Below are 144179 nucleotides of genomic sequence, written 5' to 3'. Positions count from 1 at the left end.
AAGTTCACATACAGTAACATTATGTCCTAATAAATAGAGATACTTGACCACTTGTTCCTCAACTGTTACTCTTGTTGTTGGTCTAAGATCACCTTCTACAACCAACATCTTACACAAATCCATAAATGCTTTGGGACTCATTCGTATTATACTTCGACAATAATGTGTATTTGAAAACAAATGAGTCCAAATCTCATTTCTAACCTTTTCACTCCGAAGCCTTAAAGAACGACTAATAATGTCGTGCCTTCGCCGATTGACAATTGAGCAAACTACAAGTATCGATGCATATATTCTCATTTTTTATACTTTTTCTTCCACTTTTTTCATCCATCTAAAAAATATCAACAAGTAAATAAATAAGAATGCTTGTCATATCTAATTTACATTATACCTAACATTTTACACCAGAAGTCAATCATAATTTATAAGAACATTATGTCATTCATGTTAATGTTCTGTAATCAGCAGGAAGAAGAAGAATACTACAACTAGCACTTTACTCTGCAAGATATATATATGTCCTTGAAGCACTACATTATCAAAGACATTGTAATATTAATGTTTAATGCAGAACATAATATTGTTCAATTCAATGGTTAGAAAACAAATTAAATTTAAATTTAATAAATCTGATGTAGACATATCTATACTATATTATAATAGACGGAACATTAAAAGTTTGGTAGTCGGTCGGTCGATACTTGCTGAAATTACTTAATTACCCTTACTTAATTATTCTAGTTCTAATTATTGGGTCGATTAATTCTAATTCTAATTGATATTGAAGTCAACTTCCCATATTACTTTATCAATTTCAATTCTATTTTACATCGAACTCTATATCATTATAATTTATATTAAATTCAACTTTTTCTACCAATTTATATTTTAATCATATCGAGTTCTATATTATTCTTTTTTACTTCGGGCTAAATTAAATTTAAGCAAAGTAAATATAATTATTAAAATTTAATCGATAAATCATGTGACTCGGAATAAGATAAAATAACAATACTATCAATCCTCCTAAAAAAATTATACTAATGAACTTAGATAAACAAAATAATATATGTTATTTATCCGGGATAAAAATAATACATTACACAATTGATTCAGACCAACACAAAACTAAATTAAAAATACAATTCGACCAACAAAAATAAAATCACATATACTAATTATTCGGTCTAAAACAAAATTATTTTATTGATCCAGACTTTAAAAAAAATAAAATTAAACTAAAAATAATTAGTTTAATTTGATCGGTGTATTGGACATCGCGCTAAAATAAAATAATGTAAATCAGTGATCCAAGATAAATCAAATTTATATTAGACTAAGTAAAATTCGTATCTTATTGATGTGAACTAAAATATCAAATTTTAATTAAAACATAAAGATTATTTTTAAAAAAAATACACATAAAATTATCATAAAACTATATTGCTTAATCAGTAATATTATATTTTTCAAATATTTTTTATAGGGTTGTAGTTAATCGATTAAGTAATCACCATGCAAAAATAATATTTTTAAAGTCTCAACATAATGGAGATATTATATTTTTACCCTCAATAATATAATAATGTCGTTATAATAATATTCCTCCCACCAATGCTATCATTTTAAATAAGTTTAAATAGTCTAAAAAGTTTTGAACATATACGTCCACTAATATAATTATCATGAAGTCATATCATTTAAAGTTTTAAATGAACAAAATTAAGAATTGAATTCAAAATATTTTTTAAAATATTTATATCATATAAAAAAATCTGTGCGATCCATGCATCGCACGGATTTTAAGCTAGTATAATTTAAAGAACAGATTGAACATATATTAAGCTTGCGTGTAAAAAAAATCAAAATTCATTTAAATACACAAAAACAACGAAAAATTCGAAGTAAAGTAGACATACACTTATACATGGAGAAGCTTCCTTGGTTAATTGACGGAACTTAATAAATATTTCAATATATTAAGCTTGCCTTTTAAGGAAAAAGGAACTTAAAAAATGTTACATCCAGACATTAAAATTTTGCTTTGCCTCACTCTGCCCAGAAGATGAAATATATTGCATTTGATGCACAAAAAAGATAATATACAATGGGACTGAAGAGGTACTAGACAAAACTGAATGTACACCGAGCATTAAATCGAAAGAAACAGCTCAGATCAATAATTAACTACTCTACAACACACAACATTCAATTTTAAATGTATTTACAGAACTTACAAACCAATTAATCAATTGCGATAAAAGTTTTAAGTTTACGGAATCTTACTTGCTAGAACATTTCAAGAGAATCAGTACTATAAAAAAAATTAAAATAATTCTTCAAGAATTCAGCTAGCTAGAATATAAAACTATAGAAATTATTTAAGAATAACACAATTAGCTAGAACTCAAGAATTCAATTCTCTTAAAATATTCACTAAACTGAAAAAAATAACAAAACCCCCCAACTACTTCAAGAATCAAACACTATGAAGGCATGTATTTACTTACACAAATAAGAAAGAGACAGACAGATAACAAGGGTAGAAAGATAGTTGGGAGAGAGAAAGAGAGAGAGAGAGAGAATAGGGGGAGAGAGAGAGGGAGAGATATAGGGAGAAAAAGGGAGAGAGTACCTTTGAAATGTTCATGTCGGGAGAGAGAGAGAGAGAGGAGTAGAAAGAGGTGAGCGAATGAAATTGGGAAAAGTCATACGAGGAAGCTAACACTCCGATTTGGGGTGTTGAAAATAGCGGATTTAATTAAAAGAAATGAACCCCTCACGGACCTTCAATAAACTCCCCAAAACCCAACCCTCCAGAAAAATAAAATTCCCAGACGTGGTTTTTTAGAACCCACTTCAACCCAGCCCAGCCCCCATTAACCACCAAACCAAATAGGGCCTAAAATATCACACACACAATTTCCAAACAAGGTCTCTTCGCTTTAGGACGGAACCATAATCCCAATGTTAACCATAAACTATTATCACAAGTGAATGTATCGTATTTAACAAAAGCACACCAAAACACTCAATCTGCCTTTAGTCTCAAGATTTCCTTGGCAGTCTTCTGTCGAAAATATTGCATGTGTTTCTGAAAGTCAATTAAAAAAGCAAACATTAGGGCTACAGGTGTTCTAAACATATCAATCAATTGATCAAATTATAAGACAACATTCAGGGACAGGAATTAGAATGAACTGCAGTTTAATAATACAATTTAAAATCGCTACCAAAGGCTAGAAATGACGTATATTCACATCCATAATTATTATTGAGCATAAATGATAAATCTATATAAAAAGTAAGGTGCTGCAGAATTCCATGGATATTTGTATTTATATATAACACAATCTTGCACTGAGCCTAAAGACATATTCAATAACAAAAATAAAAACCATTGTTGATAACACAGCATCCTTAGTGATCTTTCTACCAGACTGAGGCTGCTATCAGCAAGAGGACTCAACTCCATACTCTTCCCTACCCTCTCCCAGCCATAATTTACTAAAGCATATGTTTGTTAGGCGTATATGTTTTTTTTAACAAATTCCATATTCACAGGGAAAGGAACAAGGGAACCAGAAACCCATATGTTAATTTTAATTCTAGTATTGTCAAAAAGTTAATTATTACAAATTACTATTAAGAACATGGCAATCTCATTAAAATTCATAGATAAATTCCTTGGATTTCCCAAAGACTTTATAGTCATTAATTTCAACTTGAATATAATAGACAAACAAACTCTGCGCCTGGGACTTCACATGATTTTTCAGACATGTAAAAGACGGAACAAGTGTAAAATGTGAAGGACGTTTTCCTTGGAAGAAAAATTCAGAAACTATACAAAATGGCTAGCACCTAGAGTACCTGGTCAAAACAAAGTCCCACGTCTCTGCTATAAAAATCTGCATATTTGATCATGAACACACCACACTCATACGTGTTTCAAAGAGAGTGCACCATTGTATTACATTCAGAAGCATTAATCCCAAACCTGTACCAATAAATAAAAAAAACTTGCTTCGTGCATGAAAGCAACGGAAACCATGAGCAAATAAGCACTAACCATGCCTCTTTCTACTTCGATTTAATTTCTTCTACAATTGGAGATCCATAAAGTGAATGTTGTAAATTTCATCACCTTGTTCAATTGAATTATTGAAGCAAATATATTAGGATTTTGGTATTCAAAAAGTCACATCTCTCTCATTCTATAATCTGGATCTGTTACCTAAATGGGATCCAAAAATAAACCTCGCATAAAATGAATTGAAGAATCACACTCACAATTGAAAAGAGAGATGAGAATTTTAGAAATTTTAAGAGCCACTAAGATTCTCTTGGAGGAAGAAGATTGTCTCTCTTCTCAAATTTCAAGTTAAGAGCTAAGATAAAGAGTCTCTTGGAGATGCTCTAAACTCTAAATTGTATGTTAGCTGTTAAGGCTCCTCTCTTTTTTATTTTGTTAAATCCCACCCCTCATACCAAGATTCTTATGATCTAAAAAATCAGTGTTTCGAATGAAAAATCCTACCCTTCACAACTGACACTATGCTTCTCATGTTTCCACTTAAAGTAGGCTTCTCAAAATTTTCCTTCACCAGTTAATTAGACTTATTCTCTCAACACTCGAAATGAAAAACTTTTAGAAATCAGATACCTGGAGCATTTAAAAAATACATCAAGATCCAGCTACTCCACTTATGTTCCAATCTGAACCTTTTTTATTACTGTTTGAGATGTACAAAGACATGTGTATATGTAAGAATGTTCACGGCACCCAATTCGCTTACATAATCCATTCTTAAATACAATCCATTCTTAAAGGCCTGTTGAAAATTTAAAATTCTACTACAAGGACTAGACACCTGGCACCAGCAAGACAGCAACTGCACTGTAATCATGTTCACTGTCCAGAGTCACTATCCAGAATTAGCCTTGTAGACATTACAAAAGGCAAAACAAAATTAGATAATTATCCGGAGAGCATCAGAACTTCATGGCAGACAAGTAAAGATGAATCAGACACTGGAATGGGTATGGACACCCTCCAAGTGTTAACAGGAAACTGCAGCTTATACAATTTTAATTACCACAAAAAGTAGTTATAATGAATTACAAAATCTGCATGATTTTCAGTAAGTTTGTCAGATATTAACTTTGATGATAGAAATATACGAGTAAACCTTCAAAAGTAATTAACTATGTTACAGGCATGAGCGACAAACTTATTAGATTAGTATATTGGATTAACCCCATAAATCTTTCATTATAATAACCCCATTATTTTTCATTATAATATTAGCAGAGTATAAGATTGATTTGAAGTACTTTCTAGATTTTAACATCCAATTGAGTGGACAATGGCATAATATCAGGATCATGGATATTTAACTAAGTATTCAGTCCATCACAAAAGCAATATCAAAAGTAAAGCCATTCGAGGTATGGTCCTACAACAGCATGTTATAGGAACAGACCTAATCTGAAGCATGTTATATAGCAAGGTCACCTTGTAGGTTGACATGACTAACTACCACGAGAATGGGGAGTGCATTATCAAACAAACACAAGACATCTGGCTATGCTCTTCTCTATTTTGGTCTATAGCAGTTAATCGAATTCACAGCAACATCTCTTTGGACAAAGGCCAGGGACTTTGAAATATAAACACCTTCCGAACTATGATCACAGTTTCCTATGCACAGAGTCCTATTCTTTATTATACTCAAACATAGCTACCAATATCATTGGTTAAAATATGACTACCTAGTACCCAGCAGCAACACACAATAAGAAACTTAAATGCAATTAAGCAGAATAACTCTTACGATCTATTTGTTTTGTTTTGGAGGTACTTTCCTAAGCAATGGAGGTGCTCGTCAATGTTTCCCTAGTGGTTAAGTTATTATCGTTTAGGGGTAGCTTATTATCTTTTGCTTCTGAAGATGTTAGTCTAGGATCTTAGCTTTTGTTTATGGTTTAAGTATGGATTGTGTTGGCTTTTGGTTGTTAGTTAAGTGGCTCCGGATGTAAGATGTTAATTGGTTTAATATATTGCTTTGCTTATAAAAAAAAATCTTGAGTAAGAAATAAGAACATTTAGTACATATTTTAACAAGGGTAGTTAGATGAACATGATCACTCTCTGCAAAATAAAAAATGAGCCAATAATTTATATTCTAAAAAGTTTAGTTTTTCTTGCGATAATAATAATCATAAAACAGAAACACAGCCAATGCACCTTTGATTCTTCATTTGTTCAGTTCTTTAAGACCACAGAGTAAGAAAACCATTTTCTCATCCAAGGCGGCCATTTTCTCAAGTGCGTCGCGGAAGAAGTTTGCGCTTTCCTCCTTCTGCTTCCTGATCAGCTTTATCAACTCATCTCGATTTTTAATCTTAATCTCCAGTATTTCCATCTTTTTCTGCATCTTCTTGAGTTCTTCTTCAAGTCCTTGATTCTCCATTGCTTATATGATTTTTAAGTTCTTAGATTCACCATTGTTTCTGTATGTCTGGTTTATATAGGATGTTTGTGGAAAACAGAAGGTCAGGAGATTAGCTACTCTGTAATATTAATGCAAAATACTTTCTGTTTAATATTGTGGGTTTAAATAACACGTAATTTTAATGAATAAATACAGAGTAGCTCGTCTCCTGACCTTCTGTTTTCCACAAACATTCTATATAAACCATGCATACAGAAGCACTGGAGAGTCTAATAACTTAAAAATCATATAAGCAATGGAGAATAAGGACTTGAAGAAGAACTCAAGAAGATGCAAGAAAAGATAAAGATACTAGAGATAGAGATTAAAAATCGAGATGAGATGATAAAGATGATCAAGAAGCATGAGAACGAAAGCGCAAAATTCTTCCGCGGCGCACCGGAGAAAATGGTTGTCTTGGATAAAAAAATGGTTTCCTTACTCCATGGTCTTAAAGAACTGAACAAATGAAGAACCGAAGGTACATTGGCTGCGTTTCTGTTTTATAATTATTATTATCGCAAGAAAAACTAAAAATTTTAGAATATTAATTGTTGGCTCATTTTTTATTTTATAGAGAGTGATCATGTTCATCTAACTACCCTTGTTAGAATATGTACTAAATGTTCTCATTTCTCACTCCAGATTTTTTTTGATAAGCAAAGCAATATATTAAACCAATTAACGTCTTACATCCGGAGCCACTTAACTAACAACCAAAAGCCGAACAATCCATAATTAAACCATAAACAAAAGCTAAGACCCTGGACTAACATCTTCATAAGTTATTCTTTTCGAGACCACTGATAATTGATCTGTTTAATGTACACTTCTATGCCTGACCAACAGTTTAAGGGTGTTCGATTGATATTTATGTTTTGTGTTTATTGTTGGCTGCAAAGGTGTATGCATTGTCAATTGTGGGATGGCACTTTAGAATTTTAAAAGCATTAGAATCATCTGATTTTCTTTTGATGATATAGCTTAATTGTGTGGGGATGATATTAGTTATACAATTCCTTATCTCCCTTTGCTTTAATTGTTGCGGTATAAAACTTAGATTAGTTGGACTAAAAAAGGTCACCAGTCTTATTTAGCAAAAAAAAAAAAAAAAGTCACCCCCAGTTTTCCCTCCTATGGTTGTGGGAAGCTATGTTTAACGTTGAACATTAACTGGCACAGGGTTTCTTGTTGCTTAGCTGAAGTTAGATTTAGAAGAAACTATTTCAAGATATGTAAAGAACATTATATATATATATGCTAGTCTTTTTGATAATTATGTCGGATGACATAGTTGTAGCATACCTTATCCTTAATTTATTTGAGATGTAGCTCACTTTTTAAATTATGTCGGGGAAGCTCAACAGGAAGTTTGATGGAGTAACACAGTCTAATGGTGAAATTGATTCCTTTTTAATGGGGAAAAAATCCGTTGGTGGTTGTCCTTGGTAACTAAAACATTTTTTGATTAGTTATGAAGCTAATTAAAAAATTAATCTAGATAATTGTAGTATCATTTAGTTGGGCTGTGTTCCTCTTGTATCTTGGTGGTCTAGATTAGGAGATGTTTGCTCTGACAAAAAAAAAGTGAAACTAAAGACTACATGGTTGCAAGAATGGAATCAGACAACTTGGAACTTCATACTCTCTTTTTCTTATAGCTATAGTTATTAATAGAAACAGCCAATTAGTATGCAGTATGATGATTGCAAAAGGAAATACAAGACACAATTTTAGAATGCAACAAACCTGCTGCACTGTTGCTTTACTTAATCCCATAATGAAGGGTTCAAAAATTCTGACCGTCCTTTTATTCCACCAGAGGTTACAAAACTGAAGAAATAAACAAATTAAGGAAAGCAATTAAACCTTGATCCTGACATTCTAATTTATTGTTTGGTGCTACTTTTTTCCTGACGTCACACTTAGACATCTAATAATACAAGGGTTTGCTCACAAAGGTGAACCACCTCTTCATACTTCCGCAGTTATAAAATTCAAACAAAAAGAAAACCAGTCATAATACACAAAAAAGTACTAAGCTAGTGAACCTCCCTTCCGCCCACCTCACAATTATAATACACACATCTACACAAGCTAGGAATGCTTATTTCCTTCGATGAAGCTTTGTCTTTGTCTGTGTCTATACCTGCTTATAAATTTTAATGATTCTGTTAGAACTATCAAGCTTGGACAGCCATTTTTGTGTTAAGTTCTAAAGGAAGAAACTATGACATAGACTATTACCTGAAAGATAACCTCCGTGGACATAACCATTAACACAAGCAACTTAACTCATAAACAACTTTTCATCTAGCAGTATCATAAAAAATTGAAGGTAACAAATTCAACCCTGAGAACCTTCTTTAAGCTTAACTCCTTTATAAAACACTTTTTAGCTGCTCAATAAAATTATTAAATTTTTTCATGTTAAAAAGTTACTAGGCAATGCCTAATATCGATGCCAGTATCATGACCTACCAAATCATAGCTTTTACAATTTAAAAGACATGGGATGAGCCAATATAACACCTTCAAATTCAGAAAAATAGTAGCAATAATGTTTTGCACTCCAAATAAACACGAGATTCACGTTGAAATTATTGTGTGCACTTATATAGAAAAACTGAATGTCATGGGAGTTGAGAAAAATTAGTCCAGATGCAAACAAAACACAACTGTATTCAATATTAAAAGATTTTAAGTTCTTACCAGATGATAAAGCAGAAACGTACCGTTAGACTTGTTAGCAAAGACGTTCCAGAATCTGCAATAGCCCTTTTCGCAGTAACCTGATAAGCAACATTTTCCAATGTAAGAAGAAAAGATAAGAGGTAATAAGTTCTCAAAGAATTGAATAATACGATATATATGATCACAGACCTGGTTAGTGTAATACATATGAACCGATATTATTAAAATCAAAGTTTATAAATAACATGGACATGTTTAAAGGGTAATATTAATTTTAATATTGCATAACAATCAATTTTCAAGGATAAACAAGGCCAAGAAGATTTTTATTACTGGGCTATCTTTAAAATCACAAAGAGGTGATTATTAAATCATCGAATCCCAGCAACACGAAAGGAATTGAGTAACCTGTATAGTTTCAAAGACCTTGTTTACCTGCCATCAAGGAGGTCCAGGGAACCAAAAAGACCTATCCGGAGGAAGTGGCTCACAAATAGTTGAAACTCCTTTTGTGGCATTCCTACGACTTCTTCATCTTGCTTCTACTAAAAATCTTACAACTTCATCTCATCTTACTTCTACTGAAAGGCTTGATAACAAAGTCACTCCTTTTTGTTTTCATTTTTAAATAAATGATTTTACTTTATCATTAAAAAAATGTAAGTCATGGGTAATGAGAACACATACCAGTTTCTTTCCCATCAATGAGAACATCGCCCATATCAAACTACAAATATAAGAACAGAGAGTTAGAAATGAAAAACAACTAAACACATATCATTAATTTGACATATAAAGGAAGGGGGCCGGAACGTCTGTTGCCGTTGGACGAGGAATTGGAGGGCTGAGATGATAGGCAGACTGCGGAAATTTTCAGTCCGGGCTAATTACGAAAATATCCCTAGCCCACGGACAGCCCAGTTGGTGTCATTTTTTGTTTTGCCTTATACTTAGCAAACACAGACTCTCCTCAATACAAAAACACATAACACATACATACAAACGCAGCAGCCGCAGCAATACGGGGAAAATATAGGAGAAGTCAAAAAAATTACCCCCATCATCACTAAACCTTAAATCATTCTTCTTTTTCGTAATTAAGGTATATAATCGATTCTTTTTAATTATTTACAGCTTTACTGATATAAATTTATACTTTTCTGTTGATATAAATCTGATTTTAGTATGATTGTAGTATTGATATAAATTTATGTTTTTTTGTTAATAAATTAACATATGAATTGTAGTATGATTAAATTTGATTTTTTTTTTAATTTCTAAGGTTCATAATTTGGAATTGATTTAATTTGGAAAATATTTATTTTTTAGGATTAATTTAATTCATTTTTTATGATTAATTAGTGTTATTTCCGAATATTTTAATTCGTTTTTAGGATTTAATGAAAAAATTAGTGTAAAAATTCGAATTGAATTAGTGTAAAATTCGAATAAAATTAGTGTAAAAATTCGTTTAATTAGATTTCATTTATTTAAAATTCGTTTAATTGAATTTTAATTTCGAATTATTTTTAGGATAAATTAGTGAAATCGAATTAATTTCGAATTAGTAAATAAAAAATAACTAGTGATAATTTCGAATTAATTTAGTGTATAAATCGAATTTAATGAAAAAATAGAATTATTGTTAATTAGTGTGAAATTCGAATTAATTAATGTTAATTTCGAATTATTTAGTGTAAAAATAGAATTTAATGATAAAATTGGTGTTAAATTCGAATTATATTAAGAATTTATAATTATGAAATTAGGGTTAATTTAGGGGTTAAATTTTGGTACTTTTTTGGGATGTATAATTACGAATTGCGAATATAGTGGTTAATGTATTGTGTACTTGGTGATTATATATGTGGTGATTGTTTTTATTGTGTACGTGGTGGTGTTTTTATTGTGGTGATTGATGAATTATGTTGGCAATATTTTCAGGTATGGATAATTTTGATGATTTCGGGAATATGTTGCCGGTCCGAACGCGCATAATGTTATTTGGGATAATCGGTATCATGTTAGTGAGGATGTTTGGGATGGTGCAGGGAGAGATGAGTTGCAGAGTTATTCGGGGAACAAGTCATTGCACTTGTGGAAGTTAAGGAGACCACAACGGGAATTGCTACACATGCTTGGGTTTGGGATTTTTCCAGACCCTGCTGTTGTCTTGGCTACTGACACTCGGTTGATATCTGCTTTGGTAGAGCGTTGGAGACCTGAGACCAACACTTTCTTCACGAGGCAGGGGGGATGATTGTTACACTGGAGGATGTAGGGTTTATTTTAGGGTTGCCAGTTCAGGGGGATGCACTGACTTGTGGGGTGATAGAGAACAAGGCTGCGTATTTTGCTAATAACTGGTTTGAGCCTTTGACCGAGGAGGAGGTGAATGAGGCTTTGTATCGGAATAACATCAAACTAGGGTGGTTGTTTGAGAGATATGGTGCACGGAAGCCTGAGAAGAACAATATGAGGGCCACGGTTGTACATACTAAGGCGAATCGGTTATTCCTTATGGGTTGTATCCTCTTCCCCAGCATCAACCGGTCTTTTGTTCATGTTCGGTATATGCACCCATTGATTAATATGCGGGAGATTCTTTATTATGCTTGGGGTGCAGCTGTGTTAGCTCATATATACCGGGTTTTGGAGATTGCTGCAAGGAAGGGCAGCAAGAGCATTGCTTGTTGTGTATGGGTGTTACAGGTTTGGTCTTACGAGAGATTTCCTCATATTGGCGTGCCTTTACGATCTCTCGGTCAGGAGGATTATCCGGTTGCTGAGGGATGGGCTTATTCTAGTGATACTCATGTCGGGGTTTCGAAGAAGCGCAGGATGTCAGGTCCTCACCACAGTTTACCGTTCTATAGGGGTGAGTTTGATGGTGTTGTTGGTGATGAGGTGGTCCGGAGGTCGTATGCTAGGTTCAAGGATGTTATGGACAGTGAGATGATACAGGCACAGTTAGCTGGGTGCGGTCGAGTTCCCCTTGTATGTTATGACGTGGTCGAGTGGCACCATCCGGACAGGGTGTCGAGACAGTTTGGTTCTAGTCCCCAGATTCCACGGGCACCGGTGAACATGGTTGGTTACAGGGGGCTAAGGATGCCACGTTTGCAGGGGAGGATTGGCTGGTGCAGTGGTTTATTGATATTGGCAAATGAGTCAGGTTATGTTCAGATTTGGATGGACTTGTTGATGACTCGGTAGACATAGCTTTGGAGGCTGATTACATGGCGTGGTATGCTGATATATCTCGTATGCGCATAGGGAAGCCCGATCCACAGCCTCAGCAGCAGTACAAGACGAGGGAGTTGTATGATAGCCTCGAGGGATATGAAGTTGTAAGTGTTTTACAAATATGCATATTTCACATTACACCACCACACATTACAAAATTTGCATTCACTATGATATCCTTGTGGAATTAATGAAAAAATGTTTGCTTGTTTTTGTTTGTAGATGGTTGTCGGGCTTAATATGTTGAAGCAGTTGGATGCTAGGGTTCCTCCTGAGTTTGTGGAGGAGTTTGGGAGGATTTCTGGTACCTTCATCACACCATTCTCTTGGTTGATGAAGAAGATCAAAGTACCCGCCTACAGACCTCCCACATTTCAGAACATTAAACCAGATTTCATTGCACCTTTGGCTGACGACTTTGACATTCCAGCCATTCCTGCCCAGGATATCGTTGACATGACACAACCATCCCGGCATGTGTCTCAGCCACCCCAGGCTATTGCCTTATCTAGTAGGCCCGCGAAGCTTGCATCCCGTAGGATGAAAGAGGAGAAGTGGAGTATCACTAAGAGTCTCAACATGACAAAGAAGAATGCTATATATTCAGATTGGGGATGGGGCTTTGGGATGGCGCCGAGGATTCCCGGTGGTCTTAGTGTTCAGGACTATCACGTCCATGCATCAGCTATGCAGAGTCTGGCTCCAGGAACATGGGTTGATGACAGGATCATTTACACTTATATGGTATTGTTCGTCACTCATTGCTAATACATTTTAGTTGTCTAATACATTTTAGTTGTTGTATTTATTTTAGTTGTTGCATTCATTTTACTTGTTGCATTTATTTTACTTGTTGCATTCATATATATTTTCAGGGATTGCTAAGGAGTCGGGAGGAGGAGATTCATACTGGAGGTATATGGGAGAGGAAACCCGTCTATTATTTCATGGATCCCTACTTCATGGTTCTTGGGAAAGGACATGTAAAAAAAATCAGAAAAGCATCGAGCGTCGGTGGAGATACATTGCAGAGGGCATGGAATAAATCATTACGTAGTTTTACTGGTTTTTCCAGTGCTACTGTTGGTCCTTCTGTTCTCGAGGCGGACTACATATTCATCCCATGTTGTGTCGGAGATGTGCATTGGGTTTTGTTCATGTTCGGTACTAGACAATTTGAAGGTCTTATCATAGATTCAATGAATGACGAGCCGGATTACCGTGAGGATATACGAGTGGTGGTATGTTCCTCTACTATTACTGTATTCTATATAGTCCTTACCAATTGTATATTATATTCATTCTCGGATCATAATTTCATTGCAGTCATGGTTGTTACCGAGGCTATTGCATATGATACACCCAGTCGAGGGGCGTGACCCTACTTCAGCCGAGGTCCTAGCTCTACCGTCCAGGCCAAAGCAACAAAACTCTAATGATTGCGGTGTTTAAGTGATGAAGTACATGGACTACTTCACACAAGGATATGACTTAGCCGAGGTACCGAATTGGTCGCAGGAGGAGGTGGATACATTTAGGTATCGGATAGCCAGGGAGCTTCAGCTAGGGAAGGCAAGGGGGATTCCCGGGATTCGTATGCGTAGACGTCACGAAGCTTCGTAGTTGAATTTCATTTGATTTTAGGTTGTCAGATTATGTAGTTGGATTTCATTTCATTTTTGGTTGTCAGATTATGTAGTTGGATTTCATTTGATTTTAGGTTGTTGAATTATGTAGTTGGATTTCATTTCATTTTATGTTGTCGGGTTTTATTTGGTTTATTTGGTTTGTTTGGTTTGACGTAGTTTAATTTTGTTAGATTTTTGTTGTTTTTGAGCATTTTGGATTGTTGTGGATTTTGGTGGTTTTTTGTGGAATTTGGTGGATTGTTGTAGGTGTTGGGATTGTGGAATTTGGTTGTAGGTGTTGCTGGATTTTGGTTGTGAATTTTGGGATGGTGCATGTTATGGTTGCTCTGTTTTCAATCTGCAAAAAAAATTCACAAGCTCCAACCGCGGAAAATTTCCGCAGTCCCTCTCCAGCCCAACCGCGGAAAATTTCCGCGGTCCATGAGTTTAGTTTTCTGCCCCTAAAAACAGAGCAGAACACAGGAGAAAACAGAGTATGCTAAATAAGCTTCTGTTGAAATTTTTTAATTTTTGGAAGTTGGTCCTAAACTAACTTCCAAACCACTCTCAAAAGTCTTAAAATATGGTAATTAGTGATTTTCAAAAAAAAAATTAATTTTTTTCATTTTTTACATTAAATTGAAAATTTCTTAAAAAAGTTAACAAAAGTCAACGTTTGTCCAAATGTTAAAAAGAAACTTTTCAATATATTTCATAACAATTTCTAATGTATAGTTCAACTTGTAAATTTTAATTTTCAATCTCAAATTTTTAGGTACACTTTCAATCTCAAATTTCATACTTTAATTCATAGAAAATACATAATTGCCGCTCAAATTCAATGAAAATTATAAAATACATAGGTTCGAATGAAAATACCTAATATATTAGAAAGACCACCGGATAACTGGTGTTGAGCAAGTCCTTGCGTAGTATCCACGAAGCATGCAATATTGTAGAGAACAAGTACACAACCTTCACGGATATGCCCTTCCGTAAGTTTCCACGGGTAAGGGTTGGAGTCATTCCAAATGGTAACGGGAATCGTATTCGACCCGTCGTAGAGACAAAATCTTGCAAAACATGTCTCGCGTTCCCTCTCCGTCCCTCCCGTTAGGTGTGAAACCCAACCCTTCACATATTCGATGCGTATTTGGTCCATATTACAACCCTCACGAGGCCTCAAGTTTACAATATCGGCAATCCGATCACATTTAACAAGCTTGCCGCCATTCCATCCGGATTTTTTCCATTTTCCATCGGGCGTGTTGTTGCCCAAATTCAAGATCGGAAGGAAGTACGGATCCGGATTAGAGTTCACCAATCTTCACGGTTCAGTACCCTCCATCCAATTGCATGCCTCGATCCAATTTTTGGCCCTATAAGCCTCCTTATCGGGTGAGTACAAGTCCGTTTCCTCTTCCTCCACATGGGGCGGCTCGTCATTGTCCACAAGGGGCATCAACTCGGCACATGCATCTTCCATCTCACTAAAGGTTGGTGAGACCACATCTTCCTCGTCATTGTCCTCATACCACGAGTCGCTTGGTAGGGAGTCCGAGAATGTGTTGCTAACATAGGAAACCGAATCACAACTATAATCGGAATTGTTGTCACCACTATACTCGTTAGTCATGTTACCTATCATAATAAAACACAATTATATGACAATAATTGGCAATTATATGACAATAAAACATAACAAAAAAATCAATGTTAAACACTTAAAATTCAAATCCATTAAAAGATTACAACATTCGGTTACAAAATACTACGCTACTAATTATATTGCGATTCTTGAACATTTTTAAGATCTTCTAGTCTACTAGCACACTTTCTTTTATCATGGCCTTCCATTTGACAATAAGTGAACCTTCTTGGTGGCTTCTCCTTTTTACCAATCGATTTTATGGGACTTTTGAAACGAACGTCCTTCTTCCTCCCTTTAGTTTGGGACATAATAGGGTCAAGAATTGGTTCTTCATGAGCACTTGCATTTGGAGCATGCGAATTTCTTTCATAAGATTTAATTCCATCAACGCTCATTCTTTCGAGAATTGGTATTTCTCGATTCATCACTCCAACGGCATAATCATACCGTTCCTTGGATGCAATGCTACTTTGACAAAAACTCATGGTTAACATTGTCATGCTATTACATCGATCGGTTGAGGTCATCTCATGACTTTGTCCAACATCCAAATTGTAAGGCAACACACCATCAACTCTATTGGCATGCATTGTCCACCTCTGGTTTATGTAATACGGGGGAATTTCCCGAACCGTTTCTTAGTGAAGACCGCCAATAGGTGTCTACAAGGTAGCCCCAAATGTTCAAGCATTCTACACGTACACATTACCAAAGAGCTTGCTTTCTCGAATGCCACAAAATAAACATTTATTCTCGTAGGCTCGGGCATGGGCCTATAACAACTATAGTATGTATAAACATCCCCCATTCCCTCCCCTTCTTCACTAACTCGTCGGTCTTTTTCAACAAAGTATTTTGAAGACTCAACCAATTCATCTTGAAATCTTCTAAACATTTCCTTAATGTAGATACAAGAAGCATGATACTCCAATGTGGTATGCAATTTCATGGGAAGTTTTAGATTAGTGGTGATATAATCTTCTTCCTTCTCCCTCATGAATTGCCTTGCCAATGCTTTTTGGGCATTTTCAATGAATTCCTTCAAACCGGTTGCCGAACTCACATACTTATCAAAGAAAGAATTCATCCCCTCACTCCTCGATGTAATATTTTGAAACACCGAAAATTTGTTTCTAGTATATGCAGGAATCCACTTGTGCTTCAACTCATATAACCCATTTAACCATTTATGATCTTGCAAGTGATACTTTTCCACAAACGACGTCCATCTAGCTTCAAAAACACATTCGGTGAGAGATTTATAAATGCAATTGTTGAAGTCCGTCTTGAATTCCGGAAAAGCCGAATAATAATGAGCTAATTTCTCGGGGAATTTTTGACTAATGTACCAAGAACACAATAAATGGGTAGTATTCGGGAGTACAACCGTAATAGCGCTTGCCATGGCTTGATCTTGATCCGTGATTATAGTCAATAGAGGATTATTCCCCACACCTTCAAGCCACGTACGAAAAATCCACTCAAAATTCGACGCGTGTTCATCCCGCGTCAATGCAAACCCAAAAATTAATGATTGATAATGATGATTGACTCCGGTAAATGGGACAAATGGCATTGCACACCTATTTGTCCGATAAGTGGTATCAAAAGCCATAACATCGCCAAAATTTTGGTAAGCCATTATACATCTCGGATCAATCCATACTAGACACTTCAAGTGATTCTCTTCATCGACTTCGGTCCTAATAAAATATTTAGAACCACTTTCTTCATTCAACCTATGCAACAAGTCCAACCCCGCTTGGGTGTCACTAATCTCAAACCTTTTCTTCCTCTCGTCTCTTAACACATTCCTAACATGTTGAACATTGAAACCAACTTTGTCATTACCTCCATGAATGTTACCAATCACATTCATCACTTGACAATTACGAACCCCCGAACCATAAGCGTTTTAATCAAACTACGGGTCGCCGTGTTGACATGTCTTTCTCGTTGTACCAAATTCATCTTACTAGGGGAAACAAGACCGTGGTTGTGTACCAATTCAAGGCTAGTTACCTCCCAGTGACATTTTTTCTTTTGATAATTGACATACATCATCACCTTGCACTCACTTTTAGGAAGAACCTCTCTACGTCGTTTATTTTGACTACTCTCCGCGACGACACTTTTTCCATAAAGCCTACAAACATATAAACGACCATATATCTCGTTGTCTTTATTACAATGCCTAGCTTGAATTTTAATAGCAAATCCATTTCGTAAAGCATAAGCCCTAAAAAAATGACCGGCCTCATTCACACTTTGAAAATTTTGATTCAAATATGGAACTCCCCCCCCCCATCAACATTTTCATACAAATTTGCATCCTCTACATTATCATCTTCATCTTCATCCTCACCCTCAACATTATCACTATCATTTTCAACCTCGTTTTCAACCACATTTTCATCATTTTCATCTTCAACATCAACCAAATCGTCATCTAAATTAATAAATTCCTCATTTCTATCTACAAAATCATCATCTTCAACATATACAGGGGTTTTAGGTTCTTCACTAGTATTTAAATCATCAAGATGTAAACTATGATCAATAGCCTCTTTTTTTCATTTTGACATTTATGACGAAACATACGAGCAAATAATTTATCCGCTATGAAAATGTGAAATTTAAGAGAAGAAATATACCTTGAATTGACAAAACTACTTGAATTTCTTGATGAAAATGCCCCAAAATTGCCTAATTTGGTCACTTGGAGAGAGTAGAATTTTTCTTAGAAATTTTGGTATTTTGTGGTGAAATGAGCTGCTGTTGGGATGCTGGGGATAAGGGGACAGTATCCAACCGCGTAAATTTTCCGCGGTCCGTCCAGACCAACCGCTGAAAATTTCTGCAGTCCGGATGCCATCTCACCCGTTAATCCCCCATCCAACGGCTGATAAACCGTTTGTCAACAAACTTTAAACAACAAACAGTTGCTAAAGACCTGTCCCCATAAAGGAATAATAAACAACTAGCCAACACAATTACAAGCAGAAGTCATTTCGTGCTTTACTGAACATATAAATATGATTTGTCTCGAAGATTTAAAAATTCATTTTATCAAAAAAAAGCTTCAATTTTATCCATCTCTATACCTTATTATGTTACAATTATATTTTTTTTTACATAATTTAGATTAAAAATGAAGAGAGCAAGGACCATGTGCTAAATACGTTTCACAACAGAGAGAGACACAAAAAGGGAGATGGTGGGAGATAATAGAGAGGAGGAGACAGAGACCTAAAGATTCAGAAAAGAATAAATAACAACAAATAATACCCTCGAATCGAAGCCCCCAATCAATCGAAAACCCACAAATCTTTGAGGAATTATCTTCAATCCAAACCTCCAAATTTGAAAACCCCTCAAATGGTTCTGAGAAACTGAGAGAGATCAGGTGTAATATTTATGTTTGACAAGAAGAGTCTTTGGTGCATGTGAAACGGCTTACTTATCAATATCATATCAATCAATTAATATTAATATATTAATATATTAATATATTAATATATTAATATATATATATAATTCCTAAGTACCCCACCCCTCCAAATTACCAGTCATACCCTTAGTTAAGCCTTTGCCATGGTTAATTTTTATGATAGTAAAAGTCATTAATGTCATTTTCACATTTATTTTTCTTCTTCATCGCTGCACTTATTCTCTCTCTTCTTCAATTATTATATTACCCTCCGCCTATTTTTTCCCTTCTTCATTTTTAATTATCCTCCACTTATTCTTTCTCTTCTTCATTTCCTATATATATATCCACTTTATCACTTCTTAATTATTTACATCCATTTATACTCTTTATCATCCATTTCTTATTTATCCACATACCAATCATTAATGATATTTTTTAAATCATTTTTTAATAAATTTTAATTTTCTCATTTTTTTGAAGTTATAAATTAATATCACTCTACATTTCTTAATAACCAACTACATACTTTAGTTAAACCTAACTTAAATTAATTACAGTAAAACCTATGCACACTATAATCATTTGAATGGAAAAAAATAACATTATGAGTTAATTTTTTAGTAAAGATTACCAAATAAATTTATATTTTTAAAATTTAATTAAAAAATTTATTACGTATCTTAAATACATAAACTTAAAAGATATATCAAAAATCAAGAAATTTAAGAGATGATCAATAAAATGGAAATATTTTGGATACAACAATAAGAATATTATCGCCTTGATGAGTTATTATCGTAACCTAAAGAATGAACTATTTACCCATGCGATCAAGTCATTATCATAAAAAATATTGAAAAAGTATTTTAAGTCAAGTTGATACCATAATTTTCTATTATTTTGTCATTATTATCCAACATAACGTTATTCAATATACTTTTATTTGATACCATAACTTTCTATTATCCTTTAAATTAATTTAACTCTTGCTTAATGGATTAATGGTTTTCCGGGACGCCGGGTATACCATGCTAATTAATTCCAAGAGCTCTTATAAACGGATGTAACCGTTAAAAATTTCTCTTAAATAAATATTTTTATTTAATTATTCGAGACTAACGTTCGTATTGAAAACTCTGAAAGAAAAATATCCTAAACATGTATATATATAAAAATAAGATACGTGTGTATATATTGCACGATTACTTGAATTTTATTCAAATATGATATGTATAAGTATATAATATTAGATATAAATATTTATTTAAAATTTATCTAAATATTTCAATTAATAAATTGGTTATATTATGTAAAAATTAATCATTAAAAAATAATTTTAATAGATATAATCATAGAGTATGTGTAATACGGGCATAATGCTTGTATGTTTTAAAACTCATTCTGTAATTTATGAAACTGTTTGGCGACTTTATTTATTATGAGATTTTAGAGCATCTCCAAGAGACTCTTAGCTCACTCTTTAAAAATAATATAAAAATTTAACTTCTAGCAAGATAATGTAGGTTCATCTTCAACAATAATTTATAAACTTACTCTTTATATATTATTTTTATTGGACCTCAGACTAAAGACTTGGAATAAAGAGTAAGGGCCCAAGAAGACTTAGAGGAATAATTATGTAACATTTGATAAAGGCTCGGGAGGCCCATTTGTAATAGGCAGCCCATTTGGGATTCCCTATAAATATAAAGGATCAACCTCATTTGAGGAGGTTGGTTAATTGAATAAAGAAAAGATCTCCTTAAAAATTAGTCTTGAATATCAAATAATATATTTGAGGCTTATCATTTGGCACTAGAAGGAGGGGTCTTTATTATAAAATCCAACGAATCCATGGAAGAAATCGATCTGAATGAGACCATGGAAACAATAGCAGAGATCGTCATTATTACTAGGTGTCGCAACGACCAAGAGCCGCCGCAAAAGCCACCGCTGCAACCAAAATGTTTGTTCCCGCTGCCTGAGCAAACTGGTCACGATCAACAGCTTGATGTCGTGGTCACGGATTCACGGGCGAGAAAGCGCAAGTGTAAAACAGGTCAACGTCAAAGAATTCCAACCTTGACAGGAAAACAGGTGCTTTCTAGTGATCTGCTTTTGTACTTGAAAAAAGAGGAGCGTGCGAAACTGAAGGAAACGGAAGAACCTAAGGCTCGGTGCACTCAGATGAAGAGCTCGAGCTCATGGAGAAAGAAGCTCGCCTCTTGCAAGCCAAGTTAGAACGGAAGCGTGAAATACACCGCCTCCGATGTGAGCTACATCAGACGATGTTAGCACTTCAGGGGTCGGGTGAGCAGTACTATGATGATAAAGACGATGCAGAATATGAGTATGAGCCCTCTACCGAGTCGACATATTCACAACCCCGTGAACGCCGACAGCGCACGGTACCGTCGGGTGACGTCTCCCAAATGACAGAGTCTATAGAGTCCATCTCCTAGGAGGGGTTTGCCAAAATGCAAAAAGAGATAGCTCAAATGCGTAACATAATGCGCAATCAGTCGGGATTCGAAACTGTCAGTGAAAGCCCCTATCTCTCGTCCTCAAGAAAGCCCGTATCGACATGACACTGAAGACACCAACAGTCGATCACTTTGACGAATCGTCCGACCCCCTAGTGTTTCTCAATACTTTTAACGGTCGTAGGGCTTTCTTCGGACACTCTGAAATTGCCCGATGCTAATTTTTCTCCACATGCCTCCAAGGTACGACTCTTCATTGGTATAACAATCTTCCACCACGTTCTATTGACTCGTGGTCAACATTAAAGAGCAAATTCCAGGCTCGCTTCTCCGGCAATTATAAGGGAATAAAGGTCACAGCGTCATTAATGACCATGCACCAACGATCAAACGAGAGCCTCTGGAGTTTCTTAACTTGGTTCAGAGAAGAAATAGTAGAAATCCTGGACCTCATAGAACAAATGGTCGTTAATATCCTGACAGTGGGTATCGACAAGTCGCGACATGGACTACTCCTCGAGGAAATTTTTTAGAAGAGGCCAAAAACTCTACAAGCGGCATTTCAGATTATAGAGCATCGCATGATGCTTCAAGAGGCGGTGAGATGCATACAGTCACCTCAACGCTCTTCAAGATATGAACGACACCGAAGTTATAGTCTACGGTCACCCGCGAGAGAGAGGCGACAAGATCGCCGTCGATCTCCGAAGAGTCGAGCAGTTGACTACCCTCTGAGAGATCGAAGAGAAAGAGATTGAAAACCTCGCAATCGCCCCGACAAGGAAATCACCGAGCTCAGCACCGAGAAAATGACGATTCTAGTAGTATTAAAAATAGAGCCAGATTATCGCCCGCCGAGCCCATGAAACCCGGCAGACCTCCAAGTTCCAGATACTGCGATTATCACGAAGACACTGGCCACACAACAGAACAATGCTTCCAACTCAGCAACCTCATTGAACGTAAGATTCACCGAGGTTAAATTGTCCACTATGTGCAACAAGATGATATTCCCCGACGACACCATCGGGATGAGGAAGATCGCGTCATTGATGTTATTTTTGGCGGTGTAGCCGCCAGAGGATTTTCTCATAACTCTCACAAATCTTATGCTCGAGAAGTTTTTAATGCCAATCCCTCGACAGCTAAACGCCCTCGAGTGAATCCTTCTCCAGTCATATCCTTCTCTGATGATGATAACCATCCTGAACTCATCGAAGGCCATCAAGACGCCCTTGTCATTACCATACGAGTGGGAAATAATACAGTTAAAAAAATGTTGGTTGACAACGGAAGCTCTGTCGATATCTTATATCATCATGCTTTGTCACGAATGGACATTGGTGATCGAAGGCTGGAGACTCTCGAACCCCGCTGTATGGGTTCATTGGGAATGAAGTCCACGTGATGGGAACCATCGATATGCCAGTACTTTTTGGCTCTCCCCCGTGTCAAATTTGGAAGGTGGTCAAGTTTCATGTGATCAGTGTCTCCTCTAGTTTCAACGCTAAACTGGGGTAAACTACAATCACCGCCCTACGAGCTATAACTTCCATCTCCCACTTAAAAATGAAGTTCCCCACAAACTTTGATCTCGTAGAAATGAACGAAGACCAGGCAACAACAAGACAATGCTATTTAACTACAGTTTCTTCAAGGAAAAAGGTAGATGAGGAACTAGGAGTCAACCAAGTGCTTGACATCAAGCCCAGAGAGTTAATTGACACACACACACCTACAAGCAACTCTTGTTCTCCTACCAAAGAAATCGAAGAAGTAGAAGTATTTGAAGGACACCCTGAAAAAACTACAAGAATTGGCAAAAATCTCCCTGAGCTTTTAAAGAAAGATATCACGAACCTCATCCGAGAGTTCTCCGATATTTTTGCCTGGGACCCCAAGGACATGCTTGGGATCCTGAAGGTCGTTGCTTGATACTCTCTACACATCAGCAAAAGCATCAAGCCAGTAAGACAGAAGCATCGAACATTCTCTGTCGAGAAAAGAGCAGTCATCGACCAAGAGATTGACAGGTTACTCGAAGCCGGTTTCATCGAACCGGAACAATTCCCCACATGGATCTCGAATATGGTCTTGGTCAAGAAAAATAATGGAAAGTGGAGGATGTGCATCGATTACTCGGATGTGAATAGGGCTTGCCCCATAGATTTTTACCCTCTGCCGAACATCGACCAACTCATTGATGCGACGACGGGAAATGAACTCATGTCTTTTTATGGATGCTTTTTCAGGATACAATCAGATTAAGATGGACTCCCAAGATTGGCATCAAATTGCATTCATCACGCACAGAGGGGTCTTCGGATACCGAGTAATGCCTTTCGGTTTAAGTAATGTGGGGGCCACATTTCAACAGATGATGGATAAGATATCCGCCTCACAAATTGGGAGAAATATGTTAATCTACGTCGATGACATGATTACAAAATCGAAGGTTTCCTCTGACCACGTGTCCGACCTTCATGAAATATTCGAGAAAGTGAGAAACAATATTATGGGGCTAAGCCCTGCCAAGTGCTCATTCGGTCTTACCGCGGGTAAATTCCTTGGATTTTTGGTCACCCAAAGAGGTATTGAAGAAGGTCCATCTCAGACAAAAGCAATATTGGAAATGGAGAAACCAAGATCAGTTAAGGACTTGCAAAAACTGACTGGATGTATCGCCACACTCCGGAGGTTTATTCCACCATCGTCAAAAAGATGCATCCCATTTTTCTCAGTAATGAAGAAAGCTTCCAAATCCTCGCATTTTGAATGGAACGATGACTACGAAAAGAATTTCTTCGAGTTAAAAACATTCTTAACAAATCCACCCGTCCTCACTCGGCATGTACCAGGCGAGTCATTGTGTGTGTATCTCTCAGTTTCCGATGAAACCATCGCGGCAGTCTTAGTTCGGCTGGACGAAGGAAAAGAAGTCCCGGTATACTACATTAGCCACTCACTACAAGATGCATAAACAAGATATCCACAGGTCGAGAAGCTAGTCTATGCCCTAGTCATCGCCAGCCAAAAATTACGACACTACTTCCAAGCGAGGGAAACTCATGTGCTCACGAATCAACCTCTCAAGAGAATCCTACATAAACCCGACATGACGGGCAGACTCGCTGCTTGGACCCTCAAGCTGAGTCAATTTTACATCGAATATAAACCTCGAACTGCGATCATATCTCAAATTCTCTCAGATTTTGTTGCTAAATGTCAATTCAGAGCCAAACCGCACAAATCTGACGAAGATCAGTTAAGGCCGTGACTACTGTTTGTCGACGGATCTTCAATCACAGAACTAGGAGGAGCAGGAATAATCTTAATCAGCCCGGAAGGATTCAAGATCCAACAGGCCCTCAAATTCGAATTCCCAACTACAAATAATGTAGCCGAATACGAGGCACTGATCGCAGGATTGAAGCTGGTAGCGGATCTCGAGGCCGAAATCATCGATATATTCGGAGATTCTCAACTGGTTTCCAAATAAATAAGCGGAGAATTCAAGGCACATAATGAGATAATGGCTCAATACCTTGCACGGACACAAGAGTTACTTAAATAATTCCCTTCATGGAGGCTCTCGAATGTTGATAGAGAGGAAAATCAGTGGACAGATTCCCTTGCCAAGTTAGCATCATCCAATCTACCTGTTAATCTCGATCCAATATATGTCAATGTCCTAACGTCCCCTTGCATCGATGAACTATCTATTAATCTGATTCAGAATAGCCTCGATTGGCGAAAACCATTCCTTGACTATATCCTTGAGAAGAAACTCCCCGAGGGAAAGAACGAAGCCCGTTCACTCATTTTTAAAGCAATAAACTATTGTGTTATCGGCTCATCGCTTTATCGTTGCGCCCTATCTGAACTGCTGCTCTGTTGTTTGACCTCGGAGGAAGCTCATCAAGCAATGATCGAGGTACATATTAGAATCTGCAGTGAACACATCGGAGGAAAGAATCTGGCTCTTAAAATCATCAGACAGGGACTGTACTGGCCCACAATTCGCAAAGATTATGAGGAATATGTTAGAAAGTGTCAAGCATGTCAGCTACATGGGAATGTAAGCCATCGACCCACGACTGAGCTCAACTCGATACTCGCATCATTCCCCATTTTCCAGTGGGGGATAGATATTACAGGGCCCTTTCCAATGTCCAAAAACCAGTGCCAATACATCATGGTCGCGGTGGATTATGCAACCAAATGGGTCGAGGCGAAACCCCTTTCTAAGATCAGAGAGAAAGAGATGATCGATTTCTTCATGGAATATGTCATGTTTCGCTTTGGAGTCCCAAGGATTTTAGTTTACGATAATGGCACATAGTTTGTGGGTGCTCAATTTGAGAAAACCCCAGAGGAACTAAAAATTCAACACATCAAAGCCTCAGTCGCATATCCGCAGGCCTACGGACTTGCAAAAGTTACAAATAGAACTATCTTACAAGGCCTAAATAAAAGAATTGAAGAAATCCCCCGGTGCTGGGTCTATGAACTCCCGAATGTACTATGGTCCTATAGGACGATGCCTCAAAGCACAACAAGAGAAACCCCGTTCCGTCTCGCATATGGGGTTGATGATGTTCTACCGGTCGAAGTAAGCTTAATCTCCCCACATGTCGAGATATTCGAACCTTCCCTAGCTCTCGAAGGCATACGCTTTCACAATGACTTACTTGAAGAAACAAGAGAAAAATCTCAGCTCTGAATGATCGCACAGCAGGAAAAAAAGGCCAAATACTTCAACAAAAAAGTCAAAGCCAGGAGCCTTAAGGTCGACGACCTTGTACTTCGAGACTCTACTTTATCGCAACCCACTATATCGGGAAAGTTCAAACCAACATGGGAAGGCCCGCATCGGGTGTCGAAGGTAGTTAGCACAGGGACTTATGAACTCACACATCTCGATGGTCAACCAATCAAAAATAGTTGGAACGACATTCATCTCAAAAACATTATATCAGTAATTTGCTTCTATATGTAATGTTCAAAGCTCTTCTAAAACAATAATCAACCCTCGATGCAATGAGGGTCGTTATGAGACTCCCATCGAGGGATCTTTTAATTTATGACAATTCAAGATTCTAAAATGGTCCATTTTTTCCAAACATGCTAGTCATGGTAACCAAATAATTACTATATTCCAATTAAAGTATAAAACGGGTTACCCATCCAAGTAAAAGCTCAACTACTATGAGAAACTCAACAACGTGGCAGTGATCACCTAGACAAAAATATTGCAACATTCGCGTAACATAGTAACATATTTCTATGAAGATTTCATAAGCACAAATCTCCGATGCAGCAAAGACGAACATACTGAAACGGTAATCAAACAAAATATATATATATATATTTAAAGTCAGAACACAGGACACGACAGTCGGAATAGATCAACATTCGCCTCCCTTACAATCATGCATCTCCAAGAAGTGCTGATCTTTTAACTGCAAATGAGTATATATAGATCTATCCCCATGAAACTCATCTAAATACTTCCTGTCATACTTATCCAAACCATTTAGATAGTTGATGGTAGCCTGACTGATCTTCCTACAAGGCCTCACAAATTCCAGGTCCGGACCCCCGATGTGCAACCACTTAGCATGATAACCGGAGTGTTGGTGAGACTGTGTAACTGTATGAACAGTTACGTGATAACTCAACACGAGAACAACACTAGAACAAGACAGGTTAATAATACTACGACTACACAAGAAATCAGAAGAAATGAAGACAAGGAAAATAAAAGAATCAAAAGATTAGAAGAAAGCTTGAGGTCTGTTTACAAGTCACTGAAAGAAGCTCATTAATATGTTCATGCCTCAGTGAAGAATAAAGGTTAAAGACTTTCAGGGTTTTGGAACTGTTGAAGATTCGGTGTATAAGTGTCACCGGAAGATTTTAGTGTATTAGCATTGATTGAAGATAGACAGTGTATGAAGCATAGGAATCTGAAAAATTGAAGACAGGGTATAGACAGAGGTTAAAGAAGACAACTGCAGTCTTGAAGTTATACTCACTGACAGGAGTTCATTTATATGTTCAAGCGTCGGTGAAGAACAGTGATTGAAGTACTCAAGATTTTAGTAGCAATGAAGACGTTGTCTAAAGTACCAGAAAGGATTCCAATGAAAGTACAGTTGTTTATTGACAGTCAGTGTTCGAAGCAATAAAGTTGTTGCAAGCTTAACAATATAATCAAGGCTATAATATGAAGACCTGAATTGGGGTTAGTCGTCTATGAACCAGACAAGTTGCACTAGGCGTCAACAGCTCGTGAAAGTAATCTGGGTATTAATTTTAGAAGAATTGTTAAGTTGAGGAACATACTTGGATTGAACGTTTATCTGTTAAAGTACGAGAAGAGGTGCGCGGGGTATACAGCTAAACTGCTCTAGGGATTGGCCAAGTTCAAAGTTGAATTGTTTAATTAAATAAAATTAGTTAATGAACTTTAATATAATTTATTTAATAAACTTAAAATGATTTATTTTATAAACTTTAAATAATTTTATTTTATAAATCTAAATTAGTTTATTTATATAAGTTATATTTAAGTTTATTTTATAAATTAATTTAGTTATAATTTAAACTTAAATAAAAGAAAAATAAAAAGAAAAGGAAAAAGAAAGAGAAGAAGAAAAAGAAAAGGAAAGGAAAAGGAAAGAAAAGAAGAAAAAGAAAAGTAAAAACAAACAAAAAAGGGAAAATGAAAATCAAAAGAAAAGGAATGCAACCTTAGTCTCCAGTTAATAATCGACTTTTCATTTCCTGTTCGGTCTTTCAAAAAATGAAACCAGGAAATCAAATTCAGTTTATAGTCGCAAGTTGGTTTAATTAGTCGCAAATTAGTTTCCAAGCTTACATGGTCGCAAGTTACCAATTTTGTTGGTTTACAAATTGTTAGTCGCAGGTTATACTACTGGTCGCCAGTTGAGTTTTTGTGGAATAAAGCTAAGTAAAAGAAGCCCCCCTCCTATTGGTCGCAAGTTAGAAAGTACTTACTCCTCAGCCACAAGTTTATTGATGTAATCAATTAATTTGTGTGGTACAATTTCAGCCACACAATTTAATTGATATAAGTCTACACAAGATGATAACTATCCTCTACAACACGACTCCTAAAGGCCAGGGTTCGAGGACTCATCAGAGTAGAAGCTAGTCCCTTAACTAAAACACCCGCCAATAGCTCATCTTCATCCAAAAAATAAAAAAGTGACATTGTGCAAGATCGGCTGGAATCTCCATATGGTTCAAATCCCACAAAGATTCTCGGTCTCCCTCCTCGAGGGGCCTTTTCTCGGGATTTCGATTGGACACGGTTCTAATTGAATAGGAAGAACTAACAGTGACGGCCTCAACCTCGGGGTCAGGGGCTAACGTCACTAAAATATAACAAACTACGATTATAAATTACTAATTAAACTTTATTACATAAACACGACCCCAAACCAGGATCCGATACAGGTTCAAGTGTTATTTAGGTTACAACACAACACCTAATTTATTCCACAATCTGACACCCTAACTTATTACAGAAACTCATCAGACTACAGGGTCTGATATAAACTACCTCAGAGGAGCCGGAACCAGAGGGGCTGATACTCTAATCTGCCCTAGCCTTCTAGACATCTGTAATAAATAAATACAAAACAAGCAGCATGGGTGAGCAATCAATTGCTCAATAGTACCACTATATGAATAACAAGTAAAACATTGTATATATAAAAAAATAGTATAGGAACAGATATCATATCTCGTTTATGAAAATAAGTAAAACAGGTACAAACTGGATATCAAAACTAGCATGCTCTGAAAAATAATATCATCTATAGTGTGCTGTGTAAAAATACCAGAGTCCAATTTTAGCATGCTATTGTCTTTTCCAAAAATCACTGTCCCATTACAGGAACCATAAATCATCTGTCCCGTTATGGGGACCACCAAAACCGTTTGTTCTGTTACGAGAACCACTAAACCAAAATCAGATATATAATTGGACAAATCCTAGGGACAACTGATCAGTCTATCCCGCCACAATTTGTTCCGGAACTCAGAATCTAGCTAGGTCTCTGTCATGCTGGACTAAGCGGTCTAAATAGGGCGCGCAACCGACCTAGCCTCTTACGCAACCATGTTGGGCCGTTACAAGCCTCTTACGCAGCCATCCACTATCTGATTCGTTTTTATCCAGTTTTCAAAATTAATTACACTTATCTCTTTTTAAACAATTATCTCACAACACACATTCTAAAATCTTTTCAATTTAATCACAATCTAGAGATTGTCATTTTCAGAAGTTACTTTTTTCCCAAAACATCAGTTAATAAAACATATTTAAATACGGGGAATACGTAACTTAAAACGTTCTATTCCATTACGTAATTTAAACCAACAATCATTCGTATATACTGAACTATAAAAGATTTGTTCAGAGTACTTGCCTTGTGAAACTTTACACTGGCTTGACTCTAACCGACTTTACTACTGGGTCCTTCGACTTGAACCTACGGAATCGAAACAACCTAGGTTAAACAACCGGTTATGCTTGACTTATCCTCACTAAGCACATTACCCCATGATACGATTCCTAACTCGCACATATATGCATAGTAATAATAATGTACACGTAATAATGGTACACATAGCAGTCAGGGTTCGATTTGTATTTATTTAAATATATACACTCGATTCGTATGTAAAAGTCATTTCTAGAAAAATTTTGACAGCGACTCCTCTGTTTATAGACCTACCCGTCGAAACATCAATCGACGTCATAACACAACAATTCACAATTCGCAATTCATAATTTCCATACAACTCATCACACAAATATTTATTCACATTTTAAAAATAATATATACGATCATTTTATTTATTTAAAATATTTAGGACTCATGTCAAAATCATCACCGTCCACCGTCCGCTCCTATTAATTCATCGCGGACGGCGGCAAATTTTCGCGGGTACCTGATTAATTCTCGGGTTTCGAACGCGAAACTCGTCGATTAATCGAAATATTTTCTGCACAAAATATTCATTTTATATCACAAATGCTACTCAAATAGTTCTTGCAAAAAATAATGATAATGATTAAAAAATTTAATTTGAATTAACCAAGACACGCAGCAAGGGAAAAAACAAGGCAACAATCACACACACGCGCAACGCGCGCTGCAACACCCCCGCCACAACACTCCTCGCCGGAAACGGGAAGGAGGGCGGCGATGGGAAGAAATAAAAAGAAACACAGCACATAACCCCACTCAACTGCACACACAATTACACACAAATATATATATATGTAGGTGTGCACAATAAGCAAGATAAAACTACAACACCCAACTGGAAAACGGAACCGCAACCATGCTTAGCGGAAAAGCACAGAAAAACGGCAATCGGAGTAAGAAAAGGGGAGAAAGGGGTGGGGAAAGAGAAACCAGGGGGAGAGACGAGAGAGATAAGACAAAGAGAGAGAGAGAGAGGAGAGGTTGTAATAGGGGCGAAGAGGGGGGAAATGGGGGGGGGGTTTGGTTATTGTTTTTTTTTCAACAGGTGTGCAAGGAGAAGGAAACATGTGTTCCCCTAATTAACTTGAAGCTGACACGTTGCTTTCGTGATAAATATGAGTATTTAAGGGTCCGATTTTCCCCGAAATTCAAAATTATCGGACGGAGGTGTGAATAAAACAATCTCCAAAAATTACGAAATTAGTTTTAAAATGTCGGAAATATCCAGGAGTACATAAAAACATAATTTTCAAAATTTTAGAACAGTTTATACCCACGTTTAGCAATTAAACGAAACAATGCGCAGGTGAAATTAATCCCAAAAATTACAAAAATAATTTTAAAATTCTCATAATATTATGAACTTAATAAAATATGAGTTTCATGATTTTGAAGAATACTGGAATTAAATATGGATTTTACGAATAAACACAATCAAAAAATCATTTAAAATAAATAGTTAACAAAATATTGATTTGTAAATTTTATAAAATCCCAAAAATAATTATTGAAGTTATAAAATCATAAAAACAATTTTAGAGACAATCCAAATATTATTGGAAATAAGTTTGCCATAAAAATCACTTTTAAAAATGAACAAAATAATATGGTACAACAAATAATCATACAAACAGTCCACGCGACCCAATTATCATATATAAATAATAATAAATAAACACAGAGATCAAGATCAATATACAAATCTTTATTTAACTAATTACACAATAATTACACATTTAAATATTACAAAAATGTACGAGCCGTTATATCTTCCCCCTTAAAGAGATTCTGTCCCCAGAATCTTAACTAATTAAACAAGTGAGTATATTTGTCAAGCATATCTGACTCTAACTCACAGGTAGACTCTTCTACCCTCGGGTTTCTCCAAAGTACTTTAACTATAGGGATAGATTTATTTCTAAGTACACGTTCTTTACAATCTACTATTTGGATTGGCTGTTCCATATAGGACAAATCTGATTGAAGCTCGATCGGTTCATACTCGATTACTTGGTTCGAATTAGGCATATACGACTTTAACATGGGTACGTGGAACACATTATGAATATGCTACAACTGCGGTGGTAACGCTATCTCGTATGCACCCTTTCATATTCGCTTCAAAACTTCGAATGGTCCTATATACTTTGGGCTAAGCTTACCTTTCTGTCCAAATCGAACTAACCCTTTCCATGGTGAGACTTTCAACAATACCAGTGACCCTATCTCAAAATTCATATTCTTCCGATGTAAATTTGCATTCTTCCTCTGTCTATCTTGGGCGGCTTCCAATCTTTCTGAATTTATACCACTGCATCTCTAGTCTGCTATACTAACTCAGGTCCTAACACTTTCTTTTCTCCTACTTCGTCCCAATACAAGGGTGATCTGCATTTACGTCCATATAAGGCATCGTAGGGTGGCATTCCGATGCTAGCACAGTAGCTGTTATTCTAAAAAAACTCAATCAACAGTAGACGATCATCCCAATTTCCTTTAAAATCTAAAGCACAAACCCTTAACATATCTTCGATCATCTGAATCGTTATCTCACTTTGGCCATCGGTCTGAGGATGATAAGCAGTGCTCATATTTAACTTAGTTCCTAAACACTCTTGAAACTTGGTCCAAAACCTTGAATTGAACCTTGGGTCTCGGTCTGATATGATTGACACAGAAACTCCATGCTTGGTTACTATTTCATCCAAATGCATTTTAACCAGCTTTTCCAAAGAATATCTCTCGTTAATAGGGAGGAAATGTGTTGACTTGGTCAATCTGTCGATGATCACCCAAATAGCATCATGATTCGACCTTGTCTTTGGCAATCCTACCATAAAATCCGTTGCAATCTCTTCCCATTTCCACTGTGGAATCTCCAAAGGTTGCAATAATCCACTGGGCTTTTGATGTTTTATTTTTACTTCCTGATACACGTGACATTTGTTGACCCAATCCGCAATCTCCTTCTTCATTCCTGGCCACCAAAAGTTTTTCTTTAAGTCTTGATATATCTTGATACTCCCCGGGTGGATAGAGAATCTAGAATTACGAGCTTCCCGCAAAACTTCATTCTTCAATTCGCTTACATTGGGGATCCATCCTCTCGAGAAAAATCTGAACATACCTTGGCTATCCTTTTGAGTACAAACTTCTTCTCCCGTCAAATCATCCAATCCTTTATTTATAACTTCCTCTTGACACCTTTTTATTCTTTCCATCAATTCTGGCTGAAAAGTGATTTCATATAAACGCTCTTTGTTACCTTCTGGCACCCGAACTTCAATTTCCAGCTTTTCCAATTTTCTAGTTAGTTCTTCAGAAATTTCAATCTCATTTAATCTTTCCTTCCTGCTTAAGGCATCTGCTACCTATTAGCTTTGCTCGGATGATAGTTGATAGAACAATCGTAATCCATGATTAGCTCAAACCATCTTCGTTGTCTCATGTTCAAATCCTTATGGGTGAATATATACTTTAGGCTTTTATGATCCATATAGATTTCATATTTCTCTCCATATAAATAATGCCACCACATCTTTAACGCGATTATTATCGCTGCCAACTCCAGATCATGCACTGGGTACTTCTGCTCATGGGGATTTAACTGCCTAAATGCATACACAATAACCTTAGCTCATAATCAATTTTGATCAGATTTTCATACTTTTGAAGCTTAGTATACAACTGCTACTTTTCAACCCTTCGCAGACATCTCTTCAGGTGTTCAACTTGGCCTTTCTTAGTCCTTGAATGGGCGAGGATGTTATCAATAAATACAATTACACTCTCCAAGTAATCCTTATACATAATGTTCATTAACCTTTAAACGCGATTGGTACATTTGCTAATCCAAATAACATTACCCGAAACTCGCAATGTCCCCATCTCATTCTACACGAAGTCTTTAGTATGACTTCCGACTTAACCTTCAACTGACGATAGTCTGCCCTGGGTCAACTTTTAATAATCAATTCTATACAGGGGTTACTTATTCCTGTTCTTCAACTTTTCAAGCTTCTGATAATCAATAAATAATTGAATACATCCATCATTTTCTTCTTTACTATAACCCATTTTAGTGCACCACACGGAATACACCTTGTCTAATCATTTCTTCATCCCACAATCTTAAAGTTCCCTTAGCTAACTATTTCATTCCTACTAGGTCATGTGATACGGGGCTTTTGGCACTAGCCCGACTCTGTACAGTACCCAATGAGAGATTCTATCTCATGCTCCGAGGTAGTCCTGGTAAGTCATCTGGTAAAACCTTTAGAACTTCACTCACTATCTGCATCCCTTCCAACTTAGGTACTTCCTTCTTATTATCCACCATATTGGCTAGATATATTTTATATTCTTGCGATAATAGCTCATCTTCCCATGGGTCTCTAATTAACATTTAAGACAGGGTTGACTCGCCGAACTCTATCATGATTGGCCACTTCTACGGTCAAAACTCGGCTAAGTTTTCAACATCACATCAATTTTATTCCCTTAATATAAAGAACTTAGACGCTCCTGGGTCAAAAAAGACTTAAAAGTTACGAAATTAAGAAATAATGTACTTGCGACTACGTCCGAGTCCTCGACATTGGATTTCTTGGTTACTCTGAAAGTTTTAGATCTGATGCCAAATACTGGTTCTTGAAGCGCAGTACTTTGGGTAGCTGCTCTACAACTCCTCGCAATATGCCCAACCTTTCCACAATTGAAGCAAGTAACTCCTGGATTTTCTAGCTTGCACTCTGACGCATAATGACCTTTATAACCACATCTAAAACATTGAACTTCCTTCTTGCATCTTCCACTATTTCTTTTACCACATTGCTTACACTTCGCTACAGATAACCCAATCATCTTAACTTGGTTAGAATTGACCGAAGCGTTACTAAGCTTATTTTGAGAATGGTTTTGTCGCCTAAAACCCTTATCCTTCTTCCTTCCAAACTTTTTCTGAAACTTCTGACTAGATCTTCCTTGCTTTGGTTTTTCTTCCACAACACCCAATTTTCGTTTCTTACTTTCTTTTTCTCTGGTGGTTAACTTCTGGAAGGCTTCACAATTAACAGAACGATTTTCTCCTTGACATTGCTGCAACAGAAGTTGTTACTGCTGAATTAGTTGGATTAACTGCAGCTGGTATTGTTGCTGTTGGTGTAACAAACCTAAAATGTCATTTATAACTGGATCCTCAACACGATAAATGCTCTCTCCTTTAGAATGTGTAGTTTTCTTGGGTGGCATTTTCCTAAAATATAGCGGTGAATTTATTCAAAAACATAACGAGAATGCGTAATAGAAAATATCACTGTTCAATCGGGGCACCTATGTCAGGAAAATGCTGCCCAACCCAAGTACCCATGTGGCCATGTCTTTATTATCAGGACCCATTTATAAAATATATCTAGATTAAACATACCACAATAATAGCAGCAATAACAGTAGCAGAATCACAACAATACAGGAAAACTAGAATATAAAGAACCTAATCACCGTAGCATGGCTCCTCGATATAACAACACTGACTAACTTCCTGTCACTACTCAGTTACCACATCATACTAATCTAATATGCTACGAGACTGGGTTGGCTGTATCACCCACCAATTACATAGAGCAAACCGGTAGATCAAGTCAACTTAATGAAAGTTGGACTCTTCTAGGCATCATAGTCCAAATTTCAACCAACAATTTCCCTACGGATGATTTCTTATCACCTGCAAGTGGTTCACCAATCACTAAATTACTTTTACGAGGATGTAACTTTCATCATTAGATCATGCATCCTCTCTGCTATCTCCATTCCTGGAGTAGCAATCAATTATAAACTTCTATTTCTCCTAACAGTCAATTTCGTTTACTTACAATACTAGGACTGTCCAACTACAGAGGTTATTGGCAAATTAATTTCCATGGAACGTCAATGGAATTTCAAATCAACGAATCAAAGATTCAAGGAGGAAAGGTGAAGAAGATATAAAAATGACTGAGAGCAACCATACAAGTACATAAGATGGCCAGTCTTAGTACCGCATAGCTTACAACACATAATTCGGTGGCGTCCCACCATACCCTTTTTGTCACACAGAAAAATGGTCAACTCATATGCATTGTTTGCCCCAATCAACCGAAAGAGTCACCGGAGAAAGAAACAATGTTCAGATAGAAAATTCACAAATAGAGAGGGAGAAAATCTGATTTATAATGGAATGAACAAAATCTTAAGTTGCTTACTCCGAGTTCTCAACTTTCTCACAGGAAAGTAAGCAACTTACGGGATAGGAAACAATTACTCTGGAAACAAAATACGTCTCAAGAAAGAAGTGTAGGGGTTCAAAACGTAAACCATAGTATTGATCTTCGTTTCCCACAAAACTTGGCTGTCATAGTAGCCATCGACAACTATCATACTATCTAAACTCACCGAGTTCATACACTCGGTCCAGCAACAATACTTAGTCATAGAAGGTACGATATCTAAAGATAATATTGGTGTCTTTTCAGTCCACACATCTAGGGTCCGCTTAGAAGCTGAATTTTCTCAATCAGACTCGTTTTCTCGAAAAGAAAATTAGAATTCTCTATCAGACATTACCATTAATACGCACACGAAGAAGACGTGCTCTAGGCTAGGGCAGTTCCAGAAAATACTCAATAGACGTTAGGGTTACGTTTCCGAAACCCTTGACTGAACTCATAGACTCGCTCCTCTGATTGAGTTGCTGACTCACATCTATATATAGACCTTTCTAACTCAATCCTTAACCTAAATCAGGGACTTGAACCTATAGCTCTAATACCAACTGTGACGGCCTCAACCCCGGGGTCAGGGGCTGACGTCACTAAAATATAACAAACTACGATTATAAATTACTAATCAAACTTTATTATATAAACACGACCCCAAACCAGGATCTGATACAGGTTTAAGTGTTATTTAGGTTAAAACACAACACCTAATTTATTCCACAATCTGACACCCTAACTTATTACAGCAACTCATCAGACCTCGGGGTCTGATACAAACTACCTTATAGGAGCCGGAACCGGAGGGGCTGATACTCTATTCTGTCCTGGCCTTCTAGACATCTGTAATAAATAAATACAAAACAAGCTGCAAGGGTGAGCAATCAATTCCTTAACAGTACCACTATATGAATAACAAGTAAAATAGTGTATATATAAAAAAACAGTATAGGAACAGATATCAAATCCCGTTTATGAAAACAAGTAAAACAGGTACAAACTGGATATCAAAACTAGCATGCTCTAAAAAATAATATCATCTATAGTGTGCTGTGTAAAAATACTAGAGTCCAATTTTAGCATGCTATTGTCTTTTCCAAAAATCAAGGTCCCATTACAGGAACCATAAATCATCTGTCCCGTTACGGGGACCACCAAAACCATTTATTCTGTTATGAGAACCACTAAACCAAAATCAGATATATAATTGGACGAATCATAGGGACAGCTGATCAGTCTATCCCACCATAATTTGTTCCGGAACTCAGAGTCTAGCTAGGTCTCTGTCATGCTGGACTAAGCGGTCTAAATAGGGCGCGCAACCGACCTAGCCTCTTACGCAACCAAGATGGGTCGTTACGGGCCTCTTATGTAGCCATCCACTATCTGATCCGTTTTTATCCAGTTTTCAAAATTAATTACACCTATCTCTTTTTAAACAATTATCTCACAACACACATTCTAAAATATTTTCAATTTAATCACAATCTAGAGATAGGCATTTTCAGAATTTACTTTTTTCCCAAAATATCAGTTAATAAAACATATTTAAATACGCGGAATACGTAACTTAAAACGTTATGTTCCGACACGTAATTTAAATCAACAATCATTCATATATACTGAACTATAAAAGATTTGTTCAGGGGTACTTGCCTTGCGAAGCTTTACACTAACACTGGCTTGACTCTAACCGACTTTACTACTGGGTCCTTCGACTTAAACATACGGAATCGGAACAACCTAGGTTAAACGACCGATTATGCTTGACTTATCCTCACTAAACACATTATCCAACGATACGATTCCCGACTCGCACATATATGCATAGTAATAATAATGTACACGTAATAATGGTACACATAACAATCAGGGTTTAATTTGTATTTATTTAAATATATATACTCGATTCTTATGTAAAAGTAATTTTTAGAAAAAATTTAACAGCGACTCCTCTGTTTATAGACCTACCCGTCGAAACATCAATCGACGTTATAACCCAACAATTCACAATTCGCAATTCATAATTTCCATACAACTCGTCACACAAATATTTATACACATTTTGAAAATAATTTATACGATCATTTTATTTATTTAAAATATTTAGGACTCAGATCAAAATCATCACCGTTCACCGTCCGCTCGTATTAATTCATCGCGGACGGCGGCAAAATTTCGCAGGTACCCGATTAATTCTCGGGTTTCCTACGCGAAACTCGCCGATTAATCGAAATATTTTATGCACGAAATATTCATTTTATATCACAAATGCTACTCAAATAGTTCCTGCAGAATAATAATGATAATAATTAAGAAATTTAATTCGAATCAACCAAGACACGCAGCAAGGGAAAAAATAAGGCAGCAATCACACACACGCGCAACGCGCGCTGTAACACCCCCGCCACAACACTCCTCACCGGAAATGGGAAGGAGGGCGGCGATGGGAAGAAAAAAAAGAAACACAGCACAGAACACCACTCAACTGCACACACAATTACACACAAATATATATATATATAGATATGTAGGTGTGCACAATAAGCAAGATGAAACTACAACACCCAACTGGAAAACGAAACCGTAACCATGCTTACCGGAAAAGCACATAAAAATGGCAATCGGAGTAAGAAAAGGGGAGAAAGGGGGGGAAAGAGAAACGAGGGGGAGAGACGAGAGAGATAAGATAAAGAGAGAGAGGAGAGGTTGTAACAGGGGCGAACAGGGGAAAATGGGGGGTTTGGTTATTGTTTTTTTTAACAAGTGTGCAAGGAGAAGGAAACATGTGTCCCCCTAATTAACTAGAAGCTGACACGTTGCTTTCATGATAAATATGAGTATTTAATGGTCCGGTATGCTCCGAAATTCAAAATTATCGGACGGAGGTGCGAATAAAACAATCTCCAAAAATTCTGATGTCAGTAAATCTTAAGGATGAACTACATGCTTGATAAGCCTCACTTATCTGAAGAAAAGAAAAGAAAATTGAAGTCAGGGACTCCTTTGAGATCTAGAGTAAATATGTGGAAGGGAACACCCAAGTGCATTGCTGGTATTAAGTAATATGCATTAGAAAAGCAAATAAATTTTTCTTGGTGACTTTTTACGTTCTCCGATTACTGGAGAAATACTCTGATAATAGCATAAATTCTAATAACAGTTGTGACTCACTTATACTGAGAAGCCACTGTAAAAAGGAATTTCAAAAGATGCATAAAATGAGCACAAACAATTGGGGTGGACTCTTGCATAAATTTGTTCTATAGTAGACTTCATAATTAAAGACAGATTTTAAGCACTTTTCTTAGTTATGCCTTATTTCTAAGATGTACTGAAGTTTATCAGACTTTAATCTTTATCTGATATTTTGCTAATGCACACACTCTCACTCCATATGAATGATGAAAATTATTGTGGTGATTAAGTTGTTTTTGACAAACAGTGAAGTGTCATTTGCATAAATTCTGAGGACAAGTTCTGATGGAAATTCTAATGATTAAACTCTGAAGAAATAAGTCAGCTTTTGTATAAAGAATCATGTAAACAAACATTCACTTTCTGAGAACAGAAGCCATGTTCTGATGACCGTTAAAAATTGATAATAGTCAAGTTCTGATATTAAATCCTGATAGAAACTCGGATGCTTACGTGGCATTAGTTATTTACTTGACTTATTTATGGTAAATACTGTAACGATTTTATTTTATCAGAATATAATTAGGTGAGATAAAAACAGTCATAATCATTTGGTTAGTGGGAAACGTGTTTGTCTTGAAAAACTGCATGTGTACAATAATTACTGCTTATTTCTCGTGCCCACTAAATCCTGCTTTAACTATTTACTGACTGTTCACATGTTTCCAGGTGTAAATTGTCTGTCATGCTTCACAAATATAGTTGTTATCACGCGGGCTGTATAAATAAGAAAGTTAAAAGATTTTATAATCTTTTACTTACTTTTCTCATTCTCTCATCTCTCTTATTTTCTCTCACCCACTTATATTCTCTGAAGCTCTATTTTTTCACAGACATTTTATCAAACACTTTGTGTACACTCTTTTTCTCACTTAATTCTTAACAGAAATGGCACCAAAGGACATCATTTTCAATGGAGCCAAGTTTGTTCCTAACAACTACTTGGCTATTCTGAGCAAGGATGAAGCCCCTTCAGAAATTCACTTCATCCAAGACATTTTGTCTCGAAGTGAACTAGGCTATGCACTGACCCAACCAGAAGCAATCTCAGGAACTCAAGTGCTGGAATTCTGGAGGAGTGGTGTGTATGATGATGGTGGTGCACATGGGTCCCCTAGTATTATTTTCACAACAGAGGAGGATGAACATGTGGTGACTTTGGCTATAGTTCGACAGGTTTACATCTGCCAGAAAACTGTGTTTACAGTTCAACTGTTGAGGAGTCGGCCCTTCAGCAAATGATGGTCAATCTGGGCTATGAAAGGTCTTTGGCAAAGCTGAGGCAATTTAAGAGATCTCACATCAGGAGGGAGTGGAGTTTCTTCTTTGACTGCATCACCAAGGCTTTTGCAAACAAGTGCTCCAATTTTGATGCAATCCCCATCCTAAGTTAGCAAATTGGGTATGCTCTAATTACTCAATCTCATTTTGATTATGCTAGTGTTGTACTAGGTTTCATAGGTGACAGGATGATAGAAGATAGAAATACAGTTTATTTTGCTAGATTCTGTCAGCTTATTTACAGTTTATGTTGCTCTGATGCACCCCAACTAGCAAGTGAGTTAATTGAACCTTTTAAACTTGCTAAAAAAGCTTTTACTGACTTATTATCTAATGATAATAAGAAAGCTGTTCTAAGACCCCTACAAATTCCATAATCAGTCAAACATGTCTTAGTAAACTCTGACCCAAACACCTATACTACCATATATTTTGATGTCCAACCATCCCAATCTCCATCATCACCTACACAACCTACCACTTCTCAACCTCAACCAACTTAAACTACCATAAGAACATACTTCCAACCAGCTCAATCCAAACAACAACAACCATCTGCTACAATATCAAGATCCAAACATTTTAGAACAAAATCTGTTCCTAAATCTCTACAAAGGAGAAGAAGGATGATTTTAAGGGATGAATCAGATGAAGAAGAAGCACAGGTTCATGCATCAGAACCTGTGACACAAGAAGCTGAAGGGTCAACCCACCAGATAAATACTGAAGCTAAGGGTTTTGATAATTTAAAGAGGAAAAGAACTGTAAGTTCTGATGCTACTCAGGGAACTCCTACACCATCTAGGAGATCTAAGAAATAGAGGGCATGAAGGTACATGGCTCAACCACCATCAGAGGATACCGAAGAAGCTGCGGAAGGGGATTAGGAATCTCTAATCTCAAAAGTACCAATTATCATTGAAGCCCTTCCAGAACCAAAAGACACTTTTACAGATACAGTGATTACACCTCTTGTCTCTCCACTCAAAGCTATAGATAATGCTGAAGAACAAGACACAATTTCAGAAATAGATATTCACAATCTGAATATTCCTACTGTTCTTTATCTGGAAGCTCTAACAGCAGCTCAACCATCTACAATCAATTCTTCTATCTTACAGGCTGAGATACCAACAACTCCTATTCTGGAGATAAATTATGATGTCCAGAATTTAGATGAATGAAGCCGGTACAGACTCTCCTTCTATTACACACACTCTTGCTTTATCAGAAGATGATGGATTTTCTGCAAGTTCTGGAGAGTCGGCTCCAGTAAATGCTCCAATTCTTGGAAATGAGGCATTAATCTAAAAGTTTGTTGAACAAAATGCTCCTATTCCTTGGGAAGATACTCACAGAGGAGTGGAGTGGACCAAGAAGTGGAATGAAACTGATTTCATTCCAAGTTCTAAAGTTCTGACAGAGCACATTGCTAAAGCTGATGAACTGATGACAAGTTCTGATTTTAAGACTCAACTCAAAGTCACAGCTCTAAGTGTCAAGTCTCTTCAAGGTCAACACTCTACAACTCATGAAAAGGTGGAAAAACTTCTTGAAAAAGCTGAAAAGCTGGATATGGAGACCAAGCTTGATAAAAAGAGGTTTATCAGACCTATTTCTGAAAAAGTTGAAGCAATTGAGAAGGTTCAGGAGAAGCAACATGCCTAAATTGCCGAGGTCCTGCAAAATCAAGCCTCTCAACAAGCTCAATTGAATAAAATTCAATCTTCAGTAGAACTTCTTCTCTCTCTCCTACTACCTGATGATGCCAAAAAGGGGGAGAAGGTAGTTAAGTCCAAATGCTCACCTACTCAAATACTGAAGAAGAAGGATGACAAAGGTGATGACCAGGGAAACTCTGATAAGTGTAGAGGTCAAGGAAAAGTTCAAGGAAAATCTTCACATAAAGTAATTTATGATGTTAGCAAATCTTCTACACAAAAAAAGACAAGTTCTGATGCTGTGAATGCTAAAAGTCTGATATCAAGTTATGATAAACAAAGTCTGATGACAAAGCCTGATGTTCTGATTCAAGGTGGAAGTCAAGACTCTCAGAAGTTTCTGCAAACTCTGAAGCTAAAGGGAAAGCAGACTATTGTCTACTATAAGGATCCCAAGATTCAGACACTTGATGAAGAGATTGCTAGAAGATTATTTCCGAACATAATCCTGGAATGGATTTAGAAAATCTCAAGGAGGAAGAAGCTAGATTTAAAGCTGAGAGGACAAATCTAAAGTCTAAAGCTTCTGTTGCAAAGAAACCTCCAAGGCCTAAGGAAAAAGGCATTGTGATCAAGGAGAAATTAAATGTTGAGGCATCAAAGCCCAAGACTAGATCACAAACTGAGATTGATCCCAAAGATAAAGGGAAAGAAAAAATGGATAAACCAACAAAGCCACAGGAGATGAAAATTCCTCAAATCCTGATGAAACCTGTGTGCAAAATGGTTCAAGTTCATGATGATACTCTTGTTGAAGATGAAACTGTTCAAACTCTGAAAAGAAGGAAGATTACTGAAGAATCCAAGACAACCTCTGACAGAGCTCAAGTTGTTTAGAGTGAATAACAACAAGCTATAAAAGAAACAACAACATCTGATAAAGTCATCAAGATATCAACCTCTGACATAGCTCAAGTTGATTTAGACAGGATGAAAGCAGCTAATAAAAAGAAACTTCTATGGAAAAATGTCAGACCATCATATCCAAAGAAAAGCCAATTGCTGTCTGATTTCATGACTATGGGGTTAAATGCTAGAGAACCAAGAGACAGAGCAGGGCTAGGTTTTGATGAAGCTAAGATCAAGACATGAGTTGAAGTTGCTACTAGAGATCCATTTCTATTGACTGATAGACCTCTTGAAGATGTTACACAGAAACACCTTGATAAGGTTATTTCTGTTCAAGTGGTACTGGATGCTCATGACAAGCATAATGTCAAAGAAAATCTGATTTTATTTCTTGAAGATGGAAGGACATATCAAATGTCAGAATCAGATGTGCTGAATGAATCCCAGAAAGAACTTCAATTCTTTCATTGTCTTTTAGAGATAAAGTCTGATATTACCAGGAGATGGTCAAATTTCATATTGAAGACCATAAGAGATTAAGCAAGAATTTATGGTTCAAGGGTTATAGAATTCATTCCAAACATAGTTGAAGATGATGGAAGTGAAATTCTAATGAAGAAGGATTATGCTAAACTTGAAGTGATTTTGAAAGAGAAATGTCTATGCTACAATGAAGATTCTTCTCATCCAAGGGTTATAAGACTGGGTGATAGTTTATAAAGAAACCATATATCTGCTCTAAGGACTGCAATCTACCAGATTGGAAGTCAAGATAAAGAGATGAAGCAAGTCAAGACTACAATAGCTCAAGTCCTAAGGAATAAAGAAGAAAAGCTGATATCAAACTTTGTCAAGAATCACTTTGGATTCAGATTGACTCAGTGAGATTGGTAAAGGCTACAAGGACTGTAAGTTGTAGTTATTTGTCTTATTAAACTCTTATTGTATTTGTACTTAAAATGTTTTTGACATCATCAAATCTATTAACTTGTATATTTTACATAATTTACAAGTTGGGGGACATTGTTAGATATATTTGAGATGTCATGTCTAATATGATTTGTGTTTAGTTTTCAGAACTTAACAACACGACATATCAGAACTTACTGAAATCAGGACTTACTAAAGTCAGAACTTAATATCAGAACTTAAGGTGTCAGAAGATACATATCAGTACTTAAGTGCGGAAAGACTTTCAGATAAGGAATGCGGCTGATTTACAGGAGAAGAGCTGGACTAAAATAATAGAAGACATGCATGAAAAGAGTTAGAGGTCTAGAAGACTTGTAGAATATATCTGATTGATATATTTTAGGAGACAGAATTATATTCCATATCAATTAGAATATATCTTGTAACTGTGTACTATATAAACACAGCTTAGGGTTTACACTATATGTATTATCATTATCGAGAAGATTATACATTGTAACCTTGCAGCTCTTAGTGATATTTGTTCATCACTGAGAGAGAACAACAGTTCATATTGTAACAGAGTTTATTTGAATATACTTGATCTTTGTTACATACTTGTGTTAAAATCGATTTGATTGTATAAACACTATATTCACCCCCCTTCTATAGTGTTGTGTGACCTAACAGTAAAATATTTGGGTGTGTGATCTTTGAGTATTTATTTTGAGTTATTTATGTTATTTGTATGACTTGGGAGTTGTAAGACATCCGTCGCGATTGGATAATCTCGTGCCTGGCACCTCCTATGCGGTGTAATTAAATTGTATGGGCGTGTCACCAAAATTTTGGGGCACGTATAGCCATGACTAGTGTGTGTATGATTTGGCCTTTTGGGTAGCATGTGCTTATTTCCATGCAAGCCCATGTAAGATATTGGGTAGGATTTGTTTTGTGTTGTGCAAGCCCCTGTAAGTTTTGATGACTACATATTTCTAGATATCCGAAAATGTAGGACAACCTGTAAGTGTAAGATCGTCTCCCATTTTAGTAAGTTATTTGAGTATTTTTTGTAAGCGTGTGATTATGTGTAAGGGTGTGATTATAATTTATTAGTTATGATTATGATTATATTATTTGTGATTATATTATGTGTAAGCTGTAAGATTATTTTGATCAACATTGTTTATTTTTATTTATGAGTTGAGTAGTCATTTTCTAATCATCTCATTCATTATTCATATCGTCATTCAGTCAAATATTTAGTTTTGTTCGCAATCTCGACATTTTAATTCTTGTTCAGTTATATTCTCATCATATTTTGTTTATCAGCTTGTGTATTGTTGTGTATCCGTATATGAGCCTTTCGCTCACTGCCAGTTCTTTGTTTTCTTTCTTTTCTTCCGACATGTATTCTTACTTAGGTGGGCTACTTACGGGAAGAGTGCGAGTTGTGGAACTTTGAGTAGTTCAGCCGTTTTCTTAGGTTTTTGTTAGAGTTTACGGATTGTTGAGAAGTTGTAAAGTTTTATCAGATTTTAATGGATTTTGGTTTTAAATAAGTATTATCTTGAGAAATTTTATTAGTTGGGTTGTTAAACCCATACTGGGCTCCTGAATAATATTTAGCTTAACCTTAACATAGATTTAAGCCTTATTATTAGGCTCATAAAAAAATCCACGAAAATAATCTATAGATTGTATTTTACTTGCATGCTACTTAAAGAAGCTTGACATAAATAAATTTTCGAAAAAAATCTTGGCACAAATCTCTCTTCAAAGGTGACTTTTCAGGCCTCTATATTTCTTTTTCCAAAAAAATAAATGGGAAGTAGTAGTATGAGATTTGCTCTCTCTATACCTGGTATGATAATGGATAACAAAACTTTTCCCGCTTTTCGGGCCTTTCCTTCGCATTCTGTCTTCATCTTACCATCTCCCCTATTTGTGAAATGGTTTCTATTCCTACTATTAGCAATATCATCTAGTATTTCTGATACTTCCTTATAATGGCCAGAGCTTTTCTTCATAAAATCTCGACGTCGATATGTCGCTATCCATTATCCAACTGATCACCACTATAAAAGTATTTGTAAATTCTGTTGCTCCAGATATCAATTGTATTATACCGTATTTTTACTAGTTAGGGAATTATGAGTGAGTTTATTATCATACCTCATTGGGAATTAAAAAACCATACACATAAAAGAGTTATATTTTGTAAATCATTTCAGGAACTTTATGTGCAACTTTAAGGTCATAACATTCCAAGCCTATCTGACATTTGATCTTTAAAGTGATAAAAAACGTTTAACTCCTACTAAGATATTTCCCATTTGTCCTATTTAAAGGTCCTTTACCTGCATAAATTTGCAGCAATCTTTATGAATGGCAGTAAAAGGACTATAATGAATGAAACATGTTGACAGAGAAGGTAATACAAAGAACTATATGTTAAAGCTTACCAATAGTACCATCCCAAGGGTTAGGAAGAGGGTTGTTTTTAGGAAAAGCAGCACTCCCTACAACTATTTCAGATATTGTATTGGAAGAGTCATTATAAGCAGTAGAGCCTTGATTACAACCATCATAATTTTTTATTATTTCTGCATTATTAGACTAATAACATTGACAAAAAGTGTTAGAACCAAGACGTAGCTGATTGTCTTTGTACTTGATAAGAATTATAATGTATTGACATAACTGATTTTTAAAATTTTGAAAATGTATTGCAGTAGATAAAACCAGTGTTCCATAAATCGCTAGGCGTGCCAGGGCGGTGAGGGTACCTTCGAGAGATTAATCGCCAAGTCGGAGATTAATCGGCAAGTCGGAGATTAATCGGACCGATTAATCGGAACATTAATTGGAAGAATATAAATATTTTTTTTTAATTTTTATAATTATATAATGATCAACATGTCAAATATTTGTTTGAAAAAAGAAATTAGAATGGTATTAAACAATATCTACACATTTGACATACGTTATGTACTAATTATTGAGTTTACAATATTAACTATATTTTAATTCACACTTTTAAATTAATTATAATATGTTATTTTTATATTTTAAGTGAGAAAATAAATATATTAGATTACTTCTTACTTCTTACCAATACTTTATATTATAAATTGACATGATATTGTGTGAAATTATGAAATTAATGATTTAAAATTATAAAAACGTAAAAAAAATATTTTTTTAGTTATTTTCCGCCTAGACCGCCTAGGACCGATTTTTGACCTCCTAGACCGCCTAATCCCGATTTTGACCCGATTTTTTGAAAAAATGCCTAAATCACCGCCTAGGTCCGAGTCGGGGCGTTTCACCGCCTAGCGCCTAGGCCCGATTTTTAGAACACATCATAAAACTACAAACCTGCATACAAATGTTAACCTGCTGTATATAAAACCACAAACCAACAGAAATATTGTTACAACACCGACCACACTCACAATATAACCTGACCACAACTATATGTTGGAGAAAATCGTTGAGGCAATGATGTATGGGAATGTACATATTGTTAGTGTTTGTGCCTTAGAGACAACACTATTATATTTATATTATGAAACATTTGGATTATTAATTATGATTATATGGATTATTCTTTACTAATTTATTATATCTTTATTTTCTGTGATAAGATGTTAGATTAATAAATGTCCTTGGAATATGATATGTAAATATATATCTCTAAGTATGTGACTTAGAAATGAGATTATGAGAATAATATTGATATTCCTAAAGGTCCCTAATCAAGTACTATTGTCAAGGGACGATAATAAATATATTGAGACTAATGTGTTTGTTGGCTGATGATCACATCTCATTGATCATAGGTATGGTGATACTAAAGTCAAAATACAGGCACATGTATTAAATACATGGTGCTGGATTGACCCGTTGTGAGATACTACATGTTTATAGTGTCATAAGTTAACCTCACAGTGATAATGATGTATTGGTCCTTTGACCTGAAATTATTATATTTCTATACGAGAATTAATATACTTTGATACTATTAAAAGTTATCCTTGATCGGGTAATAATAAAAGTAGACATTGGGTACATTATGAATCGTATGAGAAATATGAATGATCTAGATGCGATTTAGCCCTCCTTTATTAAAGGAGTGATATTATTGACCTTTTGATTGAGTAAGACTATAAAATGCATGGCCGTACTCAAATACCGATTTGTTTAATAGTTTACTCATTGATCAAGGAAAGAAGGATCGAACGTTAACAGAGGATGACACAATGCATGCCTCGAGTTTGATCTATAATATAAGGTTAAAGGGATTATATTACATTGTACATTATTCACGAAAATGTTTAATTGATCACCAATTTAGTTATTATTACTTGGGTAACAATGATATATTACTAGATGTCGCTCATTGTTTATGATTTTAAATTAGATTTAAAATTGTTGCCAACGTAATAATAATCTAAAGGGTCGCACAAAGAATGATTGGAGGATTATTTAATTTAAATCCGGATTTAAATTAAATGTAAGTAATTCGAATTATTTCTTATTAATTAAGTGTGACTTAATTAATTAAATAAATAGGAAATCCGAATTTAATATTAATTCCAAAATTAAGTTATTGGATTAAGTGAGACTTAATAATACAATAATTAGAATTTCGAATTTAATAACAATAATAACTTTATAATCCAGTTTAGGGTTGGAGGCCCATTAGCTCTTGCCTATATAATACTCCCTCCGTCCCATTTTACATGTCCCTTTTGGAAAAAAAGCGCATATTAAGAAAATAGTTAGTTGGATAATATTTTCAACAAAATACCTCATTAAATGCATTGAAAAAAGAGAATAGATACTAATTTTAGAAAGTCAAATCTTGGAAATAACAAATCTAAGAATAATTTTGAAAAATTATGCTTAAATTTACACTGAAAGAAGAGAGGGACAAGTAATTTGGGACAATTTTTTTTTTCAAAAGAGACATGCATATTGGGACGGAGGTAGTATCTTTTTTCTAATAGAATTAAGGTTACACGTTTTATTTGATAAAATATAAACCCTAGCAGCTTGAAGAGAGATAGAGAGAGCAAGAATGCGGCCTCAAGAATGTGCTAGTACACACCCATCCTCCGGATGATCATTCGTGTGGATACCTTCAAGGCGTATATCGTACCAGCGACGGGTTACGTGGTGATCATTCAAGACCTCCATCTTTCCATTAACATAAAGCTTCTTAAGGTAAACATACTGAACTACGAATTAAATATTATTTTTCGCATGGATCTTGCAGAGGGTTTCGATTTTTAAGATTTAAATTTACGTTTTTTGTTGCGTTTATGTGCTAAAAACCCTTCACATATAGCCTGTATGAAGAATTATGATTATGAATTTCTGATTAGTGCATATGTATATAGCCTGTATAAAGAACACTTCTTAAGACACTTTTTCCGATTATTAACATAAGCTAATCTAGTTTATTATGAATTTACGATTTAGTACATATAACTAAATTAGGATTATGAACTTCCGATTAGTGCATATGTATATAACCTGTATAATTCACGGCTCATAAAAATCATTGAGCAAATCAAATATAAACCGTCTTCGTAAATCATGATATGTAAACAATAATTTGTTGGTATTATATCTGAGATCCATATATTGCAAATATAAATCACACTAAATGTCAACATCTTCGTATTGAATTACTTCTTTATCACCTGGTTTGACATTACTTAAACTATATTAATACTACTGATGCAACGCTAACATGTAAACAATATAATATGGCAAGATGAAGATTCTACATGCACCTTATGCATCAGTATCAATTCTATAATTGTACTAAACATTGTTAAATATGCTAAATAAATTTTTGCTTATTAAGTAAATTTAACAATGTTGAGGATAATGATGCAGTGCTCATTAGTGCGCAATTGGTTTTCGAGACACAACAAATTTAAATTGCTGAAAAAATAGACCTCTAAATCTAAAAACTAACAAATTTTAAGTAAAGAACTTTTATTCAAATAATAGCAAAGGCTAAAACAACGTACCTTTGGATGTCATTGAAAGTTATAGTTATATAAAGCGGCTCTCCACAAAGATAGTCATCCATCTTCAAAAACCTTTCAAATAAAAGAAAAAGAGTTGCAATTAAGATCTAAGATCACTTCAATCGATTTTTTCTTTAAAATTTAAGGTTTTAATACAATATTATGAGACACAATGTTGTGAAAGTTGAAACTAAAGAACTTTCATTGAAATCAAAACAAAGACTAAAATATTGTAACTAAAGATGCCATTGAAAGTTAATGTTATCACAATGCACTATTTAAACTCAAAACAAATCTCAAACGCCTCTCCGCAAAGATAGTCAGCCATCTTCGAAAACCTTTAAAATTTAAGAAAAAGATTAGCAATCCAAGATCTAAGATGGCTTCACTCTTTCTGTAAAATCAAATCAAAGACTAAAATATCATTACACTAACTATAAAAATGACTAAAAGTAATTAATAAATGTGAGATGAAAGTGCAAAATTGATATCAATACGTAAATAGAAGAAAACACACCTTTCTGATACAAAAACAATGATGTAGCCATTATATTATCTTCCCGAACACTATAATATTGTAGTTACGTGTAAAAATGAGTTGAGCATTTTGTTATACATTAAGATAATTCTAGAAAATATAAACATAAATCAAAGTCACCGGTAAACAACAAATATAAAATACAAATATACATTAAAACACGTACAAATAGTTAAAAAATTCTAAAGTAATTTAATCAAACACTTGGTCTACGAACCGTATGTACTCCTAAAACAAAGTAATTTACGTGATTTTTCTTTATTTCAGATTCACCATTCTGAAAGAAAGAGAATTAAAATAGATCATTTGAGAATAGTCTAATCAATATAAATATATTGTGAATCAAATACATGATATGCGAGTGTTGTTAAAGATTTACGAACCTGTTATATTCCACACATGAAACCTGATTAAGATTTGCTGAACACATAACCTGCAAAAAGAATTAGAGAAGAGTGAGATTTCTAGAAAAAAAGAATAGAAAAATGATGGTATTATGCATTTGAAATTATGATCTAATTTATGATGATTTGTAAATGCTCATAAATTTGAAATCATGAATTTTGAATTTGGTAGGATACTAGTAAATTGCTTCATTTGTTGCTGAAATAGTGGATCTGGAATAAGTATAGTAGTGTGCACACTTGTTTTTTTTGATTAAAACGTACTTGCATTAATCAAACATTATCAATTTGTAGTACATGCTCAATGAAATCAGGTGGAATGACATATCATTCACCTATATCTGGCATAGAATACGTAGCCTTTGCTAACACATGACCTATCATATTCGCAGATCTATATGCGAACTTAACTAGCACGTGATCAATGTGTTTCATTATAGAAATACAATTCGAGACAATAGTGCCAAAATAAGCCTCACCTGATGTGTCATTACATGCATTAGCTACACTTTTTGAGTCTGTTTCGAACACGCAGTGAGTAATGTTCATTCTCTTCACCCAAGACATAGCTTCTTTCAGACCTATTGCTTCTGCCTCCCGTGGTCTCCAAGCCCCCTCTACTCTCTTACATCGAGCACCCAGGAACTGCCCATGCGTATCTCGTAGCACACAACCTACTCCGATAAATCCATTTTGAAATATTGTAGCGTCTACATTCACCTTTACCCATCCCAAAGGTGGTTTAAACCAAACCCGCTCTCCTGTTACAACATTCTGGTTACCACCCCCTTCAATAACTTGTGCTTCATGCTCGTCATGCAACAAATTCACGGCTGATGCTTTAACTCCAAAAGCGGACCTGTTAGCTCTTTCCCAAACCCGGTTATTTCATCTATTCCAAAAAGCCCAGCACAACATTCCCACCAAAACACACTGCTCCCTGTTGCAACCCTCAAAACTTCTCATAATAACCATAGCTGCCGTATCGTTTGGCCATACTTGCACCAACTGTTGTATACCAAAACTGAACCACACCGTTCGAGCAAAATCACAGGTAAACAAGACATGAGTATCGTATTTTACCTCATTATAATACCAGGGACACTGTGCACTCAAATTCACATGCTTCATCTGTAGTGCGTGCATAGTTGGCAAACAACCTCTACAAACCCTCCACGGAATTTTCACCACCTTGCTCGGCATTTTAAGAGACCATAAAAGATTCCAAAAACGTGTATCCACGGTATTGTACTCACCATGCAGCCACTGATAGCAAATACGCACCGTAAACTTCCCATTATCCTTCAGGTGCCAGAATCATGCATCCTTTCCTTTATTCATTGGTATTGGGATTCTCAAAATAAGCTCCACATCCCTTGTGTTACATATATCCTGAAGAATATCAGTTTCCCACCTTTGCCCTTCAATATCCATAAGATTCTGAACTCTACTTTCTCTCAACCTTTCTGGCATGTACGACGTTAAGCACCCATTCTCCTTGTCTGGTAACCACGGAACACCCCAGACCTTAGTATCTGCACCATCCCCAATTTTTCTTCGAGCACCCATCCTCACAGTTTCTTGTGCACTCATAATACTCCGCCATACGTAGCTAGGATTTGACCCCAATTGTGCACTTAGGAAATCAGTATTGGGGAAATATTTTGCTTTCATAATGGCTGACACTAAGGTATTACTCTCATTCAAAATCCTCCACCCTTGTTTTGCCAACATGGATAAATTAAACTTCTTTAGATTACGAACTCCAAACCCTCCACTACTTTTTGGATTGCACAATCTCTCTCACGCCATCAATCTCACACCCTTTCCAGCTTGCCCGTGTCCCCACCAAAAAGCGTTCATTATACGTTCCATTTCTTCACACAGGGTTACCGGAATTAAAAATAGACTCATCCAAAAGCTTGGTATGGTCTGTGCAGCAGACTTCAATAACAAAAGTTTACCTCCCTTTGGTAATTCTTTATTACTCCATCCTTGCAGTTTCTTCTCAATTCCGTCACTCAAAAAAACAAACGTTTCCATTTTATTTTTCCTTACACACATGAGCATGCCTAAATATTTACCAGGCTTGTCAATTTCCATGACTTGCAGCTTCTCACAAACCACTTTCTTAACTTGCTCATGAGTGTTAGGACTGAATGTAATACTAGATTTACTATAATTGACAACCTGACCTGATAGTCTCTCGTACCTCACCAATATGTCCTTCATGATGGCTGCTTCCGTCTGAGAGGCTCTAAAAAAGAAGTAACAATCATCTGTAAATAACAGATGAGAGATACTTGGAGCTCCTCTTGCCACCTTGCACCCATGCAATAAACCAGCTTCCTCATATCGTCTCATGATAGCGCTCAATCCCTCAACACACATTATGTATAGATATGGTGATATGGGGTCTCCCTGGCGGATCCCTCATCGTGGAAACATCTCAGCAAATACATCCCCATTGTGTAAAAATCTATACGACACTGTTTTGACACACGTCATAACTTTATCAACCCACTTATCATGAAACCCAAACTTGTTTAGCATTTTTTTATTGAAACTCCATTCCAATCTATCATATGCCTTAGAAACATCAATTTTCAATTCCGCTACACCATTTTTTCCTCGCGTTTTCCTCTTAATAAAGTGATTTACCTCAAAGGCAATTAGAGCATTATCAATCAATAGTCTTCCTTTAATAAAAGCACTATGTTTGTCTGATATTATACATTTGAGGCACAATTTCAATCTGTTCGCCATTACTTTAGAGATGATATGCATCAACACATTACACAAAGATATTGGCCTTAGATCCGTCATTTGCTTTGGGTTTTTAATTTTCGATATAAGGCACACAAGCGTGTTATTCACCCCCCTTGACAACTGTCCTGTGTCAAAAAACTCACGGCAAAATTTTATTACATCACCTCCTACTATACTCTAGTACGTCTGGAAGAACGCCGAGTTTAACCCGTCAATTCCTGGTGTCTTTTCCATGTACATAGCAAACACCGCTGCCTTTACCTCCTCGTCTGTAACAGACATCACCATATCACGATTCTGCTATTCTGTAATGCTGCTAACTCTGTCTCGTTCCGACAGCTGTTCCCCTATGACCGATGTATGAAACAATTCCTCAAAGTAGTTCTCGATTACTCCTTTGATTTCCTCATCTGTTTCTCTCCACACTCCTTGTGCATCTTTTAATTTCTTGATTTTATTATGCTCCTTTCTCACGGAGGCGTATTTATGGAAGAAACGCATATTCTTGTCTCCTTCCCTAAGCCAAAATTGCTTCGCCCTTTGTTTCCAGTATATCTCCTGTTTTTCCAACAACCACAAATACTCCCATCTCAACTGATTATACCTCTGAATGCCATCATTATATTATACCTTCGAGATCGTAATTTACGCAGTTCTCTCCTGTAGTTTATGTGTGCACACTTAGATAATAAATGGGTTATTGGTGGATAATCAATAAATCTCTACTTTTATATGTTAAATAGGTAATGAGTAATTTTTTTTACCAATTGAGTAAATTAAGGAGTAGTAGTTAAGAATATATAGATTTACGAATTCCCAAAATATTATTACGGACTTTTAAAGTCGAGATTGTACTGTGATATTGTAAGCTTTTTTTAAGACGCTCAAAACATTTTGAATGGGCTGGGCTTGGACAAACAAAGCCTTGACCCGATTGAAACCCTAACACTAACTCGAGGAGTATTTTACATCGGCCCTATTTACTTCTGCATCCGCGTTGTGGGTTCTGGCGATTCACTCATTCACTCACTCACCGATCTGTTTAAACTACCCTCTGCTTTCAACTTCGATTCATTTCGACCTAGTCTGCAGTCTTCAACACCAGGAGCCGTACTCTCTCTCTCTCTCTCTCTCTCTCTCCTACTTGATAGATACTATAATTCTTCTGATCAGGGTTTATCTACTCTATTTCTTACTTTACATCGTTAATTGCACCACATTTAAATTTCTATCCATACTGATCTGTCAAGTAAATAACGATCATTGTGTAATCAATTTTGTTATATATATATATTTTATAAATCTTATTTGGTTATACCTGAATAAGTGTAATGTACTGCTATTGACAAGTTTGTGATAATATTATACCGTTATTGAAATAATTGTCGTTTTTGTTTCAGATTCTGATTAGGCATCTCTGTTGTTTTCTTCCTCATGGCGGTACGTTATAGGCACTTCAATCGTAATTATACCGACTGCGAGATCCTTTTTTTCGTGTTTTTTGACTAGTTTATGTTGTGATTTTATTGTGTGTTTTAGGTCGAGAGACTTTTTAAAGATGAAGCCACTGAAGAGAAGGGTGACCGGGCTAGGATGGTCAGTCTTTTATGGACTTTTCAGATTTATAAATGAATGCATATTTATTTTTCTCTATTAGAAACATAGATAGTGTTATTTTATTGTGTCATTTTCTAGATATTTGAATAGAATCTAGACATAATGAAACACTTGTTCATTGTTATCCTGAAATTCAAACTCTAACTTGTGCTCGGACTTGTTACTCTATAGTCATCCTTTGTTGGTGCAATGGCCATCGCTGACTTGATAAAGACAACTTTAGGGCCAAAGGGGATGGTAATACTATCCGTAATTATTCGTTTTTCATTGGTATATTGCACTGGTCATACCTAAAATGTAGACTGTATATAATTATTATATTCTTTATGTAGGATAAAATTTTACAATCAACTGGCCGAGGACACAGTGTCACTGTCACAAATGACGGTGCCACCATTTTAAAGTCCCTGCATATTGACAATCCTGCAGCCAAAGTCCTTGTCGGTATCCTTTAATATGTTGTTTTTGCCGATGTTAGTAAGCTTAATACTTGAATATGCATATATTATCTTTTACTCTATTATGGTTTTAATTAAACTGCCGGAAAGTTTTCAAATTTGTATAATCTTGTGCTGTAGAAAGTTCTAGGGTTTTTATATTTAGCCAAAAAATGTCGTTTCTTAAATCGATGCTTAGATATATCCAAAGTTCAAGATGATGAAGTAGGTGATGGGACTACTTCAGTTGTAGTTCTAGCTGGAGAACTTTTAAGGGAGGCAGAGAAGTTGATTGCTACAAAGATTCATCCAATGACTGTTATTTCAGGTTTTGTCTTGGATCTCTTTCTGTTAATTTAATGGCATAATTGTTCTTTTTTGTCTACTACAATCTATAGCCACCAAAGTGTTATTAACATATCCTATTTTTTAATGCACCACATAGATGGTATTTATGCATAAATATATTGTACTTGCCATTTGGCTGTTTTTCTGGTGTTTCCTATTCCCCTCGGATTAGCAGAGTTTATCTTATAGTGTAAGGTTTCATCAAACACTGAGCAATTATATTCAACTAAAAAATTACTCAAAGTCTTTTATACTGCAAGTTTTAATGTTTTATCAGCTATCAGTCTGTTGGTTTTTACATCTGGTTTCTTTCTTCAGGTTATCGAATGGCGGCCGAATGTGCCCGCGATGCACTTTTGGCGAAAGTCATGGATAATAAGGATGATACAGGTGCTAAATATATCCTTAAAACATTCAAACATCAATTTGTCATTATGACCTGTTTTTTGTAATGTTCATAAGTTATTTGTTTCATTGCACTCTTGCTTTTCTGTATATAGTCATCTCGCCGTATTTTTGATAATCTGAAAATGACATGTGCAGTGATATAGTTGTTACAGTGAGCTGCTTCATAAGAAAGATTTTTCCAATGTTTTTCTTTTATGCATTTATGCTTTACATTCCTCCAAACAGATAAATTTAGGACGGACTTAATGAAGGTTGCAATGACTACTTTAAGCTCGAAGATCCTTTCGCAGGACAAGGAGCAATTTGCTAACTTGGCTGTTGATGCTGTTATGAGGCTAAAGGTGAAAAATCATTTTCTGATCTCTGTGAGGGCTATGTGCTTTAGTGTAGTTACCTGAATACATTTTTCGTTCCTGTCTGACCTGAGACTTGTAGTTAGTGAGTGTGTGCCTAGCTTTTGTAAGTGGACAAAACTACTTATAAGCTACAAATTTTATATTAATCTATTTGGCAAATAGCTTATTTCTCACTTATAATTTAATAAGATAACATTTTTTATGAAGTTTAATTTGACAGAAGCAGTTTTGCGTTCCTTCTATTGTGTAACCTATATTGTTAGTTGTCTTTGTTTTTTACAAAACAAAAAAGTTTGGGAAGTTAAAAGTTACTATAAACGTAATTTTATACATAGATATCAGATAAGCCATGTAGCAGTAAAGTCACTCGTAAGTGTAAAGTGGTAATATTAACAGTCCTTAGTTAGGTTTTGGTTTTTCACATTCATTATCGATGTCAGGAACCTTCTCTGATGTCTTGTAAAATACTTTTTGAATTTTTTTAAAGATAATTGATACATAAACCACATTCTTATTCTTAAAAATGAAGTGTTTCCAGTAACAGTAAACAATAAGATTAATTAATCCGAGTTTGTTTGTGCTGTATCTTCCTTAGAAATGTACATGCGTGAGCTACTAGCTTCTGATCAGATTTGGAAAACCTTATATTTTTCCTTTATGAAATGTTAAATGTTTGCTGTTGGCATATAATTGGTTTCTGAATTATATCTCCATTAAATTGGCAGGGAAGCACAAATTTGGAGTCCATCCATATCATTAAGAAACCTGGAGGATCCTTGAAAGATTCGTATCTTGACGAGGGGTAAGCTAGATAATGTCAAATTTCCAGTATGTGATTCAATTTAAATGCATATGCATGCCTTGTTTAAAGTGTTGTATCTATGTGCAGATTTATTCTGGACAAAAAAATTGGTATTGGACAGCCAAAACGCATAGAGAATGCCAAAATATTAGTTGCGAATACTGCCATGGATACAGACAAAGTGAAAATATATGGTGCACGTGTCCGGGTTGATTCTATGTCAAGGGTTGCTGAGATTGAAAGTGCAGAAAAGGCAAAAATGAAGGAGAAGGTTGAGAAGATTATAGCTCATGGGATCAATTGCTTCGTCAATCGACAGTTGATCTATAACTTCCCAGAGGAACTATTTGCTGATGCTGGAATACTTGCAATAGAGCATGCTGATTTTGATGGCATTGAACGTTTGGGACTAGTTACAGGTGGAGAAATAGCATCGACTTTTGACAATCCAGAGTCTGTAAAGCTTGGCCACTGCAAGCTCATTGAGGAAATTATGATTGGTGAGGACAAGCTGATCCACTTTTCAGGCGTTGAGATGGGTCAGGCGTGTACGATCGTATTGAGAGGGGCTAGGTACATATATATATATCGATTATTTTTTTTCATTAAATTATTTTGGTTATTAAAATAGCATGCAAATTTTGCCCTCCTGCTTGTTTCTTTCATCTTATTGTTGTCGTCCAACTTGGATAACTGTAAGCTGTTGGACAACAAAAGAAATAAGAAGAGAACAAAATGTAGCTTCTTTTTGGTGAATTTAATTCACACATCCTTATACAAAATATTTTACTAGATCTACAAATTGATATAGTTGTCGGCAGGTTCAGGCAGTACAATTTGTAATTTGTATAGAGAGGGATATTATCTGGGAAAGTATGATTTAGTGCCCGTTTGAGAAATCTTAAAATAAGTAGCTTATGACTTAAATTGACGGCCTGTTTGGCCCCAACTTATAAGTCATTTATAGACTTGTAAGCCCGTAAGTACTTATCGAGGACTGTTTGTTGTTTGTGTACCGAACTTGTAAGTCGGATTTTTAACTTATAAGTTGATAAGTTGAATATTAGTAATAATGTACTTTTTCTCAACTTATTTTGATTTTTTGCGTTTTTATTAACTTTAATTTTAAAAAATATATTTTTAAATGTTAATCTAATCTAAAATTTATGAAATAATATGATTATATTTAAAAATTATTTATTTTGATCTATTAAATAAAAAAAAATTATGACTTGTAAGTGAAATTATCCAAACACTTATATAACTTATAAGTATTTATTTACTTATTACTTATAAGTTACGTATTCATTTTAAGTCATAAGTTACTTATTTTAAGATTTAAGATTTCCCAAACGGGCACTGAATAAGTAAATTATAAGTAGAAAAATACTTATAAGTTAAATAAGTGTTTGGATAATTTTACTTATAAGTCAGATTTTTTTTCGTAAATGAACTAAAATAAATAATTATTAAATATAATTATCTTAATTCTTAAATTTGAAGTTAGATTAATATTTAAAAATATAAATTTTAAAACTGAGATTAATAAATCAACGAAAAATCAAAATAAGTTGAGGAAAAGTGCGCTTACTAACATTCAACTTATCAGCTTATAAGTTATAAATTCAACTTCTAAGTTGGGTCGACAAACACTCGTAGATAAGTTGCTTATTGACTTATAAGCCACAAGTGGCTTATAAGCTCGCCGCCAAACATGCCCTTAAGTTGGTCATGCACATAAACTTTTGTATCGAAGTGTTCGCCTGTACCCAATTGTAACTTCGATATGTAACTATGTCTTGTGCTTGTTTGGTTCACCCTTTATAAATTAATTTGCTTGCAAGGGACAAAAGTAGCATGTAAAAAGAAGCCTATAGGTATGTTTAATTACAGTAGATGTTCAAATAAAATACTTATTTCATTTTATCCGGAAATTAGCATGTGTGCTTTTTATGCCTCTGTTTTAGACTACTTAGTGAGAGGCTTTCTGATCAAAAGACATGTCCTTATGTTACATGGGTTGACACTAGTGCAGGAAATATAATGTACCACATTAAACCAAATGATAATGAAAGCATAACCCAATAGTTCATGTATCTTATGCACACAGTTGATATCTACAGATTGTTGCTCATGTGTACTGACAAGCTTCAAATCGTATTCCGTGTGTCTCGTGCCAATGCCTCAGGAGTAGTTTCTATTTTGGTAGCAGTGTAATTAATGTTCTAGTGCTAGACTTGTACAATATTGGTTGATTTCTGTAGCTAATCAGCGAGTGGTAATACGAATCTCATTGTTTATAGATCGATGTTAATCAATAATGCTGTTCTTTCATTATGCAGCTTTCACGTGCTCGACGAAGCAGAAAGATCTTTGCATGATGCCTTGTGTGTGCTGTCTCAAACAGTAAATGACAGCAGGGTCTTGTTTGGAGGAGGATGGCCAGAGATGGTGATGGCAAAGGCAGTTGATGAGTTGGCAAGGAAGACTCCTGGTAAAAAGTCTCATGCTATTGACGCTTACTCGCGGGCACTCCTTGCAATCCCTACTACTATTGCTGACAATGCTGGATTGGATAGCGCTGAGTTGATTGCTCAACTCCGTGCTGAGCACCACAAGGAGGCTAGCAATGCAGGGATTGATGTCATTACTGGATCTGTAAGTAACAGGCTATGACTTAGTTTAAAAAAGTTTCCTTGTATTGAGATGCTTAGACACCTGTCAGGGTTTTTATTGACTTTTATAGTCTAATCTCATAATAATCACCAAGGTGCTGCTTGTGACCTACTGTAGTGAGTAAGCGGCTGAAAATTATTAAGTAAAAGATCTTATGTAGGACAAGGCAGAGATAATGTTTAAAACATGGGATAAACCTCTACCATTAAAGTCTAAAGGTCAAGGTAGAAACATATATAAGTTCTCAGATTTGAGCATTAGATAAATATTTATCTTTTCATGCAACTGAACACGCTGTTAAGTAATGAAAATACAATTGTTTTAATAGAGATTTAAAAACATGTGTACAAAGTAAATCTTAGATGTAACGAAATTAAAAATTAATATGGTTTCTAATAGATACTACTCCCTCCCTCCCTCCCCCCCCCCCCCCCCCCCCCCCCCCCCCCGCTCTCTCCCTCTTTCACACACACACAAAATAAATGTCCAAGCAGGACAATGCAAATTTTTATTGATAAATACACATTAATACCTCATCTAAATTTTTAAAAAATCTGTAATTAACATAAAATTCCCTTTTACTCCTCATCAACAAAATGCCTAAAGTCAGCTGTTGATGCCCTCTAACATATAGTGTGAAACTGACAATTATAGGATTTGTGCATTTATTAATATACTTTTGATATATATTTTGAAGGTTGGAGATATGTCGGTATTGGGAATATGTGAGGCTTTCAAGGTTAAGCAGGCTGTACTGCTTTCTGCAACTGAAGCTGCTGAGATGATTCTTCGTGTTGATGAAATCATCACCTGTGCCCCAAGGAGAAGAGAAGATAGAATGTGAGAATATTAGATATGCTTGCTGTAATGAAAAGCTAGCCTATTGTAGTCTGTCATCAAGAAGTGTACTGATACGATATTTGATAGGCAAACGTGCATTGACTTCTGTATTCATGTTTGTGTGTTCTTGTCTTGTGTTTGCATTTAGAACTTTTTGTGATTTTGTTACTCTTGCATCCTTGAAGATAGATTGTGCTATTTTGGGTTAATTAGTTGCAGGCTGAGACATACGTAATCACACATTTATGATTTATCAATCTCATATATATAGTGTATGTGCACAGCGAAAATATTATATTCTTTAGGCTGGTGGTTTCTTTCTCATGCTCCTGATATAAATAATGTTTTTGTGAGTTATTTATGCTTAATGAAGGTTATGTCAAAACATTTATTACTGTAATGTACGGTTCCATTTTCCAAACAAAATCCGTCTTACGGAATATAAAGTATAATTTGTTTCTGGGTAAGCTTGTGTAGGGTCTTATACCAAGCACATGCAAAAGGATGTCATGCTAAATTGCTTTCTGGGTTTGTTAGTGTCTGTCCATTGTGCTCAACCTCTAGTTTATGAAACATAATGCCTTCAATTCATCCCATATCTGGGCAGTACAGAGTAAGAAACAATAAGGCCAGATTTGTCAACGGTGACGCATGTCCATAACCTAGTTCACGAGTTCAACCATGGAATTACCTTACCCAACAGCTGATATTTGGACTTGTCAGTTATCTTCACATGTATATGCCAAACTGGACGAGTAGATGACAATGTTTATCTTCACATGTATATGAATCTTTGTAACTGATATGGTAGGCAATGTAGCTAACTTTAGTGTACACTACAATGGACTGGTGGACGTTAAATATTCAGAAGTCCAAAACTCATATACACCTGTAAAGATCAAGGACGCGGGTGCTGATATATTAAGGGAGTATTTGGTTCATGATTAATGATTCTGGCTAATGAGAATCGAAATCTCGATTCCATTCATTAGTGTTTGAATTAGTAATTTTGATATATGGAATGAGAACAGTGTTTGAATTAATAATTTTAGAATGCGAACGTCATTCCCTCACGTCTCATCTCTTGAAATTTCATATCATTCCCATTCCTATTTACCCCATACCCATACCCATACCCTACATCTCATTTCCGATTCAATTTTTCAATATAATCCAAATGCCCCCTAAAAACTTTTGTAGTATACATTAGTATATATTAGATAACACTGTTCCCGTCAAAAAAAGATAACAGTGTCAAAATGCAAATTGATTATTGATTGTTATTGTAATCTGGTCCATCTAGAAGATAAATATACTATGTTCATTTAGCAAAAAATATAATAAAAGAAAGAGACAATGTTGGATGCGGATACAGAGAGCATGGGTCGGTGTAGGTGCAGACACAGACATTAGAGGAAATACAATACAAGGGTTATTAACTTATTATGAGAGTGACGGAAGATGAGATAAAAGTAAAGTGCTATAGGCGTGGGTATAGTTGCACAAGGGGAGATAAAAGGCGTGTAGACAGCCTACATACATGGTTTACATACTGAATTGAGAAATGTAAAAGTCCGGGTGGAGTTGTTAAGAGATTGTCCACTAAGATTCCGAAAATTTTGTAATTTCTCGAATCGGTAAAAATTAAGTTATCTGGATTTGGATACGAGATGTCGGATATGGGTGCAGATCTAATAAATGTGTCTGACTTTTAATTATAAAAAAAATAAGATTCGTGGATATGTATCTAGAATTAGACACGGTTGTGGGGATTCAACATATATACTTCACACAACGGAAATATTACCTACTTTTTTTACATTATAATTGTTAATTCGTATCTTCTACTACATATCATAAATTAAACATATACATAATTGTTTATCTAATATTTATAAAATAAATCAAAAAGATAACATAAAAATAATAATACATAGACCCTCCCTCGTATTAAGAGAACTAAATTGTTGTGAGGCCTTATAAATCATATTGAACTAGAATTTTTAAGATTAAAGTGTCCATATGAAGGATCCTATTTGTAGATCCAATACCCACATCCATGTCATATCCGATGTACACAGATATGAAGGCAAAATTAAAGAGTGCAAATTATTAAAGGTAAATATATATATATATAAGTAAAAATATATTTCAATATTACTCTTTTTAGTTTATGAGGCGTTTGCAATTTAATTTAGGGATGACATAGATAATTTTTAAAGTTTACTAACTATTGGAGTAGAATATTGTCAAGTTAATTTAAAATTGAATGAAAATAAATTATTAATATATATGATGATTTGACAAGGCTGACAGCTGTTTTTTTTGCTAAATAAATTGGTTGACAACTGTTTTGACAATCTCTTATTAAAAATGCTCTAAGTGTTCCCAAATTTCTTGAAACTGTTTTTTTGGCGCATTTTAACGATTTAATTATAACTTACACAAAGCCGGAGTCTTGACAAAAATTGTCTCTACTTTTAGGAGACAGACGGAGCTAATACATTTTACCCTCCCAAACTCGGGTTATATTGGCATAATATATTATTGGGTACGTTTGGTTTTAAAATTTTGATACACGTGTGCTCTTAATCTATACCTTGGTATTTTTTAATGGTCCATAAGTATTTTCCCGTAGAAACTAATATAATTATCGAATATTACAAATAAATTAGGAGACATGACAATTACAAATGGGACGAGAAGGGATATAAATTAATAATGGATATAATATGTACAAATAGGTGGTGTAATGGATCCAATAATGAGGAGGGACAGGACACTTTAGCTTTAAACTCACTTTAGTCAGTGCACTTGAGTCTTCAATCACAATGACTAAAGACATCATGTTCAAACCTCACCCTTCCTTACCCTCTCTCATTTCCATAATGTAATAACAACATTCTCACACACCACATTTCATATGGCCACTACTTGTTCATCTGATGTTGATGACTATGATCACCGGAGCGATGGTTACACTCTTAGCGCTGATGTCAGTGAATCTGAGAGTGGCATTACACTTTCTGATTCTTTCAACATTTCTCCTCCCAGATTTCGGTCCGTTTCTCATATTCTGGCGCCTCCTGACATTACATTGCCCTCGGAATGTCACGGGAATGTTGTCGAAAAACGTGACACCTCTGATCTGTCTGGTATGTTTTGTGTTGCAGTTTTTGAACCATTCTTTTTACATTTGGCCTGTTAATAGGAAGGCATTTTTATGTTTCGAGTTAATTTTGTTGTCAGTTTTAAAATTTACTGAAATTTGAGAAAAAATAGTGGTGATGAATACGCTTGATGATTAGATAAGGTTGAATATTGCAATTGTTACAAGACTCTGAAAACACCAAATTGATTGTATTCCTAAGATTTGCTATAAGTCTATAACATCACCTCTACACTCTACAGTTCACATGAACACTAAGGTCCCCGTTAAATTGTTAACAAGCAAAGACAGTTGCCCTAATTAGTAAATACTTATCAAAGAAAACATCACCTTTTGTATCTTAACGGATCTTATGTTAGTAATCTCTAAATTAAACTCCGACAAGGGGCCAAGGAAATTAGTGTGTAGATAACCAAAATTTTGTAGGACTCATGTCAATTTTGTACAGAAATTGAAATTTGATAAAAAAAAACATTAGAATATATGCTTATTATGTAGTATTAGTGATTAAGAGCCTCAAAGACAAAATAACAACTAACATATGTCAAATTATATTAATGTTCATTGAGCCATTTTATGTTATTTTTTGATTTTGTCTCTAGAAAGAAAATTGGATTTTAGGCCATGTTACCTATTGTGGTCCCTAAATGTTAATGAATCCTTTCTCAGTCAAAGCTTAGAATTTTCTCTAAACCTTAGTAGGAACATTTTGCAGAAGTAGAACTGATGAAGGAACGGTTTGCTAAGCTACTTCTTGGAGAAGATATGTCTGGGGGAGGAAAGGGGGTTGGTACTGCCCTTGCTATCTCAAATGCCATCACAAATCTCTCAGGTACAAAAATTATTACTGATGAAAAAGACATTCTTTTGATTATCATGACCAAACTTGTCTTATCTAATCTATATGCGGCGGTTTATGTTTGTTGATTTCTATAGCCACTGTGTTTGGGGAGCTATGGAGGTTGGAGCCACTGGCATCACAAAAGAAGTCCATGTGGCTTCGAGAGATGGAATGGCTTCTATGCGTAAGTGATTCTATTGTAGAGCTTATTCCATCGTTCCAGGAATTACCAGATGGAGGAACCTATGAGGTTATGGTGACTAGACCACGTATGGATCTATATGTCAATCTTCCTGCACTCAAGAAACTTGACGGGATGCTAGTAAGCATTCTTGATGGCTTTCGCGATACTGAATTCCATTATGTTGATCGCGGAGGTATCCTTGCTAACGACAGTGAACAGAATGAATTACATCCCTGTTCTCCATTCTCCAGGAGATGCTCAGTTAGGCTTGAGGAGAAATGGTGGTTACCATTTCCAAAGGTCCCACCTAGAGGTCTATCTGATAATACAAGGAAGAGATTGCAACAGTTTAGAGAATGCACTATTCAAATCTTCAAGGCTGCTGTGGCCATCAATACTTGTGTGCTGTCTGAGATGGAGATTCCAAATGTTTACTTGGAGAGCCTTCCCAAGGTATGAGGACTTATCGACACAATCTCAATAATAGTTCCGGAAAGAACATATATCTGCTCCTTTAATACGGGACAGGGGGAGTAGAGTTGAAAGAGTGAGTGTATTAATACAGTATGGGTGTTAGTAGTCTTCTGCTAACCATTTCTCAAGTAAGCTGGATATCTTCCTACTACATATAAGTAGAAGTTAGAATTTTAAGAAGTGCAAGTTATTATTTTTTAGAACTGCTTTGATGTCCAGCTTAACCTTTTACTGCTTACCGTTTCTGCATATATGATGTAAATGACTCCAATAACGTGTAAAGGTTAAAATATAGGCGCAGTGCGCCTCTAATTAATGACCATCTAATCCCTTTAGAGATTCCGACTGCTAGGAATGGTCTTAACAATTCAAATAGAACATGGTTTGCGAATTAAAACTGTGGTGTGATACATCCTAAGGCTTACATATATATAGAGAAGAACATGATTAATTTTCTTCCGAACACTTAAATACCTTAATATCCTCCATTACACTACTCAAATTTCACAGTGTCTCTTGTATAATACTGACATAATCAAGTGCTGTTATTTCAGAGCGCGAAGGCTTGTTTGGGTGAAACCATCTACCAGTACTTAACAGCTGATCAGTTCTCTCCAGAGTGTCTTCTTGAATACTTAGAAATGTCATCAGAATACACAACTCTGGAGATAGCAAATAGGATTGAGGCTTCTGCGCATATCTGGAGACACAAATATGTAAAGAGACATTTAAGTCTTGCAAAATCTGGAAGGTCATGGGGTGGAAAGGTTAAGGGTCTGGTTAGTGACAGAGGAAAGAATAAATTTCTACATCAAAGAGCTGATACCCTTCTTCGAAATTTGAAGTTACAGTTTCCTGGGCTTCCACAGACTGCTTTAGACATACAGAAAATTCAGTATAACAAGGTAATTTCCTTGACGATCTTCATTAAGCTAGTTCTTAGTATCAACTACTCTGCTCCCTTATGATGAATATATGTCGCATATAACTCAGCGTTGTTTAGTGAGTGCTCAGGGGACGAGAGCAGACCTTATTGACCTGTTCTGCCTTTGAGCTGTTTGTAGTTCAGTAATGTAAAAGTTCTTAATAAGATATAGGGATTTATGCAGTCTTCTAATGTATAACCCACATTCTGGTTAGAGTTAGAGTGTCCCTTTGGTTTATCGTCATTTATGTTATCCACATTTCTAGTTTTTCTTCATTGTTGGATATATTATTTGCCACATTTGTGGTAACAAATGCCTATCATGTCACTCGTGGTCATTTTTATTGATATAGATCTCGATTTACAAGGTTTCCATTTATCGCAGGTTCAATTCTTTGAAGTTGATTTTTTTTTTCTGCATATCAAAATCCCTGGATAATTTTAACATAATCTAAATCCAATATGTTTGAGACGTAATTGTATTGCTAAACATGTACGCTTCATTAGGGAACAACTGATATTCTGGAAAGTTTCTTACAGACTACATTGTTTACTTGGTGAACTTCAATTCATCATTTGTAGGATGTTGGACAGTCCATTCTGGAGAGTTACTCCAGGGTTATTGAAAGCCTTGCCTTCAATTTAATGACAAGAATTGATGATCTCCAATGTGTTGATGACGCTACAAGGCAACGTGTAGCAGCAGAGTCTTCACCTCTGCTTGGCGAGAGCGACTCTGCCTCTTCTCTTCCCACACAGAAGCACATCTCACCAAGCCTGTTCTCAATTCAACACACTTCTTGCTCATCTTGATCAACAGCGTAAGCGAACCGAGATTCATGATATGAAAAGTCAAGCTTCATCCACTGGTAATAAGCCAGAACAGAACAAATTGGTCTTCAAGGAAAGCCCTTACCTGAGTAACAAACACATTAAGCAGGCCAATAAAAGTGTTGAAGTCAATGCAGCTTCACAGGGACGGGGGCTGATGTAAGTCCTGGTGCCTTGCAGGTGAGTTTGGTAAACATCTATCATGTACAGATATTTTTTAAATAACTAGATGACACTGTTTAGGGTTCTATAATTTCCTGTAAGGAGCTACATTCTCTCTTTTTGCTTGTGGTTTGGCAAAATATGCTGCCGGGCAACCAATAATTTATAGTTAGGGAAGATGTGGTTCTCCACATACTTATGTAAAATATTTAGCATGCTTGCGAACCATCCTGTAGAACAGTAATTTTTTCTACTAATGTTTCCATAATTTGTAGTGACGCAATACAGCTTGTATACGTAAGAGAGGACTGATTTTCTGGTTCACCCTCTTTTTATATGAGAGTATGGAGGTGCGTAGTGCAAAGTTTCGCCTTCCTCGCCTCTACTTTTTAAAAAGTGTCGGGAAATGACTCCTTGTAGAACAGATTATATAAATGTATTATTAGGCAATACAATAGGATTCTGCCAAGTTGGAGAGGTGAGCTTTGGAGCTTTGATGGAATTTGCCTACAATTCACAAAGGGTTTTGCAAGGAGAGACTAACAGAAGTCAGTAGGCATTATAGATGGAGTTGGTACACATAATGCCATTATAACCTGTAGAAGAACCCTTTGTTAGATGACCCGTTTCCATTCATACTGACAATTTAATTAAAATGGTGCTCAGAAGTTGCAGTGACAATCTGTATTTGTGGGCTCTAACCGGGGATGTTGGCTGAGACTTTAGCCCCAGCTAATCTTCCAAAATCAGTAAAAACAACTATTGTTATCTGATATCCTGATTCTGCCACTATTTTGATTTCACAATCACATCATTAATTTTTTTGAAGCCTTGCAAGTTTTATGCAGCAGACTTTTTATGAACCAAATTCAAGCTGCATCTTACCCTATGATTTATATGGGGAGTCTCTTACTAAACGAGTTCAAACGAAAATGATATCCATTACAGTTTCCAAACCTATTTATGTCTAAGTTTACATCATTTCTCCATAGCTGCCTACTCTCTTCTGAGCATTTTGTGCTGAGCACCCACGCATATTTGTTATGACCGGCAAGTAAATCTAACCACCACTCGCGTAAACTCAGCAAGAGAGCTACTGAAAACACTCAACAAGATTACACATTCAATTTATTTCAGCAAAAAAACTAAACACTTTTACACAAGATGCCCGAGAGGGTGTGGCCGCCAGTGCCTAACTGGGTACCACACAAGATACTGGAAAGGGTGACTATCCAAGAGGAGCTTCCAATCTTCGTGTTAATTAGCACAAGATGTCCAATTTGAAGGAAGTCTGTTTGAGGCCATGGCTGGCATGTTCCGGACATTCACGTCCAGAGGCAGCATACGGAATTCAATTTCAAGCTCTTTAAAAATTTTGATCATCTCTTCAACAACAAGTGCTCTCCTCACCCACCTTTCACCCATGTCCTGAAAGTTAATCCGGTGGGAAAGCCATAATGATATCTTTAGCCTGTTCATGTCCTCAATGTCTCGCAGAACGATCATTGGAGCTGGATACCAGTGATCACTTTTCTTCTCGATATAGCTGCAGTTAAACAAGAATTGGTAGTTAGATATTTAACTTGTACAAAAATATCAGATAGTTTAAGACATTCCTTTAAGAAATATACCTTGTGATCTTCTTCTTCATCATAGCAATCTTTTCTACAGGAGTCGAAATGTGGATACAGAAATCAATGGCATCTCCCATATCTGGACTACGATAGTAATTACTGATGGGCTTGTTTGATAACACGCTATTGGGATAGCAGATCTTTTGGTTATCATACCTCAGGAAAGTTGTAGTTAATATATTCATCTCTTCGACAACCAACTGAAACCAAAGCAAAGAAGTAGGCAAAAATTAGATTACAGCCTCAAGCATATGACACAAATGCATATATTTCAACATTTTTATTTCTAAGTATTTCTATTACCTGAATATCGTCAACTTCACAACGATCACCAATATCAAATGGGTGCATCACAAATAAAAAAATGATCCCTTCAAACATTGTCTTGCACGTGTTTCCAAACACAAATACAACTAAAAGTAACTGGGAGCTTAAAAGCACAAAGAAATGGGTACTTGCAACTTTGAGTATGAGAAGCCAAATACCCGCGATAACCAGTCCTACAAATATGTTCAGCATTTGATGAAGTTTGTTTACGGCCTTTTTAGTATCATTCAGGGACAATACCAAGGCTCTTCGCTCTCTGAATGTATTTACCTGTAGAGAATTTGCAGCAGAGCATGATATAAGTTCAATTTCCCTATGTTAATCGGAAAAAATAAGATCTATTTCTTTTTCTAGTCCATATGAATAGAAACATTTACCATCCAATTCTTTAGTTCTTTCCTGCTAATTCCTTTCCATCCACTTGCCCCTTCAAATAGACTTATTGTCTTCAATGCCTCGCCGCCTCCCATAAATTGCATTAAATCATCCTGGAATATGTGTCTGCCAAAAAAGAAATATATTATCGAGATGTGAAGTGAAAATAAATAAATGAAAGCAACATCATGTAGCAAAGCAAAAACATGTTGCACAGATCTGCTATTCAAAAAAAAAACCAAACCACTGAAATTTGGCTTCTATAAGAACTTACTTTGAGCCTGGCTTAGCGACATTGCAGAAAATCTTCTTGGCTGCAAGTTTAGCCTGGAATTCACTCGTGATCTGCACTGCACCCTCATGCTCACCAAGTGAGTCCCGTATTTGCTCATCTAAAGTTGAAAGAGTTCCTTTGCGGACGATATTCATCAATTTCTTCATGTTCCAAGCTGATATGTTCTTTTGGTTCAACCTGTGCAAGTGATCAATAGTAATCCCCTCATTTTCTTTCTTTGTTGCGACTGTGGAAAATCTAGAGTTTTTAAAGGTTGGAAATCTCTTTCGGCTTTTAGTACTCCTATTCAGTTCCCCGCCCCCCGGAGATATAGTTCTGCTCAACTCAGGAGGAACAGTTGCTCCAGCATTCTGCAACTGCTGAACCTCAACCATGATTTGCTCCTCTTCTTCTGGCTCTAATTGAATATCAATTAATGGTGGGCCTGAGAGAGTCTCGATCACATATTGATCAAACAAAGCATCCTGAATACGATCAAAAAACGTACTAACATGAAACGAAGAAGCAAGCACCTTCACAAGCAGTGTCTTCACAAACCATATTAAAGTCCCCACCAAAAGACAAACCCAAGTTTTAGTGACATAACTCAAGACCTTACCATGAACCAAATGCTCAACTTTCTCAACTAAACTGAATCTCCAAGCAATCAAAATTAAGGCCAACCAAAGACAATTCTTAACAGCACTCCTTAAACCATAAACAAAATATAGAACACGTTTACGCAGCATACAATTAAGCTCTATAAAAAATACCACCACCCGAATCCCCCAACCTGCAACCAATCTCCCACACAACAAAGCGAAAAGCAGTAAGCCCCATCTCCACAATTCAAGTCCAAACAATTTGTTCTTGTCACAGAAATTGACAAATAGGCTACAAATCAGAACAGCTATAATGACAATCAAACAAAAAAACTGAATGACAGCCCACTTACTAAACTTGATCATTTTAAACTCTTCTGGATAATCTTCCTCAACATAAGGATCATAATCATGACACTCACTTCCTTCCTCAATACATCCACCAGACTTCATGATTCTCTTATAATTTCCGTACTCCTGATCAGGCGGGTCAATCAGCCTTGATTTACTCTTCATTCTCATGAGTTCAGATTCTCGAGGAAACGACCTGTTGGAGCTGCATCCAGAGCCTCCATTTCTTCCACGCCTCTGCTGCAGGCTCTCACCAAAGGACACTTTACCAGCCATTGGTGAAATTGGACCGTAAAGACGAGGACTGTCAGGAAATTCAGACAATGATGAGCGGTGAGCAGCAGGTGTCTCAGAATCAATACTCTTGACATCATTACTGAAATCAAAGCTCGAGTCTCGCCAGACATTGTTAAGAGTAGGTTCATTATCATTAATGATGTTAATGACAGTGTCATTACTAAGGGAATGAGAATGAGAAGAAGATAAACTCGGGGGTGCTGCCATAAGAGAAGCTGGCAAGTTTGTGGTGTTAAGTATTTTGAGTGTGTGAACTCTATTAATACATTAATGCTCAGCTGGAAACTAGCGGTATTTGTAATTGAGTTTGAGGGGAACCGAGAGTCACAATCAGAGGCCATGGGAAATGTAAGTTCTGTTTCAGACAGAGACGTGAGAGAGAGCGTTATGTAGTATATATACAACACATTTCGAATTGTGCTTGTCTTCATCTCTTGGGAATTACTTAATCTAATAGGCCAGGCTCTGTTGATAACCCAGGACAGTTCCCACTCCCATAATACAATGTGTGGAGTGGAGCCAGTATACGCAAGTGTTCAGTTTACCAACACTCACTGCATTGTTCTCGACTTCTTTTAGCCATGCAGTAGTACGTAAAAAAAATTAAGCCAAGTGATTTCACTCATTTACTTTCTGAGTTTGTTTCCTATTGTTACGCCCAGATTCCTTCGGAGGATGAACAGGCTTCGGCCTCCGTGAATATGCCTTCGGTTGTGCCCTGAAAAAGAAGAGAATGCAAGAAATTATTCCCCCGATTCACCTCCGGTGTGAGAATAAGAATCTGGCTGTAAAGTGGTTAAAGAGATACAAGAAAGTAGAGTGTTTTGAGAGAACGAATATATCATTATTTCTTACTTTTCAAGGGATTTTATACCCATTTCTGCCATAAATGTTCTTCCGTTACTCATCATTAAGGAGGGAGTGAAAAGGGGGCATTACGCCTCTTTGTTTCCCACGGTTGGAAGACGAAGTGGGCCACAACCTGTGGCATTCCTTGGGCCTTCGGCTCATGGGCCTGGTGGACCTTCGGCCCAATAGTGCAATTGTCAGATGGACCTTCGTTCAGTGGGCCGTATTGGGCCCATAGCCAACATGTCCCTGTCCTTCGGCAGGGCCTTCGGTGGGGCCGATGGACATCCGTTTTGGCCCATATTGGGGCGAAGAAACCCTAGGGCGACTGTTCCAGTTTTGCCTTGATCTTCGTTCGTACACGTGGCAAGTTTGTGGAAGTTTGTAGGTGCATTAATGTGACAGCTGTTGGCACGTCATTTCATGGCTCAATCTTAGCCGTTGAATCTTAACCGTTTCAATCTAAAACGTCCATTTCAAAGCTCCCCAAACGTCGCCCCTTTTGGCACCTAAACTCCTTTTAAGCGCCTATATAAGAGTCACAGTGTATTTTATTTTGACTTTATCATTTTCCGGCATCCAAACACAAACAACAACAATCATTGTCGACTTCTCCAATCACGGGCAACAACAACTCCACATTCCCAGATCATCCCATCTCAGTTAAAGAACATCTTCAAATAAGTAAGTCTCTTTTTCCATTTTTTTATGCGTTCTGTGCTTCTATGCAAGTTTAATTTTTTTTGCATGTAAGTCCAGGGGCTCTTTCCTGGGCTTTGTATGTGTTTTGAGGTTGTGTTCTGGTTTATGGGATGTTTTCTAGGTAGTTATTAGGAGTTTTTTTTTGGGGTTTTGTTTGTTTTAGGGGCGCCCCACGGGTTTAAAGATGGCATGCGAGGTGTTCTTTAGTCAAAAACTCTCTTTGGGGGTTTCTTGGCTGTAGAACATCCTTCGGGAGCCGATCCAGGGTGCAGATATTTGGTCTGGAGTTTAAAGATGGCAGGCGAAGGGTTTCTGGGGGCAAGAACTTCCTTCAGGAAACTATTCTGTTAGAACATCCTTCGGGAGCCGACTCCAGGCTCTTTCTTTGTTCGCTCGGTTCTAGGACATGTACTCGGTCCTTCGTCCTTTATATTTTTCTTTTTGGTTTAATCAGAGTACATGGACTAGTGTCTCTCTGTTTCTGAATACAGGGACATGGACCGAGCGAATCCTCCGGCTGGAACTTGGGATCCGAGGTCGAACAGTTTGGTCGGGACATCTTCTATCCGTCCAGAGAGGACGGGGCGAGATCTCTACGGCTCCGCGGCGAACTACCCGGCGGCGAACAACTGATCGGAGTTGTCGAAGGATCGGGTAGGTCATTTCCCCAGGGCTTCTTCTGGTTATATGCTGCCAAGGAGAATGGACGGATTTATGACTACCCAAGAGTGTCGAGGGGATACCGCGACTGTGCCGTCGGGGTTTCGGAAGCAGCGTTCAAATGCGGCTTCAGAGTACCGACGTTGAAGATTCCGAAGCATCTCTTCAGCCAGATGGGGATTGCCTTAGGACAAATGGACCCCAACGGGTTCATCCACATCAACTGCTTCCAGAATAGGTACCTTCACGCCGGCATTACTCCCTGCACTCGGCTATTCTGGTATCATTGTGATTTTCCGAAGAATCCGAAGAGTCCAGTGTTAGGAAATGAATAACACACAGAGGGGGGTGAATGTGTTTTACTGTTTTGTGCTTTTCTTGAATGTTTATGGTTGAACAAAGTAAATTAAATCTTGTAGTGAAATGTGTTCATGCAGAATTTAAGCTTGCAGAAAATAAAGAACACAAATCTTCAAAACTCACTTAATTTTATATTAAAATTAAGACTGTTTTGCTACAAAATTTCTAGGCTCTTTGTTGATAAAGAGCTTAGCTTCTCCTTGAGAGTGTTACAAGAAATTTGATCTAAATTGTTACAACTAACTAAAGGACCAGTGTTAACTTTATAACTTAGTTAACTGCTGGTCTACACAGTGTGTAACAAAACATGCTATTAACTTTTCTAAACTGTCACTTGTCATTTCAATTTATAGAAAAGTAGATCTTCCATTTCTGGCTTAGCATATCTTTAGCATCCAGTGTTCACTTTGATCTTCCTTTGCCAGTTAATATTTACCATTGATCTTACATATTCTTTAAGCTACTTCTTGTAGACTTGTCAATCCAGCTGGTTGGATTGTTTGTTGATTGTTTATCTTGAATATTGAACTGGTCTGTGATTCTGTTCTTTGAGAATTTTACTCGAGATCTCCAGTTTAGGCACATAGAGATCTTGACATCTCGATAAGTATAATGACTTATCGAGATCTCTAATGCTCTAGTGAATTTGACTTATAGAGGTCTCTGAGTTCTCGAATGAAACTTTAGCTTGTCGAGATCTCTCAGCATCATGTCTTCACTTTGTCTCGTCGATAACTTAGAGTTCTCTAGTGAATTTTGACTTATCGATATCTCTGAGTTCTCTAGTAGACTTAGACTTATCGATAACTCAGAGTTCTCTAATGAATGTAGACTTGTCGATAACTCTGAGTTCTCTAGTGAAGAAATGACTTGTCGATATCTCCAATCTTCACATCTTCGATTTGCTTGTCGATATCTTTGATTTCTCTGTAAGCTTTCTGAGTTCTCTATAAGCCATTCTGGAGTTCTTGAATGACTTCTCTATAACATTTAATCTGTGACTTGTAGAGATCTAGACTTAAAGTATTTTTCCTAAAACAGCTTTATTCAACTCCAAGCTTCTTTATAATTCTTCTGAGGCATGATCTTCTTGATCTTCTTCCAGATAGAATTCTTAGGCTTGATACTGTTTATAGAAAAAGGCTCCAGTTTGCTATTTTGACATTTTTACAGACTTTAAATGTTACAAGTACAAAATACAAATTAAGATAATAATACAACTTACTTGGGGTTGACAAAATGACTTAGTCTTATTTAGATACAGGCATGTCTTGCACAACAATCTCTCCCAATTGGTGAGAAGATTGCTTAACACACATTCATGCCTGTTAACAATACTAACCCCAAGCTTATCAGATTATGAAAAGTAACAGTTCATTATTCTCCCTAGATCAGATGTCCATTTGGCTATGCTTCATACTTTGACCAGGGCCTCTAATGATATTGTTATCTTCAGTAATCTTTGACATCATCACTTATATATTACAATCTCCCCCAACTTGTTCAGTATGAAATTATACACAAGTTCAGATTGATGATGTCAAAACTCTAGCTAAAGGCAGAAGTCAATCTCCCCAGTGCATTTAGATTTACTCTTCTCTCCCCTATCAAGAAGAGAGTATTATTGTCTGGCAACATCCAACAACTGATTTTGCATTTAGATATATTCTCCCCCTTTTTGACATTATCTCTAGGTGGAAGGATTCAGCTAGATACACATTGTTCAAGCTTTTGTCATTGTTCATTTAGAACAATATCTGCAACTTCAAGCTTCAGTGATTTCTGTAGTGATAAGTTCATCAAGTAGAATAGGAGACTTTACTTAGACCTGCAGAAGAAGTCTTTCAGTAATAAAGGTCCTAAACTCTCTGTTCTTTTTACTAAGTAGTCTCACTACTTCTCACTACACTAGTCTCATGACTTTTAATAGTCAGAGGTTCTTCACAAGGATCACTAAATCCAGACACTCATCTACCTCTCCTTTTTCCAGGAAGGATCCCGCCTCTCTTATTTTCTATTTTTTCTCACAATCTTTTCTCTCATCCTCACATGAAAGGATCAAATGCTGTTTGACCTACAGAAATAAGAGGTGGCTGAAAAGAGTTGTCTGTGCTCATATGATTAGGGGTGATCCATATAGGTCTAATCATACTCATTTTATCAGAAGAGTACGTATGCATTTCATACCTTGTGAGATTCTGAAGAAGTAGCTGATTAACTTAACATTAGTATGCAGCTGCATCTTTCATCAGTTTCAACTGTTCTCACAGTGTTCTCAGTGATTCTTCCTTCATCACCATTTTGAGGTAATGGTTCTTGTGTGGCTGGAGATTTAAGAGTTGTTGTATAACTTTAACATCCAGGTTCTTGTGTACTCTACTCCACTGTCTGAATTCTGAGCTTCTGTTAACACTATTTGCTGTGCAGTTGTGTCATGTTTTTCAAGAAATTCTTCCTTGTCTGCTATACTATGTGAAGTATAGGTTCTTGTGGAACATGGATCAGGAGATGATAGTGCTGCTATGCCCCATTAAGACATAGGTTCTTGTGTGCATGTGCATGATCCAGGAAGTAAGAGTCTTTTGATAGTTTCATCTATATATCTAAGAGTAATCACCTTTACTCTTTTTTAACTTTGCTGTTGTAGGAACCTTTGACAGCTTCCCTTAACAAATCTTCCTTAAGGTTGACATAACAAGGTTGATGAGCTATTGTGAAGACCATTATCAGATGAAGTTCTGGTCATTTCTTTGGAGATGAATCAGAATAGCTTGTAGCAGTTCTGATTTAGTAAGCACAAGTATCCCCTTCATGAATTCTGAAAATTTTATATAAGCATGATGATCTTGGCTTATAGCATCCTTCTTTTCTCAAACAACAGAACAAGTGAAGAACATTTTATGAGGTTTCTGTCCTTTTGTAAAACATGTTCCTTTCAAGAGTCACCTGAGTGGGATTGTGTTTGAGTTTGTGTTTGTGTTGCTGTGCCTGGGTGAACTGCAGTTTGGTTGTGAAAGATGTATTAACGGCAGTTTAGCACAAATGCCTGTTGAGGGATCCATAGATCTCAGAAATCTTGTAATTAACAAGTTTCTTGCAATTTTTAGGCAAATTCAGAGAATTTTGCAAAAAATTGATTTTCAAAGATATTGACATACAAAAGTTAAGAGATTTATAACATAAATCAAGAGTGATTTTGTGTAATATTCTACTTTACTTATCCATTGATATGTCTGATGCATCAGATGAAATCAAATGTTTTATCTCTGCTTCGAGTGATTTGTCTGAGTTCCCTGTTGTTGTCTTGAAGAAATTATGTTTACCCTGTACTGCATTGAACATATGTAACTTTATGATGTTTAGTTAGACATATGCAGAGAGATTTCCAGTTGCATGCAATATTACAGGAAATATGATACTCAGATAAATTGTAAACACATAGAAAATAAGACATAAACAACTTCAAAATAGAGAAGTTGAAATATTTTCATTATTATAGAAATAGAGTACAGGAAGATTTAGATTTCAACAATTTAAACCCTAATCCTAACTACTCTAGTTTCTGCCTCTTCTCTGCTTCAATCCTCCTTGCCCTGCGTTGGTATGCTCCGGACATGGAGTGTGCAAGAGAAATGATTCTCTTTTGCAGCTCCAGAGCAGCAAGGCATTCCTGCTCAGCCACCAAAGCACGTCTTTCTTGCTCCAGAGAGACTTCTCCCTCGAAAAATAGAAAGTTTATCTGATCATCCCAAGAGAGTTCGTCAAAAACTTCAAGGGGAACATCAAAAGGGCTGCAAATGATCCCTTTGATGCAGACTCGAAGCCCAAAGGGGTCATAGTAGACCTGGTTATCAGCCAAATGAAGGGTTGGGAGATAAACGCCATTGTTAAGCTTGTAGAAAACAGGAGCAGCCATTGGAGGGATTTGAACAAGATGAAGATTTGAAGTTAAGATGTTTGTTGTGATGAATAATGAAGAGAGAAGGATTTGAATTTATAGAGGGAGAAAAGAAGCCAAAGAGACACTTGAGTTTCCCGGTGAATAAGTGTTTTAACCACACACACACTACGCGAATCTAGGCAGTTTCTAGCTTAACTATTCCCCGTGCAAGTACTCGAGAACACTTACATAAAAGGTTTAACTATTCCCCATGCAAGTACTCAAGAACACTTCCTAGCAGCAAAAGATATTTCACTAGCTCATTAATTAAATCAAATACTCCGTACTGAGAAAGATTTATTTTGAATAAATTCAAAAAAAAATAATAATTAGCACACAGTCAAATAAATTCAACTATTATCAGTATTCTCAAAACATCACATAGAATATACTAGTCTACTTACATTAGACTAATATATTCCACATTTGATCAAAAATATGCACATAAGCACGTAAATGTGTCAATAAGTCTGAGTAATTATAGACAAAGTATGCCAAAAGTATTTTGCTGAACATAATTTATGATTTAAATTATTCCAGTTTTTCATACTTTTTGCTTCTTTTGATCTGTTATTTATTAACTTCATATATTTAGGATATGAATTAATAAATATACAGTTTACTTAGAATTTTGAAAAATTCCAAGTTAAAATATGTATCGAGAAGTCTGGGTATTTATAGAAAAGGTAAATGACTTGTCGAGAACTCAAAAATAGACGTTTGGAGTTTGTCTATCGAGAAGTCATTTTAAGAAATGAAGTACATATCGAGAAGTCATTTTAAATTACTCTTTTAGAGAACTCAAAATTGACTTATCGAGATGTCAAATAAATACCCAGTTTGTCCAAAAAGTGGACTGAATTAATTCTAACTTTTATTTGAATAAATTCAAAAATAAAAATTAGAATAAATTTTCCAAGAGTATTTTACCAAGATAATTTATTGATTTAAATTATCTCAGTTATGAGTTATTGATAAGTCAACAATTGTACTTGTAGAGAACTCTGTGAACTATCAATACTAGAGAACTCTTCAAGGACTTATTGATAGGTCATTGTTAAGCCTATCGAGAAGTTGCTTGAGAAGTCAGTACATTGACTTATCGAGGACTCACTCGAGAAGTCCTAAAATGACCTGTCGAGAAGTCAATTTTGACTTATCGAGAACTCAGTTCTCTATATACTTTTGGTTTTTGTAATTCTGCCTTGTGTTAATTTTACATATTAAGGATGTAAATTAAAAACTCAGCAGTTTACTTAGAATTTGAAAAATTCCAAGTTGAATTTGAATTTGAAAAAAAAAATATGCAGAGATTTCTGGAATATTTATATTTCACATTTCAGTTAATTTCTAATGAAATCAAATTAATTATGATTTACTGAAGATTAATCTGCTGCAAAATATTAGCTGAGTTCTTGCCTTAGGAAGAAGGATTAAGCACTCCAATTTCACCTACAAGTCTAGTGAAAGTTGCTTCATCCAAAGGTTTAGTAAAAATGTCAGCTAATTGTTTTTCTATTGGAACAAAAATGAGCTCAATGGTACCATTTGTAGCATGTTCTCTAATAAATGGTACCTTACATCAATGTTCTTTATCCTAGAATGATTAACTGGATTAGCTACTATAGATATAGCACTAGTATTGTCACACATAATAGGAATTTTGTGTAACACTAGGCCATAATCCATTAGCTGATTTCTAATCCAAAGCACTTGAGCACAACAACTTCTTGCAGCTATGTATTCAGCTTCAGCTGTAGAAGTTGATACAGATTGTTATTTCTTGCTATACTAGGATACAAGTCTTTGTCCAAGAAGTTGACAGCTTCCACTGGTACTCTTTCTGTCACCCTGCATCCAGCAAAATCTGCGTCTATGTAACCAACAGCTTTAAAACCATTTCCCTTAGGATACCATAATCCCAAGTTTGGAGTCCCTTTCAAGTATTTGAAAATCCTCTTTACAACCATCAAATGTGATTCTTTTGGATTGGCTTGAAATCTTGCACATAGACATGTTGCAAACATGATGTGTGGTCTACTTGCTGTTAAGTAAAGCAGTGATCCAATCATCCCTCTATAGCTTGGGATATCTACACTTTTGCCCTTTTTATCTTCATCCAACTTTGTTGCAGTAGACATAGGTGTAGATGCAGGTGAACAATCAACCATACCAAACTTCTTCAATAAATCCTTGACATACTTAGTTTGGCTAATGAAGATACCATCACTTCTTTGACTGACTTGAAGTCCAAGAAAGTAACTTAGTTCCCCCATCATACTCATTTCATATTCACTTTGCATAAGCTTGAAGAATCTTTGGAAAAGCTTTTCATTAGTAGAGCCAAAGATGATATCATCCACATAAATCTGAACTAGGATCATAACATCATCATGTTTCATGAAGAAGAGAGTCTTGTCTATGGTACCTCTAGTAAAACCATGCTTCAGTAGGAAATCTGACAGTATGTCATACCAAGCTCTAGGTGCTTGTTTTAGTCCATATAGAGCCTTGAGTAACTTGTACACAAAATTTGGAAATTCTGGATCTTCAAAGCGAGATGGCTGTTGTACATAAACTTCTTCTTCTAGCTCACCATTCAGAAAGGCACTCTTGACATCCATTTGATACACTTTAAAATTTGAATGTGCAGCAAATGCTAGGAAGATTCTTATTGCTTCAAGTCTTGCAACTGGAGCAAAAGTTTCATCATAATCAATTCCTTCTTCTTGTGAGTAGCCTTTTACAACCAACCTTGCTTTGTTCCTGGTAACTACACCATTTTCATCCATCTTGTTCCTGAACACCCATTTTGTTCCAATAATGCTTCTATTCTTTGGTGCAAGAACTAACTTCCAAACTTTGCTTCTTTCAAACTGATTCAGCTCTTCTTGCATAGCAGATATCTAGTCAGGATCCAGTAGAGCTTTATCAATTTTCTTAGGTTCTACTTGAGACAGAAAATATGCATGTAGGCATTCATTAGCAGTTGCACTTCTAGTCCTCACACCAGCAGTAGGATCACCAATAATTACTTCTCTAGTGTGACTTCTATCCCACTTCCTTGTATGAGTTTGTTGACTTGTGCCTTCATTATTTTCTTCATTATTGGTATGACTGCTGGATCCTTCTTCTCTTTCCCCCCCTGTGTTTGTGCTCTCAAATTCAGGTGTTTGAGATGAGTAGTCTCTTCATTTAATGTCTTTTATGCACCAACTTCATCTTTCCCATCAAAATTACTATCAATGTTGAGGTTTTCAAATGCCCGGGCTTCAGCTTCATTATCATCAAGGCATTTCAAGCCTGGACACTTGTCATCATCAAAGGTCACATCTGTGCTCTCCATAATCTTCTTTTGATCAATCACATAAACTTTGTAGGCTGTACTTTCCAGTGAATATCCCAGAAAAATTGCTTCAAAAACCTTTGAGTCAAATTTTTCCATATATTCAGAGTTATCTTTCAAAATATAACACCTGCTTCCAAACACATGAAGATGCTTTACAGTAGGCTTTCTTTTAGACATGATTGAGTAAGGTGACTTGCCATATGCCTTGTTAATGAGATATCTGTTCTGAGTATAACATGCAGTGTTAACTGCCTCTTCCCAGAAATTTGTTGGCAACTTGGCATCTTGCAGCATTGTCCTGGCAGCTTCAACCAATGTTCTGTTCTTTCTCTCAACTACTCCATTTTGTTAAGGTGTTCTGGCAGCTGAAAATTCTTGAACAATACCTTTGCCTTTGCAGAATTCACTCAATGTAGCATTTCTGAATTCTGTTCCGTTGTCACTTCTCAATCTTTTCACACAATTGTAATCTTCGACCTATTTTTTTATCTTCCTGATGTGCTCAATTATGATGTGTGGAGTTTCATCTTTAGAGTAGATGAACTCTACCCAAGTGTATCTTGAGAAATCATCCACCATCACAAGTGCATATTTGTTCCTTGAAATTGATACGAAATTCACTGGCCCAAATAAGTCCATGTGAATAAGTTGCAATGGTGCACTTATAGAATTCACAGTATTTGACTTGTGACTAGATCTTTTCATTTTTCCTTTATGACAAGCTTCACAAACTTCAACTTGAGCAAATTCCAGTTTGGGCATGTCTCTTACTAACTCCTTTTTGACTAAGGTGTTAATTGCCTTGAAATTCAAGTGAGACAGCTTCTTATGCCATAGCTTGCTTTGTTCTTCTGATTCCTTGGTGTAGAAGCAGCAAATACCATCCTTATTTGTTGAGTCCAAGTCTACAACAAACAAGCTTCCTTTCCTTGCTCCTTTCAGAGTAACTTTACTAGTTTTCTTGCTGATAAAAGTGCATTCTTCTTTGTTGAATAAAACTTCAAAGCCTTTATCTGCAAATTGGCTAACACTGAGATGATTCACTTTAAGTGCTACATCATCAATGACAACATTTTCAGAAACAATCTTGCCATATCCCATTGTGAATCCTTTGTTGTTGTCTCCAAAGGTCACCAATGGGCTAGCTTTCTCCTCAAACTATGATAGCAGGGCATTATCACCTGTCATATGTCTGGAGCATCCACTGTCAATTATCCATATGACTTTCTTCACTTTGCCCTGCACACAATGAGATTCAGGTGTGTTTAGTGACCCAAGCAGTGTTGGGTACTTTCTTCTTGTTAACTGATCTAGTAGAAGTAGAGTGAGTTGTTTCAGATAAAATAGCTTTCAGAGATTGTGGTACATTTTTCCTATCTGATGTAGACCCAATTTTTGTTTCTTTAAGGTCTACTCTCAGTTTGTGGCAACTCTTCATCACTTTCAAGTTGCAAGGAATGCAGTCAAACTTGTCACCGAATGAGTAGGGATCATTTGAATCTGCTTCGTTGTATTTGCAAGTTCCTTCAGTTGGCTTGCTAACAACCTTTTTACAAAGATGAGTTAGATGAAATTTTTCACACTTCTTTCTAGGAGCATTTACAACATAAGAAAAATTATTGCTTTTGTTTATCCATATTTTCCCATATCTATTTTTCTTCTTATTTCTTGCATCTTCAATCTTTATTTCTTTGACAAGAGTCTTGGTGCTTTGATTGTCCATGAGATTTTCTTCAGAATTAGAAGATTGAGTTGAGTTTGCATTTTTCTTTTCATTATCCTCATCTGCAATTTCTTGCTTGATAATCAATTCTTCTTCACTGAAGTCTACTTCACAAGCCTTGAACACAGGTGACCCAACCTTTTTTAGCATTGCTGGAACATTTTCATTCTCTGTTGCTTTCCCTTTGTCCTTTATATTTTTCTTTTTGCTGTTCAAGGCATCATAATCAAGACCAATAGCAATGTTTGCACATGGTTTGTTTTTCTCATGGTACTGACCAACCAGTTCAAATACATTCTTGAAGGACTTCAACTTTACTTCATTTTTCTCCAATTTTTCCCTTAGCACAGCCTCAATCTCATTTGCACACTTGAGCTTGTTCTTCACATAACCATTTTCTTGTTTCAGGGCTTCAAGCTCCACTATCAACAATTTAGTTCCTTATTTTTCATTCTCAAGCTTCTCATTCATTTTTGTCAGTCTGCTCACTTCTTCATTTGCAGCCACCATGCTTGTATGAATGTGAAACATTTTTGTGCTCATCTTTTCAACAGTTTCCTTATATTGATTCACATTTAAATCAGTGGTGGTAAGAGTTGGTACCTATGATTTAGATGAGGATGATTCTCCTTGCTCCAAGGCCATGAGTGCATAGTTACCAAGTTCTTCATCTTCATCATTTTCGGAGTCATCCCAACTTTTACCTTCTGCAATATAAGCTTTGCTTTGCTGTTTCTTCAGAAGAGCTTCATACTTTGCTTCAAGTTCAAGATAAGCTTTATCTTTCTTTGCCTTCTTGGGTTTCCTGCATTCTGTAGCATAGTGGCCTAGTTCATCACAATTGAAGCACCTTATCTTAGATCTGTCAACAGATCCAGTTTTGTAGCCATTCTTGCTATAAGAATTGTACTTCCCTTTTTCCTTCCAGCTACTGTCTTTTTTAAAAGACTGTCCTTTACTCTTGAAGTATCTTGGCTTCTTTACTCTAATGTTAGAGAATTTTCTAGCCAAATAGGCCATTGACTGATCTAGCTCATCCAGTTCTTCAAGAGTATAGAACTCATCTTTTTCCAATTCCAGAATGACTTGCTCCTGTGAATCATTTGTTCTTTGCTCACTTGTTGAGGCAATTGGAGATTGAGATCTTGTTCATCATTGGATGTTGGACTTTCATTTATAATTAAAGCACTTGAGCCATCCACAATATGTCCTTGACCAGATCTCAATGATTGCCTTTGAATCATCTCTAGTTCATATGTTTTGAGAATTCCATATAGAACTTCCAGAGTTATTCTGCTCAAGTCTCTCCCTTACCTGATTGCTGAGATTTTCTATTCCAAATGATTAGGGAGAGTAAGCAAGAACTTTAGGTTCACTTCTTCAGCTTCATAGTATTTGTCATGAAGCTGCAAGTCATTTATCAACTTATTGAATCTTTCAAACACATCAGTAATGCTTTCCTTTGGCTTTGGCATAAAACCCTCATACTGTGAAATCAGTATTCTTCTTTGGGTTGACCTAACTTCCTCAGTTCCCTCATAGAATATCTCAATCTTTTCCCATATTTTCTTGGAAGTGTCACAGTTGACAATGTTATTGTACATCACATTGTCAAGTGACTCAATCAATATTAATTGCAAGCTGCTATCCAGGGAAACTTTCTCTTTTTCAGGGTCACTATACTCAGAGGGATCTTTTGGAGCATAATGAGCTGGGATAACCATGTCTCCATCTGTAGATTCCTCAACTCTAACCATAGGAATGAAAGGTCCATTCTTGAGGATCGGAATGTAGAGTGGATTGGCCATCCTGATAAATAGCTGTTGTGCATATGTTGTAAATTTGATGATTTCATTAACAAAATACCTTCGTAGATTTTACTTAGTGAATTTTATAGCACTCGATGGATAAGGATTATAGTCCCGAAGGATGACTCAATATAGTCCCGACGGATGATGATTTATTATCCATCGAGTGAGTAGCTTATGTAACAATAAGTCTATAGCACATTCCTTTGTATAGATCTCGTAGTAGCATATAAGTCATGATTGACTTTAACTAGATATGCAGAATATGTTAATTACTTGTACATAGATGATGTCTTGTAATTATGCATAAATGAAATGAAGTCAAGTGCCAAATAGCTACCGACGGATGATTAACAAAGCCATCGACGGATGATAAATATAGCTGTCGACGGATGATCAACAAAGCCATCAACGGATGATCATAAACTCGAAGGATGATCATGTACTCAACAGATAAAGAATTCAAATATCTATTGACAGTGACAACACATTCACATGCGTCGAGTGTATACAAATGGAATGTGGTAGCCGATTCAACTGGGTTTTCGAGAACAAAGAAGCATCGCCATTTCCATGCTATTATGAAGATATTCAAAGATGCTGGAATAGAGTAATGAAGCAGCATTGTATTAGTCTTGATAGTTTTTGTTTTATTATCTTGTCTAATTACTTTGTAATCTTGGTGATATATAAACCAAGAAGCAGTAAATAGAATTGTAACTAAGAAACTAAGCAATACAAAGAGAAATATTTGTAAGCAGTATTCTTAGCATTTCTCTCATTCTTAGTTGTTATCATTTTGTAAGCAGCTGTGAGCTTTTTGCACACAGAGTTCTCTCGATATATATTATATATCTCTGGTGGAATCATTCAAATCCACCAGAAAGTTTTTAAAGACTCTTGTTTTTAATTACTTGTATTTTGATTCATTTCAAGTAACTATTCCGCATTGTGCTAATCAATTCACACCTATATATATTTGAGTTAGAACATTCTTATTCAAGAAAAAGTTTCAAGAATTCCATTCAACCCCCCTTCTGTAATTCTTGTTACATTGTTAAGGGACTAACAATTGGTATTAGAGCAAGCTCTTGAAGAATAAAGAGTTTAAAGATCAAAACAACACAGCAAGATGACCAAGAAGGATGTTGGAGTCAAGATTGCTTTTCTGGATAAAGATAATTACCATCATTGGAAGGTAAAGATGCATCTTCATTTGCTTTCTCAAGATAAGGCCTATGTGGACTGCATAGAAAGAGGCCCTCATGTACCAATGAGAGCTGCAACTGGAAATGAGCCATCTGTCCCCAAGCCAAGGCATGAATGGTCTGATCCTGACATTGAACAAGTCAGGAAGGATAAAAAGGCCATGAATATCCTGTTTAATGGAGTTGATGGTGATATGTTTGACAACATTATCAACTGCAAAATTGCCAAGGATGTTTGGGATACAATACAGATCATCTGTGATGACACTGAGCAAGTTAGAGAAAACAAGATGCAACTACTGATTCAGCAATATGAGCATTTTCATATTGAAGAAAGTGAGTCACTCACTGACATTTTTAGTAGGTTTCAAAAACTGCTAAATGCTTTAAAGTTGCATGGAAGGGTCTATCAGACAAAAGACTCCAATATGAAATTCCTTAGATCTCTTCCAAAGGAATGGAAACCAATGACAGTCTCATTGAGAAACTCACAAGATTATAAGGAGTTTACCTTGGAGAGACTGTATGGCATCCTGAAAACATATGAGCTTGAAATAGAGCAAGATGAGAGGATGGAGAGAGGAAAGAAGAAAGGAGGGTCCATTGCACTAGTTGCTGAGTTAGAGAAGGAGAAGGAGATGAAGATGGAAGCTGTTGAGTCAACTTCAAGGGTCTGTGAAAGCAAGGGTAAGGGGCTTACAGTAGAAAGTGAAGATTCTTTGAGCCAAGATGACATGGAAGACATTGATGAACATTTAGCATTTCTTTCCAGAAGATTTGCCAAGCTCAAGTTCAAAAAGAACTTTGGAGCAGCCAAGCCAAATAGAAACATGGTGGATAAATCAAAATTCAAATGTTTTAAATGTGGCTTGGCAGGGCACTTTGCCAGTGAGTGTAGAAAGTCAGATTCAAGCAAGAAAAAGTTTGATCCAGTGGATTATAAGTAAAAGTACTTTGAGCTGCTCAAACAAAAGGAAAGGGCTTTCATTATACAAGAAAATGACTAGGCAGCAGATGGTCTGGATGAAGATGAAGATGTCATCTATATCAATCTAGCCCTAATGGCCAAGTCTGATGAAACAAAAATAAGTTCTTCAAATAATCAGGTAATTACTACAAACCTTGCACATTTATCTAAAGCTGAGTGTAATGATGCTATAAATGACATGTCTATAGAGTTATATCATTTGCGTGTTACACTTAAGTCTCTTACTAAAGAAAATGCTAAAATCAAAGAAAACAATTTGTTTTTGAGTGAGAGAAATAATGTGCTAGAGTCTCAGTTCATTGATTTTGAAAAATTAAGAATTGAGTGTAAGATTGCCAAGGAGGAATTAACTGAATCCTTGAAGAAAGAAGAAATTTTGAAGAAGCAGCTCGAGCGTGAACAAGAGGTGATTAAGGCATGGAAAACATCTAGAAATGTCCATGCTCAAATCACCAAAGTTCAAGGAATCGAGTCCTTCTATGATGAAGCCTGGAAAAAGAACATGGAGAAACTAGAACCAAATTTGGTGGATGGAGTGCTAACAGATGTAGACTCGACGGATGATGAGGATCATCCGTCGGATAACAAAAAAGGGTTATCCGTCGACTGATATAAATCCTCATCCGTCGACTGTAAGCAAGCCTATCAGTAAAGCCAAACTTGTTAAGCTGAATGAAAAGTATGGATCTGTTTCCAAGAACTTTGTTCCAGGAGAATCGAGTCAAGTTAAGAAAGGGAAAAAGGCTAATGTTGGTCACATGACTGTCAAACAGTTAAGTGACAGACTTGAAAAGATTGAGGTAAAGACAGAGACCAAAAAGAAAAATAATAGAAATGGTAAAGTAGGGATTAACAAACACAATAACTACATACCTGATAAATATGCTCCTAGAAAAATCTGTGTCAAGTGTGGTAGTGTAAATCATTTGTCTGTTAATTGCGAATTTGCCATGCCTACTTCCATGACTGTGCCACCTCACTTTCCAAACATGAATGCCATGCCTCCCATGCCTATGAATGCTATGTCTACACAGAATATGAATGCACAGTTTGATAATATGCCATTTGCACCTAATCCTTATTATGCTGCATTTAGTATGCCACAAATGCCATTTAGCATGCCTTACTGGAATAACATGTTCACTAATAACATGCCATTCCCTGTTGATTATAATATGCATGATAATTCTGTTGCAATGAATGGTTTCAAAGGCCCAACTCCAATGACTAAGGATGAATCTGATATCCCCAAGTCAAATGAGATAAAGCCTAAGAAACAGAAAAAGAAAGCTAACAAGGCAGGACCCAAGGAAACTTGGTTACCAAAATCAACTTGATTTGATTTTGATGTGTGCAGGGAAACAAAAAGAATCTTTGGTACTTGGATAGTGGTTGTTCAAGATACATGACTGGTGATTCTACCCTGCTCACAGGGTTCAAGGAGAGAGCTGGCCCAAGTATTACTTTTGGAGATGACAACAAAGGTTATACTGTGGGATATGGCTTGATTTCAAAGGACAATGTCATCATTGAGGAGGTTGCCTTAGTGGATGGTCCCAAACACAATTTGTTGAGTATCAACCAGCTTTGTGATAAAGGCAACTCAGTAACTTTCAACTCAGAAGCCTGTGTTGTAACTAATAAAAGATGCAACAAAGTGGTTCTCACTGGTGTGAGGAAAGGAAATGTGTACCTAGATGATTTCAACTCATCTAATACAGAATCTGTTACTTGTCTTCTCAGTAAAGCAAGTCAGGATGAAAGTTGGCTATGGCACAAGAAGCTATCCCATTTAAACTTCAAGACCATGAATGAGCTAGTAAAGAAAGAACTGGTTAGAGGCATTCCTCCAGTGGAGTTTTCTAAAGATGGACTGTGTGATGCCTGCCAAAAAGGGAAGCAGATTAAAGCATCATTCAAGAAGAAACTTGATTCAACAATTGAAGAACCTTTACAACTGCTACACATGGATTTGTTTGGACCAGTCAATGTGTTATCCATCTCAAGGAAAAGATTTTGCCTAGTGATTGTAGATGATTTCTCAAAGTTCTCTTGGACATATTTCCTAAAGTCTAAAGATGAGGCCAGTGAAATCATCATCAATCATATAAGGCAAGTCAATAATCATCATGATTTCAAAGTAAGAAGAATCAGGTGTGACAATGGAACTGAGTTCAAGAATTCTGTCATGAGAGCATTTTGTGAGGAAAATGGGATTCTGCATGAGTTTTCAGCAGCAAGGACTCCACAACAGAATGGAGTAGTGGAAAGGAAGAACATATCACTTATTGAAGCTGCCAGGATAATGCTTGAAGAATCTAAACTGCCAACATATTTCTGGGCTGAAGCTGTAAATACTGCATGCTACACTCAGAATATTTCCCTGGTTAATCAAGCAAGATGCATGACTCCCTATCAATTGTTCAAGAACAAGAAGCCAACTCTAAATTTTCTTCATGTCTTTGGCTGCAAATGCTATATTCTGAGAAATCAAACTGATCAAAATGGGAAGTTTGATGCTAAAGCAAATGAAGGAATTTTTGTTGGATATGCTGTTGGTAAATCATATAGAGTCTACAATCTAAGAACCAACATTGTTGTGGAATCAATACATGTTGTGTTTGATGATAAAAAGATTGAAGGACTTCAAGATGGAGATTACCATGAGAGCCTCAAATTCGACAATGTGGAGATGGTTAGTGATGACAGTGATGATGAAAGTGATCAAGAAACAATATTAAAGGATAATGCAGAAAAATCTACTACAAATGAAGCACAAAATTCAACATCTGTCGAATTGTAAAATGCTTCATCCGTCGGGAGACAATCTGCCTTATCCGTCGGAAGGCAACCTGCTTCATCCTTCGGTACTCAAAATTTACCATCCGTCGGGTTATCAAAAGGAGCAGGAAGTCAGGATAGATCACCTATAGAAAGTTCCCCTTTCTCAAATCAAAGATCCACAAACTCAGGGTGAGTTTGTAACAATCAAAACTCAATCTCACATCAAGACAATAATGAGGCCTCTTCATCTAGAGCTAATCTACCTCAACAAAGGAAATGGACAAAAGATCACCCATTTGAGCTCATAATTGGTGATGTTTCTTCTAGAGTTCAAACCAGGAGAGCAACTCAAGAAGAATGTCTATATAGCAGCTTTCTTTCCAAAGAAGAACCAAAGAAGGTTGAAGAAGCCTTGTTGGATCCTGATTGGATTTTAGATATGCAGGAGGAGCTAAACCAATTTAAAAGGAATAATGTATGAAAGCTGGTGCCCAAGCCTAAAGGAAAGAATCCAATATACACCAAATGGGTATTCAGAAACAAGATGGATGAAAATGGCATAGTAGTCAGGAACAACGCTAGATTGGTTGCAAAGGGCTATTGTCAACAAGAAGGAATAGATTTTGATGAAACATTTGCTCCTGTTGTAAGACTTGAAGCCATCAGAATTTTCTTAGCCTATGCAGCCCATGCCAATTTCAAGGTCTATCAAATTGATGTCAAAAGTGCCTTTCTGAATGGAGATTTGGAGGAGGAAGTCTATGTCAGTCAACCTCCTGGTTTTGAAGATCCAAACTTTCCATAACATGTCTATTATCTTTTGAAAGCACTTTATGGATTGAAGCAAGCACCTAGAGCCTGGTATGACACTTTATCAAAGTTCCTTTTGGAAAATCACTTCACAAGAGGTATTGTAGATAAAACTTTATTCTTTAGAAATGTAAATGGCTCTAGTATACTTGTTCAAATCTATGTAGATGACATTATTTTTGGCTCTACAGATGAGAAACTTTGCAAAAAGTTTGCCAAATTAATGCAAAGTAAGTATGAAATGAGTATGATGGAAGAACTAACTTACTTTCTTAGTTTGCAAGTTAAGCAAGTTAGTGATGGAATATTCATGAGTCAAACTAAATATATTTTTGATCTTTTAAAGAAGTTTGATCTAATGGACCGCACATCTGTAAAAACTCCCATGGCTACTGCAACTAAGCTTGAATTAAACACTACTGAAAAGTCTGTGGATATTTCAAGTTATAGGGGCATGGTTGGCTCGCTTCTGTACTTAACAGCTAGTAGGCCAGATATAATGTTTGCAACATGTTTATGTGCTAGATTTCAGGATAATCCTAGAGAATCTCACTTAATAGCTATTAAGAGAATTTTCAGATATCTCAAGGGAATACCAAATCTTGGCATTTGGTACCCTAGAGATTCTGGCTTTGATCTAACTGGTTATTCAGATGCAGATTATGGAGGTTGTAGAATTGATAGAAAAAGTACAACATGAACCTGTCAATTTCTAGGAAACAAGCTTGTGTCCCGGTTCAGTAAAAAGCAAAATTCAGTTTTTACTTCTACAGCTGAAGCTGAATATATTGCTGCTGGAAGTTGCTGTGCACAGATTTTATGGATGAAAAATCAATTGTTAGACTATGGTTTGCAAGTTGAATGGATTCCTATTTTCAGTGACAACACAAGTGCAATTGCCATCACTGAAAATCCAGTACAACATTCAAGGACAAAGCACATAGATATCAAGTACCACTTCATAAGGGAACATGTAATGAATGGTACCGTGAAACTACATTTTGTTCCAAGTGAGAATCAGCTTGCAGATATTTTTACCAAGCCACTGGATGAATCTACCTTTTCAAGGTTGGTAAGTGAGTTAGGTATGCTTAATTATTCTTAAATCTTTATGAGAAAATTTGCAAGTTGTAATGCAGCCAGAAATTTAACTGACTTTTCATTCTTAGATGAAATTTTGGCTAAGTCAAAATTTGTATCTCGACGGATGATCCTTATCCATCGAGTTTGATCATCCGTCGGTATACAATTTGCTAATAAAAATCAATTATTTTTCTGGAATATTTTATGACTCGACGGATAACTGTAACGCCCCCAAATACGGGGTCAGAAGATTTGGTCGTCACTATGAAACCTCAATCTAAATCAACCTGTTTAATCAATAAATAAATGCCAGCAGAAGATATTTAGCATAAATGACCCCAAACTAATCCAAGATCTTTTAAGGTTACAGTTCTAGAAATAAGAATTCCAAATTCCATAAATAAATTCTTCACTTCCTTTTAAAACTCTTTTCAATAAATTCCAACTCAAAACTAAACCCACTAGTAAAACTTCGAAAAGAAGTATACTGGGCTCAACTATAAAATACACAATTATAGTATAATATAATATAAACAACTTTACACAAAAGAACTTACACTAGTTCGCAAACCCTGGACCAACCACCTTCCAAAAGCTTCTTCTTTGCTTCCTCGAATTACGCAGCTAAACAGCGCAAGCTAATCCTCATTGGAGGTTAAATTTGAAAACAGGCAAGTATGAGCGAAAGAAATGCTCAGCAAGATCATTATAACATATATAAGGTCGTTTTGATATAAAACCGACATCTGCAATAGCGCAGAACATTTTAAAATCATAATTACTGAATCATAAAATTTTAGTGGAGGAACCCCATAATTGATTCCTTAATTGTATTTAAAAACCATTTTGATATTTTTGAGCGAAATGCTTCAGCAATACTTTGAATCTTGACGAGAATCAAACTCGTAAAATAGTGTTTACGGAAATATCGTAAACAATAATAACAAGAAACAATGATTATGGATTAAATCATAAACTTTACTCAAAACCGAACTCTTCAAATTAATACTTATTTTGTTGTCATATCAAATTAGATATCAATACGAACTTTGATGCTCACAACACCCATACTGAAATCAACATCAATCATCAATACTAATACCACCTTTGATATTAACAACAACGTAAGTAATAGCATAAATCAAAATCTGAATCAAAACTGCTTTTCACCATTATTCCAAAACAGAAACAGTTGATAATTATTTATTCTATGAATATCAAAAACGATATGATAATTTAGATTAGGATCATTCTCCGACGGACGTAATATCACATGCTGATCAGCCCGTGTGATAGCACAAGGTCATGATTCGTAGAAATGTGACCCCAAAAACACGAGTACTCAAACAAAAGGCAATATACCTGCCTGTGGCAAAAATTGTGTCATAATATTCCATATGACACTTAGAAATAGCCCTCCGCTGGACCGTCCGTCCCGGTCACTTACGTAATTATGATCCAATCTTAAAACCTTTTATTGCAATAGGGTCATAATAATCGACACCCGAAATAATTTTATTCCCCCAATTCTTGGGTAGGAATATTCGCAACCAAATCACTTTTCTAAAAATCCCAAAACATTTATAAATCCGATAATTGGATAAGTAAAATCACTTGTCTATTCTGAACATAGAATAGCAGATGAGTATTTGCATAAACATAATTATTTAATTCAACGATATGTAAAACATTTATCGATTCTAAACTGATAATAGGGAAAGCAATACTTGCATGATAAAATTTAAAATAAATATCACTTGAACAATAAGTGATGATAGGGATACTTGCATAATATGATTCGAAATAAACATCACTTGAACGATAAGTGAAGTTAGGGGTACTTGCCTTTGGGTTTTTAGCAGTTAGTCACACTCGCAAAGACGCACCTATTCTGACATTCTGTCTTAAAATATCACCGCCTTTTTTTCAACACTTTACTGATATGCTGCTCCTGCGATTACTAGAAGCCAGATACCCAATAACATTCCATCATACTCTTTATCCAACATTTTGTCCCGATCAACTCGAGAGATACGCATCTATAATTAAAAGATACAACTTTAATCTTCTAAACGATAATTACTCGACGAACTGCGCGTTAAAACCCTATTGTCTACCCATACGATAGCCCACACATAAATATAACAGACAAACACAGGACCCTTGATCCACATACACATATAACTCACATAGCACATAAGCACATAACTCATATATCATATAATTCGTATCACATATGACTCGGTTCATCAAAAGGTTCGACTCAGTATGTTTAAAACTGAAATCAGGTCAAAATATGATTTAGGATCAAAAATTGACTCAAAATGATTCGTAAAACAAGCGGCCTTTCGAAACAAAAGGATTTGGGTCTCGAAATTATTTTTATTGAAAGCGGAACATTTTTCTGAGTCTATAGACGTTCGTTTCGTATTAAACGGATGGACGGTTTATTTATTATGAATAAAATAAGAATAAATGGGAATAAATCAATTAATAATAATATTAATTGATTTTCAGATACCAAAATATAATTTTAAAGGTTTAAAAGTGATTTTTAGGAATTATTTGAATTAATCATAAATAATTTAGATTTTATTTAACTATTTATAAATAAAATCAATTGATTAAAGGATTTAATCAATTAATTAAACTCATAAATAATTATCTAAAATACATTATAAATAATTAAATCAAATTGGATTTTTGAAAATAATAAAAGAAAATAAAATTTTGGAATTTAAAATAACTCAGTTAATTATTAAATAATTAACCAAATTAAATTTTGGATTTAAAATAATTTTTGGAAATTTAAAAACTGAATTTTGAATTTATTTTTAAAAAGAAATCTGCAAAAACAGATTTGCAATTGGGAATTAGGGTTTTTATAGATTAAAACCGGGTTATGGGATGGGTTGGAACCATGTCGCCAAGAACCCAAACGGGTCGTGACGAACCCAGTTCCCGGCGAGAATCCGACCACCGGATTCTTTTTTTTTTTCCGGCCTGGTTCATTCTTGGTTTAACAACAACAGTCGAGCCCCGTTGTTTCTCAAACAATGACAACAACCTCCCTCGATGTCTGATTATGCAACAATCACCAGTTTCTGATCAATCAGACACGGATTCCGACCGAAACAGCCATGGATTCCGGCGATTAAAGAAGTTTTCTGACGAGCAATGATTCTTCTCAAATCTTAACCAATTTCAATCAATAATATACGGATCTAATGCTTGCAGAACGTAGAATCTAATACTAACAAACTTAATATCAAACAATCATTCGTAAGATCAGGAAATCAATTCAAAAAAATAAGGCTATAATCGATTTTTACTAAAACTATACCAAAATCATACAAATCATATATCAAAATGATGCTCGAGACATCTACAATCCGATACAACCATCCAAACTATCAAACGATAACCAATTAGGTCAGGAATTGAAACAAAATCTAATTTTATAAAACCCACTTGACTTAATTTATCCAATACTCAAAATTTTTGAATAATCACATGAATCGATGTTATGGCATCTCAGGAAACTCATACAATCATCAAAATCATTCGATAATCACTGTATTAAAAGAGCCCCGATTTTGTCGATTCCGACGAACGGGGTTCGAACGAAATACCGAACCTTAGTTCGAGTAGTTGGTGCCAAATCATTCGTCTTGTTACAGGCTTCAATCTGGTATGAAGAACGCCAAAATCAGCTGGGTAAATCTCCTGCTATGGATTGATCTTTGAAACCGAGTTCTAGAAAGTTTATAGGATAAATGAAAGCAAATGTTTATAATTATCAGATATTATTTTGATTTTTAATAAAAAGTACAGATAACTACAGGGTGTTTTTATACCCAAAAATTAATCCCGATAAATCACCATTCGATACCTATTTATTCTCGTAATTTAATATCTAGCCTGAAGTAAATAATAAACTATGGGGAATATTCCTATAAATAATATTTTTATATGGATACAAATTATATACTAAAATTCCACGAAAATTACGAATATTCCAAAATACGAAAACACGGAAGATTCGAATGTTCTTAAATTTTATAAAAATAAAAGTACGAAATTTACGGGATTTGACATCCCGGTCGGGTCCCGTTCCGATCACTTTTAAGAAACTAAAATACTTTATAAATTTAAAATAAAAACTGAAAATGAAGATAACGAATGCAAATGCATGCAAAACGAGATAAAACAAGTACATCGATTAAAGACACTGGGCCACGCGTCCAGATCACATATACTTTCATATAAACGCCTTTTAAACACTTAACGAGTATCCGAAAAATACTCTGGTCCTTACGGGACCACACATAAATCCACCGCATATTAAATCATAGCAAGACACACTTTTAAATAATATTAAACACATAATAGTTCATTCAACACATACCAAAATAGCTGTAAAATATTATTTTAAATATTTTTAAACCTCACCCTATATCCAGGTGAGCACGGTTAAAATATCAGATAATATTTCTAACACAGATCAAATATTGAGTCGAGTAACATATCCACTCGATTCTCAAGACGGGAAAATACACTCAATTTTACTGATATCGATAAAATAATCGACTCTCAGAGAAAATTTTGAAATAGTAAAAGTATTTAATTACTTTCACAATACTACCAAATGTTAATAACAGCTATCAATTAGCACATTAATCCAATCAAAGACACGAACCCACAAAACAGGAATAAAATTCCACCATTTTATTCTTTCTAAATCAGGAAAGCACATAAACATATTCAAATAATAGTAATAATAATTCTGAAAATATGAGATATCACAATCTATCCCCCTTATAAGGATTCCGTCCTCGGAATCAGCAGAAGAAAGCACTAAGGGTCTTCTAACCAACTTCCCAATCTTGCATACGCAACTTTTCTCAAAATTTCCAATAACACTGTAATTCCTTATACCACACAGTTATCACAAAAGCTTCACTCTGCACCTTGTTCCATCCACATCTTTTGACCAATTTCTCAATATAATCACTTTTACTGATTGCGAGAAAGAAGAATAGAGAGAAAGATAGAGAGAAAGAAAGAAACAAACCGACTTCGGTATACGCCACTGATATTATAACCGCATCGCAGTCCACTGTTGCTCTTGGTAATCCTATCACATAGCCTTACTTTGACTCGACCAGGATAACTCAGCTTAACTGGATTGACATACCTTCGAATATTTGAGATGATAAAATCATGAATTCCAAAGAGAAAGGAATTTCATGTCATAACAGGACCAAAATCTGTATTTGTGAAAAAGTATTGTTGAAATAAAAGAATAACTGAGAGATCAATATGATCAAACGAACTTGGTGTTGCGTGCCAAAATCAAGACACTACTAAAGGTTGTTAACCTTCATGTATTCACAACACACACAAGTGATGGCATCCCATCCAACTCCTATCACACAGACAGGCATACCTTGTGTCCCCTATAGTTAGGGCTGTTCATCTCAGTCAGAATGAAAGAGTATAAAAGGGATTCAAAATCAAAAGAATAAACTGAAAAGATTTCAAAGCTAATATTTTCTGAAGGAAATGAAATATAAAGACCAGAATTATGGCACAAAATGAGCAAATGGTGTCGCATCATCAAGAAACTATCCACCAAATAAGAAAAGTAGAATTAATTATTATAACTTGACAGAGCTATCAAAACTTGAAAAATAGGCTTCATGACAGCCTCTGGCACATTTAAAACACAGATAGGATTGAAAATGAGTGTTAGGGAATATATTCTCTTACAATCACTTCTTTTGAGAGAGGCCAAAAGAAATTATAGAAAGAGAAGGTATTGCCAAAGTCTTAATACTTATCTCCAATTTGAAGTCTCCAGTTGACTCGCCATCAGATTGTAGACACTTCTTCATATTCCAGGGATATCGATAATCTTCATCGTCGTCAAATCGTAGTAGCCTCGGAAGATTCCACCATAGAAGTTTGCAGTTACCCGGAGTTCCATCCAGCTCAACACAACCATCTCAAACGAATGCGCCTATCCTAACTTACTCGTTGGTACTATATCCAATAGTCCAACATGAACTCGATATGAGCTCAAACATTCTCACATAGTTATACACACTCCTACACACTCTCGTTTCTAGTTTACTATAACCTCAGCTCTGATACCAACCTGTAATGCCCCCAAATACGGGGTCAGAAGATTTGGTCGTCACTATGAAACCTCAATCTAAATCAACCTGTTTAATCAATAAATAAATGCCAGCGGAAGATATTTAGCATAAATGACCCCAAACTAATCCAAGATCATTTAAGGTTACAGTTCTAGAAACAAGAATTCCAAATTCCATCAATAAATTCTTCACTTCCTTTTAAAACTCTTTTCAATAAATTCCAACTCAAAACTAAACCCACTAGTAAAACTTCGAAAAGAAGTATACTAGGCTCAACTATAAAATACACAATTATAGTATAATATAATATAAACAACTTTACACAAAAGAACTTACACTAGTTCGCAAACCCTGGACCAACCACCTTCCAAAAGCTTCTTCTTTGCTTCCTCGAATTACGCAGCTAAACAGCGCAAACTAATCCTCACTGGAGGTTAAATTTGAAAACAGGCAAGTATGAGCGAAAGAAATGCTCAGCAAGATCATTATAACATATATAGGGTCGTTTTGATATAAAACCGACATCTGCAATAGCACAAAATATTTTAAAATCATAATTGCTAAATCATAAAATTTTAGTGGAGGAACCCCTGAATTGATTCCTTAATTGTATTTAAAAACCATTTTGATATTTTTGAGCAAAATGCTTCAGCAATACTTTGAATCTTGACGAGAATCAAACTCGTAAAATAGTGTTTACGGAAATATCGTAAACAATAATAACAAGAAACAATGATTATGGATTAAATCATAAACTTTACTCAAAACCGAACTCTTCAAATTAATACTTATTTTGATGTCATATCAAATTAGATATCAATACGAACTTTGATGCTCACAACACCCATACTGAAATCAACATCAATCATCAATACTAATACCACCTTTGATATTAACAACAACGTAAGTATCAGCATAAATCAGAATCTGAATCAAAACTGCTTTTCACCATTATTCCAAAACAGAAACAATTGATAATTATTTATTCTATGAATATCAAAAATGATATGATAATTTAGATTAGGATCATTCTCCGACGGACGTACTATCACATGCTGATCAGTCCGTGTGCTAGCACAAGGTCAAGATTCGTAGAAACGTGACCCCAAAAATACGAGTACTCAAACAAAAGGCAATATACCTGCCTGCGGTAAAAATTGTGTCATAATATTCCATATGGCACTTAGAAATAGCCCTCCGCTGGACCGTCCGTCCCGGTCACTTACGCAATTATGATCCAATCTTAAAACTTTTTATTGCAATGGGGTCATAATAATCGACACCCGAAATAATTTTATTCCCCTAATTCTTGGGTAGGAATATTCGCAACCAAATCACTTTTCTCAAAATCCCAAAACATTTATAAATCCGATAATTGGATAAGTAAAATCACTTGTCTATTCTGAACATAGAATAGCAGATGAGTATTTGCATAAACATAATTATTTAATTCAACGATATGTAAAACATTTATCGATTATAAACTGAGAATAAGGAAAACAATACTTGCATGATAAAATTTAAAATAAATATCACTTGAACAATAAGTGATGATAGGGATACTTGCATAATATGATCTGAAATAAACATCACTTGAACGATAAGTGAAGTCAGGGGTACTTGCCTTTGGGTTTTTAGCAGTTAGTCACACTCGCAAAGACGCACCTATTCTGACATTCTGTCTTAAAATATCACCGTCTTTCTTTTCAACACTTTACTGATATGCTGCTCCTGCGATTGCTAGAAGCCAGATACCCAATAACATTCCATCATACTCTTTATCCAACATTTTATCCCGATCAACTCGAGAGATCCACATCTATAATTAAAAGATACAACTTTAATCTTCTAAACGATAATTACTCGATGAACTGTGCGTTAAAACCCTATTGTCTACCCATACGATAGCCCACACATAAATATAACAGACAAACACAGGACCCTTGATCCACATACACACATAATTCATATAGTACATAAGCACATAACTCATATATCACATAATTCGTATCACATATGACTCGGTTCGTCAAAAGGTTCGACTCGGTATGTTTAAAACTGAAATCAAGTCAAAATATGATTTATCGATCAAAAATCGACTTAAAATGATTCGTAAAACAAATGGCCTTTCGAAACAAAAGGATTTGGGTCTGGAAAGTATTTTTATTGAAAGCGGAACATTTTTCTGAGTCTATAGGCGTTTGTTTCGTATTAAACGGACGGACGATTTATTTATTATGAATAAAATAAGAATAAATGGGAATAAATTAATTAATAATAATATTAATTGATTTTAAAATACCAAAATATAATTTTAAAGGTTTAAAAGTGATTTTTTGGAATTATTTGAATTAATCATAAATAATTTAGATTTTTTTTAACTATTTATAAATAAAATCAATTGATTAAAGGATTTAATCAATTAATTAAACTCATAAATAATTATCTAAAATAAATTAAAAATAATTAAATCAAATTGGATTTTTGAAAATAATAAAAGAAAATAAAATTTTGGAATTTAAAATAACTCAGTTAATTATTAAATAATTAACCAAATTAAATTTTGGATTTAAAATGATTTTTGGAAATTTAAAAACTGAATTTTGAATTTTTATTTAAAAAGAAATCTGCAAAAACAGATTTGCAATTGGGAATTAGGGTTTTAATAGATGAAAACCGGGTTATGGGATGGGTTGGAACCGGGTCGCCAAGAACCCAAACGGGTCGTGACGAACCCAGTTCCCGGCGAGAATCCGACCACTGGATTCTTTTTTTTTTTCCGGCCTGGTTCATTCTTGGTTTAACAACAACAGTCGAGCCCCGTTGTTTCTCAAACAACGACAACAACCTCCCTCGATGTCTGATTATGCAACAATCACCAGTTCCTGATCAATCAGACACGGATTCCGGCCGAAACGGCCATGGATTCCGGCGATTAAAGAAGTTTTCCGACGAGCAATGATTCTTCTCAAATCTTAACCAATTTCAATCAATAATATACGGATCGAATGCTTGCAGAACGTAGAATCTAATACTAACAATCTTAATATCAAACAATCATTCGTAAGAACAGGAAATCAATTCAAAAAAATAAGGCTATAATCGATTTTTGCTAAAACTATACCAAAATCATACAAATCATATATCAAAATGATGCTCGAGACATCTACAATCCGATACAACCATCCAAACTATCAAACGATAACCAATTAGTTCAGGAATTGAAACAAAATCTAATTTTATAAAACCCACTCGACTTAATTTATCCAATACTCAAAATTTTTGAATAATCACATGAATCGATGTTATGGCATCTCAGGAAACTCATACAATCATCAAAATCATTCGATAATCACTGTATTAAAAGAGCCCCGATTTTATCGATTCCGACGAACGGGGTTCGAACGAAATACCGAACCTTAGTTCGAGTAGTTGGTGCCAAATCATTTGTCTTGTTACAGGCTTCAATCTGGTATGAAGAACGCCAAAAGCGGCTGGGTAAATCTCCTGCTATGGATTGATCTTTGAAACCGAGTTCTAGAAAGTTTATAGGATAAACGAAAGCAAATGTTTATAATTATCTAATATTATTTTGATTTTTAATAAAAAGTACAGATAACTACAGGGTGTTTTTATACCCGAAAATTAATCCCGATAAATCACCATTCGATACCTATTTATTCTCGTAATTTAAATACCTAGCCTGAAGTAAATAATAAACTATGGGGAATATTCCTATAAATAATATTTTTATATGGATACAAATTATATACTAAAATTCCATAAAAATTATGAATATTCCAAAATACGAAAACACGGAAGATTCGAATGATCTTAAATTTTATAAAAATAAAAGTACGAAATTTGCGGGTTTTGACATCCCGATCGGGTCCCGTTCCAATCACTTTTAAGAAACTAAAATACTTTATAAATTTAAAATAAACACTGAAAATGAAGATAACGAATGCAAATGCATGCAAAACGAGATAAAACAAGTACATCGATTAAAGACACTGGGCCACGCGTCCAGATCACATATACTTTCATATAAACGCCTTTTAAACACTTAACGAGTATCCGAAAAATACTCTGGTCCTTACGGGACCACACATAAATCCACCGCATATTAAATCATAGCAAGACACACTTCTAAATTATATTAAACACATAATAGTTCATTCAACACATACCAAAATAGCTGTAAAATATTATTTTAAATATTTTTAAACCTCACCCTATATCCAGGTGAGCACGGTTAAAATATTAGATAATATTTCTAACACAGATCAAATATTGAGGCGAGTAACATATCCACTCGATTCTCAAGACGGGAAAATACACTCAATTTTACTGATATCGATAAAATAATCGACTTTCAGAGAAAATTTTGAAATAGTAAAAGTATTTGATTACTTTCACAATACTACCAAATGTTAATAACAGCTATCAATTAGCACATTAATCCAATCAAAGACACGAACCCACGAAACAAGAATAAAATTCCACCATTTTATTCTTTCTAAATCAGGAAAGCACATAAACATATTCAAATAATAGTAATAATAATTCTGAAAATACGAGATATCACAATAACTGTTTATCCTCATCCGTCAAATTGTCTTAATCTTAGCCGTTAATTCCATGAACATTATCCATCGAGTATACTTACAGTTTGTAAGCATAACACGATGGATAATGGGTGGAATTTTTATAGTTTATTTTTAAACGGCTATTTTAGGCAATTTTCATTGGTTACTTTATTTTACTTTATTATTTTTAGCAGTTATTTTTGAGATAATATAAAAGCCTATTTCATTTCAATTGCTTTTCTTTTATCATTCTCAAATCAACTGCTCCAATTTCTTTCCCTTTCAAAGCACTTACCCTCTCTCTTCAAGTTCTTATTCTCTAACAATGCCGCCCGTTGTCAAGATTATGTCTTAAACTGGGTTTATTTATGAGAAGAACAATTTCACTACATTAGTAAACAAGGATATTCAGTAATCTGGTGACTATCACAAGATGATGGACTTTGTGAAGAATTGCAAGCTTAGCTATGCCATGCTGGAATCTCCCACAATCTTTTGTGAAGTTGTTGAAGAGATGTAGACCACTACTACATACAACTCAACATATAAGACCATCACTCTAACCATTAAAGGTAAAGAATTCTGTATCAATAGTGATGTTATAAAAGCATGTTTCAAGATTCCTGATAACACTGTGACCTTACCACACACTGACACTGATATAATCAATATGCTTAATTCCATGAACTATGCTCTTTCTACTTCTAAGTTAAGTGACATTAGGAGATTGAGCCTTATGAAAGAATGGAGTTTTATATGTGATGTAGTGACCAAGGTCTTTTCTAGTAAAGTCAGTAATTTTGATTCAGTCAATATATCCATGCTTAACATGCTCTACATGCTAGTTATAGATAGGTTCTATAATTTTAGTGACCTTGTCTTATTTGAGTTGGGATTCAAACTAGGAGAGTTAAATAAGAGAGGTAAGAATGTGTATTATGCTAGATTCTTTATGATGTTAGCTAACCACCTCTCTGAGGGAATTGTGCTTGCGAACCCTAACAACAAATTAGATTGTTGGGTTCAAGAGAGAAGGATCATTGCAGATTTGAACAGGGCCAATCATCACAAGGGAGTACCACTATTCTATTTTCCTGCAATGGAAGCACCTAAGGTAAGTGAGGTAAGTTCATCTATCCCTGCTATTCCAACCTCACAACTTTCTTTGAGTTCCAGTGTAGCTATGGCAACTATGTCAATGACCCAACAGTTGCCTACCCAAGCTACCAAACCAGCAAAAATTTCTAAATCCAAATCAAAGAAAGCCCCCTCTGGTATCTCTCAAAAGATGCCAGTTGCAAAATCCACCAAAACTAAAGAGGGGAGTGTGCAGGTGGGTAAGACAGGCGAGGGAAGGGGTGAACATAAAAGAAACTCTAAGGATAAGGATGGAGAGTTGAGTGGTTCCCATCCTAGCCATACTGCAGTTTCCCAACAAACTGTAGTGCTTAAAAAGGATAAAAGCTCATTTATAGCCGCATCCTCCCAAAAGGATGTAGTTATTGAACAAAGCTCTCAACCAAGAGCACATGCCAAGAGGGTTAGGGACACAAGCTCACCCCAAACTTATGCCAGAAAGAAGAAATATAAAACCCTTGGGGATGCATAGGGTACATACACTGTGCAAACTGGTGCTAAAGACACAGTCACTGCACCTTCACAAATTCAGTTTGATGTGGCTCCAATAAATGTGGAGTCACAGCCAAAATCTCTAGTAATAGAAGCACCTCAAACACCAAACTCACCCACAAACTCTCTGGATGTGGATATGATAAACACATCAATTCCTGATTCCCCTTATTTAACTTTGTTGGGGAAGCCAAAATCTAGTGCAAGTGAGCATCATCTTTTAGATGATTTGTTGGCTCACTTGCTAATTCTTTCAGGAACTGTTGAATCATCTGTGCCCAAAATATCTTCAATCAGCACAGAGTCTACAATAGTTTCCATTCCTAGTTCATTCATTTCTACTCTCTCGACGGATATTGCTCATCCGTCGAGTAGTGATTGTATCCCGATGGATAAGCTTAACAACAGTTATCCGTCGAATAGCAAAACCACTCACCCGATGGATATCACTCATCCATCGAGTGTCTCTGCCCCACTTCAAACTTCATTTATTTCAAGTGCAGAAGAATTGGTGGTTGTACAGTCACTATTAGGATTGAGAGAGAAGAGTGTTATGAGTGATAGTCTGGGTTGCTCGCAGGAAAAAGGAGAGGAAATGAGTGAAATCATGCAATCCATTTCTTCAGGATTGGCAAAAGAGAGTCAGAGGAGTCCCACCTTAGATGGTGAAGGTGAGGGCGTGAGGGTGGGGAGCCAGGGTGAGACCCTGATGCAATAAAAGAGAGAAAACGAGAGAAATGCAGGTACTAGAGCTATAAGGATGGATGTCATTGCTAGTGAGTCGATGGATGTCATTGCTAGTGATTCAATGAATGTCCAGGATGCAAACAGGGAGGGACTATCTTAGCAACCTCAAGCTGTTATAGATTCCACCTCCCTTGATGCTGAGGTATTTACTCACCCTGTACCAGCTTATCAACTTCTAGCTGAACATGGCAATGACAATGCAGAAAGGATGCTCAATCTGGTGTATACCACATAGTCTATGCTAAAAGCTAAGGATGCCATCACAGCTTTGCCCTCTACAGCTGGTGATGTGGATTATGAGACTGGTGGTTCAGCTGATTTCTTTGGTAATGGAAGTGGGGATAGTGAAGATGAAGCAATGGACATAGGGGGATACATAGGTTCCAGTTCAAGATCAGGTATGCCATCATGGGCATTTTCAAAGCACTGTGATGAGCACTATTTCAAGACAACCCTGATCCAACTAATCAATCAGACAAATACTGCTCTTCAAACCACTACAAATGCCAGCACCAAGAAGCTCCTTCAGGCACATCTAGCCTCACTGTAACTTCAACAAATTCAAGGCTTCCAACATGCTAGGGATGTAAACACCATCAAGGGTGATATTGATGAGATGAAGAAGGCCATTTCAGACAAGATAGATTCTAAGCTTCCAGAAGCCATAATGCTTGACATCAAGAGGCAATTAAGGAAAAATTCTGATCTTGCAACCAAGATAGATGCCTTGGATACAAGAATGTCAGCCATGGAAGCATCTTTAACAGCCATTCACCTTCATCAAGCCCAACAGACAGATTTACTTCAAAAACTGGTGGCTGCTCAAACCTCCTCCTCTACTCAACTTGATGATAACAAAAAGGGGGAGAAAGGACCAAGTGAGGGGGAGAGGCTTCAAATCCAAATCAGTAAAGTAATTGTGCCTTCAATTACTATCTCAAAGCCACCAGTTACAAATAGTATAGATCTGATAAATGAAGCAGCAACCAACTTTAGAGCAGCTGAAAAGAAGAAGTTGAGTCCACTCAACTGGGAGAAGATTGATGAGGATATACAAAAGAAGTTTGAACTAGTCAAGGAGCCAGTAAAGTCAGCCATCCATCACTCTCAAGTCAAGCAAATTTCTGTGAATGAGATGAGCATGAACTATATGGAAAGGGGACAGTCATCCTGCATCAAATCTCCAAAGGCTAAAATAATTCTGAAACCAAGGGTGAACTATCCAAAATCATCATTGAAGAACTCATTGGATACTGTGTATGAGACACCTAAGCCTGATAAAAAGAAGCTTCTATCAAGGTCAATTGCTTTCTACAAAGATCCAGCTGATTCAGCTTTGAAAAAGAGAATTGCTAAAGTTTTCAGGAATGGGAAAGAAATTTGTGTGGTGGTTGGACATCCTCAATTTGCTCAAGCAAAGAGAGAAGAAAAGGCTAGATTGAAGCAGGAAAATAAGTAAGCTGCACTAGATGCTATTAAGGCTAAACAAAAGAAAGAGCAAATTGCTATCTTGGCAAAGCTACATGCTGTAAACTCATCACAACAAATTCCTGCTCAGCCATCTGAAATCATTGAATCTCAAGATCCAAAGAAGCAAGTTGAACAACAGAAGAAAGCTCCAAGAATCAAGGAATTGGCTAAAAGAACCAAAAGGAAACTGGACATTGTTGATAAGGAATTGGAGAATCAGTTTCCCAAGAAATCCACTCCAACTACAACTCAAGCATCAAAGCCCTCTGTGGTATTTGAAGATATCAAGGTGGTGGATCCCTACAGGAACATTCATGGTGAACCTGTTGTGCCTAAGGATGAGCCAATAGAATGGGAGAACTTACCAATTCCTGACTTCAATTTGCCAATCCTTAGCAAGCCAAAAAGAACAAAGTCAAGAGCAGTCAAGAAAGTGAAGTTGTCACCTCTCAAATCCAAATCTCAAGTCAAAGCTCAATCTAAAGCCAATAAGGGAGATTACATGTACTTATGTGACATCAAGGAGTTTTCTGATTTAAACCTCTATCTGGATGAACTAGATGAAGTGAGAGGAATTGATGCATACAGAAACCTACCTGAAAGGTTAGTGTTCAAGTACAAAGGAGGAAAGGAGATTCAGTGGCCACTTCACATGATCCTTCAAGAAAGCCAAGCTGTACTGATTAAGGTTTATTCATCTTTCAAGAAGAACTTTGGGTTCAATGTCACTGCAAGAAGATTGGTTCTAAAGAAGATTGAAGAACTAAGGAGTGTTAGAGCTAAAGATGCACTCCCAAAGACTCTAATCATCCCTTACACAGGGAGAAGAGTGCATCTAAGGCCCTACTGGCTGATGGAGTTCATGGATGACAAAGGAGTGAGAAGATTTTTTAGATTAGAAGACCAATTGAGCATCTCTAGCAATGAGACTCTCTTGGAAATGCAAGAAAAGTTAAATCTCTCAGAATCTGATGAACTGGAATTCCACAGGCAGCTCCAAAATCAGATTAAAGAAAACAACATAATGCTTGGAAAGAGATCCAGATCTTCAAGGAACTAGATAAATCTGCTCAGGCTAGAGGAGCATCTTGAAAATGACTGTGAGCTAAACTTTGTACATTTTGTTATCTGAAGCACTTTTCAGTATTATCTACTTTATTTTAAAGTTGTACTTTTAGGGTGTTTTGTTATCATCAAGTTTCTCTTAATTTATGGCTATAATTCCAGTAGACATAAATTGGGGGAGATTGTTGTGCATATGTTGTGAACTTGATGATTTCATTAACAAAACACCTTGGTAGATTTTACTTAGTGAATTTTGTAGCACTCGACGGATAAGGATTATAGTCCCGACGGATGATGATTTATTATCCATCGAGTGAGTAGCTTATGTAACAATAAGTCTGTAGCACATTTCTGCATACACCTTTATATAGATTCTGTAGTAGCATATAAGTCATGATTGACTTTAACTAGATATGCAGAATAGGTTGATTAATTGTGCATAGATGATGTCTTGTAATTCTGCATAAATGAAATGAAGTCAAGTGCCAAATAGCTACTGACGGATGATTAACAAAGCCATCGACGGATGATCAATATAGCTGTCGATGGATGATCAACAAAGCCATCAACGGATGATCATAAACTCGACAGATGATCATGTACTCAACGGATATAGAATTCAAATATCTGTTGACAGTGACAGCACAATCACATGCATCGAGTGTATACAAATGGAATGTGGTAGCCTATTCAACTGGGTTTTCGAGAACAAAGAAGCATTGCCATTTCCATGCTATTATGAAGATATTCAAAGATGCTGGAATAGAGTAATGAAGCAGCATTGTATTAGTCTTGATAGTTTTTGTTTTATTATCTTATCTAATTACTTTGTAATCTTGGTGATATATAAACTAAGAAGCAATAAATAGAATTGTAACTAAGAAACTAAGCAACACAGAGAGAAACATTTGTAAGCAGTATTCTTAGCATTTCTCTCATTCTTAGTTATTATCATTTTGTAAGCAGTTGTGAGCTTTTTGCACACAGAGTTCTCTTGATATATATTATATATCTCTGGTGGAATCATTCAAATCCACCAGAAAGTTTTTAAAGACTCTTGTTTTTAATTACTTGTGTTTTGATTCATTTCAAGTAACTATTTCGCATTGTGCTAATCAATTCACACATATATATATATATTTGAGTTAGAACATTCTTATTCAAGAAAAAGTTTCAAGAATTCCATTCAACCCCCCTTCTGTAATTCTTGTTACATTGTTAAGGGACTAACAATAGCATCATTTTCTTTTTCCAAAGAGTGTAGTTAGCTTTGTCAAAGGTAGGAATTTTGATGCTACTGATTTTCTGTGTATTCATTCTTCCAAGATCTTGAATCTGTTTACTTTCATATTTTGCTCTGATACCACTTGTTAGGAAATGAATAACACACAGGGGGGGGGTGAATGTGTTTTACTATTTTTGTGCTTTTCTTGAATGTTTATGGTTGAACAAAGTAAATTAAATCTTGTAGTGAAATGTGTTCATGCAGAATTTAAGCTTGCAGAAAATAAAGAACACGGATCTTCAAAACTCACTTAATTTTATATTAAAATTAAGACTGTTTTGCTACAAAATTTATAGGCCCTTTTTTGATAAAGAGCTTAGCTTCTCCTTGAGAGTGTTACAAAAAATTTGATCTAAATTATTACAACTAACTAAAGGACCAGTGTTAACTTTATAACTTAGTTAACTGCTGGTTTACACAGTGTGTAATAAGACATGCTATTAACTTTTCTAAACTATCACTTGTCATTCCTATTTAAAGAAAAGTAGATCTTCTATTTCTGGCTTAGCATATCTTTAGCATCCCGTGTTCACTTTGATCTTCCTTTGTCAGTTAATCTTTACCATTGATCTTGCACATTCTTCAAGCTGCTTTTTGTAGACTTGTCAATCCAGCTGGTTGGATTGTTTGTTGATTGTTTATCTTGAATATTGAACTGGTCTGTGATTCTGTACTTTAAGAATTTTACTCGAGATCTCCAGTTTAGGCACATAGAGATCTTGACATCTCGATAAGTATAATGACTTATCGAGATCTCTAATGCTCTAGTTAATTTGACTTATAGAGGTCTCTGAGTTCTCGAATAAAACTTTAGCTTGTCGAGCTCTCTCAGCATCATGTCTTCACTTTGTCTTGTCGATAACTTAGAGTTCTCTAGTGAATTTTGACTTATCGATATCTCTGAGTTCTCTAGTAGACTTAGACTTATGATAACTCAGAGTTCTCTAATAAATGTAGACTTGTCGATAACTCTGAGTTCTCAAGTGAAGAAATGACTTGTCGATATCTCCAATCTTCACATCTTCGATTTGCTTATCGATATCTCTGATTTCTCTGTAAGCTTTCTGAGTTCTCCATAAGCCATTCTGGAGTTCTCGAATGACTTCTCTATAACATTAAATCTGTGACTTGTAGAGATCTTGACTTAGAGTATTTTTCCTAAAACAGCTTTATTCAACTCCAAGCTTCTTTATAATTCTTCTGAGGCATGATCTTCTTGATCTTCTTCCAGATAGAATTCTTAGGCTTGATACTGTTTATAGAAAAAGGCTCCAGTCTGCTCTTTTGACATTTTTACAGACTTTTAAATGTTACAAGTACAAAATTCAAATTAAGATAACAATATAACTTACTTGGGGTTGACAAAATGACTTAGTATTGTTTAGATACATGCATGTCTTGCACAACAATCTCTCCTAATTGGTGAGAAGATTTCTTAACACACATTCATGCCTATTAACAACACTAACCCCAAGCTTAAGAGATTATGAAAAGTAACAGTTCATTATTCTCCCTATATCAGATGTCCATTTGAATATGCTTCACACTTTGACCAGGGCCATTAATGATATTGTTATCTCCAGTAATCTTTGACATCATCACTTATATATTACACCCAGGTTTCTACACCATCGCTCGTCGGGCTGGCCGAGCGGATTGGACGGTCACCAACTCCAGCAATAAGACCACCCATACTCACTGGTGCTTCGTGAGTGGGCCGAAGCTGGCCGAGATGTCTATCTGGCGTGATGTGAATGCTTCGTTGCTCCTCATACCGAATTTGACGGGTGAGGAGAAGGACAATTATGCGGCTATGGTTGATGTTCGCATGAGCAAACTTGGTCCCAAAGAATTTTGGGACAGAGATGGCTCCTGAGTTTGTGGGGTGGGGGTAACAAACTTTTCCTTCATCTGTTTCCTTATAGTTTCATTTTTATTATTTGCATAGGTGCTTTCCTTTGTTCGTACGACCTCTCCTTTATTCCGTCTCCCTTATTTACTTGCTTCTGCATATATTGAGACTGACTTATATTTTGTCTGTTATTTTTCAGTGTCTTCTAGGGAGGCCCTGATTGAAAGAAAGAAGGCGAGGACCTTTCTTTTTGATTATAAACGATGGAACCGAATCCCTCCGAGGAGACGGAGGAGAGGCCCCAGGTTGAGAGGGTCTCACCGCTTCACCAAGTCCCGCTTGCTTCGAAAGGCGGCGAGGGGGATGAGTTGGAGTTCATGGGAGAAGGGGTCCCTCCTAAGAGGACCCGAAGCCGCGATGGGGTAGCTCAGACGTACCTCCCTGGTTGGGGTGTTCTGACGTCCGACCATACTGTCTAACCGGCTAGGCAGTCAACAAAGGAGGTGGCCTCGGACCTGTGCCACGACCTCCAGCTCCTTGCCGACCTTCTGACCTTTGCATCGGCTTCTCCGACCGAGGCTTATACTGAGCTTCTGTCCTTCTTATCCTTGGTACATAGATTTGTATTTATTATCTTTATCCTTCTGTATATTTTTCTTCTTTCGTTTGACATTTTTGCCTTCTGTATTTTTTGTAGGCTGCTCCATGGGCTGCGGTCGTGGAGGACAAAGTCAGGGACAAGGAGACTATGATGGCCGAGGTGAAGGAGCTAGAGAGGAGGGCCACGGCGACCGAGGAGGAGCTCTAAAGGGTGAAGACCTAGAACGAGGCTCTGGATGGTCAAGCCAAAGTGCTGAAGGGTGACATGCCCAAGCTAGAAGGGGACCTTGACAGGGCGAATCCGAAATGTTCAGCTGAAGAAGTCCCGAAAGGAGCTTCGGAAGACGAAGAAACAGCTGGACCTGACGGAGGAGCGGTGCTTCCAGTTCGGCGCTGATTATGTCTTAGGAGAAGGCTCATGACCTTAACTGGGATTATAAGCAGTTACTGGACGATAGCCTGGAGGATCCTATCGGCCGGCCAACAGTCAAAGCCCCTCCCGTCTCCTCCGGCGAAGACGAAGAGCTCTCAGATGAAGACCTTCAGGCCTAAGCTTTCAGCCCCGAGGTGCTTGATATGACTGAAGATGATCTTATTGCGAAGTCTGCTGTTGGTGTTTCCATGGTCATACCCAACTCTTGCAGTTGCTTCATTCGTTCATCTTCTCTACTTGTAAATTTGTTTTTTGTAATTGGTACTCATGCCTTCGAGCTTTTGTTATTTGACTAGCCCTCGGGCTTTTATATTTAATGCATCTTTCATCTTTTGTCAACATTGTTTTTACTGCATTATTATATCTCTGCATTTTATTGCATCTTCGGCTTTATCTTTTGCCTCAGTAATTTTAATTTTATCATCGCATCTTCGGCTTTATCTTTTTGCCTTAGCAATTTTAAGGATTTTTACTCATGGCCCTGCTGCTTCTTATGTCCTTTTTTGGCCCCAAGTGTCAAAGGCCGAGGTCCAAGTCCGGAGGGAACCTCGGGTTGTTGACCAGCATGACTTCATTCCTTCGGTCAACATTGGTACTTATAAAAAGTAGCTGATATTAGGCCAAAGAGAGAAATGGGCTGGTCTTCTTCGGGATCGCCCCTAGACCAGGCCTTCATCACTCTTTAGATGTAATAAATATATGCATGATTTGAGGACGAAGGGTCATGTCTTCTTCGGGATTGCCCCTAGAGAGGATTTCCTTCGGTCTTCTTAAAAATTGTTATTGTGAACTATAAGGGAAGGATGAAGGAGAAAGTCTTATCTCAGGATCGCCCCTAATTATTCTTCATTCGTCCTTGCCACATGTTCATTGAAAATTGGATTATAGTTGTGGAAGGATGTTTGATTTTCGTGGGATTGCCCCTAGATTTTTATCCATTCATCCTTATTTCATAAGAAAACCAAACGTGTTGGCCGAAGGGTTTTATCTTCTTCGGGATCGCCCCTAGATAATACTACTTCGGCCACTCAGTTTATATTTAATAAAAGAAATATATGACAGAGAAGTGCATTTTCATTCATTATTAAACTTTTACACTGTTCACATAAAACTCAAAGAGAAGTACAAATTGACTTAAAAGGAAATTTCTTAATGATAAAATTTCCGAAGACGACTGGCGTTCCAGGTGTTTTTAATTGCTTCGCTGACTAGTGTTTCTAGTTTGTATGTTCCTGGGCAAACAACTTCGATCACCTTGTACGGCCCTTCCCAATTCGGCTGAAGCTTCCCTTGTTTTGCTGGCATGGAAGCAGCCAGCTCTCTCAGGATTAGGTCTCCTACTCTGAACGACCTCTTCTTAATGTCGGAGTCATAGTTCTGGGCTTCCCGTAGCAAATATTTCATGTTCCTTTGGTGGGCAACCTCTCTTTCTTCTTCTAATAAGTCCACGTTCGCTCTTAGACCAAAGTTATTAGTTTTCACATTGTAGACATCAGTTCGGTACAACTCCAAGCCTACTTCGACTGAAATTAGGGCTTTCGTCCCGTAGGCCATCCTGAAAGGAGTTTCCCCTGTTGAAGACCTAGGGTCGTTCGGAAAGCCCACAAGATCCAAGGGAGCTCTTCAGACCACCTTCCTTTAGCTTCACCCAACCTCTTCTTTATCCCTTGAAAGATTATTTTGTTTGCCGCTTTGATTGCCCCATTCCCTTGCGGGTAGGGGACTGAACTGAATCTTTGTTAGATCCCGTAGTGGTGTAGAAACCTTCAGAACTTATTTCCAACAAACTGAGTCCCATTATCAGAGATGCAAATCTTCAGATCCCAAATTGGAATAATATACTCCAGGAAGAACTTCTTGGCTGCTTCCTCGGTTATAGCCAATAATGGTCGTGCTTCGACCCACTTGGTCATGTAGTCGATGGCAATTGTGCAGTATTTTGCTTGTTTCATGCTGGTTGGGAGAATTCCAACTATGTCAACAGCCCACATGGGGAACAGAATAGGGATGAGGACATAAGTTATTTCTTCAAGAGGTTGCTTCGGAACCGTGGCGAACAACTGACATCGTACGCACCTCTTAGCGTATTCACTGGCATCGACTTTTAAAGTTGGCCAAAAGAATCCTTGATGAAGGATTTTGAAGGCGATGGACCGATAGCCAAATGCTCTCCGCAAATTCCTTCATGTACCGCTTCAAGAGTTTGATGTTGTTCTTCAACATTTAAGCATCTGAGGAGGGGCTGGCTGACAGACCGGTGATACATTCTTCCATTAATGATAGTGTAGCTCGATACTCTATATTTTACCTTTAGTGCTTCCCTTCGGTCTGGAGGTAGGATACCTTTCTCCAGAAAGTTTCTTAGTGGGGTCATCCAATCGGCTCCTTGGTGAATTTCCAGACATTCTTTCTTCTCGATCGAAGACGTCTTGGCTTCGATGAGGTAGATATAACCAGTTAGGCTCTGCGTCTCAGCCGAAGCTAGCCTAGAGAGGGCGTCTGCCTGACCATTGTTCTCCCTGCCAAATTGACTTAACTCAAAAGTTTCAAATGATAGAGAAGCATCTTTTACCTTAATGGCGTAAGCCTTTGTCCGAGGATCCCTTTGCTCGTATTCTCCCGAGAAGTTCTTTACTATCAGCATACAATCGCTGAAGGCTCTCAGATGCTTCGTCTAAAGGCTTCGGGCCAACTCCATTCCTGCAAGGAGGGCTTTGTATTCTTCTTAATTATTTGTCAGAGGAAATTCAAATCTTATAGCCTCGCATATCTCAAACCCTTCGAGAATGGAAAGTATTAAGCCAACCCCACATTTTTTCTCTGCGACCGATCTGTCTATAAAGAGTTTCCATTTCCCGGGGGTCCAAATGAGCTGTTCATCTGGGGTGAGATCCTGCAGCCTCGAAAACGTGCATTCGACCACAAAGTCGGCGAAGACTTGAGCCTCAATCACCGTTTTGGGGATGTATTCGAGATCGAACTCCCCAAGTTCGATGGACCAGGCTACCACTCTTCCCGAAGCTTCGGGTCTTGTCAAAATCTTTTTCAAAGGCTGACTGGTGACAACTTAAATCGTTCGGCTTTGGAAGTAATGTCGCAATTTGCGGGAGGCCATAACCAGCCCATATGCGAATTTTTCAGCATTGGGGTATCTTGTTTCTGCATCCTTTAGGACGTGAGACACATAGAACACAAGATGTTGATTGCCTTCATGATTTTTTACAAGAACTGTCCCTAGCGATCTGTCGGACACAGCCAGGTAAAGCTGAAGCATTTGCTTCGGATCAGGCCTCATTAAGAGTGGTGCCTTAGTGAGGTATTCTTTCACTTCTTGGAATGCCTACTGACATTCAGGCCCCCATTCAAAATTCTTTGACCCCTTAAGTACGGCGAAGAAAGGGAGTGCCTTTTCGGCTGATCTGAAGATGAAGCGTCGAAGGGCGGCGAGTCGGCCGGTCAGTTTTTGGATATCCCTGATGCATTTAGGGGCCTCTATGTTAATGACTGCTTCGATCTTCTCAGGGTTCGCCTCTATCCCACGGGCGCTAACCATATAACCCTGGAATTTATCGCTGGATACTCCGAAAGTACATTTGTTCAGATTGATCCTCATATTGTTTCTTTGGAGCGTCTCGAAGCATTCTTTCAAGTCTTCAACATGGTCTTGGAACAGTGACCTTACAATCATGTCGTCCACATAGGCTTCCATATTCCGACCGATCTGTTCCTTAAATAATTTGTTCACCATTCGTTGGAATGTGGCTCCAACGTTTTTTAGTCTGAAAGGCATCTTAATATAGGCATAGGTCCCTTTCGGAGTTATAAACGCTATCTTGGGCACATCCTTATATTCATGGCAATTTGATGATATCCCGAAAAAGCATCCAGAAAACTAAAACGCTATCTTGGGCACATCTTTATATTCATGGCAATTTGATGATATCCCGAAAAAGCATCCAGAAAACTAAGTACCTGGTAACCAGCCGTTCTGTCTATCAGTTGATCGATGCTAAGCAGGGGGTAGTGGTCCTTCGGACATACCTTATTAAGGTCCGTGTAGTCCACACACATCCTCCACTTCTCGTTTGATTTTTTGACAACCATCACGTAGGCTAACCAGTCTGGGTATTCAATTTTCTCTATGAATTTGACCTCCAACAGTTTTTCTACTTCGGCCTCTATTACCTTCTGTCATTCGACTGCAAATTTCCTCTTCTTCTATTTTACTGGTTTGGCCTCGGGCTGCACGTTCAAGCAGTGCTTAGCCGTCTTGGGATCCAAACCAGGCATGTCTTCCGGCCCCCAGGCAAACATATCATGGTACCGCCGAATCACAGTGATCACTTTTTCCTTCAGATATGGCTCCATGTTTTTCCCAATCCGAACCATTTTTCCCGAATGGCCAGTGTACAGCTCTACTTCTTCGATCGCTGCCACGGGTTCGGCGATCGGACTTAAAAGATCGGCCCCAAACTTTTCTAACTCAATATTCAGTATTTCTCTGCTTCCACTGGGCTCTGCCTCGACCCTTTTCCTCTTTCTGGTTTCCTCCGGCTTCTCATATTCCTGATCTTTCTCTAGGTCTTCCAACATTATAATTCGGGTAGTTTTTTTATCGCCCCTCATTTCTCCTACCCCTTTCTCGGTTGGGAACTTGAGTTTGAGGGTGAGGTATAGATTCCACCGCATCAAAGGTTGACAGGAATGGTCTCCCAAAAATGGTGTTGTATGGGCTTTCAATCCGAACAACGTAGAACTTCACCGGCTTTTCCACATTATATGGTAATTTTCCTAGTAGGACGGGAAGGGTGATTGTTCCCTCAAACTGTATGGGGTGTCCTCCGAGGGCGTAAAGAGGAGCTTCGTTGTAGGGTTCCAACTGTTCTCCAGCCATGTTCATCTTATAGTAGGTCTTGTGAAATAGTATGTTATCCAAACTTCCAGTGTCCACCATCACCTTCCAAATTTTATTCTGCCCAATGATAGGGGTAATGATGAGAGGGTCTTCGTGCGGGCGAATGATGTCCTCGTAATCCTCAGTGCTGAAGGTCATTGGCATGTGGGGCTTCAACTGGATGAACTGATAGAGATTGTACACTTGTCGGGCATATCTTTTCTTTGCTGTCTTCCTATCCTTGTCTAGAATACTGCCCCAGATATAGTCTTTACTTCACCCCTTATCCTCTCTCTTCGCTCCGGCTCTTCGGCTTCTACTTCTTCCTGGTTTTCCTTTGGCCCCAGTCTGTCCCTCAGATCTCAGACGAACTGATTAAGTTCGCCTTCTTTGATCATTCTCTCCATCAGCTTTTTGAGGTGGTAGCATTCATCAGTATTATGCCCTTTGTCCTTGTGATAATCGCAGTATTTGTCAGGGTTCTTCTTATAATTTGGGACCTTCATCTTGGCAGGCCGAACAAACCCAGGCTTGCCCTTGATCTCATGGAGAATCTTCGAGATTGAAGCATTTAGAGGGGTGAATACGACCAAATCTCTATCCCGGCGTCGTTCGGACTCACAATCCGTCTCCTTTCTCCCTTCTTTCTTACCATCCCTTTTGTCAGAACCTGATCTTGAGCTTTCGTATCTGTCAGATCGCTTCGATCGGTCATCCCTTTGGGAGTCCTTATATCCCCCAGTACTTTCCATTTTTCGGCGAATGTTCTCTCCCCTCACATATATCTCATTTAGGGACTTGGGGGAAAAATTGTAAAGAGATGAGCAAAGCTTTTTACCTTTATAGGGGTCTAGCCCCGCCGTTAAGAAGCCCATTGCTTTGACCTTGTCTATATTAGTGACCATTCTAGCTTCTTCCTTGAACCGAGCCAGATAATCCCCCAGCTCTTCGTTCACCCTTTGTCTGCAGTGGACCAGGGCTTCAGTATCCTTCGCCTTCCGGCACAAGTGCAAATAATACTTCAGAAACTTTCTTTTCAACTGTTCGTAAGACCCGATAGACCCGGCCTTGAGGGATTTGTACCACATCGAGGCTGATCCCTTTAGATAGGTCTTGAACATTTTACACAGCATGATATCATTGTGCCCCATTCCAATCATCAACAACTCATATTTCTCGCAATAGTCCTCGGGGTCTCCCTTTCCATTAAACTCACTCATTTTTGGAAACTGCCTTTCCTCGCCGAGAGGAGGTCGATACTGTTCAATTTCTTCCATCACGATCGGCTCTCGGTCGACCCTTCTATCACCGCACATGGCCTTTTCTAGGCGTGTTAGCCTGATTTGGGACTCGTCGGGCTCTTCGTCTGAATCAGATGAAAAGGGTTGCTTTGTCTTCTTTCTTTGGGGATGCGAATCAGAGTCAGACTCGTCTTCTTCATCATGCACCCTACGATCTTTCCTGTGTTTAGTCTTTCTTTTCGGCTCATCGGCCTTCAATGCCTCACGCAATGCTTTTTCTTGAAGCTCAATTTCTTCTCTTTGCATCTGTAGGGCTTTTAGCCGTAACGCATCAGCCTCTCTTCACTTTGCGCGGGCCTCCGCCTCCTTCTCTGCTTGGTCATCTTTGGCCTTGCCCTTCTCCGCAGCTAGGTTTTCTGCTCGGATCTTTAGGAGCAAGGCTTCTTCCTCCAGAGTTAGCGTGATGACTCCATCGGCGTCCACTAGGGTGGACTGCTGCCCCACATCGTGTGGGGTAAAACCTGGTGGTGGTGAATGCTCATGAATTATGTTTGTCATTGTCTCAATATCTCTTGTGATTCTCGTATTTTCCACTGACGGCGCCAAATGTTAAGCCCAGATTCCTTCAGAAGGATGAACATGCTTCGGCCTCTGTGAATATGCCTTCGGTTGTGCCTTGAAAAAGAAGAGAATGCGATGGATTGTTCCCTCGATTCACCTCCGGTGTGAGAATAAGAATCTGGTTGTAAAGTGGGTAAAGAGATACAAGAAAGTAGAGTGTTTTGAGAGAATGAGTATATCATTATTTCTTACTTTTCAAGGGATTTTATACCCATTTCTGCCATTAATGTTCTTCCGTTACTCATTATTAAGGAGGGAGTGAAAAGGGGGCGTTACGCCTCTTTGTTTCCAACGGTTAAAAGACGAAGTGGGCCACAGCCTGTGACATTCCGTGGGCCTTCGGCTCATAGGCCTGGTGGACCTTTGGCCCAATAGGGCAATTGTCAGATGGGCCTTCGTTCAGTGGGCCGTATTGGGCCCATAGCCAACACCTATACTCCTCGTCCTCGGCTAAGAAGCAAGAACACGAGCGCGGTAATACAAGAATTCGACATATTTATTAATACATGATATGGGGATTCAGATTCAGGGAACTCAGCATGTATAAATATAAAAATTCATATATATAAAATATAAGAAACGGCTTTATGCAGAAACAAAACGACTTGATGGTTACTCAATAACTTACATCACAGAACTGAATTTTTAAAATATTCATAAAACCCAATATCAAAGAAGTAAAATTTGACGGAGTCAAAATCGAAGATTGCGGTACAAAATAGTATTTAAACACCTCAATTGCATGTAATTGTCATAATTTAAATTATTGTCGAGACAAGTATGGGAGTTAACCTAAAGATGGACAAAACACCAAAATAGTCTTGTTATGTCTCCCTTGCATAATTAGACGTAAAATAATTACAAATTGACAAAATTAAAATCAGTTAAATATGGGCTTGGAAGTTCGAATGTAATTATGTATCAACATGTATGTTAAGTAATTAACAAAGTATTGGTGCAGTGATTGAGTTCGTATTCCCGTATGATATGTGTTCGTGTGTGATTAATTATGAAAAATTATGTGACGTAAAACTATTCAATTTATGTATAACAGTTGAATACAATACACGATGATCTTGAGGTTACTCTTGGTGATGATATACATCAATGAAGATAATTAGAAAGAGTTCACCTCATGTGTTCATGCAATGAAATTTAAAACCCAACCGACTTAATATTTCAACGTAGTTTTAATTATGAGCCCTTGCTCTAATATTTTATCCGTTGCCGCCATTGTGGCTAGGCTTGTATCGTACTAAAGACCGATGTATTGCCGAATAGAAAAATACGAAAACAAATGTCCTAACCACTCCAACAAACCATTGGCCCAAATCTTAATTTTTATTTCCGTGCAAGGCATGAATATCCAATGTACGATGTGCACCAATCATAGGATCCTTTCCTGTGTGTCGAAAAGAATTTTATCTATTATACTATTTATACAAATCTATATTTAAAGCTAGAATATGAACATTTGTATCATGTTTAAGCTAACTAGATTATTAGGAAGTCAATGGATACCTTATGAAACTAAACTATACTACAAAAGTCGAAATTTTGTAAAGATTTTAATTAGAATCAAGGATAATTTATAGCTATCTCTCGTCTCAGCAAATAATAATTTTGTTAACATGTATAATATTATTATTATTAAATAATTTTATTATTATAATAATTCTCTTATTAGGATGTTTTTCTTTATTATTATTTGATTACTTTTCTATTGTAATCAATAACAAGTTATATTATAATAAAAAAAATCCTATTTTTAACCTTTCTCTCCATATTTTATCATGATATCAGAGCTGTTTTAGGAAGGGACCCGAGTTCGATTCCTCTCACCCCCATTTATTTAATTTAAATATTTGTTATTGGTATGAGTATTGATATTAGTTATATTTGTTGTTATCCATCGTAGTGAAATATATCGTACGATTGAGGGAGAGTGTTAAACAGTATAAGATCTTGTTCGGACCTTCATCTACAACCTTAAGGTTTTAGAGCGACTGTTACTTAACATGGTATCTGCTCAGCTGGGTTGGCTCGATCCAAAATTGGTTGACGGAGAATCGATCACAGTGGCTAACAGTTTAAAGCATGTGTTTTAATTATTGTTTTTTCTCGTGTTCTTTCCCAAATTGGTTTTTGGGATAATTTTGAGTTTTCATCGCGATTGATTTTTTTACTCCACGTTTTCTTTGTTTCGAATTGGTTGGATTTCTCTAGGAAAATAAAATTTATTTTGGTTGAAGTTTTATCTACTAGTCTTGGTTGGAACTCTCACACACACTCTATGTCTCTCTTTGATGATATTGGGCTCATTGACAATATTGTTTTTTTATTTACTTTCATTCTATATCATCTTCCTTTCCCTTTCTCGTGTTGATAATGTGGCTAACTCTAGGCACATTTGTATACCTTCACCGTCTTATATTTATCGTCTGGTATTTTAGGCACATTGGCTCTACGATGTTTTGTTTCAATTTATTTGGTGCTCTACGACACATCGGCACTTCGCGACATTATTTTAGTTTATTTGGTACTCTAGGCACATTGACCCTTCGAGGAATTGTTTTAGTTTGTTTGGTGCTCTAGGTACATTGACCCTTCGCCGGATTAATTTAGTTTATTTGGTACTTTAGGCACATTATTTTAGTTTATCAGGTGATCTAGGCACACTGACCCTTTGCATGATTTGATTTTGGTGTTGGTTTGATGATGGAATTGAATATAGTTTTGCTGGTTATATTTGGATAAAGTTTATTGGTTTGATTTCAATTCGGCTTAAATTCAATTCTTGTTTTAGATTAGATTTGGAGTTGGTTTGGATGGGTTATTGGGTTTGGTTTTAGATTTGAATTCAGTTTTTAGATTTGGAGTTGCTTTGAATTCTCTTAAAAGCTTTCTTATGTTTTAGATTCGTAACTCTATTCCTGGATTTGCTTGGATACTTTTCTTTTCTCTGTTGCAGTTTTGGATTGTTTGGTTACGTGGCTCCGTTTTTTATTTGGCAAACTCTCGATCACCATCGTGAGTTTGAGGGGGATGTTAACATATATAATATTATTGTTATTTGATAATTTCGTATTATAAATAGTTTTCTTGTTAGTATGTTTTCTTTTATTATTAGTTGGTTGCTTTTCTATTTTAATCAAGAACAAGTTATTTTAAAATAAAATCCTATTTTTATCGTTTCTCTCCATATTTTATCAAATCCGATTTTGTCTAAAACCAGTGATCAAATATAAATCATATTAAAATATAAATTAAAAATTACTGATCAATATAGGTATAATTAGTGATCATTAACTAATTATTTATGACGGTCGCGTCCATTTTTGAGTGATTAGTATTATGTAATTTAATTATTTTAAAAATTTAGTGATTATATATGGGTAATTTATTGATGGGCGATGATCACTAAATTGTTAGTATACAATTTTATTTTTGTATTTAGTGATTTTTAGGAGATAAATTAGTGATTTAAAATTCTAACTTCTATTTTAATATTAATTTTCTATTACTTAAAATATATATTATTGTTTCATATAGAAAATATTAAAATAATCAAATAAGTTGGGAGTTAAAGATGGTTTAAATTAAATAATTATATACATTTTAACAAGAATATATCGCTTCCTAAAATATTTATATTATAGTTGTGGTAGGTTTTAAATAAGAAAGGAACTAAAAAATTAAATTAAATAAGCGTTAAAGATGTGTTACATCTTTCTTCGGGCCAAATAGTAAAAAATATATTATAAAGTCTGTTATGGATAAAAACGTGAATGTATTTATTACGCGTATTTAATGCTAATGTTTAGCTTCGTGCTTTAATAATGACTGCACTTATGTTCAAGACTAATTCGGTCCTCCTAAAATGCCTACGTATCTTTGTATAGTAGAGAATCAATCCAAAACGTAATTCTTGGTGATACTTGCCCTCGGGGCTATGACGGCAAGGGTTCACCAAGGACGTGGTGACTTCTATGTCCTTCCAGGACTAAGTCCAAAACATCGTTCTAGGTAATGGCCTCATGGCTTGTATGATACCTTCTTGGCTTTGTGACGTGTGGAGCTCTTGTCCAAAACACTCTCTTTATATTGAGAGGGTAAAACCCTTTATATAGACGTTGCGTGTTTAGGAATTAGGATATAATTTGGAGACTTGTTGAGCAAGTCTTCACCTCTGATTGGACTTTGGAGTCCTAGAAAGTAGGAATTACTCTCCTTCTGAATTTAATTAGGTTGCTTGGAGACTACTTCTTGTAGAAGTAGTTACTTATTTGAATACATTTATTGGGCTGTTTAATTAGCCCCTTTATTAGTCAAACAATTAATAAATAATCAACAGTTTGGGCCTCATCGGTTGGGCTTTTCCCTTTGACAAAATCAGGTATAATTAATGCGATATTAATTCCGCAATTAGGGTTATTTTTATTCCCTATCATTTGCCCCCAACTTCTAAGAAACATACTTGAAGTTTCGTAAAAGTTAAGTTATTTCATGCCCTTCCAGGGTATCGCTTTTAGCATAAAGTATGGAGCTACCTACACATTTACAACGATTTTCCTTATTCGAGGCTTCAAGATACTTTCGTAATTTTTCATATTCATTTTTGTACATAATCCTATTATTAGGAATTTTTTGGTATTTTCTCTTAATTTTTGGGAATTATCTCGTACCCACAGGTATTTTTCAATTTCCCCTAATTATTTTAAGGATTTTTCCTTACCTCCAGGCATTTTCCTTAAATTTTAGGAATTTTTCTCTAGCGTCAGATAATTTTTCATAATTTTTTAAGAATTTTTCATACCTCCGGGTATTTTTCTAATTTTTTTCCTAATATTTTAGAAATTTTTCCGTACCTCTAGGTATTTTTCGTAATTTTTCCTAATATTTTAGATTTTTTTCCGTACCTCCGGGTATTTTTCGTAATTTTTCCTAATAATTTAGATACTGTTTCGTACCTCTGGGTATTTTTCGTAACTTTTCCTTATATTTTAAAAGTTTTTCCGTACTTCTAGGTATTTTTTCGTAATTTTTTCTAATTTTTTATGAATTTTTTCGTACCTCCGTGTATTTTTATAAATTTTCTTAATATTTTATGAATTATTTTATACCTCTGGGTATTTTTCGTAATTTTTCTTAATAATTTAAGAGTTTTTTCGTACCTCCGAGTATTTTTCGTAATTTTTGCTAATAATTTAAGAATTTTTTCGTACCTCTGGGTATTTTTCGTAATTTTTCATAATAATTTAGGAATTATTTTATTTATTTTACCCATCGGGGTGGTTTTTATAATTTTGCAGGGACTATTTTTGCAAGATTACAAAGTTCAAGAACTAATTTGCGCTTTTTTTAATTGGAGGGACTGATTTGTCAACTTTTAAACTATAGTGACATGTTCGTAAATTCCGCAAAACATGAGGTACCAAATTGTATTTTGGCAATGCAACCTCCCCAAAATCTCTGGTCGACTTATCACCATTTTTGACTGTCTCGTCGAACTGAATTCGAGCAGCTGCTAGTCTCCCGGGTCGAGCAGAATTATGGGTGAATATTTTTTTTCTTTTTTTTTAAATATTATTAATAAATAATAATATGTAATTATTCAATATTTTTGAATAATATTGGCTCCAAATCAGGAGTGTTCAACGCGGATAAAATTTTAATCGGATAAAATTCGACCCGAATTTTAATATTACTGTCTTTAATAATATTTTTCTTCCTTATATTTATTATTTGAATAATAAATATATTTTTGTAGAGGGGTCTTATGCAACATGATTGAGGAATTCTGACCCGTGTAGACCAGGAATTTGCACCCTTCAGACCAGGAATCCGTACTCTATTTGACGTGAATATTGGTAGAATTTTGACCAGGATGCATTCTGGTCGAATTCGATGAGGATTCTCGTCGGATTATGGGTGATTTAACACTCTGGTCGAATTGATTTTCGATCAGGATACAACCCTCTTCCGACGAGGACTTTCGTCGGATTATAGGTGATTTTAACACTCTGGTCGAATTGAGTTTTGACCAGGAATCCTAACCCCGTACACCTGGAATCTTAGCTCGTTAGATCAGGAATCCTGAATTACGGGCTACAAGCCTTTTAACAGCCATAACTTTTTGCTCGTTGTTCTGATTTGAGCATATAATATACCGAATTGAAGGTTATTCTGAGCTCTAATGCATGATGGAATTTTCAGCTTAGTGCTTGCATTACTTGATCCTTAAATTTAGAGGGAACGTGAACTGTACGAGCCTTTAAATTGTCGGGAACGGGACATATACGAGTCTTCAAATTGAAGGGAACGTGGACTCTACGGGCCTTATATCTAGTTATTCTAACGAGGTGACTTGTCCTACTTAAATACTCATTAGATTAAACCTTAAGGTGTGTCGAGTCTAAGTAACTCATTTTCTTGAGGAGTTTCCAAGTTTGTGGGATCCTTTTTCCAAATATTTTTTAACTAGATACGACCCTTCCAATACATGTATTGGCTTTCCTTTCTGCCCCACTCAGGATGCCTCGACCTATTTGAGGACCATGTCTTCCTATCGAATTAACCTTTCTTTTACCCTCACGTTATAATAGTAATAAGAAATTTGTTTCTAATACTCAATGATCTTGGTGTTGGCTTCATCAAATCTAAAGTATATGTCATGTCTTCCTCGTTCTTCACGGGCTCAAAGACCTCAACCTTTGGAATTGTTTGAGTGATTCCTAACGGCATCACAACATCAGCTTTATCAGCCAGTAAGAATGGAATAACTCCTATCTTTTCTTTGCAAGTGGCATGATGCACCCATTTTAGGTGTAGTAGATCGTCTGCCTAATAATTTCGTGAGTATTCGTCCCTCTTTTAGTCCATCCAAGTTTACTCGACTTTCTACCTCGGCTTGCCCTTTCGTTTATGGATGAGAAATAGTTGTGGAGCAGGATTTACTATCGTTCTTCCCACAATCATTATTGTTGAAATGTCATCCTTCACCCCCACTAGGATTCGTGGAAGTCCAGATTTTCATATCACACTTTTATACGGGAATTCTGTCACTTGCATGTTGGTTATGAAACTAGGGGTTTTAGTCTCAATCCACTCTATGCCAGGATCTATCTCTGGGCAAACATGTGTGTGTTTCGGACATGGATCATATTTTATTCTCATAATATTTGGCATCAACTATCATCTTCAGCCAATAGAACTCCAGTAAGTAATTTTTGAGTGTCACCCTTTCACCCCGGACGTAATCCACGGTTATTCTCATGTACTTCCTTTAAGCCAACTCCATTTTTTGGGCTTTCGGGCATTTCAAGTAAGGAATCACGAACTACTTCTTGTATAAAGTTCTTAAAATAAGATTAAGCTTCAAAGCCTTTTTCAGCATTTTTCATGCTTCCATGGCATCATCGGGTCACCGACTAGTTTGAGCCGAGATTTCCTGGCAACGAGTCCTCGCACATATTAGTGCTATCATCTTTGTATTAGTTTTTAGGTCTTCGATACTTAGAAGTAAAAACTTCCCGTGTAATTATGTATCTTTTGAGCAATGGCCTTTATGCATTCCTCCCTCAGGATGTAGGATTCACTAAATTCAGTCATGGCTTCACATATCTTGTTGTTACCTCATGCTTTGCTTTGAACTCCCCATTTACTTGAAAAATCACCAAAACTGAATCTCCGCAAACTTTTGAGGTTCTTAGTCCTCGGGGTTTTAGCTAAACCAATTCTGGCTACCAAGGCCCCATACAAGTCTTCAGGATCACACACGACTCATTTTTATTTTTGATGATTAATCATAATAGAGAAGTTAATAGTCCTTGAGTGTAATAACTCGAATTTTTGAGACCTTGTAAAACGTTTAAATGAATAGTAACCCTGACGGAAGGGAAAAACTTTTGAGCCCACACTATGTAGTGCATGAGAAAATGAGTTTCGGAGTTGATATTACGATTATACGTACCAAATGAGTGTATGTAAATGCTATTAGTTTTCGAAGAAAACGAACTTTGAAAAACGACCGTATTTACGACTCATCGAGGATTACGAGAATCAAAATATAATTACGAGATTAAAACCCTACGGATTTATATTCAAGTAGGATAATTAAAAGTATAAGGAATGAATACGAAAGAAATTACATCGCGAACCATTTACGAGTAAGTATTACGAAGAACGTTTAAGCAACCGAGCGAACTCGTAAATGATTAAATAAACGTAACGCACTAAATAAAACATGGTAAGAAATTAACCATGGTTACTTCATCAAATAGTGAGCTAATCATAGGATGATCAAGCTAGCTAGCAAATTAGTGTGCTAAGGAAGCTAACCATGTAGTTTAGCTTGTAACCTAGCAAGCTATTAAGATTTGTCCCTAAGATTTGCAACCAAGAATTAACCTAGAATGCTATACTAGGAGAATAAAATCAATTGAAAGATATCATCCCATATTCCTAGAAGCAACCTAGCAAATCAACCAAGCTAAGCAACCAAGAGGAGTATAAATACCCCCTTGATGGTTCCATTCGGCCCTAATGAAAAAGGGAGAGAATTCAAATTCAAAACTCAAAGTTCTAGCTCTTGTAAAATCATCCAATTAATTCTCAAGCCTCCTAGAAATTAAACTAAGGTAAGAAAATTCTTTCATCTCTTTTTATCAAGGTTTGATGGGTGAAATAAAATCAAGAAACTCACTAGTGAATAGTATAAATAGTAACCTCTCTTTGGTTTCTTGATTTCAAATCATACCAAACACTTCCAAGCCTCCACCATCCTCAAGAACATATCTCAATCTTTCAATAAAGATAAAAATCTTTGGCTCAACTTTATTTAAGATTCATTTTTAAGATCCGTTTAGTATGTGGTAGTAAACCTAGTGTAATGTGTGTTATTGATGAAATCTTAATGATTAATTTAAGTAGATTTAAGGTTGGTAGTTGTTGCCTGAAGAACATGATGTTCTTGAGAGGAGTTTGTGTGTTGATGATGATATGATGATTGTTGGTGGTTGTGTTAAGAGTTAGGGCATAAACGAAACCCCGATCGTAAACGTAACTCCATTAAAACCAACGAATCATAACTTTAAGTTTCTGCAGAAAGTCCTGAAGTTGTAAATAAAAACGGTAAACAAAACAAAAAGTACAATAAGTTTTGCTGTAGTTTCATGAAAAATAAACCTTTTTAGGATAGAAAATGTTATAAGGATCGTTTAGGCGCTTGAATCGCTTGATTCCGATTTACGGATCAAAAGTTATGGCCATTTTAATAAAAGTGATTTACGCGACGAAAACTTCTACAAATCACGAATTTTGAAAATGTACAGGATAGACTTAAAAGTGTTCATATATCATGAAATTTTTACAGAGAGTAACATATTGAGTTTCCTAAGTGCCATAAAAATTTCAAGTTAAAATAATGATTTCTAAATTTTATAAAAATATCGGAGCCGAGACCGCGCGAGTAGAAACCGTAAGAAACCATAAGCGGAGCCGACGACGATAATAAGAATGAACCTAAGATACTTAGGAAAATGAAGCGACCATAATGTGAATATAACTTAAAGGAATAATAAGGGTAGTATAAGTTGAGAGGGTGCATAATAAGTAGCACATGAGTGCGAGTCGCCGTAAATTAGAACGGGACCTAACGAAATGAAATGTGTTTATGGTTATAGATTTCCGAACAGAACCTAGAGCATCCTCCACCTCGAGATACCGAGGCAAGTTTACGAACCCAACTCTATTTTTACAGTTGTGTTGTGAAAGGATTTTTTTACTATCATTGCATAAATACCATGCTTGCCATGATACGTAGTTGTTGAAATTTCGCATAATGTAGCGATGTTGTACAATAAAGTATATATCGTGAAATGTTATTTCGCTTTAAAGCGTGACATATTATATAAGACCGAGAGTCGGTCGGGATTTAAGATAAAACCCGAGAATCATTTCGGCGATATTTTAGAACGGTTATAAGTCCAAAGTAGTACGTTTTAAAGGGACTCATCGTCCACTTACGAAACATTAAAACACCTCGAACTTTTATTGAAACGATTTCCCAACGATCATATTCCCTCAAATATATTTTATTATTCGAATAATAAATACTATATACTTATTCCTTATTATGGGAGTAGTATACTCCAATGATTATTTATTTCAAACCCGATTAATCACTATAGATTATTAATTATGGAGACACAAACTAGTTGAGGAATATTGTTTTAATATTCTTTTAGAGAGTAAACTCATTCAAGGTTTAATTATTTATCGATTATAATTATTTATTATTTATTACAGGGTTTATTATTGATTTAAAAATCATAGATCCTGATTTAAAATATACTTTCTGATTTCGGAATATCATTCGAATAATTTCAGATCGTCGGTGAATATTATCCCGACTTATTTAATATTTTGAATATAGTTTCAAGGAGAAACTTTTCCCCCTTATTAATTATCTGTTGATGTTAGGGCGAAAACACGCCCTATTGATAAACGCAAGTATACGCGTTCGCAAGTAATATAGAATACTTTCTAGTTCGTTCCCACAGAGACTCAGACTAATTATGTTCAATTAACACTCACTCACCAATGTATAATTACTTCTCAATGTTAAGACAATAACACTTAGATTTGATTAACTAATTATTAACTACAATTAACTACGAGAATTAAGCACTTAATTGACACTTGAATTAACAATATTAAACACTCATGAGATCACAACTTTATTACTACTTCCTTCAATAGTTATTGTTATTACCCTTAGCATATAACGGTGATGATATTAATCGAACCACACGAAACTGATAAAAGCCAACTTTCATTTTACTAATACCATTCTACCAAACATCCACAATTAAGATAGAAGTTGAATATGCATCAATTATGTTGAGACCCTATATATCTACAGAATTTGACAACATAACGATTTAAGCACAAGTTATTCCTTATGATTACACAAGGCAAGTAAAACGGTTAGAGATACCCACTAATCATGCATACACATACATGAACCTATGCTAGCATGGCAAGTTCTAAACCTCAAGATCCACCGTCGCTTCACAAGAGATTAACACCCTATCTTATATGTTCGCGACGCACATAAGACGAATAAGCACAACCAATACTAGATATCATACAATCATTACACACTAAGGTATTAAACAACTAACTAAAGAATTCCATAGTAAATCCGTTACGACCCCATGATCACGATTAGCCCATGATTGAACTCATCGTCACCATGGGTTCATACGAAAACATGATAATAACACACGAGAATAATAACTAAAACTACTTATATTAAACCAGAGTACGTCACAAGAGTAAATAGGTTCAAAGTAAAGAAAACTAGCATCCAACGTTACAACGAAATAAAGAATCACAAGAAAATATGCTTCCTCTTCACTGCGATGTGCTAAAACGGTCTTCTTCCTTATCTCCTCGCTCCTTGATTAATACTACGATTCAACACTATGTGAAACGTCTCTGAAAACTACTTATATAGGAGTCCCACAAAACCCAGCTATCTCAGAAGTTGGAAGCTTAACAGAATCAGGAGTCTAAAAATAATATTTTAAATTTCCGTCCCTGAGCGGGCGCTCAGCAATCCTGAGCGGGCGCTCAGCTTCCTGAGCGGTCGCTCAGCAGAGCTGAGCGGGCGCTCAGACCCCTTCTGGAAAAAACTCTGTTTTTGCTCCCGTTCTTTGTTACATTCTGCTCCTATCTTCCCACTTGCAATGCCAAACACATGTCAAGGCTTATTCTTGATGAAATCTCTCCATAAACGCAAGTAATACCCTGAAATGCACAAACACTAGAAAAACGCATCAAACACACAAAATACTTGATTTCAAGACATTAATTCAAGCCATTATAAGACGTTCTAAGTGGTATAAAATGCCACTTATCAGTTGACAACGGTCAACTCACATCCTTAGTACTTCCTCCGAAATTCTCGGAAGTACGTATATACACATATATACACTTATATCTTAGAGAGATAAGCTATTTCTATCAACAAGCAAAATGCTTGGGGAACTTCGATGTGGATCGAGTTCTCGAGATTGATAGAATTCTTTTAAAGGACAAGGGAGGGGTAGACTCTGGTACTATGTGTGCTAGATGGACTACCAAACGTACCGCAGGTGAAGGTACTCTGCGTACTCAGGAACTTGTGAAGTATGTATATACCCGAAAATGGGACACGTAGCCCGAATGCGGCAAGGGTGATAACCGGGATACGAAGGTGTCGTCCTTCTACTAGTAGAAAAGGTTACTATTATCGTATTACGACTGATCATCGTATACGGTGGCTCCAACGAGTGTCCTAATTCTTCCAATTGGAATTGTGATGCAATACCGTAACCCAAGCCTAGGTGCTGGGATTATTATTATGGTATTCGTAGGATATTAAAATCCCTTAAAGAATTATTTTCATAAAAAGGTGTGTATCACCAAGGAAAACTATTTTCGAATAAAACATAAATCTCATATATGATGTTATCATACAGTCATTTTCATACTGTACATTATTATGCTGGGCATTATAACTCACACTTGTTTTCTTAAATTGACACAACACAACAGTGAATCAAGATGCCTGCCATGAGAACCACAGCTAGGAAACGGGTAGGAAATGGCCAGCTGTTCCGTAGATTGTTTGGTACTGTACCACAGGTAGTCAGAATAAGCTGGATTAGTTTTCAGTTGTTTATAGTTCGGTTTATTTATAAGTATGACTTATGTAAGGTAAGAAACAAGAAATGTATATTTGGCCGGCGGACTAGCCTTATTTAAAGGTCACTCCCCGGTAAGATTAATTACTTTTGGGTTGTAATAAATATCATTTGATGGTTGACAATTACTCTAGTTATGATGGTTCGTTTCCAAGACAATAACCTGTAAGTGTGTGTGTGTGATAAGTGTAGGGTCGTGAAGCGTGAGTATTTATATATTGTAGTGTGAGTTGTGTGAGTTTAGATGGCGTGGTCTCCGAGACTCCTGACCCTGGGTTTTGGGGCGCCATAGAAATGGTATCAGAGCCTTAGGTTATCAAATCTTGGAAATGATAGGACGCAAAATATGTAGATATAAGAATAATAAAATAATCAATTAGAACTCAAGTCGAGTTCGTCGTCGGGCTACACGGGTAGTCTTGACCGTTTTACCTTCAAGGGAATTCCAACTCTAAGTTAGTAACACCTTGCCTATTGTGTCAGGTACCAGTGGAGCCTAGGAGGGAGGTTGATCATGTCGATGATGTCATGATTCCTGAGCGTGACCCTATTCCTGAGCCAGAGAGCCCACCCATTGATGATTCAGAGGATGACCCTACTGAGGATGTCCTAGAGGAGGAGACTAACCTTCTTGTCCCCATAGCTAGTGGCGTAGTATGGAGGGATGTAGAGATGTACCCTCACCAGACTATTCACTCTCCTACACCACCCCCAGGGATGTAGAGCCCTATGCCTTATACTGATGATGATGATGAGGCGATACGTGCACAGTTCCACGAGGTTCATGACATATCCTATAGCGACCCAGATTCACCTCTACCACCACCGGCGATCATGCATGTAGCCGTACATGACTGGATAGTGGGTCAGCTTAACGCTGAGATCACTACGGCATCTGCTCGCATTTCGGAGTTATGCCAGGCACTGACAGCTGAGAGAGCCACCCGACTAGGATACCCAGGAGATTTTAGAGCTGCTTCCCCAGCCATAGCCCGCAAAGAGATCGATGGGATCGAGCTCCGTACCAGGGTTCAGATGAGGATGACAGCAGTGGGAGGATACATCTTGGTATTTGATGCAGAGCTGATGATTGCAGGAGCGATGAGGAGGGTGCGTGACCTCACTCGCAATGATAGTGACTGAGAGACTAGTGACTAGATATGGACCTTAAAGAAGGCTGGGTGACTTGTCACCAATATTGATAGGATAGCTAGTAGTAGATAGCGTTCCTAGCCCTTCAGGGTACACGACTTATGTATTTTCCTTTCAGTATTCAGAACTAGTAGTGATAGATTGTAATCAGGCATGTATGAACTCGGCTAGTTATTTCATCCCCAAGATATAAGTGGGAGATCTTATTAATATATATATCTAAGCAGTTATTAAGAAATGGTGTCTATATTATTGCACTTTATATAAAAAAAACCTGCTAGATAATAAATGACATGCTTACATATGAATAAAATAATCCACCTGTTATAATTACAACTATGTTGACCAATTTTCATTATCAGAACAATGCCATCCCGTAGAAGAGGAACCAGGGCACAGCCCGCAGAATCTGTTAACCAACAACGAGGTGAACCTGGCCCTGTAGTGAATGAGGAAAGTGAAGAAGACCTAGACTATAATGAATATGATGAGGAAGAATATGTAGAAGAAGAGGCCGAGGATATCCATCAGGGAGGAAACCCCATGAATGAATTTATGGAACTGCTAAGAGCAAATATGAACCAACAGCCTATTCCACCACAACCACATGCTGCCCAACAGACTGCAGCTACTGCCTTTAGAGCCTTCAAATCTCTCAAACCCCAAGAGTTTCTAGGATCTGCCGACCCCGTTGAAGTACGGGCCTGGCTCAAAGAAATAGAAAAGTCCTTCGAGATACTAGGTGTTGAGGAACGACATAAGACCATTTTCGCTTCTTACATGCTGAAAGGAGAAGCTAACTACTGGTGGGAGTCCAAACGAAACCTAGAAACTAATGCTGTGATTCCATGGTATAGATTTACCCGACTGTTCTTAGAAAAGTATTTCCTTAGGTTTATAGAGACCCAGATGGAGATTAAGTTTCTGGAGTTGAAACAGGATAAGATGACTGTAACAGAATATGAGGCCAAATTTACTGAGTTGTCAAGATTTGTGCCTGAATTTGTGAATACCGAAGAGAAGAAAGCGCGAAGGTTTTAGCTTGGTCTGAAATAGTGGATACAGAACCGAGTAGCAGTGTTAGAGCTGACAGACTATGCCACCTTAGTGCAAAAAGCCTCGATTGTTAAAGCTGGCAGTGAGCAGAGTGTGAAGGAAAAGGAAAATAGGAAAAGGAAGATTGGAAGCCAAGGAATAGGAACCGGGAACAGGAGCCTTCCGAGCAGGTTTGTCAGGGGAGCGGTGTTCAAACCTGCACGAGTCCCCGGATTCAGAAAGGCCCCAAGCGAGAGTGTTGGCCAGGGCGGCGGACAATCTAGGGCAACATTTCATAGCCAACCACGTGCCCCAATACCAGAATGTCACACCTATAAGAAGAGGCACCTTGGAGTGTGTACCCAGATAAGAGCCCCTCTGAGATGTCACCGGTGTGACCAAATCGGACACCTTGCCAACAACTGCACCCGACCCAATGTAACGTGTTTTCAATATGGAAAGGTAGGACACATGAGAAAGGGTTGCCCAATGTTGAAGCCCCCAGCCTTAGGGATGAGCAAAGCTGCATCCAACCGACCCCCAGCTGCTAGGACCTTCAATATGACTGTTCAGGATGCTGGTCGAAACACTGACGTGATAACAGGTACCCTTTTGTTAAATTCCGAACATAAAAATGTCCTATTTGATTATGGAGCAACCAAGTCTTTTATATCTCAAGATTTTGCTAAAAAGTTAAAACTTAATGCCATACCCTTACGTGAGATACTACGAGCGGAAATAGCAAACAAAGAAATAATTCCTGTAAATCAAGTACACCCTAAGTGCAAGTTTAAATTAGAAAGGGAGATCTTCGAGGTTGACCTAATCCCATTCGCGTTAGGAGAATTTGATGTAATCTTAGGAATGGATTGGTTATCCAGTAACGGAGCGCAAATAGATTATGAGTGGAAGAAAGTAAAGATAAGAGTGCAGAATGAAAAAGAAGTAGTGTTTAAAGGTCAACAACAGAACCAGAAATTTCTAACCATGCTACAGGCAAAAAGATTGTTAAGGAAAGGTAACGAGGCCTATTTGGCTTATGTGATAGATACCAAGAAGGAAGTCTCTAATATACAGGACATACCCGTAGTAAACGAATTCGAGGATGTATTTCCAGAGAACTTATCAGGATTGCCACCTGACCGAGAAATAGAGTTCGCTATAGAGTTAGCACCAGGAACGGCACCAGTATCCAAGGCCCCATATAGGCTAGCCCCGGTTGAGATGAAGGAACTAGCTTCTCAACTGCAAGACTTATTAGATAATGGAATGATAAGGCCCAGTGTGTCGCCATGGGGAGCGCCAGTACTGTTCGTAAAGAAAAAGGACGACAGTATGAGATTATGCATAGACTATCGAGAGCTGAATAAGCTGACTATTAAGAATAGGTACCCTCTCCCCAGAATTGATGACCTATTCGACCAACTCAAAGGAGCTGTACATTTTTCCAAAATAGATTTAAGAACAGGATATCACCAGTTAAAAATCAAACCGGAAGATATACCGAAGACTGCTTTTCGCAATAGGTATAGACACTATGAGTTCTTAGTTATATCGTTTGGGTTAACCAATGCACCCACAGCCTTTATGGATTTGATGAACAGAGTGTTCAAAAAGTACCTGGATATATGTGTGATAGTTTTTATAGATGATATTCTGATCTACTCAAAGACAGAGCAAGAACATGCAGAACATTGGAGGATAGTCTTAGAAATCTTGAGGAATGAGAAATTGTATGCCAAGTTCTCGAAGTGCGAGTTTTGGTTGAGAGAAGTTCATTTTTAGGACATCTGGTGAATAGAAAATGAGTTTTAGTTGACCCTGCCAAAATAGAGGCGGTATCTAATTGGGAAAGACCAACTACCCCAACAGAGGTTAGGAGTTTTGTGGGTTTAGCAGGATATTACCGAAGATTCGTGCAAGATTTTGCTAAGATAACCGGTCCACTGACTAGACTTACCCGGAAGACAAAAAAGTTTGTATGGACAAAGAAATGTGATGAGAGTTTTCAAGAACTGAAAAGGAGGCTGGTGTCAGCACCAGTGCTCGCTCTTCCCGATGGAAAGGGAGAGTTTGTGATATACAGCGACGCATCGCTTAAATGTTTAGGTAGTGTACTGATGCAACACGACAAAGTTATAGCGTATGCCTCTCAGCAATTGAAGGAATATGAGAGCAGATACCCTACGCATGATCTATAATTAGCAGCCATAGTGTTTACCCTAAAAATTTGGAGACACTACCTATACGGTGAGAAATGCGAGATCTACACTGACCATAAAAGCCTCAAGTATATTTTCACTCAGAAGGAACTGAATATGAGACATAGGAGCTGGTTAGAGTTGATAAAAGACTACGACTGCGAGATTTTGTATCACCCGGGTAAAGCCAATGTGGTGGCTTACGCCCTTAGTAGGAAGGAAAGACTCAAGATGATAATGACATCGGAGGAGTTGATTAAGGAATTTGAAAAGATGGAAATTGACGTGAGGATGACCGGTAGGGGAACAGAAGGATTATTTGAGATTAAGCTAGTGCCAGAGCTGACTGAAAAGATACGAGTATGTCAGGAAAAGAAGATGAGTGAGGAAAGAGGAACATTGACCGGTGAAGAAGTGAGATGCGAGAAGGATGAGAAAGGGATCATGACGTATGCGTCCCAGATTCGGATTCCAAATGTGCAAGAGTTAAAGGATGAGCTGTTGCACGAAGGGCATAACTCTAGATATTCAATCCACCCAGGAAGTATAAAAATGTACCGTGATCTTAAGGAATATTATTGGTGGCCTAACATGAAGAGAGGAGTAGCAGAGTGGGTCAGCAAGTGCTTGACATGCCAGAGAGTGAAGGATGAACATCAGCGACCTAGTGGACTATTACGACCCCTAGAGATTCCGGAATGGAAATGGGAGCATATAGCCATGGATTTTGTGACAGGCTTACAAAGAACAAAGACCAATCACGATGCCATATGGGTTATCATAGATAGATTGACCAAGTCCACACACTTCCTACCAATCAACGAAAGATACACCGCAGACAAGTTGGTAGATATTTACTTGAAGGAAATTGTAGTGAGACACGGCGTTCCCGTAGCCATAGTGTCAGATAGAGACCCAAGGTTTAATTCCCGATTTTGGAGAAGCTTCCAGGAATGTGTAGGCACCAGACTAAATATGAGTATCGCTTACCACCCCCAGACTGATGGACCAAGGGAAAGGACTATTCAGACCCTAGAAGATATGCTACGAGTGTGTGCCATTGATTTCAAAGGAAATTGGGATGACGACTTAACCCTGATCAAATTTTCTTACAACAATAGCTATCACGCTAGCATAGGAATACCCCCGTATGAAGCTCTTTACGGAAGAAGATGTCGCTCTCCCCCGTGTTGGGATGAAGTTGGAGAACACAAGATATTAGGACAAGAGTTAGTCCAGCAGACCAGAGAAATGGTAGGACTCATCAGGAAAAGACTGGTAGCAGCCCAGGATAGACAAAAGAAGTACGCTGACCAGACCAGAAAGGATAGGGAATATGAAGTAGAAGATTCTGTGTTATTGAAGGTATCTCCGTGGAAAGGAGTGATGAGATTTGGAAAGAAAGGGAAGCTGAGTCCCAGATTTATGGGACCCTTTAAAATTTTGAGGAGAATAGGACCTCTAGCTTACGAGCTCGCCTTGCCTCCTAATTTGCAGCAAGTGCACAACGTATTCCACGTGTTGTTAGGTCCCAATGTGTTTGTAGAAGGGGGGTTGAATACAAATAATACCGAATAATCGAATTTAGTGCGGAATAAAAAATTGAAACAAAATTCAAGTTAAATAAAAATATTATTAAACTTGAAAGGTGTTACAACAATGGTATCGATTACAAGGGATTAATCTCAAATTAATTATCACAAATCTAGAATAAATTCGACATGAACTTTTTCTATTTTTGCAATAAAAAGATTCAAATGCTAAATGCAATTTGGGATTAAGTTCTAGGGATTTTGATCTGCTAGATAGTTACACAAGAACAAGAGAATGATTTCTAGTTGTTTGGATTTAACTTTAAAACTAGAAATTGTGATCTTGAAATATGCAGATGAAAAGATGAAATATTGCTTCTGCTTCTTTTCTTTTTTGTTCTTGAATAAGTGTGTTCTGTATATTAGTCTTGAATGTCTGCTGCTGCTTCTGTCTTTATAATTCAATCAACAGAATCACTTGAACTGGAATGACAATCGGTTGAACTAGCAAGATAATCTGCTGAACCAGTAGAACTTTCGGTATGACAATCAGTTGTACAAGTATGACTTTCGGTATGACTATCTGTTGTACTAGCATGACAATCTGATTGAACTAGCAAGACTATCTCCTTTTAAAAGAACTTTCGGCAAGACAATTAAAATGAATTGGCATGACAATCGGTATGACAATCCAGATTGTCATGCTAGTTTAATTTTAATTGTCTTGCTGAATTAAAACAGATTTTAATCCAATAATAATTCCGAAAATTCTTAATATTAATTCAGAATTAATTAATCAATTAATCAATAAATTAATCTTTGTAGATATAATTTATTTTCTTAATTAAATTATATGACTTAATTAATTAATAGAGAATTAATACTAATCTTGAGCAGCAACCATTCTTCTGAAAATCTTCTGAAAATCACTGAGAATTATGAATCAATTTCACCACTTCAATGTTGACACTCGATGTATTGTCTGGTTCATGAGTGACTAACTTCCGTGACATTTCTTCATGTCTTGACTTTGATACTTAATTTTCTTCAGATTAATCCTTGTAATTATCTGATACCCTGACGAGATCTCTGTCACTTGATTAAATCCACAATCTTGATTTGTATCACTGAGGCTTGATCAATTTCTTGAACTTCTTCCAGCGAATTAATTCCTCAAGTCTGTAGATGAACGTTGTTTCTGAATCCTTTGACAAATGTTACTTTGTGAGATCTCTTTGACGGTAGATCCACTATTTACTTATTACATTCTTATTTGAGTTGAGTTAAATCCTCGAATATACAAATAGGTTATGGCATATGCCTTACAATCTCCCCATATTTGTTTGTTAGAAAATAACAACAAATATCTAGAGGATAACTCAACTAACAAATAAGAAAAAGATATAAACAGAAATGCAAAGTAAATAGCAGAAATGTTATGGATTATATTTGACATTTTCCAGATTCCAAATAGATGTTCCTCTAGACTGAACATATCTTCAAGTAGTTTCATCTTCTTTTGTACAACCACATTTCTTATTGAGAAGCACATATCTCTCTTGCTTCTCCCCCTATGAGAATCAACTGATTAAAGAAGATCACCTTCGTTTACCACATCTCCCGTACAATAGGATAATGCTTTATTTTATGACAGATGGGAGAGTATTCCAGATAAGAAAGGATGCAATTCGGTTGAAGTATTATGAAGAACTGCAACATGTTTTATTTCTACTTCAAGTGAAGAACAGGTCAACAGATGGTGCTGCTAGATACTTAATATCTGATATTCAAAGGCAGAAGAAACTTTACTCTGTAAAGTCTGACAGCCCATACTATCCAAAGTACAGAGCTCACAATGGTGATTTAGTTGAGATGAAGCCCAATACCGCCAAGATCACTACTTTTCTGGGTATTAAGGGTATTGAATTAAATCTGGAGTCTGACAAAGCTTATCTGATCAGACTGGATCAGGAGATAAGGAAATCAAATATTAATGATCTCAGGGTTGCTATCTTTTAGACAGGAGAGGATACAGCTGAACTTAAAGATGCTAAAAGGAGGATGATAAATGAACTTGAATATGCAGAGAGACTCTTCTGAAGAACTATCTAAGAACAACTCCTGACATCAAAGAGATCACACACTGAAGCCAGGTCAAGGACTATAACTTAAATTTTGAAGGATATACAGGCTAAAGCTGATATCAGACTTTAAGGATGGTAAAAGCTACAAGGACTGTGAGTTGTAGTTATCTAGTCAAATTCTCATATGCATTTGTACTTAATGTTTTGACATCATCAAATATCTATTGAACTTGTATATTATGCTAATTTATAATTTGGGGGAGATTGTTAGATATATTTGTGATGTCATGTCTAATAATGATTTGTGTTTAGTTTTCAGATCTTGACTAACAGGACAAATCAGGACTTAACTATAAATCAGTACTTATACTGAAGTCAGAACTTAAGATATCAGAACTTAAGTTATCAGAACTTAAGATATCAGAAGATATTTATCAGAAGAATATCATGACTTAAGAAGACTTTCAGATAAGGAAGGCGGCTGATTGAAGGGAAAGAAGATCAAGACTAAAACAAGAAGAGATATGCATGGAGAAGAATTCTATGAAGAATAGAAAACTTGGTGGAAAAGATAACTAATTGATATATTTTGGATACAAAATTATATTCGATATCAATTAGAGATTATCTTGTAACTGTGTGGTATATAAACACAGACATAGGGTTTACACTAGAAGTGTTATCATTATCGAGAATATTATTCATTGTAACCTTAGCAGATCTTAGTGATATTGTTCATCACTGAGAGAGAACAGTTCCATTGCAACACTGTTTTATTAATAAGATTATTCTTTGTTACATACTCGTGTTCTTAATTCGATTTGATTGTATTAGACACTGTATCCAACCCCTTCTACAATGTGTGTGACCTAACACTGTAGCCAAGAATGGTCTTCCCAAGATGATGGGAATCTTCTTATCTTCCTCGAAATAAAGAATTACAAAGGCATCAGGGAAGATGAGTTTATCCAACTTAACCAAGACATCCTCCACTATTCCTCGCGAAAAACGAAGGAACGATCAGCTAGTTGTAATGACATGTATGTCGGTTTCGGATCAGGTAGACCAATATTTTTGAAGATAGATAAGGGCATCATATTGATGCTAGCTCCCAAATCACACAGCATTTGTCGAATGACAAGTTTCCAATAGTGCAAGGAATAGTGAAACTTCCAGGATCTTTAAGCTTCGGAGGCATTTTTTGTTGCAGGACATCATTGCACTCCTCCGTTAGAGCAATGGTGTCTATGTCATCGAGTTTCACTTTCCGAGATAGAATACCCTTTATAAATTCGCATATCTAGGAATCTGTTCAAGAGCTTCAGCGAAAGGTACTTTGATATGAATTTTCTTGAACACCTCTAGAAACTTAGCAAATTGCTTATCCAACTTCTGCTTCTGCAGCCTCTTAGGAAAAGGACGTGGATGATAGACCTGTTTCTACCCTGTATTACCCTCAGGAGGAGTGTGTTCCACATTTTTCTTCCTTGATTCCACCTTTGCATCCTTCTACACCACTTTTTCAGCTACAATCTCATTTTTGGATTTGGCAAAGGTGTAGATACACCTGCATTTTGGACAGAGTTTTCAGACTCTTTGTCTTGCTGAATTTGGGGGCTTGCAACCTTTCCGGATCTCAAGATGATGGCTTCCCTCTTGCCTGGATGGCTTCTGTATCACTAGGAAGCGTTCCTGATGGTCGATTAAATATGACATTAGCAATCTGCCCTATTTGGTTCTCCAGAGTCTTGATAGAAACATCCTGGCTTTGGCATATAGAGCCTGGTTTTTGCACATAAGCCGTAACTCCTCCAATTCAGATTTTTCATTCGAAGATAGGTTTACACCTCTATGAGTTTGTTGTTAAAGTTGGAGTTGTTGTATTGGTGCATATTGCGGTTGTTGAAAACCAGGAGGGGTTGAATTGCTTTGCTGCATACTGCTGATATGGTTGTTGCATCACACTCTGATTTTGCTCCAGCTGAAGTTAGGATGATTCCAGTTGTCAGGATGATAAGTGTCCGAAACTGGTTAATGCGATCTCTGAAAGTTGCTCACAAACTGAGCTGATTCACTAGTATAACGCATTGCTTCGTCACATGTAAACCTGCACACATCTCACAAACTCTGGTTATCTGAATAACTCATAGTTAGTCAGAGAATCGATCTTGATAGACAACACCTTTAGTTGAGCAGTGATAGCTGTAGCTGTATCCACTTCAAGAACTCCTGCTAACCTGTCCTGTGGTAATCTCTGGGTTGGATACTGATATTCATTAGCAACTATCAGTTCAATTAGAACATAAGCTTCCTCATAGCTCTTTTCCCATAATGTTCCACCTGATGCTGCATCGAGTATGGTTCTTGATTGTGCTCCCAAACCGTTATAAAAGCAATTGATGATCATCCAATCAGGCATTCCATGATGAGGACACTTCCTAAGCATCTCCTTGTAGCTCTCCCAAGCTACACATAGAGATTCTTTCGATTGCTGTGCAAATTAAGTAATAATGTTTCTGATTGCAGCTGTCTTCGCCATAGGGAAAAATTTAGTGAGAAATTTTTGAGCAAAATCTTCCCATGTAGCAATCAAACCAGCTGGTAGAGAGTGCAACCAACACTTATCCTTATCCTTCGAGAGAATGGGAAAAGCCTCATCTTTATAGCATCTTCAAAAACATTGTTGAACTTGAAAGTGTTGCAGATCTCGATGAAATCTCTAATGTGCATATTTGGGTCTTCCGTTGGAGAACACCCAAATTGGACTGAATTCTGTACCCATTGAATCATTTCATGCTTGATTTTAAAGGTATTAGCTGCGATCGCTGGCCTGACAATACTAGATTGAATGTCATTGATCTTGGGTTGAGAAAATCCATCAACGCTTTCGTTGGTGTTGCTGGATCTTATTGTAACGAGTACCTGAAACACAAACAAGTAAACCGTGAAAGTAAAAGAATCCGAGTCAATGAACTTTAACGACCACTGATGTCAAGCACATAAACTAAAAATCAACACTGAGTCCCCGACAACGGCGCCAAAAACTTGTTAGGGCGAAAACATGCGCTAAAATTACATGCAAGTATACGTTCGCAAGTAGTATAAGATATAAATCATATTCGTACCCATAGAGACTTTTTAGTTAACTTAAGATTTTGCACCTATGCAATAATGGTATGGCTATCGCTCAATGCTAAGACAATAACAAGTTGAGATGTTTATAACTAAGATTAAACTAACATGCAATTAACTTAGAATAAAAGTGATTGAATTAATTATATAAGACAAATATTGGATTCTAACTTCATTAAATACTTCATTCAAAGACATTTTCTTAACCTTAGCATGCAATGGTGATGAAACTAATCAGATAACACGAAACTAGTAAACGCCAACTTTTGTTGTATGAATACTGTTAGGTCACACACACACTGTAGAGGGGGTGAATACAGTGTATAGTACAATCAAATCAAACTTTAATAACTTAAGTAACAGAAACAAACTTTATTGAAACAATAAACTTTGTTACCGTATGAAACTGTTACCTCTCAGTGATGAACAAATATCACGAGAGCTGCTAGGGTTACAATGAATAATCTTCTCGAATATGATAACACTTATAGTGTAAATCATATGTCTGTGTTTATATACTACACAGTTATAAGATAATTGCTAATTGATATGGAAATAAATTCTGCTTCCTAAATATATCAATCAGATATCTTTTCTTCCAAGTATTTTTTCTTCATAGAATTCCTTCTTCATGCGTATCTCTTCTTATGTTTGTCTCGATCTTCTTTCCTTTAAACCAGCTGACTTCCTTATCTGAACGTCCTTCAGCACTTAAGTTCTGATATCCATCTTCTGATGATTATCTCCTGATAATCTAAGTACTGATATCCTTAGTCCTGATTCCAGTAAGTACTGATTTATCCGTTTAAGTAAGATCTGAAAACTAAACATAAATCACGTTAGCCATGACATTATAAATTATCTAACAATCTCCCCCAACTTGTAATTAGCATATATACAAGTTAACAGATATTTGATGATGTCAAAAACATTAAGTACAAATGCATGAGAAGACTGGATAACTACAACTTACAGCCTTAAACCTTTACCAGTCTTTAACTTCTGATAAAACTTCAGTCTGTATTCACATCAGAATTAAGCAGTTACAGATCTTGACTTGGCTTCATCTTCTGATCTCTCTGATGTCAGGAGTTGTTCTGAGATAGTTCTTCAACAAACATCTCTCAGCATATCTGAGTTCATCATCCTCCTCCTTTTAGCATCTTTAACTTCTGCATATCTTCACCAATTTGAAAGATTGCAGCCCTGAGATCATTAATTCTAGCTTTTCTTATATCCTGATCCAGTCTGATCAAATATGCCTTATCAGACTCAAGATTGAATTCCACAGCCCTGTAACCCAGAAAGGTAGTTATAATCTTAGCAGTGTTGGGCTTCATTTCAACTATATCACCCTTGTGATCTCTGTACTTT

At 36.5% G+C, this 144179-nt stretch overlaps 12 protein-coding genes and 1 non-coding gene across 13 annotated transcripts; 3 read left to right on the top strand and 10 right to left on the bottom strand.

The window, feature by feature from the left end:
• Positions 1–16323: 16323 nt before the first annotated feature.
• LOC141719552 (protein FAR1-RELATED SEQUENCE 5-like) lies at positions 16324–17598 on the bottom strand. The gene has a single exon (XM_074521930.1). It carries the CDS (start codon positions 17596–17598, stop codon positions 16324–16326), a length of 1275 nt encoding a protein of 424 aa, XP_074378031.1.
• A 34096-nt stretch (positions 17599–51694) lies between these two features.
• LOC141719551 (uncharacterized) lies at positions 51695–52570 on the bottom strand. Its single transcript, XM_074521928.1, has 2 exons — positions 52302–52570; positions 51695–52226 (listed from the first exon to the last, which is right to left on the bottom strand). Exons 1-2 carry the CDS (start codon positions 52568–52570, stop codon positions 51695–51697), a joined length of 801 nt encoding a protein of 266 aa, XP_074378029.1.
• A 114-nt stretch (positions 52571–52684) lies between these two features.
• On the bottom strand, positions 52685–53101 carry LOC141719550 (putative mitochondrial protein AtMg00310). Its single transcript, XM_074521927.1, has one exon. It carries the CDS (start codon positions 53099–53101, stop codon positions 52685–52687), a length of 417 nt encoding a protein of 138 aa, XP_074378028.1.
• Positions 53102–53170: 69 nt separating this feature from the next.
• Positions 53171–53758, bottom strand: LOC141719548 (uncharacterized). The gene has a single exon (XM_074521926.1). The coding sequence runs from the start codon at positions 53756–53758 to the stop codon at positions 53171–53173; it is 588 nt and encodes a 195-aa protein (XP_074378027.1).
• Positions 53759–53800: 42 nt separating this feature from the next.
• On the bottom strand, positions 53801–54424 carry LOC141719547 (uncharacterized). The gene is made up of 2 exons (XM_074521925.1): positions 54321–54424; positions 53801–54122 (listed from the first exon to the last, which is right to left on the bottom strand). Exons 1-2 carry the CDS (start codon positions 54422–54424, stop codon positions 53801–53803), a joined length of 426 nt encoding a protein of 141 aa, XP_074378026.1.
• Positions 54425–55086: 662 nt separating this feature from the next.
• LOC141720863 (T-complex protein 1 subunit beta) lies at positions 55087–61924 on the top strand. The gene is made up of 12 exons (XM_074523513.1): positions 55087–55246; positions 55537–55576; positions 55676–55732; positions 55925–55990; positions 56086–56197; positions 56390–56518; positions 56857–56928; positions 57172–57287; positions 58028–58104; positions 58192–58677; positions 60447–60762; positions 61478–61924. The coding sequence occupies exons 2-12, from the start codon at positions 55571–55573 to the stop codon at positions 61622–61624; spliced, it is 1584 nt and encodes a 527-aa protein (XP_074379614.1). The 5' UTR covers positions 55087–55246; positions 55537–55570; the 3' UTR covers positions 61625–61924.
• A 2496-nt stretch (positions 61925–64420) lies between these two features.
• LOC141720864 (rop guanine nucleotide exchange factor 1-like) lies at positions 64421–68489 on the top strand. Its single transcript, XM_074523514.1, has 5 exons — positions 64421–64775; positions 65505–65621; positions 65726–66267; positions 66843–67193; positions 67796–68489. The coding sequence occupies exons 1-5, from the start codon at positions 64544–64546 to the stop codon at positions 68024–68026; spliced, it is 1473 nt and encodes a 490-aa protein (XP_074379615.1). The 5' UTR covers positions 64421–64543; the 3' UTR covers positions 68027–68489.
• A 638-nt stretch (positions 68490–69127) lies between these two features.
• Positions 69128–72342, bottom strand: LOC141720861 (mechanosensitive ion channel protein 6-like). Its single transcript, XM_074523512.1, has 5 exons — positions 70817–72342; positions 70545–70668; positions 70144–70437; positions 69838–70040; positions 69128–69752 (listed from the first exon to the last, which is right to left on the bottom strand). The coding sequence occupies exons 1-5, from the start codon at positions 72271–72273 to the stop codon at positions 69464–69466; spliced, it is 2367 nt and encodes a 788-aa protein (XP_074379613.1). The 5' UTR covers positions 72274–72342; the 3' UTR covers positions 69128–69463.
• Positions 72343–113310: 40968 nt separating this feature from the next.
• On the bottom strand, positions 113311–113715 carry LOC141719546 (uncharacterized). The gene has a single exon (XM_074521924.1). It carries the CDS (start codon positions 113713–113715, stop codon positions 113311–113313), a length of 405 nt encoding a protein of 134 aa, XP_074378025.1.
• A 550-nt stretch (positions 113716–114265) lies between these two features.
• Positions 114266–114805, bottom strand: LOC141719545 (uncharacterized). Its single transcript, XM_074521923.1, has one exon. It carries the CDS (start codon positions 114803–114805, stop codon positions 114266–114268), a length of 540 nt encoding a protein of 179 aa, XP_074378024.1.
• Positions 114806–116773: 1968 nt separating this feature from the next.
• On the bottom strand, positions 116774–117214 carry LOC141719544 (uncharacterized). Its single transcript, XM_074521922.1, has one exon. It carries the CDS (start codon positions 117212–117214, stop codon positions 116774–116776), a length of 441 nt encoding a protein of 146 aa, XP_074378023.1.
• Positions 117215–117417: 203 nt separating this feature from the next.
• Positions 117418–118602, bottom strand: LOC141719543 (uncharacterized). Its single transcript, XM_074521921.1, has one exon. The coding sequence runs from the start codon at positions 118600–118602 to the stop codon at positions 117418–117420; it is 1185 nt and encodes a 394-aa protein (XP_074378022.1).
• A 23488-nt stretch (positions 118603–142090) lies between these two features.
• LOC141723017 (small nucleolar RNA R71) lies at positions 142091–142197 on the top strand. Its single transcript, XR_012576011.1, has one exon. It is a non-coding gene; the product is annotated as a small nucleolar RNA R71 (small nucleolar RNA).
• Positions 142198–144179: the final 1982 nt, after the last annotated feature.

The sequence above is a fragment of the Apium graveolens genome, chromosome 4, assembly GCF_009905375.1.
Source record: "Apium graveolens cultivar Ventura chromosome 4, ASM990537v1, whole genome shotgun sequence".
Classification (NCBI taxonomy): Eukaryota; Viridiplantae; Streptophyta; class Magnoliopsida; order Apiales; family Apiaceae; genus Apium; species Apium graveolens.
Note: the sequence above shows the minus strand (reverse complement) of the source record. Positions and strands in the feature narration are given on the sequence as shown.

Coding starts and splice junctions, on each gene's coding strand:
- LOC141719547 (XM_074521925.1), bottom strand. CDS start 54,424: ATGGTGATGTCTGTTACAGACGAGGAGGTAAAGGCAGCGGTGTTTGCT. Junction 54,123..54,320: donor AACTCGGCGTTCTTCCAGAC/GTACTAGAGTAT, acceptor AATGGCGAACAG/ATTGAAATTGTGCCTCAAAT.
- LOC141720861 (XM_074523512.1), bottom strand. CDS start 72,273: ATGGCAGCACCCCCGAGTTTATCTTCTTCTCATTCTCATTCCCTTAGT. Junction 70,669..70,816: donor GTCGCTAAGCCAGGCTCAAA/GTAAGTTCTTAT, acceptor CTTTTTTGGCAG/ACACATATTCCAGGATGATT. Junction 70,438..70,544: donor AAGAACTAAAGAATTGGATG/GTAAATGTTTCT, acceptor AATTCTCTACAG/GTAAATACATTCAGAGAGCG.
- LOC141720863 (XM_074523513.1), top strand. Junction 56,519..56,856: donor TCCAATGACTGTTATTTCAG/GTTTTGTCTTGG, acceptor TTCTTTCTTCAG/GTTATCGAATGGCGGCCGAA. Junction 60,763..61,477: donor TTGATGTCATTACTGGATCT/GTAAGTAACAGG, acceptor TATATTTTGAAG/GTTGGAGATATGTCGGTATT.
- LOC141719545 (XM_074521923.1), bottom strand. CDS start 114,805: ATGCTGATAGTAAAGAACTTCTCGGGAGAATACGAGCAAAGGGATCCT.
- LOC141719551 (XM_074521928.1), bottom strand. CDS start 52,570: ATGCCGAGCAAGGTGGTGAAAATTCCGTGGAGGGTTTGTAGAGGTTGT. Junction 52,227..52,301: donor GAGGGTTGCAACAGGGAGCA/GTGTGTTTTGGT, acceptor AAGAGCTAACAG/GTCCGCTTTTGGAGTTAAAG.
- LOC141719548 (XM_074521926.1), bottom strand. CDS start 53,758: ATGTGTGTTGAGGGATTGAGCGCTATCATGAGACGATATGAGGAAGCT.
- LOC141719544 (XM_074521922.1), bottom strand. CDS start 117,214: ATGACCTTCAGCACTGAGGATTACGAGGACATCATTCGCCCGCACGAA.
- LOC141719543 (XM_074521921.1), bottom strand. CDS start 118,602: ATGCAAAGAGAAGAAATTGAGCTTCAAGAAAAAGCATTGCGTGAGGCA.
- LOC141719552 (XM_074521930.1), bottom strand. CDS start 17,598: ATGAATGTGATTGGTAACATTCATGGAGGTAATGACAAAGTTGGTTTC.
- LOC141720864 (XM_074523514.1), top strand. CDS start 64,544: ATGGCCACTACTTGTTCATCTGATGTTGATGACTATGATCACCGGAGC. Junction 64,776..65,504: donor TGACACCTCTGATCTGTCTG/GTATGTTTTGTG, acceptor AACATTTTGCAG/AAGTAGAACTGATGAAGGAA. Junction 65,622..65,725: donor TGCCATCACAAATCTCTCAG/GTACAAAAATTA, acceptor TGATTTCTATAG/CCACTGTGTTTGGGGAGCTA.
- LOC141719550 (XM_074521927.1), bottom strand. CDS start 53,101: ATGTTGGCAAAACAAGGGTGGAGGATTTTGAATGAGAGTAATACCTTA.
- LOC141719546 (XM_074521924.1), bottom strand. CDS start 113,715: ATGGCCTACGGGACGAAAGCCCTAATTTCAGTCGAAGTAGGCTTGGAG.